At 39.9% G+C, this 144,179-nt stretch overlaps 1 protein-coding gene and 7 non-coding genes across 8 annotated transcripts; all 8 read right to left on the reverse strand.

Moving 5' to 3' along the window:
• Window positions 1-26,799: 26,799 nt before the first annotated feature.
• On the reverse strand, window positions 26,800-26,933 carry LOC122814682. The gene has a single exon (XR_006366881.1). It is a non-coding gene; the product is annotated as a small nucleolar RNA SNORA35 (small nucleolar RNA).
• A 1,502-nt stretch (window positions 26,934-28,435) lies between these two features.
• Window positions 28,436-28,567, reverse strand: LOC122814683. The gene has a single exon (XR_006366882.1). It is a non-coding gene; the product is annotated as a small nucleolar RNA SNORA35 (small nucleolar RNA).
• Window positions 28,568-28,977: 410 nt separating this feature from the next.
• RPS8 (ribosomal protein S8) lies at window positions 28,978-57,225 on the reverse strand. Its single transcript, XM_044085336.1, has 6 exons — window positions 57,161-57,225; window positions 55,153-55,259; window positions 54,756-54,855; window positions 50,282-50,457; window positions 32,670-32,799; window positions 28,978-29,126 (listed from the first exon to the last, which is right to left on the reverse strand). The coding sequence occupies exons 1-6, from the start codon at window positions 57,162-57,164 to the stop codon at window positions 29,017-29,019; spliced, it is 627 nt and encodes a 208-aa protein (XP_043941271.1). The 5' UTR covers window positions 57,165-57,225; the 3' UTR covers window positions 28,978-29,016.
• LOC122814672 lies at window positions 32,390-32,462 on the reverse strand. The gene has a single exon (XR_006366873.1). It is a non-coding gene; the product is annotated as a small nucleolar RNA SNORD38 (small nucleolar RNA).
• LOC122814671 lies at window positions 45,314-45,389 on the reverse strand. The gene has a single exon (XR_006366872.1). It is a non-coding gene; the product is annotated as a small nucleolar RNA SNORD38 (small nucleolar RNA).
• Window positions 49,066-49,138, reverse strand: LOC122814670. Its single transcript, XR_006366871.1, has one exon. It is a non-coding gene; the product is annotated as a small nucleolar RNA SNORD38 (small nucleolar RNA).
• On the reverse strand, window positions 54,931-55,034 carry LOC122814673. The gene has a single exon (XR_006366874.1). It is a non-coding gene; the product is annotated as a small nucleolar RNA SNORD46 (small nucleolar RNA).
• LOC122814669 lies at window positions 55,658-55,730 on the reverse strand. Its single transcript, XR_006366870.1, has one exon. It is a non-coding gene; the product is annotated as a small nucleolar RNA SNORD55/SNORD39 (small nucleolar RNA).
• Window positions 57,226-144,179: the final 86,954 nt, after the last annotated feature.

Consider the following 144,179-nt stretch of genomic DNA (forward strand, 5'->3'; position numbering starts at 1 on the left):
ACTGACATGGCAGGTATTGCGACATGTACGACAGGCATATCCAGAAACACTGTTAATCCAACATTACTCCACATGCAGTATAGCAGCACTTACAGTTCGTAGGCAGGTCAAGTAAATCCCCTTCTTGTTTCTTGCCCTCTTTCCACAGTGTAAGTTGTTAGAGGTAAACCCCTAACCCATCTAAAATGCTGTTTGCCAAATGACAGTTCTAGCTCCTGCTCACAGTGACAGACAAGGGCCAACATCACCAGGATGTTCTCAGGTAGTGGAGTGTGATTCCATGCAATTGGCTATGGGAAGGTTATCACACCTGTTCCACATGCAATTGGCTAGGGAAGGCCTGCAATACGTACAGAGGCCATCAGCTGATCATGAGCATCACGTTAAATGCACATGCTGCTGCCTGGCCTCCATATCTGCCAGAGAGGGTGTGGGGGAGGCACACAGAGGCAAAAACATGTCAGGGAGGGGTGGGAGGATAAAACCGACATGTTTGTGTCACACACCTACCAGCACAGGGTATCAAACACCCAACAGCTATGTAGTGCTATCACAGTTCGATGCTGTTATTGGATGCACCACATGGGTTATCTGGTGGGGAGCACTCAGAACATATAGCGACATCTGCTACAGGGATACGGTAGATATACAGTAGGTGACATACATGTGCCTGTCTGCATGAACAGGTGCCAGCGTCAGCACAGGGATGCACACACTTGGCAGGGCCAGGAGTGCAACCCGTCACTAGTGGGATTGCCACAACACATCAATGTACAGGAAACACATGCACCACATGGGTGATATGGAGGTCGTATGGGCAGCGAGTATGAGGGGGTGTCAGACATAAGGTGGCATACTCCACTGTGCCCTGGGGGGAGTAGTGCATGTGGATGTGGGCATACACAAACACACGGGGTCCAGTTCAGACATACATGGATGCATGCCTGCACAGGTGTGTATTGGCTAACAGTGCCAGCAGGCCTTACAAGGGTTGGCGATGGGTATACTTTGGCATCAGCCCACATGACAATGGTCTGCATTGTGGCACAGGCCTTTAGCTTCTGCATTTGCCCACACAGTTGGGTACTGTATCCGTCTTCCACACACCTGGGTGACCATTGTGTGTGGCCAATGCTGTGCATCACTTGCCATGTATGTGTTCCCTAGTCCCTGACTTGGATGGTGTCTAGGATGTGCACACATCCCACATGCATGTACAATGACATGTGGAACTGTACCTGGGGTGTCTGGCCCATACTGTGAACACAACTTATCAGATGTGCCAGTCTTGCCCACATGTGGCAGGGAGTGGTACTGTTCAGCAGATTCAGCCTGCACCCACATTGCTAGCATGCTAACAGCATTTCCTGATGTCAATGTCATCTGTCCATACATGCCAAGTTGGCAGACATGGTATGTCTGTTGTGAGTCACATGTGAAGGCACACTGGGGTTGCTAACTGATTGGTAGGCCTTGATGTCACATGTATGGGTATGGCTTTGCACCCCAGCCTCTCAGCCATTTACATCTGTTATTCCTGTATGGTTGACATTGTGATATATAGTAGAGCCACCATAAATGAAATTAGCAAGACCCCTCCACATTGCCCACAAGGTGTCACAGACTCACAACCACCTCTACACAGAACATGAGTTACACACACACACACACACACACACACACACACACACACACACACACACACACACACACACACACACACACCTGTCATGTCTGGAACTAGAACCCCTACTTAGCTGGTTTACTACACTACAGCACTATGCTGTTATATTATGCGCCACGGACGTTACTGATGTTCATCTTCCCCAAAGGTGTATTTCACAATTAATGACATCAGCAGGACCACCAACGTAGGGCATTTGTAATGTACTGCGAGTGAGTAACCTATAATGCATTGCTACAGACACTGAGACACACACATCACATCCGGAACTGGCATGGATGGAGATGGAACACTACCACCGTTCTAAATCACATTACAGCAGTACGCAGTTACAGAATGTGCTACAGCAATTTCTGGACTATCACTTTCCCAGAGGTGTACTTCTAGATGAGTGGCAACAACCTTGGCAAAGTAGTGTATTTGTATTGTATGGAGTGTGAGAAGACTAAAAAGCATTGCTCTCTACCCAGTCAGACACACACAGTTGCCAGGGCTGTGGCTCGAACACCTACCCAACTAGTTTATCACACTACAGCAGGACACGTCACGGTGATTACTGGGCTATCAATTTCCCAGAGGTGTATTTTTAGATGAGTGACATCAGTAGCCTTGGCAAAGTAGTGTATTTGTATTGTATGGAGTGTGAGTAGCCTAAAAAGCATTGCTCTCTACCCAGTCAGGCACACACAGACTCACACACAAACACACACAGTTGCCAGGGCTGGGTCTCAAACACCTAACTAGTTTATTACACTACAGCAGTACGCAGTTACAGGACGAGCCACGGTGATTATGGGGCTATCATGTTCTCAGAGGTATACTTCTAGGTGAGTGACGTCAGCAACCTCACCAAAGTTTAATAAATGTATTGCACAGAGAGTAGCCTAACAAGCATTTAACTCTACACAGTCACAGGCAGACAGGTGCACACACAATTGACAGGTCTAGTGTTAGTATTACTAACTACTCTTTCACTACAGCAGTACGCAGTTATGGGACGCACCATGCATTTTACTGAGCTATAGCTCTCCCAAAGGTGTAATTCACACTGGATGACCTCAGCAAGCTTGTCATACTACTGCTATGGGGAGGGCAGTGTGTGCATGGGCCATATCCCATTCATATAGGGGTTGACATGCCACATGCAGGCACACACGGGGTCATATGTCACAGGTACATGTATACAGCTACTAGATGGCTGCTTCCTTGTACAGTCTTGTTGCACAGCTGGCATGTACACTACATAGTCTGTCATGCTGACAGATACTGGTGGCTAGTATCTGCAGTGGGTTACATCCACACCTCATGTGTTGGGGGCCCCTAGGCTGTGTGCCAGTTGGGACAGGCCTGCATGGTTCCTTGTTACAGTCACCCTCTTCCACACATCTATGCCCGTGTGCCTGGGGCTTATTATAGTGTGTTGTCCTTACATATTTGTCTGCATTCCTATCCACTGTGTGTGCAAGGCAGGAGTGGTGCATACTGACGTGTTCACATTGGGAACTGCAACTTCCAGATATGTCTGGTCCACTGGTGTTTGCAGACATGGCCTTCATGTGTTTAAGTGTGTGAGCATGCCCAGTATGACTTCTCAGCATGTTGTTGACTGACATTGCCTTGCCCAGTATGGCCATCTGTGTTGCATGTGTGGACCTCATCTAGGTTGTTTGTACTGCGGTGCTGCCCTTTTGTTGTACACCAATGGGCAGCATGCTGTGTCTGCAGGGTATCCATCGGTTATTTGCCATTGACTGTTGCTACATTTCTGCATTGCGGGGGGACACACATGACTTTCTACTGTTCTACACAGGAGTGGGGGCCACATCAGACCATTACTCTATGTGTACATTGGATGGGAGGTGCACCAGACACTTGTACACATTTTCTAGGACTGTACTGGTAAGTCAGGTACTCCATTTCCATCTGTAGTCATACCTATCCTGCTGGCTTGGGCTTGCCAGTGTAGTACAGATCCTAGCTTTGTTTACCTACATATTAGTGTCTGACTTCCTAGCCTTCACAACTTACATCCGACTGCCTGGCCTTCTGCGGTCTGTGTAGGACTGTCGTAGGGGGTTAACCATATGGCACATTTGGAGGCCATAGTACAGCATTTGTTTGTGTTTGTCTTCATCTGTCCTGCTGGCTGAGACAGTTGCTGGGTATGTGTGGCTCTTATAGACACCCCCGTCACTCAGGCCATTTCCTGCAGTGGGTTGTGTCACCCTGTGTAGTACTGGCTACTATGGTGACTCCAGTATGTGTTACAGATCTCATGCTGTCACTATGGGTGTCTACTCTCTGCTGCCTTGACATCCAGCCACCCAATTCCCTTGCATGTTCACATCCATACCATAGCTACAGGTAAAAAACACATTCTACTCCGTTTAACAATTGGTAGGTTGATTGACTTACCTTGAGGGTGTGCCGGACTTGAGGATGGTGCTGGAGGACTGCCTATATCAGATGCACATAATAAAATCCCTATACATGGTTAGGCACAGGTAGTGCCATGTTTGGCATCCCTTTCACTGTGCGAGTCGGAGAGAGGTGTCATTCCCTGGGGCCCTACTGTGTCAGTGTATATGCTATGCATTGCCTCTTTGCCAAGGCCAGGGCATACTGAGCACACCCCCTTCTGCCTACTGGAGCAGGCTCAGATTGTTCCTCCTCTGAGTCACTCTGTACCTGTACAGGCCTTGGCATTGGTGGGAGGGTGTGTGACCCTGCCCCATGCTGTTCCTGCTGCAGCCGTTTCCACAAGATCATATTGTGTAGCATAGCACATACCATTACTACTTGGGTACATGTAAGCTGGTGAATACTGCAGGACTCCACCAGATGTATCCAGACACCAGAACCATGACCTGAGCATCCCAAACACACACTCTAGTATGTCTGGCCTGTGCATGTGCATCATTATTGCATTGTTGTTCAGGTGTGTGTGCATTTCTGATGAGTGTCATCAGCCACTGCTCCAGTGGGTACCCAGCATCCCCCACTAGGTGACAGTAGGCGATGTCCACATTAGTAAATCTGTGGTACAGCTGCATCACTTGCCATATGTGTGAATCATCATAGTTTCCAGATCAGCCAGCACACACATTCAGTATAATGCCCTGGGCATCACATGCAACCAAGCAGTTGATGGAGGGGATGCCCCTACAATTGATGTAGGCCCTACCCTGCTCACTGGGTGGTGCTTTGATGTGCACATGCATGCAGTATACAGCACCCACTACCCCAGGGTAGTTAGCTATTTGGTGAAAGATGCATATTGCAGGTCAACACCTGCCGTGTGTTGAGGAAATATACGTGCTCGCTGACATGGCATCCAGGAATTGGTGGAATACTCTGGATGCTGATGCCATGTTATCCCCAATTGTAGTTTGGGAGGTACCTGTGGCTAGTATACCAAGGCCTTCACATACCTCGGTATCCACTGGGATGGGTTCCCCTTGGTCAGGTGTGGCCTGCACAGCTCACCGATTTGCTGTAGAAGGTCTCTGTCCACCCTTTAGTGCTCCACTATCTCCAGCTCATGTAGCCCCTGGTAGGTTGCCCTGGGTCTGTACAGTCTTCTCTGCCTCCTCACTGTGGGTTGTTCGGCAGCACTGACATCCTCACCACACTCAGCCTCTTGCACATTTTGTTCTATGTTGCTTGCTGCAGCCCTTCTCATTTTGTAGGTTTAGTTTTAAAATTTCCCCACTTGTATACACCTGTGATGTAGAGTGTGGAAAAACCGGGGGGGGGGGGGGGATAGGTGTTTGCTTGGTTTATAGTGGTGTTCTGGGCTGGGTTGGGTTGGTCTGCTTCCTGAGTGATTAGCTGATTCGGATACATTTCACCTGGCAGCTCAACTAAGTCTCCTTGATTATCTTCCTACTGCTGTTTTCCCTTCCCACTGCCTGCCTGTTTAGGCCCATGTGCACACCTCACGGAGTGCTCAAATGTGCACGGAGCTGCTTTTTCCTGGTTTAACTTCCTTTTTCTTCCTGTACAACCCGGTGCACGGCCCACACACCCACTTACACTTTGTAGAGAGTGCTAGACAGATTTAGACACTCCCCTAGCTTAGCTGTGCTAGGCTAGGCGCAATCCCAAGCCACAGGTCTCCAATCCACTTACAATATGCCCGATATCTCCCCCCCATGATGTCACCTATATCCTAGTCTTGCACCCAACTATTTATACGCTTACACTCTTTGAGACGTGCCTCACACCCTGTGAAAATCTGGGATTCACTAACCCGTCCCTCATTTGCATAGGATTGCCTGCTAATGCATAGTTATATGTCCTACACTGAGCCTCCCGCCTTAGCAACCATTACGCACTGGCCAGGTTGTCTGACTGCCACTGACTTGCATGGCAGAATACTGATTTTTAGTTAGAATGCTTATTTTATTAATTCCCCTGAGCCGCTTGCACATCACTGCTCTATGCTTAACCAGGCGAGATTGGTGAAGATAAAATTAAATGTTTATTTTGTTTCTTTTACATTTTATAATGCCAATCACTTCTACTTTTTTTATTGGCATGCTCCCTCAATGATATGCAGCCTTTACTTGGAGCAGTCATAGCTCTGTTTTGTAGATTGCTGAACTGTACTCTAACAGAGTACATTTCTGCACACTGCACTAGTCCTGCACATACAGCTGCCAGCTTCCTGGATCACATATTACCCTCATTTGCATGGTCTTCACCTGCAAATGAGGGTAAGCTCAGTCCATGCAGGATTAGCCTAAGAGCTTACATGCACATCCCAGGAGCTCATTCCTGTACCACACATCAGCCATATTGCCAAAAATAGCTCTTATACTAATCTTGCACACTATAATGGGCTTAGTAAATCCAGGGGACTGTCTGGTCCCATTCATGCTGTTTTTGGCCTTGGACAGCACAGAGAAGACCTGCACTCTTGAGATAATAGGCTAGGGAATGGTGGCAGGTATATTTTGGGAAATGACTAGAGGCTACTGGGGGTGAAGTTTTCTTCAAATCTGTCAGCTAGCTGGTTGGCTATTACCTCCAGCTGAGTATGGGTGGTGCCATCCACAACCAGTTTAGCACAGAGCTGGTTATTCCCTTTTAGACTTCAGAAGTAAAGAATATTTTGTGATTATCCTTAGCTAGGGAAGCTATTTTCTGCTTTATAAGTAGCTTTGGAGGATTTGACAAGGTCTCTAATTTGTTTAAGCTAGAGTGAAATTTCTTCCTCTGCTGAGCCAATTCCCTCTTGTTCTTGGGCATTAGCTTCTTTCACTTCTTGTATAGCCTGTTTACAGTAGGGGTCCACCAGAGTGGCTTTTTTTTTTCCAGCAAGACATGGTTTTAATATGGTCAGCTACAGCCAATTCTATACAACTACTTAAATAGCTATATAGGGCATTGGTGTACACCTCTGCATAGGAGTCTATGCTATATGTGTGTGTCTGTGGAAGGGGGCTTTGAAACTTCTTATACCATCACTTAGTAGGAGGTAATTTGTCTTTGAAAAATTAAGCATTTCTCACCTTGATAGGGCATCTGGTCATATAATTACAAGACTGATTTATAGTCCAATCTTACCAGGAAGGATACCACATGGGGGGGGGGGGTTGAATGCTCTCCCATGTTAGTGAGTACTAAGTCCAGGACATTTAAGCCTCCTGTAGGTGTGCTGACTAGCTGTTCTAGAGCATGTGGTCATGTACTCCATTGCTGTTAGGATAATTAAAAATCAACCATGATTAAGCTGTTGGGCTGTGGCAAGTAACTTCATGTGTGCAGTATGCTCTGCCTGTTTCATAATGGGGGACCCATGGCTAGCTATGATATGGTGGGGGCTTTGCCTATAGTTAATTGAACATGGAGTAGCTCAGTCATACGGTTTGACCAGTCTCAAAGTATGCTCATCCTTAAAGAAGTTGGATACATCTCATTTGGTTCTTTCACACTCAGTTTGGGGCCTGAACATATGGAAGGCACTGTACCCCCCAGACAGCCAGGGTGCTTTCCTTATCTTTGAACTATGCCTATGTGACTGCAGAGACAGCATCTTCCAAAGTGAGGACTTCTGTTTCTCATTCAAACTCCAGAGAGCAGTACCTTAAATGTATCTGGAGAGGATTTTATGTTAGGAGGTTATTTGGGCACTGCCTAAAAAAGGCACAATAAGGGTGAGCTAATGTTTTTACCAGTATCCAAAAACCTAGAAGACACAGATACAAACTACCTCAGGCCACACTGCTTTACCAATCACCCATGTCCTCCCAGGCTGACAGACATTGAATCCCTTTGGAACAGCACCAGATGGTAAGCCAATTGTACTGTGGCATAATCCTTGGACAAGGTAGGATGCTGCTTAAGGCTAGATTTGTACCAGACTGTAACAGAGCTCAGTCAAATCTCTCCTTATATAGTCTAAGGTACATCAAGTCATTCACACCCCACATACATAGACAGTCATACCTGTACTTATGTTTCAGTGACTTGTCAGATCCTGGCAGCTAACAGTAATCGAGCCTGCTATGAGGAACATGTCTCTGTGATGTAGTGTTACACCTTATGGACTTATTTGAGACACTGGAGTATGTTATCGCATGCTGTGGATGTTTTTTGCATTGTTGTGTGCAAAAGTAGTTTCCATTTGGGCAGCCTACGACATTTAGGCAAGTTATTAGTATCTCCACATATGTGGGCTTATGGATTGTGCCCTTATTCAGTGTGCAAGCAGACAACCTGTTCAGCTTTTAGTGTGTCCTTGTGACAGTCTTGCCTCCAATTTCATAGTAAAACAACATTTATTTCAAGAGTAATTGGCCATCAATATACATGTGATAACTGCTCCTTGTCTTAGGATGCCCATGTCTTATCAAGCTAACCAGAGAGGTGATGGAGATTCTGCCCCTCCAATGCAGCAGGCTCTTACTGCATGCTTGATTAGGGAAGGGATCAGGGTAATTTGACAGGATCGTGCTTAGACTACAAGGACGACCTATACTTCATATAGGTAAGATTCATCAATAAGGAAAAACTGTTCAGGGAACCACCAAGTTACTCCTAGAGCAACAGGAAACCTTGCAAGGGTTCCACCAACAGCTCTTTAAGGCTTGCCTGCTCAGCTTTTGCATCTATACAGGGCACTGATACTTAAAGGAAAACTCTGGAACTTAAAAAAAACAGTTTCTCACACTATCTTTGTTTCCTGACCTAATTTTAAACACCTCAAAATCACTCTAAATGCTTTATTTGTAACTTTAGCCTGTTATCCACAACATGGCTACAAATGGGGCGTGATGTATTAATGTGATTATCATCCCTTTCTCTTTCCCATGATACTTCATATGGCTCATGGCAGAAATTCCCATGCCACTGATATATAACGGGATTGGGAGGAGAGTTATTTTCTTTACCTTCTGTAAAAGGAGTGTTCTTTTTGATCTCTAATCACCCTCATTTATGTTTGGCTCAGGCCATCTTTTACATTATACTTAGAAGTTATCCAGCTACAGCCAGAAAAGTAACTTAATTGCAGACCTTAGATGAGGGTTTTCTTTTGTAGTCTTAAGAAATTGCCTCAGCCAAGGTCTCTCACTGTAGTTGAAGCACTAGATCCACAGAAAGAGGAACCAGTCCGTAGGATGTTAGCAAAAATGACTTTTAATCACGTCCACATTTAAAACAATATCAAATCTTTTGTTAGCAAAAATTATTTTAAATCATGTCCACGATTAAAACAATATCAAATCAAGCACTTTCACTTGGCTCAATACCAAGAGCTTGGTATTGAGCCAAGCGAAAGTGCTTGATTTGATATTGTTTTAACCATGGACGTGATTAAAAGCCATTTTTGCTAACATCCTACAGACTGGTTCCTCTTTCTGTGGATCTACTGCTTCAAGTACTTTTGTTCCGATTTTGTTAGTTTCTCTCACTGTAGTGAGTTCTAACAGCTCTGTAGTAATGTGCAGACAGGTGACAACTACAAAAGAAAACACTGAACAAAGACTTGAACTTCAGTCTAGTGCCTTTCAACACAGCTCAGCATAATATTTTCTCTTGGTCCGGTAAACTTTTTGCTGCAGAATCTGAACAACTAATGACACAAGCCTGGCATCTCTGACTAGTCAAAAACAGAGGAACCAAGCAGTTACTTTCATGGACCTTTGGTCTGGAGGAGGCAATCCAGGCCATTGAGTCAAAAGGTTTGGATACTGATCAAACACCCAGGCTGGATTACACACACAAGCCACAGGAAATAAAGCAATGGTTGTCAGGGCCAGGAATGAACAAGGAATATCCCTCTGATCTTGCACAATCTTTCTGGACAAACTTGTTCATTAGAGGCAACAAGAAAATGCATAAAGGAGACCAAGTGGCAACTTGCAGATTACAGCAGCCCTCATCAGCTGCTCCTGTTTGGGAGGGGGGGGGGGATCAGGACAGAGTAACTACTGCAGGTAAAATGCAGAAAGGTTGCCCCCACAACTGAAAATTGTCACTGCTAAATTGAGCAACCACTCATGAGGGAATTAGGATGCCTCTGCTCAACTTTTTTGGCAACACTGTGGACAGTCCCAGGATATGCACTGCTACCCTAAATCACTTTAAATGCATCACCCACTGCCATCTTCTCATAGCTTTTTGACAAAGGTACAAGGAGTTACTTTTGGTTTGATGATGCACCAGACTACTGCCATACCTGGATGAATGGAAATCAGACCTCTGGAGAGGAAGGCCTGGAACACTGGGACTGTCTTCATCTCCAAGATATTTGCATAAAGATTTAGACATCTAAAGACCAGAAACTTGGACCATTGGCCCTTCCAACTGCATCCCCCTCCCCAAAGGGAGGTGTCAGTGGTTACAATAGGCTGTGGTTCATCCAGGCAAAATGTCAATTCTGCCATAACTAACTGAGACCATCAACCAAAGGATATTCTTGCATAACCAGGTAATTACACCTTGCTGCAAAAAGATGTAGGTGTTGCAATACCTAAGCAAGTCCACTGAAGTACTCCCACATGGAATCTGGCTAGTTGAACCAGCATCACTGTAGAGACCATAAGGCCTACCAATTGAAGAATTAGTTTTGGTGGGGATGACAGAAGTACTTGTGTAGCCAAAGGGAGAGCACTATGGCATTCACAAATTAGTGAAGATAGGCTCAGATAGCAGCCAATCAATTCTATTTGTTGCACTGGCACTAGGTGACTCCAGAATGTTTACAGCGATTCCCAACTTCTGTATTTTTATGAAGCAAGAGATCCAGATGATGGGATACCAGATTCCTGAAGGCAGCAGCAAGGAACCAATCAAGGTACAGGAAATCTTGGACCCCTAGCAGGCATAAGTGTGCCGCAACCACTGCCAATACTTTTGTCTCACCACAGCCTCCAAGCTGTTTACCAGGGTAGCATTCTGCATTGATAATGACTGGCTCCCAGCTGGAAACAAGCTCCTGGAATGCCCCTATCTTTACAGAGAAGTATGCATTCTGGAGAGCGATGGAGCACATCCAATCATCCTTCCTCAAAAGAGGCAATATGGGCTGTTAAGACCATACAGAACTTTGTCTAACAAATTAATTTAGAAAGCAGACTCAGAATGAGTTTGGTGTCCCGTCATTATAGGTACTAAAAGAACCTGGGAAAGATTCCAGACTAATTAGTTGTGAGGGACCAGCTGGATGACTTCTCTAGCAGCTTGGAAATTTGTTGCAGGTTCTCACCAAAAGGAATGTCAGATTTTTTTTTTGGGGGGGGGGGTTGGTGAAAGAAAAGGGGAATTCAACAGCCTCTGGGTATACATTCAAGCACCCAAGAATCTGATGTTATGCTTTAGCAGGGTAGTAGGTGCAGGGTAAGTGACCCCCAACTGCAGCCAGGCTTGAAGTGCACATACATCTCCTCAATCCATTTAATGCCCTACACTTCCTGATGAGAAACAGAAGTGTCTGACAATTTCTTCAGAGTAGGCATTATCACCATGGCATCTACTGCTGGAATACTGTTCTAATATATCATGTTTACAGGTGCTGTCAAGATTTTATCCTGCTTCACTGGTACCACCACATCACAGTTTTTCCTTGCCCAAGGCAGCACAAGATCATAAGGGGAGCAACACGTAGTACTACACAGGAAAAAGTTAAGCCTGAACCAAAGGCTCCCAGGAACAGTCATTTGGTGAAGGGTCCAATTCAGGGTTCACACCAAAGGTTACTTCCAAAGGGAACCCTCTCCCTTCATCCAAGTCCATGCCTTCAGTGAAAGATACTAGCAATTAATCTGTGTGCTTTCATTTGCACATTTCCAGTGAAATGTACTGGCAAATCAAACAGGTCAGATTGGGAGCTCACAAGCAGCCTCAGTTGCCTGTGGCACAGACTTGCCTCTGCTGGCTAGAACAAAGGAAGGCTGCAGAAGCCATAGGAGATTTGGGTGGGACCAAACTGAAATGTAACCCATATCTGGCCACAACCAACACTCTCTAAAAAGCCAAAGACACAATGGCCACAACCAACACTCTCTCAAAAGACAAAGACACAATCTGTACTGATGTGTCTCAACCCCAGAAGCTGATCTCTAATCATAGCTGTCAAGAGGCAGACAGTTTCAAGAACCTCACAGCAGACCCACACTTGAGCCCTAGCTACAGATACTTCAAGGAGACTTCCCCTAATCTAAATGTACTAGTGTCAAAGGACACAGACACTGTCAAAGCAGCTCTGACAAAAGCATACTACAACAAATTAGATCCAGGATAACTGGGTCCAAAGGACAGACCAATACTAGAGGAAGGGTTGTTGGACCAGTATTTAGCACATTGATAGAGAAGTTTCTTAGAACATGAATACATCTTTGTGTTCTCTGTGCTGTTCCCTCTCAATGTTTTGCTCAGTAAGGCTTCTGGATAACTAAGCAGAAGCCACCACCAAAGGTAGTCTCAAATATATTTTCTCTTGGAAAATGGGAGACTGCAGTCTCAGATTCACTGGTTCAAAGGAGAAGCTCAGACCCAAGAAACTGGCTGCTCAGATTTCAAGGGAGTTTTTGAATCCAGTGACCTTATGCTAGTGTCTTCAACTTTTTCTTTTCCACTTTTCTCCTCAATATACAAATTCATAGAAAAAACAGAAGACACTCATCTTTAGTGCAGAAGCCTTCTTTAGAAGTCCAATGTTTTATTCAACAAACAAGCATCAGATGTACAAAAGTGGTGTGAAGGATTCAGAGTTCTGGATCCAAACGCTTCAGGAATGGGACAGAAGTTGGATCAGAAAACCATGCTTTGAATCACATGAAAAAAGCCATTAGATCGAATTCAAGCTAGCAAAACAGAGACTGGACAGAGGATGAGAAAAGCAGCAGAGACTTGCTCACATATCCTAAAGAAGGTAGGTGGACATACATGAATGACAGCTGTAGGAATGATGGTGCATCACCCACAGGCTCACATTAAGTTTTGTGCCACTTGGTCAGCAAGATGCACTTCCCAAAGCAACTACACTGGAGCTTGCAAGTTACTGAAGTAGTGAGATCAGGACAACCCACAGATCTGCAAAACCAACACCCAACTCTTACCACCACCAGGGGAAAAGGTCACCTTCCCCAGTGGAAGAAAGGAATGTCAAGTGGGTACAGGAAAGGGAGCAACCGAGCTGATCCTAAAGACCAAAAGGGGGAATAAGAATGTGATTAATCAGTCCTCCCCAGCAAGTTCCTACTGTAAAGCTCCAATACTAGAAACCACCTTTCTTCAGAATGGAAGGAACAAAACCATGGCCTAAATAAGGGTGCGGTGGGCAGAAAAAAAGGCACCTATAATACAAATACATATAAAAGAAAATATGTTGATGGTACTACACCAGCCACTCCATCTAATTTCACAGTACTAGGAAGCAGAGTGACAGAGTAGCAAGCAGACACAGAAGGGAAAACATCCTTTTCCTGGGGAAAAGAAACTGGCACTTGGCATTAACTGCAAACAGCATCTCAATGAATCCACTTCCCCATTCGCAGAGGAGCCAGACCATTTCCTGTTACTGAAGGTCCACACACAACAAAGCATCATATACTTACCAAACCACGCACCACAAATCTATGGTAAAGAAAAACCTTTACCACTGCAAGGAGTGGTGTGGTGCTCTTGCTGTAATCACATTTCAGTGGTCAAGACAGAAGCACAGTACATTTCAACCATTTTCAGAAAGCAACACATGCCATCTAAACTACAATATTTGGGCTGCTGAGACTACACATTCCTTGCATACCCAGCTCATCACATAACTAGCAACACTGTATGATCACTGATGTTAAAAGGATGCTTGAGACTGCATTAAGTTGTACTCCACCCAAACTGGGAATACCAGAGCAGTCAACTATCTCAATCTGTGCCAGATTGCCTGCTGGAAGTCATTGCAACTTCCCATCTCACCCATACTTCAAATTTAGTTTGTGCAGTCCATCTAAATGGATGATTTTGCTTGCCAAGACACCACAGTTACCCATCAGGCAAAAAAACTTGCACTGGGTGCCAAACTTGAGTAGAGTATTTTTGTCACCGCATTTTAGTATTTCACATACTGATTCACTTTTAATCACTATCAACATAAGTACCAACGTTTGGCTCCAACGTGTAAAAATGAAAGCATGCAACTAAGGTGGGCAGAAGAGACTCTGCAGCTTTGGATGCTCCATCCACAGACTAGCCTTAGTCTACACAGTGCTGTTGCTTACACTGACATTTAACCATACTAAAAACAGGACTGTAAGCATTTAACATTACAATAAACCGTTCAGAAACTTCCAAGCTGGCTACATAATGCACAGCAGTCTAACTTCAGCTATCCCACCATGAAACACTGAGAAAAATTAGTGCAATCAGTTACGGACTACTGAACAGTGTGAGTCTCTGCTAGAAGAGGGGGTGGTGTTATTACTTCTTTGTTATCAGATATTTAATAGACTAAAGGGATTCCTCTGTACTTTAAGTGCTAGCCACAAAGTTTGAGAAATAATTTTATGCTCAACTTGAGAGACTAACATCTGCATTAGAAGCTGAAGTCAAGTAAAACTTGCAATAGTGTTTAGTCTTCTAAGTACAAACTTGGGAGTTTTAAAAGTACTGTATTTTCATTTTTTGTTTCCCAATTGTTTCATTGAAAAGTGTGCTGTCTCTGTGCAGTTAGTTCCCTGCCAACCCTCACTGTTCCTGTGTTGGTGGCTCTGGAACTGCCAACCCCTCCTGTAAGTCTGTATTACAAACACTCCTCATGGGTCCATCTCATTTGCTGACTTAAGTACAGTGAGATCATATTCGGAGTAATGTTCACTCTACTTAATACAGAGAGGAGGCCAACCCACTTAGGTTCTTCCTCTCTCTCCTTGCACAAGTGCACTTATTCATCTGCTTTTACTGAGCGTTTCCTCCTACTTTAATTTTGCTTTTCTTTAAAGTACTCAATTTTATTACTGCTTTGTAATAGCCTGATTAAATTTAACTGTTATTCTAAGTCTTTTGGTTTAAGCACTTGGGCGTCATACAGGCTGTCTTACATTAAGGTTTGTGGTCTGCACTGTTGTGGCAGGACAGGTAGCTTACATCCTTCTAAGCTGGGAATTGCTGATTGAAGGCTGAGTGTCTGCTATTGTAAAAGCGCATTAGTTCTGGTTTAAGCACTTGGGCTTCACGCCAGTTATTCTATATTAAGAGGGTTGTGGTCTGCACTCTTGTGGGAGAAGAGGCTGGATTCTGCCCTTCTAAGCTGGGAATTTCTGGTCATAGGCTTATCATGCCTGCTTATTTGAACTGTTTTCTGAAATTGGTGCAACTTGTTGCTGTAGCATAGGACAGATTCAGGCCTGCTGAATCCAGCTTTGTTTAACTTGAGCACTGATCTAGGCCATTTGTGTTGGAGAAGGTTCCCCTCACCCTAGTACAGGAGTGTGCAGTTAGAACTTGTCTGATTGAAGACTGCTGGAACAGGGCTCAGTTGGGTAACTGGTTTAAGTCCATTTTCTATTGTTTTACATATATATAAAAAAATTGCAATTCATCTGTATTTGTGTTTCTTCCTACTTTATTACTAGGGGCATTGACTACAACTCTGATCTGCAATATATAACAATACATATCCTTTGGGTTTTTTTTGAGTGTATCTGCTTTATTTTCTGAAAAAAAAATTTCTATATACATACACTTGTTTCCCACCTTTCTAAGGTAGTATAGTTCAGTGTTCAGGTTAGTGCTGAATTCAGGAGTGGGTTACAAATCTGTTTGCCCATACATTACGTGGATGGGAGGAAGTTTCTCTGTTCACCTGTGAGAGAGGGGAGCTTTGAGCAACCTATCTGTTCCTGGAGTAGTTTCAGCCCAGAAACTAAGTTTATTGGCCATTTTGGGCTAATTTCTCCTATTTCCCTGCTATAAATACCACACTTGCCCAGGTTTTGCACACTAGGTAGATAGGGTATATTCCCAGCTCCACAAAGTCTCCTTCAATTTTTCCCTTGGTACTAGACAAAACTTTCCACTCAAGCCATTCATTTCACAGCCGAGCACTGGCTCAAAACTTATAGCAAGCACTTATAAACCCTAGCACTAGACCCTCCTGTACTGAAGGACAAGGCTCTATTCCACCATACCAGCCATCCAGTAAAACTGTTCACTGTACCTATCCAGGCATGGCCAAAGGGCAGTTTCAGGTGTACTCTCCAGTCCAACTGGTGAAGCTGGGCATTTTGAGGCAATGTTACAACTGTCTCATGTACAGACAACCCCTATTATCCTACCACCAAACACTAATACATGCGAGAGATGCAATTATACAGCCAAACTGGAGGCTAAGCTCTCCCACCCAAAGACTAGATCAAGAGGAGAAAGGAAATACTTGCATCACACCACCAGTCTCCCACCGACCCATTAAACCAGCACCAACAAAACACACAAATACATGAAAACATAGTCCGAGGCTCTAAATAAAAATGCAAAACCAACAGAGCCCTCCAAAGCAAACATCCAAGCAACCTACACCTCCCAAACACACAAACCATGAAACACATACTTCACAAGACCGGTGTGAAACTCAATCACAGCCCATAAGGCAAAATAACATACCCAGTAATAGGCGACCATAGTCAGGCACACTGCCACCCCACACACTAGGCTGAATAAGGAGGTGGTTACTGTTAGTCTGTCAGGTGCCAGGATCCATAACAAGCACTCAAGTCATTCCAGAACAAGTACAAATATGACTCATCATTGTCCATGATGATGTGAATGACCTGAGCGTACCTCCCTGCACTACATGGAGACATGAAAGAGCCTCTCTGCCCACAGAGCCCAGGCCAGTATGACCTGGAGTAGCATCCTGCCTTCACCAAGAATGACACCACAGTATAAAGAAAAAATTCTCAAGTTCAACAATTAGCCAAGTTTCTGGTGTCATTCAAAGGGAATCCAGTCCACCTGGGATGACATGCAGGACAAGCCCTACTGCATCACTAGAGAGACAGCTTACACCTGTCATCCTTAGGCTTTCAAATACTGGTCAAGGCTTTTGTCACCCCCATAGTGCCTTTTTATGACAAACCCACCGCCATAAATAGCACAAGTAACAAAACTGAGGGTAATGCTACTCAATGGCAGAAGTCTAAACCTCAAAATGCACACACCTGAGGAACTCCTCCACATGGAGGAAATAGATGTATGTGCAGTAACAGAAACCTTGTTTAAGGCTCCAGAGAGCACCCCAGAACTACCAGGCTACAACTCATACCATACATTTCAGCCACAGAACCCAAACCGAAATACAAAAGGCAGGGGCGTATCCATATTCATCAGGGATACCCACACCTCAAGGATGGTGGCACAGCACGATGCTTCAGAGATCATCCACATGCAATTAACAATGGGCAAAACTGCAATTCAAGTTGTAGCTTGCTACAGATCACCCACTATGTCCCATGACCCCCATTCGCCATTTCTGGAAACAAAGGTCCTACTAAACACTCTAATAAATTGGGTGATTTCAATTACCCAAACATTAACTGGGAGAACTACTCAAGTACTGACTCCCTTGCCCAACATTTCCTACAATTTGTAAACTCAAATGCCCTGGTTCAACTGGTCAACACTCCCACCATAGGTGACATATTGGACCTGGTCATCACCAACATGGGGAACCAGAGGTCACCCCCACACTGGTTAGATCAGACCATAAACAAATAACTTTAAATATCCACATTCCACCCCCACCCCCAGACAAGGAAACAACCATGAAAAACTTTTCATAAGCAAACTTCACATTACTTAAGACCAAGGTGGGAAGTTTCAAAGCGCCCATGCTGAAGGATAACACGGTCCAAGCTGCAAAATCCTTTACTAATGGATTCTTCAGCCACCTACAAGAATGCATGGTGCGTGCCATCCCAAGCAAAACAGACTCACTCCAAGAAACAGAAACCAGTCTGGTGGACTCCTACCACAAACAAGCTATACAATAGGAGGAGGAAACTTGAACATCCAAGAAAGGAAGACATCCCTGATCAGTATCAGCAAGAAACTACAATCCCTCATAAAATCTTCCAAGTTTTGAAAGAAAAATTGCCAAGGACTCCAAAAGATGACCACAAGGCATTATTTAGCTAGGTCAAGAACCTAAGTGGCAATGCTCAGAGTTGATGCAGAATGGCACAAAAACACACTGAACCAACAGATATTGCCAACATCCTGCCAGACAGGTTCAGCACAAACTTCACCCCCTAAAGGGCCCATAACCATACCAGAAGAATGTAGAGCCCCTGAAATCAGAATCCGGTTAAAACAGCCCTCTCCAAAGCCAAAAACACAGCAATGGGACTGGGCGGTGTCCCAGGCTGCATCCTACACGAGCTCAAAGACTAACCGCTCACCTAGACACACTGTTCAAACTCAGCCTCTCCAGACTCCGTACCCACAGAGTGGCACACAGCAAACCGTTATTTCACTCCAGGAACTATCGCCCTATAAGCCCAACTAGCCTGGCCTGCAAGGCTAGAGCACATCACCATGGAACACATTAACAGAGACATTGGGAACCTCCAAACACTGGACCCTACCCAGTTCAGAAGGGAAGATCCTGCCTCCTAAACCTGGACGACTTCGAGACAGTTACCAAGACTATAGACAAGGGAAAGATGGTACACAATCTACTTAGACCTCACTAAGGCCTTCAACACCATCCCCATTCTGGTATCATAGACAAGCTCACCAGCCTAAACATAAACCTCTACGTCACAAGATGGGTTGCCAACAGGCTCCCGGACAGAACCCACATGGTGAGAGTTGCAGGAGCTAGGTCCGACTCTAAACTGGTTACAAGTGGCATTTCCCAGGGCTCAGTCCTAGGACCCCTCCTGTTCAGCATATACTTCTCAGAGGTACTGGCCAGCACAGGAGGACTACGGCTGACCAAGTGTGCAGACTACTACAAACAGGAGACTATAATAGACTCTCCAGCTGACAACAGACATCCTCCAAAAGGGGTCTCACCGAGATGGATACCTGGTGTCAAAATCATATACCTGGTGTCAAAATCATAGCAAAGTGCCAAAAAGTGCAGTCATCCCCTTTGGAAAAAACAAAGTACCCACAAACCACCACATAGGTAGCAGTCCCCTAAATACAGAAGGCATAAGGGATCTGGAGACCCACGTCGATAGTAATCTCACCCTTGATAATCACATTGCCAAAATTGTTTGAAAATCCTTCTACATGGCCCACCTAATCACAAATGGGTTTGCATCCAGATCAAGAGGTTATTGTGCCCTCTGATCATCACTCAGACCCAGCAGAGAGTACAATGCCCCATTCGGGATGTACCTTACAAGACACATGTAACAGCTGGAAAAGACCAGAGGTTCCTCACAAAGAGGATCACCAGCCTCAAACAGATGCCCTATGCAGCTCGACTGAAAAACTCCAGCTGTACTTGGTTGCATACCACCTACTCAAGGTGATCTCTGCCTGACATACAAGGCCATGTCCAACCCAGAATTGAGGGACATGCTCCATCTAAAGAAAACCTTATCCCCTCAAGCCACATGCTCTAGGGGCTCTAAACCTCACAATAAATAGGACATGTTGGAAGGACAGATTCCTGTCCCAGAGACTTCCCATGCTTTGGAATAAGATACCAATCTACATTAGGCAAAGCTCCTCGCCAACACTCTTCAAAAGAAACCTTGACAAGTGGATGGGAAACAAAGTTTACCCCAGGGATCAAGTGGCTCTGCTGGACAGAGGCACAGGGAACTAATCTAAGGAGGTGGCAAAAGCCAACACATTCTGGCTAGGCTTATAAACGCCTTCGGGCAGATAACCTAGTAGCTACCTATGAAATAAACCAGAAAAGGTGGACAAAACACCATGGGAAGAAATCTGCAGCTTTCAGCAAAAAATTAAAAGCTTCAGCTTTGATTTAACAGATGGAATCCAGTAATAGAGGAAAAACTAAATCAAATGGAGTCACATTTGATTAAAATAAATGAGAAACAGATTCAAATGAACAGCTGGAAAAATTAGAAGCTTTAACTAGCTTTTCAGAAAAGATAAAACTGCAAAAAATCACAGGCTGACCTGACAAAGAAAAAGCTGGACAAATGAGGTTTCTCAAGAACAGTTTAAAAGAATTTAGAAGAGAGAACATGGGGAGACAGATTTTCTGCTGTACCAGATAAGATGGAAGGGAACATTCTATTAATTTTCTACAAGCACAACTAAGCAATGAACTGGTATGCCAAAACAGATCTGTTAATTGAAAATGGACAGACTACATGACCCAAAACCTGGCCATGAGAAAGCAGCCAATACCTATATTGGTAAAGATGCAATCCTACCAGCAGAAAAGTTGATCCTGGCAAAAGGGCTAAACAAGACAGCACAATGTTTGTCAAGAAAAAAAATACAATGTATACCAGGCAAAAGAGAAGCAAATTTATCCCTGCAATTACAGGAGGTCAAGAGGCTGCTTTCAAAGTCCCATCCCGTCTCCCCCCACCCCCAGAGAATCACAGCAATTTGACACGGAAAAAGCTAGAGGAAAGGTTCTAATACAAATTTATAATTGGAGTACCTTGGACGTGGAATTGCGAGGAATATTCTGCCCTCACCACCAATCCAGAAATTGAGAGATGCAAGTTTCTGGGAGTGCACATCAAGGTAGTCTCATCTTGGGACACAAATGCCATAGACAAAGCACACCAGACACTGCACTTTTAAGGCTAAGAAGATAAACTCTTCCATCAACAGTTCACACTACCTTCTGCCAAGAGAAAGCACCCCAAACAACCCTGTAATATGGTATGGAAGCTGCTCTACCTCCAAGCACAAATCTCTCCAGAAAGTGGTGAAGACAGCAGAGAGGATCATTGAGACCACCTATCCATAACTTGTACCAATGCAGACACTGCAGCATGGCCAGAGGAATACGTTAAAGACTGTACTTACCCTGATTACACTGCTCCTGCACCTATCATCCAGAAAGAGCTTCCAGACCAGTGGGACTCAACAGTAAGACTAAGGAAAAACCCTGATAAATCTAGAAAAGGCCATTAGTGGTGTGGAACATTTTAAGACAGTTTTGAGTCTTTTCAAGATATAAAATTACTGAATATACAACTTGCAGCTATAGCCTTTAAGTTACGTATACACAAATTGGTTTAGTAATACTTCATCTTATGGCCCCATAAATATGGGTATTTAGGAGTACAGACTAAAAAGGCTTCTATTATAGCAACCAACAGTAGTGGTAAGATTAGGCAAGAGAAAATACAAAAATTTGAGAAACATGAAACACTTGTGGACAAGACACAGTAAAAATATTTAGTCCCTTTAGTCGTGTACACAGACATACTTAGCCTGAGATGTTTTGGACAAAACTAGATGAATTTATCCAGAGAGGAAAAAAGGGCATTAAGTGAGATACGTTGATCCTTCAAACAGAAGGAGGTGATTTAGACTAATCTGACTTGAAAGGATACTTCACAGCATGGGTTCCCAACCATTCTGGTTCAGGGACCACTGAACAGTTGACAAGGTTTAGGAGCCATATTACTATGTACAACATGCATCTGTTAACTCAAAACTGTATGATGTAGGGCATACCAAAGGGCCAGATAAGATGCTTCAGTGGGCTACTACTGTGGCCTAGGGCCACCTGCTGAACACCACTGCTTTAGAGCTACAGTTATGGCTCAGACAGAATTATAACCTGATTGTGTTCTAAGTGGAAAAGAATGAAAAAGCAAGGAGGAACTTCAAGATGGAGTGGGGTTTTGGATGCAGATCCTTAGAATAATCACACATATTCATAAAGCAGCACAACATACTCAGAATCAAATACACTATTGGAAAAAAATCTCCATTCTTATAAGTAGGGGTACAGAAAATAGGCAAGAGGGTGAAATTTATTGGAGAATAACGGCAAAGGAATCAAGACAATAGGAGCAAATAACTCAAAACAGGAAAGTAATAAAGTTGGACAAGATCAAGAAGCCACTTGGACTGCAGGCTAGAGACTGCCTTCTCTACAACTTCATCTCAGTGCAGGTACAAAAATGGACAAGGATTTTAAGTGAAAGGTCTGCTCTAAAGTTTTTAGCTGAATCTAGAACAGCTGTTTTAAATCAGGACATATAAAATAGTTCATGACAGCTAAAAAGAATCATATTGGCTGTGCACATGTGCCAACACCACATCTCATATAACCTAACATCAATCACAGCCATTCTCACTCCAACTGTACTACTCTGGTATCCTCCTTTCACATTCACTACCTCTCCCATCCTGTCCCACTTCCCTCCAATCTACTTTCTTCTCTTCCTAACCCTTATAGACCTACCACTGAACCAGGCAAGACATTCTAGTACTCACAGGCAAGACATTCTAGTACTCACAGCATACCTTAATATACCACCACTTGTATCTGCAACAATATCCACAGACTTTGCAGATTCCTGCAACAAGACTCTCATAGCCCATCACCCAGCTATTACACCTCCTAAACTTTGTTTAAGCACCTAGTCTCCGATTAATTCCTATAACCACTTTGCACCCACTGCATGAAGTGTCCTATATAAATTTTGCTAGCTGAAAACTCATGGAATGTTCTCATGTATATATTGCTTGTATAACATTTGATTTGAGAATGATTACTTTATACAATTGGTAAAAAAAAGTACCAAACTGCCAGTAATATGTAATAAAATGTCTAATGCAAATTCTGTATTTTGTGAAAGGTCTTTTATGTGGAGCTTTTCTCCCAGAGATTCCACTGAAAATCGGAGTTGCTGGACCACCCTAGTAAACAAATGCAAATAAAATAAATATTTAAGTAAGACTGGGGGAAAAAATGCAATTTACTAAAAAACAATGGGAAGACATACATACATCTCCCCAGGTCCAGAAGCTTTAGATCTTTGCTTGGAAGAGTTTGCATGGGTATTTTTTATGCCCCAGACTTCAAAGAATTTTTCCTCAAGTAGACAGTAAATGCTGAAGGTGTGATGACAGGAGTAAATGGGAACATATGCAATGAGCTGCCAGACTTTTAAAGATTCCCTACAAAGTACCTTCAGAAATATCAGGTTAGCAAACTGCTGTTAACAGCAGCTCATTTTGAGCTGGGATACAGGATATGAATTGCCCAGACATTGCAAGGCAATAAGTTTACTTCTGATTTCCATTTTCTATTATATATTTGTGTAGGAAAGTCTACAACTGTTATTTGAGGTACTGAAGAACTGACAGAGGGATCTTTAGAAAAGGGAAGGATCAAATTAAATAAAACTAAACAAAAATTGCAATGTTCAGCAGTGAGGCTTAAGGGAAGATGTTGGACCGATACCACAGAAAATGTGCGATTTACATTTAAAACAGTTAAATGTTTTTTCCCCCTTGTTAATACATTTGCCTCCCTGTTAATACATTTGCCTATGTCTCAACTAGCAAACTAAAGAGCAGCTTGGCAGAAATGGTGATCTAGTGACACTAGGTAGGTAAAAACTGCACAGGGTCTGCAGCTTAGAGGCAGACAGAAATGAATATGCTATACTTCATGAGCAACAGATGTTAAGACTTGAGATTTCAAAACACGATAAACTGTGGAACATGGAGTTAAAGGCATTAGCAGAAGTAAAGCTATAGTACTGGTATAGTAAATTCATGTTAGAGTGCTTATTTCCTAAGCACTTTTACAAACACAGAACACATGCAACAAATAGATGGAGTAAAATAAATTCAGGATATGCAAGACTAAACATGCAAATCCAGTATCAAAGCCATAGCTTAGCAAAGTGACAGGCATGCAGCTTTGATACCTTCCCATTAGGGTGGCATCATTACACCATCAGAAAGATCTGGTCAACGAAACAAGTGCAAACTACCCAAAGCATCAGGACAGTTAACTGAAATAGGAATAGTCTACAACTGCCCACAGAAAATCAGTGTATGCAAACTCCAGTTACAGCCAACATCTCAAGATAGAAAAAGCAATCAAAAATTCAGCTAAACTCTACTGGCGAGTTCTGTTCAGAACAAAATAGAAGCAACAAATGAATAAAGTTGCCAATACCTTGGGCAGCTGACTCAAACATATCAGCAAATTATTAAAAAAATGAAAACTAGCCTGTAACAATACTTAGAACAAAGAAAACTGAAGACATTCCAACACCAAATATCAGACTTCACAAAAAGCAAGCAGCAGCTAATCAGTCCAAACAATTCATCTCAAGGAACAGATAAATGCAGATGACAAAACCACAAAAGTTGCCCAAAGGCAGATATACCTCCCAACTTCAGGTGTGCACACAACGGGAGATGCAATATTTGCATCACTTTGCTGGCAGAAAGAAAGAATCAGAACAGCGATGTAGATTATGGCTAAAGTGTTACAGGATTTGTGATTTTTGTAACACTACTGTCATCTATATAGTAACTATCAGTTGCATGTTTTTAAAGCCTTTGAACAATGCTTTACTCATGTCACAAGCAGCATGCTGGATAAAGCAATCCAAGCAGAAACAAAAATACTACCTGCTTAGAACAAGTTATGAACACACATCACTACAATTAGCAAACACACACTAAACAGGTAAAGCTTAGGCAGAAAACCTACCACTTTGGACACATAAAACTTTGTACACACTGTTACAGCCACAAGGCAGATTGTACTGATGACCAGCACAGCAAGAAAGCATGGCAAACAGTTTCATTTTGAAGGAGGCATTCATGCATACCAAGGTTAAGAAGTCTGGTAATGGAATCATATGTTTACAAAAAAAGTGTGCAATAAAGCTGTACTTACCTCCAACTATAAAAATCAAACTTAGGAGTTAGACTACCAAACACAACATTTGCAAAGATCAGTGTGCACTTTACAGTTTTCATGTTTATTCTTTTGTGCATCTTTTCCAAACCTCAAAACATTTTTCATTTTTAAACATTAGCAGTGGTGGTGCTGCAGTAGCATTGTCGCCTCACAGTAAGACGCTGTCCGGTTAGATTCTCAGCTAGAGCATCTTCTGCGTGGAGACATGCATGAATGGGCGTACCTTCACTGAAGGTTGTGCGCCAGGCCTGGCAAGCCAGTACGTAAAAGTCAACTGCCAATTATTAGTGGACCGGAGTTCCACTGTGGACCCCTAACCGGGAAAAGCCGAAAGACACAAACAAGCTTTGCATGGTCTCAAGGTTCACACTCCCCTATTGGCAGTGATGCAGTTTCATTTCAGTTACATCAACAATGTGAAAGCTTCCCATAATTGACCCCCTTCCAATCTTTACTTTCTGCAGATCAGAGATCTGAGCACAAGACAGAATAGCCATAATCCTGCAGCTCCATCATGAAGTACAAAACTTCTGCATAGTCTGGTTCACGCTCCTCTGCTAGCAACCAAATCTGAATGCCCCAAATACTAGCCAACTCCAAGAGTTAATCTCTGAAGGCTTTACAAGACCTGGAAATTACATCCAGTGTGCAATGCTTCAAAGCATCCAGAATGGCCTCGAGCAGCTGCTGAAAACTACATTGGTTATGGTTTTAGTTTATTATGCTGCATACTTGCAATTTTCTTGGTTTCTCAAACTTACTATGCAAGTAATGCCAAACATGGTGCATGTTACTGTGTAAACATGCCCAGGGAAGTTCTCAGGCCTGATGCTGGACAGAGGGCCTCAAAAACCCTGTGATGAGCATTACTTAGAGTAACTGGTAGGAGTTTATTGCACTATGAATGGGCAGTCTGCAAAGCGTTTTTATTTACTACTATATTTATGATGTGAAGTAACGATTCCACCTAATGTTTTGACTTTGCTATAGTGCATGTAAATTATGTTTTAGGCAATACTTTTACATCCATGCTACAGGATTTTCTTTCAAAGAATGTCCAGATTTTTATATCTTTTTGGTCCATTACTCAATTTGTGGATTGCTGGCAAATCATTGGGGACTAAAATCACTTAGACACACAAGTTCTATTGTAACCCATTTAAGGGTTCTCCAGATTTCTAGAGCAGATTGAGTTGGCAATCACTCTTCCTCTTAAATGCCAAGCATACATACACAGGAGACACCTGTTTTATACTCGCTGAACAGCAATACTCAGCTAACATAAAATAGTACCAGTTTGCTTCCTTGCGGTCTGTAATATGCTGCTGTGAAGGAAGACTCCCACCCCATTGGGCATTACATGACCATCACCCTGCAGGTGAATGTTTTTTTTAACAAGGGTTTAAAAGTATAGTTTGCCCATTCTCTAAAGTCTGAAAGTGATCCGGTTATTACCAAACAGCCCTTTACCCCAAGTTTATTAGCTGCAAAGCAAACCTGCAAGCCTTTTAAAGGTTCTGCTTGTACTGGTTTATGCACATACAGCAGATTAAATTTGTTCAAACTCCTCAGGACGACAGGCAGCTTTAAGTGAGACTAGTCTCAATTACCACACAAGGAATGAATCAAGGATCAATACCACAGCATCTTAATAGGGAAATAAATTTGACTTGGTACAGCAGCACCAGAAACATTACAAAACCTAAACTCCTAAAATGCTTGCAGTTGGAAAGCCCCATCTAGGGATTAGCCAAGTATTTCATAATGTGCCCAACCTTCGAAAGGGCAGCAGCATGCATAACAGCAATACCCTTCTGCAAGCTGGGCATTTTAATATAGCACTGGAATGAGACTATAAAGCCAATGAGCAGGCCATAAAGTCACTTGACAGTGCAACCATTTTAATTTATGGGACCGGGGAGAAAATCCAACCATACTTCAATACACTTCAGGAAAAAAAAAACTTTATGCACACCATCAAAACCAAGTTTAAGCCTAGCCGTATCAGTCACTTCACAAAACAGCCAGCTGGTCAGAAAGAAAAAAAAAAAGGTGCGGGTCTTAAATAACTCCCGGTAGCAAGTCACAGTTTTGCTTTACAGATATACAACCCATAGAGCTGTCGCCTCACAGTAAGACTCTGTCCGGTTTGATTCTCAGCTAGAGCGTCTTCTGCGTGGAGACATGCATGAATGGGTGTACCTTCTCTGAAGGTTGTGCATCAGGGCTGGTAACTCTGCACGTAAAAAACTACCAATCATTAGTGGACCGGAGTTCTGCTGTGGCAACCCCTGGCCGGGAGAGGCCGAGAGACGCAACAACTACAGTATACCCAAGTTCAGCTAATACATTATAAGGAGCACTTATTGTGGAGATCACATCCATTCACTAAGGATGCAAACAGAGCAAGTATTAAAGACAGGAAATGCAATACTGCTCTCCTACTGAATAGCCACTACAAACTCAGTTTTAATTTTAACACTACAGGTTATTAATAGCCTCAATCTACTTACAGCAATACAATGTCCACCAGGATTCCTTGAACCTCTACATGAAAGCTAAGAATCCATCAAGCTGGCATTAAAGGATAACGCAGTAAACAGTGCACCACTGTCAAAGCACAATGCTGAACTGCCATAACACTCGACAAGTCAGAATGCAAGTAAGCGATTAAAATGTCACAAACTCAATATAAAATACCCAATATCAAATATCAAGAGGCACAACCACAGAAGTGCTGCAGTCAATGGCACCATACACCCATCACCCCACGCCTAACATTTGTTACACATTGAGGGTGCACTGCACATTTGTTTACTATGACCACACTGTATAATTTTGGTGGGTTAAGTAGTAGTCTTGTGATCCAGGTAATTACAAAAAAAACTTTAGTTACTGAAAGGCTAAAGGCAAGCAATGCATTCACCTCCCTATACAGTCAAGCTTTTCAAATTTCCATCAACTCAGTCAACTTGTACTTAAGCTTAAATTTACACAGTTCTGCTTTTTTCTAATTCAGACATGCAACTCCGACTAGAGAGTTTCAGCTTCAATATTACATGCCTGCTTAGAGAAGTACTACTAACCCAAATGCTTTCCATTAAAATTTTGGGCAACTGATATTTAGTTTAATCCCCAAGGAAAGGGGACACTAATGTAGAGGCAAAAACATTTGGATAACAGTAGAATCAATGTGCTTAAGATCCACAGCTGTTTCTCACCATGTACATCTTTTCTTAATGCAACTCATTTTCCAAGAAGGAATGAAGCTCTGGGAACTACATTTATTCCTCCAGAAAGGTCCACACAAAAGCAAACACCATACCTTTAAGCATAAGCACACCAGTGCCCACATTTTTTTTGTTTTCCTGTCAATGCACAATGCATTTAAAGAAAAATCATGTGCCCGACCTTCGAAAGGATAGAAACACACAAAAAATACCCTTCTGCAAGCTGGGCATTTCTATATAGCACTGGAAATCATACTCTTAAAGCCAACAATTAGGCCATAAAGTCACTCGGCAGTGCAAACATCTCACCCAATGAAAATTCACAAGTCCTACAAGCCAAATAAGACTAATTCAGTAAGAATTCACAAATGGCTCAACCTTTACTTTCTTTTAGTAATCATACTTTTAGTTGGGTGGGTGGCCGTTCGAAAGATATGCGTAAATGGGCATGCCTTTGTTGAAGGTTAGATGTCAAGCTGGCACCTTGGCATTCATGAAAATCTACTGCCAATCATTAACGGACTGGAGTTCCGCTGTGGCAACCCCTAACAGGGAAAAGCTGAAAGACAAACAACTTTTGCCTGCGACTTAAATACCAACAAAAAGCCAAATGCAGACTTCTACCTCCCTTAGTTCCAAATGTTTACCACTACAAAAACTGCCTAGCATTATTAATAAAATTGAAAGTTACTCAAGAAATGAATGCAACCTTTTTCTTTTCCAATTTTAATGAACAGTATTTTATACATTTATTTGCCTTTCTTTGCTTTGATTTTTCTTAGGTAAAATTCCAACTCCTTGCCTTCCAAGACATAGCCGTCTGCTCTGCCACACTGCCCAGGTCTTGAAGCTATGCAAGCTGCAAGATAACCAGAATATTAGATTAGTTGTGCAAATTAAACATGAGCCTGAACACACACAAAAATAAGTCAATACATTTCACTTCTAGGGGAAAGACTGCTGTTGCATACAACATGCAATATTTCGCTCCTCTACCATTCGTTTCACTTCAAAAATGTAAAAGCTGCCCCTGGTCTGCAAATGGGTAATAAAGCTTTACAGCAGTTCTGCTAGCTCAAGAGCCACCATATTTGTACCAGTAGCTGTACCACACAGTACAATGCAATAATTACCAATGAACTACAAACTACATTCTTTTCACACCACCCTTTAAGATTGTTTCTTTGCTGCAATTACATTTTATACCGCAATTACATTTTATACCGCAAGGTTCACACAAGTTCAAAGCAGATTTAACATACCTCACAGTATAAGAAATCACCTAGTCCCATGAAACTGAACATCTCATTTACTTTTCCTAGGCAGCTTTTATACTTTCTGGTTACAGAGAACTAGAAAAGCCAAAATTGAGGCGCAATACAATACCTTTTACTGCTCTGACTACATCTCTCACACCCCAGACAGGTTCCATTTTGCTTGCTAAACACAAACAGGATGCACATGTATACAGAACTCACTGCACAAAATAAATAAAATGTAAATACCGGAGGGGACACCTTGCTCAAGGGTATGTTCAGAAATTTAATTTCTGAACTGCTTAGAGAAAAATACAACTGATTTATCAAATTGGATATAGTTTACACAAACAGGGTAGTTTTTTCATTACATTTCTACAAGCAAAATGTAGGGAACAAAGATTTTCAACTCTTGAACTACAATGCAAAACTGACTAAACAGTGCAGCCATTGCCAACTTATACACTCCAAGGTTGCATAACGGTCAGCTTTAAAATAGCACTTACGGTTAGAAAGGAACTCAAACCACTCTCTGGTTGTAATGCCACAAGCAATTCATAAGACTGTGTAAACTGTCACAATGCAACAGTCATCCAATTTCATTTTAAATCAACTTTCTGGGGGGTGGGGGGACGACACCAGAAGTCATTTGATAAGGCTCTCTTCTAGCCTGCCAAATCAACCCCTTCCAGTATCAATGCACCACACAGGCATTAGCTTGGGTGCAAATTATTTTTTGTATTGGAAAAGGTGAAGGATAAGAGAGGTTGTCTTTGGGAAGAAACAATCGAATACAGAGAGCTCTGGTGGCAGATAACTTTGCAAGCCAACAGGTGGCCAGAGCTAAATTACTATTTCGGTAGCCCTTCTTCTCAAACCAAGAGCTGCTAAACAATAAAGCTCTTGAATATGAGTTTGCACACAGTCGTATTAGCCTTCGACTCTCATCCATATCTTTGGCTCTACTGGATTTTTAAAGAAATAATGATTTTTCATGAATGCAAGGTATTTATTTATATATGTATTTATTATACTTTTTTTTAATTTTGAAAGTTCACCACGGCCTTGGGTGCTCTTTATATTCATTATACATGGTGTATTTTTTTTTTAAATTTCAGTAGTTCCAATGAATTAACAGGTCTAACATTTATGGGAAGATTTTGCAGTTCTAGTATATTTCTCATACATTACGGACATTGTTTTTGATTACTTTTACCTTGATTTTAATGTCTTTTTTAAAATCAGCTTTAACTGATATGTCTTGATTGTGTTTTGATTGGACCAACTGATTGTTAACCCTTTAAATGCTTGTAGTAGTCAACCAGCCCACATCCGATGAAGTTTTAAAACAAAAACGTACTGTCTCTATGGAGTGTTTATGTGCTGTAGTGTCATACTGTGGAGAGAACATATTTATTAAATATCTGAAGCAACAGCTGTCCTTGCACTTTGTGGACCCTCCGAGGTCTTTACTTTTTATTTGGTTTTCAGTGCTTTACAGACCTTTGGCTTATTTGTGGTGAATCAGAAAATGCCTTAGACAGACATGTGGGTGAATACCCAAACCATTCATTTGGTTTTCGAGCAATAGACAGCATTACAGAAGATGAGAGGGGTGGACCAATAGCCTTACTCTTGGAAAGGCTAGAACGGTCCTGGTAACTTCGAACACGTGCCTGTAACGCACCTGGCCTAAATGAAATTTACTCAATAGCTTGAAAGGCATTTCAATTTCAATAAACAATTCATTCAAGAGGTTTAAAACCTAAAGATTTTTTTAGGGGGTACATAGAAAGTTTTTTTAGAATTCCTTCAAGTAAATAGCCTTAATAGTTCTGGAAGAGGTGATTTATATACTAATGTACCGATTTACTTATGCATTAATGTAGGTTTTAATTAATTAATAGATTTAGTAGAAGTGAAATACTTCAGATATGCATTTAACTATGTATATTTCAATATTAGTATTTAATATAAAATAAGTATTTTATTTAATATAAATTCATAACATCTGATTTTAAACAAATTCATAAAATTGATTTAAACCATCACCGTGTGATGTAGGTACGGTGATTCCACTGAAAGCGTTCGTGCATTTTCAATGTAATTCACACAGAACACTTCTTAGTAATTTTATTTACTGAAATGCAAGTAACAGAAACACCCAAGTTAATTGATGCATCTATCAATAAAGCAGCATAGTAAATTTGTATAATTATGGGAGGTTGGGAGTGGAATAGGTTTTATACCTTAGTGTGATGCAACATTATGTGGTCTGAAGAGGTCTCACTACAAACGAGACGAAAAGCGCTGAACGGAAGTTTTTATTTTACAATAGTGGAATATTTTGTTTACCTTCAGATTATTTCCGGACTGTGCCTGGTTTGTGTAGGGGCTCTCTGTTTTGGAGATTTGCACGTATTTGTTGCCGTTTTTCTGATGCCTTCAGACAAGAGCCAAGATGCTTCAAGATTTTCTTCATTAAATTCACAAAACAGATATGCAACCATAAAAACCAGACTGATGCTTCACTGACAAGAACATGCTGACCTGTTGCACTTATTTGGCGTAAGGTACCTGTAGCCAAACAGTGATGCACTTCAGAAATACTAAAGCTTATAGGGAGTCCTAAAGCTGGCACTCTGTTGAACATAAGTGTGCAAGCGTGTGTCTGTGTGGTGGGAGTGGGGGCAGTATTTAGTAGTTTACCATTTTAGCACTCATTTACAACCCCACCCTTTACTGATATTACTTTTCACAGTTTAGGTTTTTGCTCTATGTAATATGAATAGAGATCAAAACCCACACGTAAACTTCAGCTATTTAATTTGGTCAGCATGGCATTGTGCTCCAAAAAGCACTCTGGTCTTCTTCAGATTATATTAAGTGTCTTCTCTCAACTTCAGTAGCAGAACTGGACAAAAATAATCATCATAAGAAGACTGTAAATTTCAAAACAGGCTTAAAGCAAAAGGAAAAAAAAAAAGCAAAGGGCATGGCACATGCTGAAACTCCCCATATATCAAGTCTACAGTACCAATAAATACGAAGCACCTACCAGATTACCAACACCAGTCCGTTGCCAACTGCACTATTATAGTACATACACTTGCTGAAACTTGCAATCATAAGTAACTGCTACATACCAAGTAATTTGCCTTGCTGAAACTGCTCTTCAAGTAAAGGACTGATCTTGGCATTTTTTTTCCTCTCCTCATACTTTTTCTGTATTTTCTTAGATCTCTTTTTGTTCAAGACTTCTTCTTCGTCTGGGGTCTAAAAGAAAAAAAGTGTCACATCAGGTTCCTAATCAATAAGATAATGTACTTCAAAACGAGATCACATCATGCAGCCAATACCAAAAGTGCAAACTACTATGACCATCTCAGTTACAAATGCAACCACATCAGGCTTCCCATTAAGTAGACTGCTTCCCACTATGCTCAACCTGACATCAGATAGAGATAAGAACGCATTTGAAGCCCAAATGCTTATATATGGGTCTACTTTCCTTGTTTGGTCGAAAACACATTTGGTCAAAGCTGACTTCATTAAGCACACTTGACAAAAAACTTATTTTGTCGAAAGTTGTATACGGCTTTTTTCCCACTGTAGTGCAATCCTGGAGTTAAGAATATAAAGTAAGGGGGGGGGGGGCAGAGGCCCCCCCACCTATTCTAAATCTATTAAACCATACACATATATATTGACAAGTGCAATGAACTCTTTCTAGGAGAGTATAAACTCAAAACTATCACACACACGAAACGTGTGTGGTAGGGAGGGCTGCACACACTTTTTCGATCAGGCACGAGAGGAAGATCGCTGCACGCAGTTCAACCACTGGCAGTTCTGGGTGGTGCAGCCCGCAAGGTCTGGGCAAAAGGTAGGTGCTGCTGGGGCATATTCACATGATCAGTGAGCTTTCAAATGGGGAAGCTCACGTACAACTTCTGAAGACTTCCAGCATTAGCAACCTTCAGAAGCAGCCAAATGGACATAACAGCTCCTGGGGGCAGAGAGGAAATCCCCAAAATCTGTCCAGATGACAGCCCTTTCAATCATGGGCCCTCAACAAGTGGTTCTTCACACACACACACACACACACACACACACACAGCTCAACTATTCCCAACTCTGCAGAACCACCCACCTTTATTACAACACTTTTTCTGAAAACTAAAAAAAATTAGTCTATTATTCAGAAAATATGCAAAACCCGGTCAAAAAATGTAAGGATGTTTCTCCACCCACTTGACATAGTCTCCCATACTTAAGTAAAGCAAGTGTTCTATTTTTCCTTCCCTTTTCTCAGTTTCTTGCTATTTTGCAATTTCTGATCTTTTAAAAAGGAATGCATTTAAAAGTAAATACTACTTCTTTCGGGGCTTTTCCCCGGTTAGGGGTTGCCACAGTGGATCACCTGTCCGCTCATGATTGGCAGTGGACTTTTTACTGTGTCAAGTTGCTTAGCCTGGCATCCAACCTTCCACGGAAGGTACACACTCACAGCTAGGGCCAATTTAGGAGTATCCAATCCATCTACAGCATGTCTTTGGGATGTGGGAGGAAACCAGAGCACCCGGAGGAAACCCACGTGACCACAGGACATGCAGACTCCACACAGAAGGAACCCCAGCAGAGGATCGAACCGGAGAACCTCTTGCTGTGAGGCAGCAACGCTAACCGCTGCACCACTGCAGCCGCCCTAAAAGTACACACACTACTGAAGCAGAGTAATTTGTGGCCAAAGAAGAGGGACTTCAGTGATTTCAGCCACTAGTTTAATTGATTTTAAACTGTACTGCAGTTTAGTTGATTTTAAACTGTACTGCACCATTTGCTTAACGTTATACTAATATAAAAATTTGAAACGTTTGTCCAAGAACAGTAGTGGAAAACAGGGTGAGCACTGAAGGATCAGAGGGACTGTACTATTGATCTAAAAAGGGTTTGCACTGCAGGCAGAACTATAATTAGAAGTTGTGTACTTACCATAACTTGCCATCAGTGTTGTCCATTTTCATTCTTCCTCGCAAATGGGCAGCCACATACAAGACTTCAGATCCAACTGTCGAGCTCCTCCCTCTAACCATAACGCTGTACTCTATCCCAAAAGTTAGTTAAACCCCGAAGGATCACAGGTTCATAGGTGTGTGCTAGGCTAACGGCCCTGGAGCCTATGTAAGCCTAGCTAGGTTTCATTGGATACTCCGAGCACGGCTTCTAGGAGTTGAATTAGTTGCCTGATCCGATTTAGTAGATGGCAATCGAAAAATGCCAATAGGATTCAAACCTTTTGGATCCGATTGCGGCCTAAGGGGTTTCAGTTCTAAGGTGGTCGGATCCGAAATTTTTCTAATCTTTTCCAGTGGCTCCAAAAAGTCCTTGGGGACTTCTGAGGAGAACTTGGTCATTCACGGAAGCCTGCTCGAGTGTTTTAGAGGGGGTTTAAACCTCAGAAGCCGGTAGCAACTCAAATCAGCTTATTGCACCTGCCCGACAAATGGCCTGGGATTAACAGTGGCACAAATGGGACAAGAGAAGTCAAGATGGTCTAGTCCTAGGCAATACAAGCACTTCCTTGTTGGCATCCAAGTATAGATCTTATGCAGACGACTTTTAAAGCCAGTAGGTTTCTTGGACACGGCCAGTGAGAAACTGCGTAAACTATAATTCACACTAAACAAAGGATTAATTTCCTTATGTCACACACAAAAACGTTAAAGGAATACTAGTTACATGTTAGTAAACACCTAAAAAAGGAAAGGAAAAATATGGTACCAATACTAGTCAAACTGGATCCAAAGTATTGTGTATGCAGCAGAGTCAGATCACAAGATTGGATCTGAACACATTTGCGAGGAAGAATGAAGAGACATTAGATTGCAAGCTTAACAAAATGACCGATTCATAACAGTGAAGTACTGGGCTGTCAGCAACTGGCATAAACTAAAGCAAATCATAATCCTCTTTCCTCCCAGTTATTAAACTACAATGTTTACAGTACTGCAAGACATTTCCTTTCCCAGCAAGTTAATGAGGCAGCAGGATGCACGACAGTCCTATTCACAATGGACAGGTGGGAACCCTTTGTACAGCAGTATATACTAGTCACAGAACCACATGAATTAATTCAAGACAGGTTTTGGTTGGGACAGCAAAGTAGCTCACTACACTCTTGCATAAAATTATACCCTTGTGGTTCTGACAATTCACTATTCCATTTTCAATATAAAATATTTGTAAAACATGTACTGCCACTACTAATCAGTGCCACATTGCAATCACAGGGTTATAGTTTTTTGCCTGCTCATATTTGCACTAACAGTTCCAAAACCATTACACAAAAAGCATAAAACTATTTTAAAGCTTTCACAACCGCAAAAAGTAATTAATTTTTGACCTTGTCTTGTGCAGGTAGAGATATTGCTCAATCATTTTTGTATCATAAAATTCATGCTTCTAAATCTCCACACTCTGCTAAGCCATAGCATTTACAGTGTTTTCTGTGTTGTTCTGCTGTTTCCTGAAAAAAAAAAAAAAAAAAACACCTCTTTTCCCGCCTTTGCTGAAATAGACTAGTTCAGATTTCAGGTTTTGCTGAATTCCGGACTGTGGTATAGTTTCCTGTGTTGCCCATATCCTTACTGGGATAGGAGGAAGCTTCTCTGTTCACCAGTGAGAGTGGGGAGCTTTGAGCAGCCTGTCCCTGGAGGAGTGGTCTCAGCCTTGAAACTAGTAGCTTATTGGCAGTTTTGAGTCAATTCCTATCTCTTTCAGTTTCCCTGCTTTAAAACCTGCATTTGCGCGGTTTCGCACATAACACCACTTAAACGGGTTTTTAACTAATCCCGGCTCCACAAAGTCTGCTCTTCACTTTTTCCCTTAGAACTGTTCTAAATCTCAAAGTAAGCACTCTACTTTCATTATAAAGCCCTGCAGTTGCTTGTATAAGTCATCTTATAAGTAAGAACTAATAAACTAAAGAACTACACCCTCTTGTACTCCCTTTAAGTACTTGGCTCCCTATTGGTCCTTTTTGATCAGTCAAAAACTAGTTCCTTATACTATTCTGGCATGTCGAAAAGTCAGTTTCGGGTTTACTCTCCATTCCAGCTGGTGAATCTGGGAATCTTGAGGCAATGTTACAACTGCCTTATGTACAAAGACAAACCTCTCCTCCTCCCAACAAGCTCAAATATATATGTGAGAGATGCAACTATATAGCCAAAAGGCTGAGCTCTCAACCCAGTACTGGCACAGTCAGAGTGTGGTAACCACACACCACAAATCCAGTCTCACATAGACCTATCGCAACAGCAAACCAAACACAAAAAACACTCAGAGGCTCTAAATAAAGACCTGCCCAAGCAGCAGAGACCTCCAAAGCAGACATCCAAGCAACAACCTCACAACAATACCCACGTATCACATAGTTCACAAAGTCAGTGTGCCACACAATCACAGCCCTTAAGGCTAAACAACACACCTCACACACTTGTAATAGGCGACTATTGTCAGACACACTGATGCCCCACTCATCAGGCTGAACAAGAAGGTCACGGTAAGCTGCCTGTCTGGTGCCAGGATTCGCCACAGCACAAGCACTCAGGTCACTCCAAAAGTACAAACATGATTCCGTCATTGTCCATGCTGGTGTGAATGACCAGAGATGTACCTCCCTGGACTAATGGAGACAGAGGAGCTCTCCGATAATGTAGCCCAGGCCGGTATGACCCTGACCTTGAGTAGCATCTTACCCTCACCAAGAATGATGCCACAGTATAAAGACAAAATGATCAATTTTAACAATTGGCTAAAGTATTGGTGTCATTCAAAGGGGATCCGCTGTCTTGTCAGCCTGGGAGGACATGCTTGACAAGCCACACTCACTAGGGATGGCTTGCACCTGTCACCCCTGGGCTTTCAAATATTGGCTAAGGCTCTTGCCACCCCCATAGTGCCTTTTTAGGCAAGGCTCAAAGACAAACCCACCTCCATAGACAACACAAGGAAAAAGAAACTAAGGGTAATGCTGCTAAACGCCAAAAGTCTAAACCTCAAGATGCACGCACTAGAGGCTCTCCTCAGTATGGAGAATATCGATATCTGTGCAGTAACACCTTGTTCAAGGCTCCCGAGAGCACCCCAGCACTACCAGGTTAAACCTCATACCATGCTTTTCGGCCACAAAACTTGGACCGAACCACAAAAAGAGGGCGAGTACCCATATTCAAAGATACCCACACCTCCAGGTTAGTGGCACTGCACGAAGCATCGGAGACCACCCATGTGCAACTAACAAATAGTGGGCAAAACTGCCTTTCAGTCTGTAGCCTGCTACAGACCACCCTCCCAAACTCAGGAACCCCACTCAGCTTTCCTGAGAACACTGGAGAATATGAAGGTCTCTCCAAACATCATACTGGGTGACTTCAACTACCCAAACAGACTGGGAGCACTACTCAAGCCACAACACCCTCACCCAACGGTTCCTAGAATTTATAAACTCAAATGCTATGGAACAACTAGTCACCACTCCCACAAGAGGGGAAAACATATTGGACCCGATTATTACCAACATGGGGACTATGTTCCATACCAGAGGTATACCCCTCATCGGTAAGATCTGACCATAAATTAATCTCACTGGACATCCATATCCCATCCCCAACCCCTGCCAAGGAAACCACGATGAAGAACTTCTCAAAAGCAAATTTCACACTTCTCAAAACCGAGGTGGAATCCTTCAAAGCCCCCGGGCCAGTGGAAAATATGGCCCAAACCGCAGAATCCTTTACAAACGCATTCTATGGACACCTACAGGAATGCATGGCTCGTGCTATCCCAAATAGAACCAAGACTCACTCATCCAAAGGCAGACCACCTGTCTGGTGGACCCCAGCCATAAATAAGCTATACAACAGAAGGAGGAAGCTACATGATAGAGCAAAATCCCAAAGGGAAGGCATCTCTGATCAGTACTAGCAAGAAACTACGATCCCTCATAAAATCATCTAAGGCCAGCTTCGAAAGAAAAATTGCACAAGATGCTAAAGATAATCACAAGGCTTTTAGTTATGTCAGGAACCTGGGTGGCAACTCCCAGATATGCTCAGAGTTGGTGCAAAATGACGTATAAATACATTGAACCCACAGACATTGCCAACACCCTGGCAGACAGGTTCAGTGCAAACTCCCCCCCCCCCCAAAAGAGCAAATGTCTATCCCAACAGAGTGCAGCCTCCTGGACATCACAGATGCACAGGTGAGAGCTGCCCTCTCCAAAGCAAAAAACACAGCATCAATGGGACCGGACAGTGTCCCGGGCTGCATCTTACATGAGCTCCAAGAACTGAACCCTCACAAAGTCACTGTTCAATCTTAGCCTTACTACAGGATATTTACCCAAGGAATGGTGTACAGCAACAGTGGTCCCACTCCACAAATGTGGTGCCACAACGGACCCCATAAACTATCGCCCTATAAGCCTGACTAGCCTGGTCTGCAAAGCTACGGAGCGTATCATCATGGAACTCAGACATTGGGAACCTCCAAACACTGGATCCTACCCAATTTGGCTTTAAGGGCAGATCTTGCTCTTGAACCTGGTCGACTTCTTTGAAACTGTCACCAAGGCCATAGATGAAGGGAAGGTAGTCCACACAGCTTACCTGGACCTCGCAAACGCCTTAGACAATACCCCACTCGGGCATCATAAAAAAACTCATCAGCTTAAATATCAACCCCCATGTCAAAAGATGGGTTGCAAACTGTCAAGGATAGAACCCACATGGTCAGAATTGCAGGTGCCATGTCAGACTAATTGCAGGTGCCATGTCAGACTCTCAACCAGTTACAAGTGGCATCCCACAAGGCTCAGTCCTGGGACCACTTGTTCGGTATATATTTCTCTGACATACAGGCCAACACGGGAGGACTATGGCTGACCAAGTTCGCAGATGATTGCAAACTGGGTGCCATAATAGACTCGCCGACTGACAAGCATCCTCCAAATGGGTCTCAGAGACTGATAACTGGTGCCAGAGCCATGGCCTAAAGCTAAACGCCAAAAAGTGCATAGTCAGCCCCTTTGGGAAAAACAAAGTGCCCACAAATTACCACATAGGTGGCAATCCATTAAGTACAGTAGTAATTAGGGATTTGGGGACCCAAGTAGATAGCAATCTCTCCTTTGACAATCACGTTGTCAAAGTGGTTAGAAAGACCTTCTATATAGCCCACCTTATCACGAAAGGGTTTGCATCTAGATCGAGAGGTCAGTGCCCCTCTACTCATCAGGCCCAAAATTGAATACAATGCCCCATTTGGGATGTACCTTACCAGACACCTGCAGCAACTGGAAAGACCCCAAAAGTACCTCACCAAGAGGATCTAGGGACTCAAACAGATGCCCTACGCAGTTAGGCTGAAGAAACTCCAGCTCTACTCAGTGGCGATCTGTGCCCGATGTATAAAGCCACATCCAAACCAGAATTAATGGACATGCTCCACCTCAGGAAATCCAAATCCCGTAGAGCTACACACTCCAGGGACTTAAACCTCAGCACAGAAATAGGACATGCTGGAGGGACAGATTTATATCCCAGAGGCTCCCCTCACTCTGGAACAAAATCCCAATCCAGGTTAGGCAGAGCCCCTCAATGACCCTCTTCAAAAAAGAGATCTTGACGAGTGGATGGGAGATCGTAGGTTTACCCCTGGGATCTCTTCTGTGACCCACTATACAGAGGCACACTCAACTAATCTAAAAGGGTGGCGAAAGCCAAACACACTGGCTAGGCTTATAAATGCCCTAGGGCAGATAGCCTAGTATCAACCTATGAGCCTATGAAAGCTCTCATGAAAAAGATGCTGAACGCTTGCCAAGACATTGCAAGTTACTTCGAACAAAGTTAGTACTTACTGCAAGTTATAAAATCAAGTTTAAGACCTAGAACCTAAAGAATACACTATGCTAAAGAGTTTGCCATTTACACTTTAACCCCTGTGGTTCCAGAAATGAGCATTTCTTTGAATGTTAGTGTCTCCTATCAAATAGGACAGGCTCCACCCACTGGAAATTACTATGCAAAGCCACACCCACCAGAAATTACAGTGCAAAGCTCCTGATCTCCAATTGAGAGAACGAGTGAAGCAGATCAGTAAACCTCTGATGCCATCAGAGCCCACCTATTAACAGATTGGCTAAATGGGGATCATTGGAGGTTAGACCAATGACCTTGGGCCCTTTCAAGCCTAGCTTGACTAAGCAGATATTCTTGCCTACACTGTTGGAAACTCCTGGTGTTCTAGCTGGTGTGATTCTCAATCTGGAAATATCGCTGACAGATTTATATTTCTTGGCATTCAGAGTTCTGCATCGACTTAATTTTGCCTGACTGAATTTTCATCTGTCCTGAAACTGTTTTCCCCCCTACATCTCACCCTATTTATAGAGTTATAGTTGGTGGCTTTGCAGTAGCACGCCCCTATTGCAAATTTGATCTGGGACACCCCTCCCAGTCTGATATTCACTCTACTTGAGAGAACACCTGAGAAGGCCAATCCACTTAGGTTCTTAACCTCTGCTCCTACTTCCTCTCTCCTTGCACTTTACAAAATGTGCACTTTATTTTGCTTTTGACTCCTAAAAGTGCTCAACTGTATTTATTCTGCTGCATTTATTACTGCTTGGTAGTAGCCTGATTAATTGTAACGGTTATCGTAAGCCTTTTGGTTTAAGCACTTGGGCTTCAGACCAGTTTTACATTAAGGTTTGTTGTCTTGTGGGAGGATAGGTTAGATTCTGCCCTTCCGAGCTGGAAATTTCTGGTTAAAGGATTGTACCTGCTTATTTGAACAGTTTCTTTCTGAAATTGGTGTGCCTTGTTTGCTGAAGCATAGACTAGATTGAGGCATGCTGATTCTAGCTTTGTTTGTATAACTGAGCAGTAATCCAGGCCATCTCTTTTTGGAGACTGTTCCCCCTGCACCCTTGTGGCAGGAGTGTGCAGTTAGAACTTGTCTGATCAAAGACTGCTGGAACGAGGCTCAATTTTTAGCTTTTTATTGGCTAAACTGGTTTAAGTTTGCTCATTTGCTAAAGTTATATCAAAAAATACTTTATGCATCGCTCCTTAGTTATTTCTGGCACCATAAAGTCAGCTCTTTAAATTTTCCCTTAGAACTAGCCAGTTTAGTTTTAGCACTCAAATTTTTTTGAGCTCAGCACTTGTTCAGAACTCTTAAGCACTAAAGCTACAAAATTACTACAGCACTCAACTTTCCTCACTTGTCTAGAGGAAAACAGTTTTTAAACACTTAATAAGCACATATCTAGGGTCAGCTCCTTGTATTTTCTCCCATCTGAAGAATCTGGGTATATTGGGGCAATTTGGCAATTGCCTCATGTACACAGACAACCCTCTCCTACCAAATAAGCACAAATATGACTGTCACTGTCCACATTGGTGTGAATGACCCGAAATTTACCTACCTGGACTACATGGAGACATGAAGACCTCTCCGATCTTGTAGCCCAGGCAGGTATGACCCCAGCCCCAAGTAGCATCCTGCCATCACCCAGAATACCACCACAGTGGGATGACATCGACAGACCACGATACTTTGCAAGAGATGGCCTGCACCCGTCGCTAGTGGGATTCCGGTTACTGGCCAAGGCTCTTGCGACCCCTATACTGCCTTTTTTTAGGCAAGGTTCAAATGACAGATTCACCACCGTAACAAGCAAGCAAAATCTGAGGGTAATGCTACTCAATGCTAGAAGTCTAACCCTCAAAATGCACTCACTCGAGGCACTCCTTAAAATGGAGAACAGACATCTGTGCAGGGACAGAAACCTGGTTTAAGGCTCCAGAGAGCACCCCTGCATTACCAGGCTACAATTCATACCACACCTTATCGGCCACCTAACCTGGACCAAAACACTAAAAGGTGGAGGAGTTTCCATATTCATTAAGGATATCCACCAGGTTAGTTGCTCAGCATAATGCAGAGATTATCCAAGTGCAACGAACTCTGGCCAAGGCCGGAATCCAAACTGTACAAACATTAGGCTGCAACCTAATAATGGGCAATTTCAACTACCCCACCATTAACTGGGAAAGCTACTCACATACCAATGCCTTGGATCAACTTATCCACACCCCCACCAAGGGCAGCAATATCCTAGACCTGGTCATTACCAACATGGGCAACTGATGGGCCACACCAGAGGTCAATTCCTCGTTGGTCAGATCCGACCACAAGCTAATTAGCCTAGATATCTACATCCTGCCCCCACCCCATTAGGGAGACCACCGTAAAAAAAATTCTCCAAAGCCAAATTCACGCTCAAGACAGAAGTGGTAAACTTCACGACACCTATGCAGATTGAGAGGTACGACTGCAGAGTCTTACACAAATGTACTTTATAAGCATTTATACGAGTGCGTGGAGCATGCTATCCCTAACAGAACCAAGATGCTATCCTCCATAAAAAAGGAAGTCAGTCTGGCGGTCCCCTGCCATAAACAAAAACTCCACAACAGAAAACTGTTGCAGAGTAAAATCCCATGACTGGAAGAACTCCCTAGTCAGCCTCAGTAAGAAGCTGAGAACCCTCATAAAATCCTCCAAAGCTAGCTATGAAAACAAATTGCCACCGATTCTAAAGACCGCCACAAAGCATTCTATAGCTATGCCAAGAATCTCAATGGCAACACTTGGGTTCAGTGCTAACTTTACCCCCCCTCCCCCTACCCCCTAAAGGGCCCATCTCTATACCAGAATGCAAAGTTCCTGTAAACATAGCTGCACAGGTAAAAAACACTCCAAAGCCAATAACAGCATCCATGGGACCAGACACCCCAGGCTGCTTTCTACATGAACAGGCACCACACCTCAACACCATGTTCATAGCCTCACCTCAGGCTTTGTGCCCACTAAATAGTGCACAGCAATAGTTATCCCACTCTACAGAGGGGAGTCACCACAGACCCCCAGGAACCACCCCATTAGCCTAACGAGCCTGGTCTGCCAGGCCATGGAATGCATCATCATGGAACTTATAAACCAAGACATTGGTAATCCCCAAACTCTGGACCCCACCCAGTTTGGGTTTGTAAAAGGCAGATCACGTCTCCCTAAACCTGACTTTTTTGAAGCAGTCAAAGCCGTAGACTAGGGTAAGGTGGTTCACACAGCCTATCTAGATCTCACCAAGGCTTTAGACACCATCCCCCACTCTGGAATTATAAACTCACTAAACTAGGTACAAATCCCAGTCACAAGATGGGTTGCCAACTGGCTCACTGACAGAACCCACACTGTGAATGTAGCAGACTCCAAATCTGACTTCAGACCAGTGACAAGTGGAGTACCACAGGGTTCAATCCTGGGTCCTCGCCTGGTATCTACTTTTCTGAAGTACAGGCTAACAGAAGGTCATTGGCTAATGAAGTTCGAAGATGACTGCAAACAAGGAGCCATTATTGAAACTCCTAATGATGTGGACACCCTACAAAAGGGCCTTACTAAGACAAGATTCCTGGTGTCAAAGCCATGGCCTCTAGCTCAATGCCAAAAAGCACATCATCCCCTATCGTAAAATGTCTGTACCCATGAATTACTACACAGGTGGTAGTCTACTCAACACCGAAAGTGTGATGAGACCTTGGGACACAGGTGGACAGTAGTCTCTTCTTTGATGATCACATCGCCCCATCCTCGTGGCACACCCCAGCACAAAAGTTTCTCATCCAGAAACAAAAAGGGTCATTACTCCCCTCTACTCTTCACTCATTAGACCCATTAGAGCACAATGCCCCTTTTGGTATGTACCTCACAAGACATCTACAACAACTGGAAAGGCTGCAGAAGTACCACAGAGAGAGGACTACCAGCCTCAAACAGATGCCCTACGCAGACCATCTCAAAAAACTCAGGCTTTACTCAGGCACATCGCCTACTTGGAGGCGATCTCTGCCTAACATACAAAGCTGAGTCTAACCCAGAGCTGTTGTACATGTTCCACTTAAAGAAATCCCAATCTCTCCAAGCTACAAGCTCTAGGGACCTAAACCTTGTCACCGCAATAAAACAGAACATGCCGGAGGAACAGATTCCTGTCCCAGAGACTTCCCATACTCTGGGACATCCAAACTACCTATCTACATCAAACAAAGCTTAGCGCTCAAGAAAAATCTTTTATGATTGGACGGGAAATAGGAAATTCATGCCGGGATCACGGCTCTGCTAGACAGGGGCACAGGAAAATAATTTTCTTGGGTGGCGAAAGCCAGGGTACCTTTTTGGTTAGGCTTCTATAGACCCTAGGGCCGAAAGCCTAGTGCCTACCTATGACAAAATTTGCACAAGCTCATTTATCAAATACACTCAGAAAAGACTTCAGAAACTATGAAGTTAAAGATTTCCCCTTCTCCAAACGTTTATGCAGAGTGCAACACTGAAGAATAGACTGGCAAATATGCGCACATGACAGTGGACTTCCAAAATTAGACATTTTTCAAAAACACCATTGCGCATGCCAGACCAGTGCAGCTTGCATGAAAGACTGTAAAAGCAGTGTCCAAAGGGGGGGGGGTTAAATGGTGGTACAGTAGGCTTGCTTCCCTCAAGTGTTTGTTTTGCGTAGCAGTCTGTCTGGCTTGCAGAGCAGTCTACGGAATTTAAGTGTGCTCTGACTATAGCAACATTTTTCATACACAGGTACTACAAATTGTCTGAAGTAAAGTTTGGTTACTTTTGTAGTCTCTATAATGGTCTTCCTCAGATTTAAAAAAAAATCTCATCTCTACAACTTCAGTAGCAGAACTGGACAATGTTATCATCACTGGAAGACGCCTGTGCTGCAACTGAGACTTCAAAACTTAAAATACAAAAACACTTCAAACAATACACGCCACTCTCCCAAGGTGCAAATAGGAGAGAACAGCCTGCTGTACAATCAAATTTGTCAAATGTTAAAATACTGAGTGGATAGCAAGTTTGACTCGGTACTACAAATGTTTCAGCATTGCGATACTGGGGTTACAAATGGGTTAGGTTTAGATTAAGGGCTACATGTGTGCTCGTGCATTTCCTTTAGTCTTGTTCAATGGCACTGTGAGGTAGAGTGGACCTTTACACCCAAAACACCAGGGTACCAACAAGGTTATGGTCAACATCTACCCTACGACCCCAACCCCAAGTTTTTTTTTTAAACCAAAAAACTGGCATCGATTAACAAGCCTTTTCCAATACACTTGTCTGTATACATATGTGCACATACCTACGAAAGGTTAACTATATGAATCCATAAATTAACTGAAGAAACTAAAGAAACTCCAACAAAAAAACACTTGAAGTAAATTGAATCCACCAAGAAGAATCACACAGGCGAAAATAAAACAAACACCTTTACTGCACAACGATTTAGTGCTTTCATCCACTGGAATGTGGACTTCAGAATACACGTTGTGTTTAATCATTTAAATACCCTTCATTTTGGCGCCAAAAAACACTTAATGCCATCATTTAAAGTAAACCTACCCATATTTCATGTAAACTATAATAAAATAAAAAACAATCTAAATTAGGCCCCGACTATACAAATCAAAATGTACATGCGTCAACAATAATGTACTACTAAATGTCCTAGTCAACAATAATGTACTACTAAATGCCCTAACCAAATACTAAGACATACAATAGAAAATCCATATTCATACAAGTCTGTCATAATATATGTTCTTTAGAGCAAACACTACAAAAACCAACATAAAAACCTGTAGGATAGGTTTAATGGAGATGTGGTAGTTTAGACCAGGTAAGTTAGAGGCATCAGTTAATTGCCACTTGACCTCCCTAAGTCCCACTATTGCCTTGAAATTACCCTCTCGGGGGGCCTAGCCTAACTTGTTCTAATATAGCAAATTTGAAAAAATGGCTATCCCCACAACATGTCTATATAGGGCACAGTTGCTGTCCTTCCTTATGTTATATAAATGGTCAAGATTCTTTTAAGAGACCTTTCAGTTTTCCCTATATAGTAACTGGGACATACCATGCACTTTGCAATGTACATTACAAACGTAGAATTAGTTCCCTTGCCTAAATGTGATTTTAGTTCTATTCATGCTCTTTAAAGTAACACCTACTTCTAAGATAGCATGACATTGTCTACAATTACCACATCTCCTACTATGTTTAGTCAGTTCACAAGCTCACCTACTGATATTACCCTGCTCCAAATTTCTCTTATTACAGCCCATTTTGTAGACAAATGAAGGTGTTTCACCTATTTTCCCAATTTCATTATCTGCCACAAGACTGTTCCAATTAACGGTTAAAAATCTGCTTTTCTTGATTCACATAGGGGGTATATTCCAGTATACACGCTCTCTGATATCAGCATCGTTACAAACTACAGATGTAGCTTTAAATTGGTGGGTATTTTTTACCGCATTCATTCATGACGTACTTCTTTACATTACCCAACATATACCTCAGATATCCCCTTTCTCTAAATAGGAAACGTATTAGACTTCATCTACCATGTCTAAATAAAAGGATGTCATTCAGACTGCCCTTATACACTGTCCTTTAAAGATGTTTCTCATTAGTTTTCTTGGATGGTAAGACAGCCGTTGGAAAATATGTTCTTCCGGTGTATACAGAATTTGAATCCATTAGATTCACGTGATATAAATGTATCCAAGTAAGCTATACCCCCTGTGTTGCATGGGTAAGTAAATTTTAAATAGGTACTAGTACCATTTAAGTACTCCATAAACTGGTTTATACGTTCCCAAGAGACATCATATAGGATAAAAACATAATCCAAAAATCTGGAATAATGTTAAATGTACTTACAATATTCACTTTTGAAGATGTGCATTTTCCCAACCCAGTATGACCAGGTTGGCAAACATGGGGGCACAAGCAGTCCCCATAGCTACCCCCCAGGTCTTCTGGAAATATTCACCCTCAAAGTAAATATAATTGTGAACAAGTACCATTGACATACATTCCAAAATAAGGTTGAAATGATCCCATTCTAAGTTGGTGTATTGTCTTATACTGATACAGAATCCTTATACTGATACAGAATCCTTCTAACCCTTGTTGTTTGGGTATACATGAGAATAGGCCAACGACGTCGATGGCAATATAAATCAATCCCTTTTTCAAAAGGTTGGGGGATAAACTACCGACAAATTCCCAAGAGTCTGATCATAGGAGGTATTTTTTCATAGACATGTTTTAACCATTTGCCTATGGCTACACCTATAGGAAGTAGCAGAATGGCTGCCAGAAACTATAAGACGAAAGGGCGTTGGTTATACTTTTACGAGTCCTGGGTATTCCTACTATAGTTGCTAGTATTAGATGCTCATCCTTTAATTACAAAAATGTCAATGGTAATTTGATTATCCAATAAAAATCTCTCTAAATACACAATTCGCTTGTAAGCTATATGTATTTCGTTAATAGAAACAGTTTCATAATTACCAGACATCTGAAGTATCTCATACATTTTACAATAGCATATTCCAATGCATCGTAGAGAACCACCCCCCCAACCTTTATCAGGTTTCATTAACTCTGATGTTATGGCCATCCTTAAGCTCTTTTAGTTCTTCACCTAACTTACTCAATTTTGTGTCCGATGTTGTTCTGTAGTCTTATTTCCTTAGTAACCATTTTCTCACACACTGCAACACTAGGATGTTTAGGTGGAACACACACTAAGCATTTTAGTAACAGTAGTAGAGTTTTGTCCTGAAACATAATGGCTAAATTAATTTCTCTTAAGAATGGATCTCAGTTAAGCACTTAACCAAGTTCTGGGTATGTATTTCATACCTCTAGACAACAATTTTGAAGTGTTAGATTCCTAAAACTAAGTTAGTGTAGTTGTAGATTTTGAAATTTAAACTATTAACTACACATCCAGTAATTATTTCAGACTGAATCTCTCACACGTTCATAATCTACCTTTATATCATTCTCTCCCCCATGCTTGATCTACACAGTACCCATGTGTTCCGTACTGTTACTTCCAATCTTTTCTCCACTTCGGGTGTTGCACAAGCTCATTTACCAAATACACTCAGAGACTTCAGAAACTAGTTACAAAGATTTCCCCTTCTCCAAACGTTTATTTAGAGTGCAACACTAAAGAATACACTGGCAAATATGCGCACACATGACAGTGGCCTTCCAAAATGATTGTTCTTTCATAAATAACACTGCACATACCAAACCAGTGTAGCTTGCATGAAAGACTGTAAAAGCAGCGTCCAAAGGGGGGGGGGTGGCTGTGACTAGATCAGAGGGGGCCAGTACAAGTCAAATTAATATGGAAGTTAAGTGGGTGGTACAGTAGGTTTGCTTCCCTCGAGTGTTTGGTTTGCACAGCTGTCTATTGAATTTTCAAATAAGTGTGCTCCGACGATAGCAACATTTTTCATACACAGGTACCACAAATTGGCTGAATTAAACACGTTTGCTTACTTTTGTCTCTACAATGGTCTTCCTCAGATTTAAAAAATCTCATCTCTACAACTTCAGTAGCAGAACTGGACAATGTTATCATCACTGGAAGACGTATGTGCTGCAATTGAGACTTGAAAACTTAAATACAAAAACACTTCAAACAATACACGCCACTCTCCCAAGGTGCAACTAGGAGAGAACAGCCTGTCAAATGTTAAAATACTGAGTAGATAGCAAGTCCGACTGGGTACTACAAATGTTTCAGCATTGCGATATTGGGGTCACAAGTGGGTTTAGAGTAAGGGCTACACGTGTACTTACGCATTTCCTTTTGTCTTGTTCAATGGCACTGTGAGGTAGAGTGGACCCTTCCCCAAAACACCAGGGTACCAACAAGATTATGGTCACCATCTACCCCATGACCCCAACCCAAGTTTTTTTTTTTTTTAAAACCAAAAAATTGACCTTGATTAATTACAAGCCTTTTCCAATACACTTGCCTACGTATACACATGCACACACCTACGAACGGATACATAACTATATGAATCCATAAGTTAAAATTCACGTGGTCAAAAAACTTACCTTACCACAGAGCTAATGATCTTCTCCAGTACATTTTGCCAGATACAGCTGTAAAGGAGAGCTTTTTTTTAATCAGTTGGATTAGTTTCAAATTTACAAGTAATATTGCAATTTGCCTCATCACACTGTTGCATTATATTATAAATCGACAATTCTATACCTACATACGAGTAGGTGTACATATGAGATAGAGTTAAAAATCATTCCAGCTTCGACATTATGCTTTCAAAATCAAGACAGAACAATTCACTTGGCCCACTTGTCTGAAGTGAACCGTGCACTGCCTTTACCAAATATTTGTTTTGCCAAACATTCACACCGATGAACCCATGTTTTACCAAAGGAGGCAACCTGGTAGCAGTAGCCATAGTGTATGGATCAGAGTTAGAGTGAACAGCCAGGCAAGACTCTGCTTTTTTGGGGGGAATTAATGTGCCTACCTTCTATGTTGATACTGCAGTTCTCTCGAAGGCAAGGTCCAGGAATTTGGTTTAGCACATGTCAGCAAGGAGGAGGAGAAGCCAACCTTCAGCCGTCCTTACCTGTGTGCACCCTATATCACAGCTGCCCATCACCCTGAGGAAAGATCACTTTGTAGGTTTGATAATTATTTTTCATCAAAAACTTAAATACATGCTAGAGAGACAAGACACTCAAATGCACATACCAGTTTGGCTCCTTTCTTACGCCCAAGAGGCAAAGCGTAGTGGGCCTCATACCACTGCCTGAAGGGAGTGCTGTCAACCAAAATAATGCAGTTTTTCACCAAAGTTTTGGTTCGAACAAGCTCATTATTTGAGGCATTGTAAACCACATCAATGATTCTGGTTTTTCGAGTACAACCTAAAGAAGATGGGATGGTAAAAAGAAAAATCAGTTCAGTTCTATGTAACTAGCAAAAAAGCATTTTCCTTCAATATATTAAACTGCCTTATAGAACCCCAACAGATAAACCCACTAGACAAACCCTTCGGGGTCCGTCAGGGGTAAGAGCAACTCCCAAAAACAGAGAAATCCTGTCTAATTTCATTCCTTAACAGTAACATCTGCAGCCCTGACTTGACAGCCAAGCTCCTAAATCCATTTAAGTGCAAAGCACCACATGAAACTTAGAAATCCTTGTGCATACAAGATTTTTTTTTTTTTAGTGCGGGGTATGTACACACTGAACTGTTTCCCAGACCACATGGTTACAACGCCATTAACATTCTGAAGCATAGCTCCCAATAAAACAGAAGCCTAGACTTCTGTATACTGTCTTACACTGCCCTGCAAATGTCCTACCCCTCATGTACTCCAGCAGCTGACACCATGAAACATGCAACTTCTGCATTACTCAGTTCTTTCAGTCAAAAAAAAAAAACCCACACACAAAGGGGATTTGCTACCTCCTTCCCCATGATGGTAATGGGTTACATTCTCTGTCCCAACTACATGTGCTTAATCACCCCCCCTACAATTCATTCCAGCATTCCTCACTTACTACATGCTGACCTCAATTACACAGCAACATCTGTGCCAATATCAGTCTGGCTATTCAAATCCTGTGGGTGCAGAAGGGCAGAAAAATGTTGGCATAATGGTTAAGGTCTTTAGCTTACTGATACAAGGTACAGGGCACAAGTCTAACCTCTGGATATTAACTAGGTCTGCAGACTGAACCTAGTGTTTACCTATGCACCACTCCATTGCACAGGGGGATGAATTCCCAACCACAGCCCAGATAACCCGGGTTAGACCAATGGCTTAGCCGCCAGAAGGAAGGCCCACAGAGAAGCATCAGAGGGAGTTCACCAGTGCTCCATGGAGGGGAATAGGCTCTGTGGGGGGTGTGGGGTAAAGAGGTAGGTCAGAAATGGGTAAAATTTCCCTGGTGGAAGCAGTCAAAAGCATCCCTGATGCCCCTTTGGTAGTGTGCCAGCCACAATCTCAGAATAGAGGTTGGTCAACCTGATGGACGAGGGCACTGGGGTAATCTGGAAAGAAATAAATACCACTTCCAAATAAAATCAAACCACAAATCAACATACAAAATGCTATAAAGAAAAGCCACATAGCTAGAATGATTCCCAAGGAGAGAATGTTCAGAAATATTGCTGGGAAAAAACACTGCAGCCAGTTTAGCTAAAATTTGTCCTTAAGGGATGGGATGACAAATTCATAGGTTTGTACTAGGCTAATGGCCCTGGAGCCTTTACAAGCCTAGCCCACAGGATTACCCTGACATTGTGCCACCTGACCTTAGTTCCTAGCACCTCTGTCTAATAGAGCCACTGGAGTGATCCCCAGGGTGAATTATTTCCCACACACTCAAGATTTCTCTTGAAGAGGGCCAGTGAGGTGCTCTGTTTAGACATGTATGGGAAGTCTATTCCACAGTATGGGCAGTGTCTGGGTTATGAACCTGTCCCTCCAGCTTGTTCTGCTGATTGTGGTAATGAGGCTGAGGTCTCTGGAGCAGAGGGAATGGGATTTCGTTAGATGCATCATTTGTAATAGAGCTGGTTCAGACATAGCTTTGCAAGTCAAGCAGATTGGGGAGACAAAAAAAAAAAAAAAACACACACATCCATGATCTCTCTGCATAACAGTATCATTCTGCCACTTAACTGGAAAACTTGTTTCAGCTGTTCCTTTTAGGGGTAGCCAAAGCACATCTGTTTCTATTTCTTCCCGTCCTCTGCATCTTGGCTCTGCCACACCAACCACCTGCACGTCCTCTCACCACATCCATAAACCTTATCTTAAGCCGTTCTCTTTTCCTGTTCCTGCTCCATCCTTAGCATCCGTTTCCCAATATACCCAGCAACCCTCCTCAGCACATGTCCAAACTAATGCAATCTCACCTCTCTGGCTTTGTCTCCAAACCATCCAACTTGAGCTGACCCTCTAATATACAGATTCCCAATACTGTCCATCCTAGTCACACCCAATGCAAACATCTTTAACTTTAGCCACCACCAGCTTCAACTCCTGCTGTTTTGTCAATGCCACTATCCTCAACCCATACAACATAGCTGGTCTCACTACCCTCTTGTAGGTCTTCCTTTTCACTCGTACCAGTCTGGTCACAAATCACTCCTGACACTTCTCCACCCTGCCTGAACTCTCTCCACCTCTTAATCCACACGCACCATTACTCTGAACTGTTGAGCCAAGTATTTAAATTCATCTACCTTAACCAACTCTACTCCCTGTATCCTCACCACTCCCTATATACTCCCTCAGTCACACACACATTCTTAGTCCTGCTGACCTTCATGCCTCTCCTTTCTAAAGCATCTCTCCACCTATTCAAAGTCTCCTCAACCTGTTCCCTACTCTCATTACAGATCACATCATAGGCATAGTCTACGGGGACTCCTGTCTGATCTAATCTGTCAACCTGTCCCATCACCATTGTAAACAAGAGTGAGCTCAGAGCTGATCCTTGACGTAATCCCACCACCTTAAATGCATCCATCACTCCTACTGCAAACCTCACCACTGCCACCACCCTCAAACATACCTCTCTTACATACTTGCAGGCCACTCCAGACTTCCTCAAACAATACCACAGCTCCTCTCTCTGCACCCTGTCATATGCTTTCTCCAAGGCCACAAAGACACAATGCAACTCCTGACCTTCTCTATATTCCTCTGTTGTGCTCTAAAAACCTCTGAAACAGTCCAAATGGACAATATCGGTCACACACAGCTAAGAAACACCATATTACAAACTATTTTAACAGCTATTGAGAACCCTGACATTTTTAAAGCCTCAGGGGGGAGGAAGAGAACAGCACCATTAACTACATCTTTCCTAGCAACAACATGGGGGGGACCTACAAACAGACATGTTACCTGCAAATAACTTTCCAATCTTGCAAGCTAGTTCAACTGTGTACACAGCTATGCACACTTCCCAATTCCATACTAACTGAAATGTAAATGTCTAAAGGAAGAGAGGACAGGGCAACCTGTACAAGTACCAACTACACACATTTTTACATACACATCCAGAAAGTCATCTCTACTTCCGCATCAGACACAAGGCTGCAGAACATCAAAATTAAGTTGTAGCACTCCAATATTAGTTTTGTTTGCAGCCCTACAAAGGCAAGCACTGTAAAGACAAAAAAAACAATACTTGTGTATTATCGCAACCACTTTAGAAAACAACCCGCAATTAACAGGTCGCTAAGCTGCCTGGCTGAAATCGCTGAAGAGTGCTCCACATTTTGGCCATTGTGTTCTTTCTACATTTTGGAGATGGACTTTATATACTTTGGAAAACTAATGGAATAACAGATTTTCGTATTAGCGTGCATTTTTGGGAGTATACAAAGTCCAACTCAAATGTGCGTCATTACTGAAGGACTCAAATCCTCAGCGATTTGCCAGAAAAGACACAAATTTTACAAAGAGCAGACCAAAATATGAAGTGAAAAACTGGACAGTTGACAGGTACACAACATGCGACAGCAATTATACCAGTTGAGCAGCATTTACCTCGTTGTAAAAAAGAGTGATCCTTATTCTGAGACTCAGTATAGTCCGTTCCTCCTGAAAGGGTTTATGCACAGTCCTTTAGAATTTTGTTATTGAATACCTATAATTAATTTGACCCAGTATTTACTTATCAAAACTGCTTGCTTAAAATATGAATAAACTGTTACCAACTCGCTAAGCGTCCGGGCTGAAGCCACTGGTGAGTGCTCCACATTTTGCCCATTTGTTCCAAACACACAGTAGTAATGCTCTACATTTTGGAGACAGAAGACAGAACGTAGTGATCCTGACATTCATTGTACTTAATAAAAATAAATATGTACATCAATGTCACTAGATCTGCTCACAGTTTGAGACTGGTACTTGTGGGGGGGGGGGGGGCTCATGCCTCAACTATCCAGATGTTTGCAGAATGTTCAGATTTTTGCCTCATGTTTTTAGTCTGAGCTTTAGATTTATACACCCAATTTCTTAAAAATTCTCTCTAACTAGCAGTTTAGCACAGGCAAAAGTTTAAGTTCCGTTTCACTGCACTTATGACTACAAAATGTCGGTATTTACGTTTTCTGTGACCTGTTAATTGCATTTTGTACAAGAGTGACTTGTTTGTAATGTGGTTGCGATAATACGCAAGTACCCAAAAAACTTACCCTCTGAGCTCCATGCGTAGTTTCCAACATCTAACCTTAATGCACGGTACTTCTTATTACCACCACGGACTCGCACAGTATGGATACGGCGAGGTCCAATCTAAAAGAGATTGTAGACTTTACTCGCTCAAACACACACTACAACAGTATTAACATAATTAAAACAGAGACAATGCACAGGTCAGAGTAACTATGACAAACCTAGCATCGGAAGGGTCACATATAGACCAAAATGGCCTATAGAACCCCCCCTAAGGATAAACTTTCATCATTCCCATTGTCTCACAATGACAAACACCATCAGAACTCCAAAGTTACCAACGAGATGAATGCATATGGCATGTTTAGACAATTCAGAATCACAACTCTAAAGTAATCTTTTCCTCAAAGTTCTCACCTTGGTATTGGCTGGAGGACGACCCAATTCATACTTCCTCTTTTTGTGGTAGGGCTTTCGTTTGCCACCAGTTTTGCGGCGTTTGTGCCAGTTATCCCTGGAAATACCTGAGTAAAGACATATGAATTTATACACTTATTCACATTTTTGTACCAGTGTATGTATATACATACTTGCAAATTCTTTCTTCCATACCACTGTACGCACTACTTTTTTAGACACATACGGTCACCATAGAAAAAAATAAGGTTTGATTTTTGAACAGTCACTACACCACAATTACTTGGTTATAAGTAGACATCTTAAGAACTGTATAAAAGTTAACATAGCAAAACAAATGTTCTTCAAAGACAAACAATCTGGTGGACTTCTCCAGACTTCCAAGTGTTTTGCCCACTTCCAATGAAAAGTGTTTTGCCCAGTCAATACTTAAACACATGCACAGTACAGACCACGCATAGTAAATTGCACGGACGAAAATTGTGCAGCGCCACTTTTTTTTGTCTGAGTGCTCAGTTCTCCAAGGTATTATCAACACTGCATTCAGATTTTGCAGCTCAGAGTTATCATCATACGCACTCGACACATTTTGTAGAAACTAACCAGTTTCACTATAAACCTTTGAGCATTTTGTTTTACCTCAAGGGAACAGCATCAAAGTTCTGAATGGATTAACAAACTGGACACTACACTCACAGCCAGTACAGATAACCTATAAGCTTTAAAAGAAAGCAACAGTAATACCATTAAACAGCTGCATCATGCATTATAAATAGACATCTAGAAGAGGGCTTCCTCATCCCCAACCACACAAAACTACTGTCAAAGGGGAATGCTACTTCTGCTAAACTAGTATCTATATACACTCACTAAATTAGAATTACATAGCTCTTCAGTCAGACCACTATACATGTACACTTCATTGAAGTTTATAGTTCTTCAAAGTAAACCTGAACAGAAACATTTAACATTAGTTACTCACTACACCAGATCACCTAACCCAGTTTACCTACATCTGCCATTAAAAAATAAATAAAAATACGCTTTTCGCTTATATTAAAAGCAACGGGGGTCACCCCAATCATCTCAACAATATCGCAGTTCTGCACACCAAATCAACTTTTAACGATCGAAAAATCAGCTTCCAAACAGAAAACGCAAACTCCCAAAGAAAACCAGCAACCATAAAAATACACAAGTGTCAGTTAAGAACACGCACGACAGGCAAATACACTACCACTACCAGATACATCCGCAAAACGTGTGTACTAACACTACATACTAGTAGTACTGGTGTTTGGAACACAATACTTACGCCACTTAATATGTATTAATACATAACACTCCAAAAGTTAGCGCTGCTAGTAAGACTACTTAAACAACGCTTAGTAATGAGCACGTGATTAGTGGATTCTCAGTTCCAGCAAGACTCATCCGTTTAACTCTATTCGGATCTAACTGCAACACTTTTCAAAAAAAAAATGCAATTTCGTAGGCGAATCAGGGAATCCTTACTGCACTTTCAGGTTTATAAAGTCTCTCTTCAAGTTAACTGCAACATTTCTGTAGAAAGTAAGGCTTCCCATAGAACCCTTACTGCATTTTGAGATGGTACTATTTTCACGTATACAATGAAACTACCGGACATTCCCCAAGTACTACTCTCAACCCCGTGGTTGGCAAAATACTAAATAACTCTACTTTAGTAAAACGCATTTTAATTCCCAAACTTCTAAATTAATCTTACACCACCAATCAATTACTGCATCGTCCTGCAGGCCGCCATATTAAAGTCTCCACTGTTCTCACTGATGATTCAGGATCCACTCTCCAAAACAGTCATAAAAGTTGTTTCCTTGATTCTATAAGCCAAATGCATCTATAAAACTAAAATGAATGGATCAGATATATTTCTATAAAAGACTGGTAGTTGAGATCCTTCAATAAAAGACAGATTACACTCGATTAATACCACTACATAAAAAGACAAACGAAATCCTTACTATACCCATTCTCAGCGTATGGCAGGAAAAAAGAAAGTGCAGACGCTGACAGACGCGTTAGATGCTTAGTAAATCGCGCGAGAAGTCGCAGAAATAATTGCGTCAGTAATAATATATGTGTTAGTTATGAAAGAAGGAAGTGAAATGTTTTCTGTGTTAAGTTAGAGCATATTAGTTATCGTTGGCTGATCATAGCTCTCGATTAGACTATAGAAAATAAATTAGGGACAGATATATAAATAATTGAGGATACTTTTAAAACAATAGTACTATAAACTTGAGTCAGTGATGTAATATAAAGATGTGAATTAATATACAATTTCTTTTTTTTTCAAATATATACAATTTCTGAAGTAACAAAAGTCTATAAAGCTTATCCATCCACAACCCTCTTTTTCCTATTTTTGCACATGGGGTCGGGGTGTCACTTCAACAGTGACAATCATCTAGAGTCAACGCTGGCTGGCTACCTGCGGCAGATCTTCCTCACAGCAGATTTACACCAATTAGAGTGTCTAATCCACAAATTGCATGCCTTTGGAACATGGGAGGAAACCGAAGCATCTAATCGCTAAGTGTAATTCATAACATTTTCTCCCAAAGTCTGCAATTTGGGGAATGATTAAGAAGATAAGAGCTAAAATTTGAGTCAAAGTCACGGACCTCCATGAAAATCAAGGACAGTTGAGAGCATACTTGTCAAGCTCTTAGGGCGGAAAAGTATGGACAAAGCCAAAACTAACGAGGACTAATGCCCAAAATGTGGACAGATTTTAAATATTGCTCTTATAAACTTCAAAAGTTGCTAGAATAACAGTTTTAGCAAGCATTTTTCTGAAGGTTAAGAAGTCTGAAACTCGAAGGGCTGCTATTATTTAGTGACTTAAGTAGTTGGTGATTTGCCAGAAAACCACAAATTTTACGAGAAGCGGAACAAAAATATACGACAAAAATGGGGTTGTGCGAAAATCTGGACAGTTTGAAATGTATTGTTGACAGATATGAGCCTGCACTGCATAAGGCAATCTCAACTCTTACTGCAGTAACGGGATACATTTTAAGTAAGATTAGTTTTAAAATTACGTTGGGAAATTTGCTGGCTGCCCGTATTTACATAAACAAAAACTGTTCGTCTACAAGATTTGCTCAACATCATACATCCTAAACTCTAGCTTTTAAGTACTGTGGTTTGATATTTATGTAAACACACCCAACAGTTTCAGTCATGCGCAGTACAAAGCTGCAATAACGTTTTAAAACGCCATATTATATATTACAGTTACTTGATTTCAGTTATTTACTAGATGTTCTTCGTCTACCATTGCTGCAGTCCTGACATATGGGTATTCCGCTGTCCACCATCGGCCCGAATACCAAAGGGCTAGAATCTGGCGTCGGTCATGGCGCTCGAGGCTGACATCAGTATGTGCCAGTATAAATGCGCATGACCGACGCCATACCCTCAGTCTTTCTTGCTGCGTGGTCCTAAGCAGAAGCAGCGTTTGCAAGTGCCGTTCGGCTTTCTGGAATTGTCGGTTTTCGAGTTGCAGACCGGAGACCAAGCTGGGCTGAGTACCCCGTTGGGGACACTTTTGTCTTTTTCTTGCCTCAGTATTACCGGATGTCAGAAAAAGTTATTACCTGTATTTCTTGGGGGAAACAGATTCCTCATAGGGATTGCCATTTACTCTGTATTCCTTGTTTGGGCCTGGGTACGGCGTTGTTGGGTGTCGCTTTTGTGCTGCCTTTGATAAGCGCACTATTAAGCGTCGCTTGGACTGTGCTAGGCCAGTGTTTGGTAAACGGTGCAATTATAGCATGCCGTCGGATTCTCCGCCTAGTTCGGCTGAAAAACGCATAGAGTAATCCTTTGCGGTCCAAACAAGATGAGTCCATTGCGGACGCCGGTTCGGTAGGGCCACCGACTACTTCAACGGCTCCTTCTGACAGTTTAGCGGAGTCTCAAGGGGAGCCTTTGCTACTTCAGGGAGTGGCTTCTCCTGTTATAGGCCAGGCTGAAGGGGCTTCTCATATGTCGGTGGTTCCCTCCCCTCACAGAGTTTCTAGGCCTCCCCCTTCTCATAGTAAAGGCCTTTCTAAATCTAAATCTGCCCCTGCTGGTGTCTGTCCACAGGGTCCAGCTCCTAGAAAGCACATGTTAAAGGTGGCGGAGAATTTGATTACTTTAATTGGGGGTTCTATGCCTCCCCCTGAGAAAAGGCCCAGGGTAGAGCCAGGGATAGAGGGTCTGGATCAGTCTTCCAATGACTCTGATTCTTCTGTAGTAGAGCTCCAGGATTTCCCTCCCTACTCTTATTCAGAGGCTGAGGATTCTACTCCCTCTCGTCCCCTCCTGCAGATTTTTCTTTTCTGAAACCTGGCATTCCATGAGGGAGCATTTTAAATGGGAAGGCCAGGATTATTCTGATTCTCGTAAAAGCTTAGAGGATTCTTGTTTTGCCTCAGCATAGGCCTTTGGCTATTCCCCCTGTATTGGATGTTGTTCAGGATGTATTTTCTGAGGCTTCTCTTAACCCTGACTCTTTGCCTCCTGCCCCTGCTAAACCAGATAGATACTACAGGGTACCGGAAGCTCACTAGTATTTCTACTAGAGTCCTAGGGCTGACCCAGACACCATTACTCAAGGCCCCAAGGGTGTCAGGGCTGCTGTGGTTAGGATTCCAGTTCCTTTGGACAAGGATGCTAGAGCTCTGGATAGGTGGGGTAGGAAGTTGTATACCTCTTCCACTTTAGCTATGGAAGCTTTAAATTGTCAGTTTCATATGCTCCGGTATCAGCATTATTTGCTGGGCCAATTGAAATGTAACGTTGATGCTTTATCTGAAGGTATTGAATGTAAAGAGCTTCAGGATTTAGTGCATGTTTCAGACCGAGTTGGTAAGCATTCTTTGCAATGTGGTTTTGATGCTTTGCAGGCTTCTTCCAGGGTGGCTGCTACTAGTTCAGTTCTTCGCAGGCATGCCTGGTTAAGAGATCAGACTTTGTCAGAGCATGTTAAGGCTCGAATTATGGATGCTCCTTTGCAGTCTGATGTTCTTTTGGCCCTCCGGTTGAATCAGTTTTGAAAAAATGGAGGAAAAAGCTAAGTCTATGCAGACAGTTAAGGATTGTTTACAGGTTCAGCCCCCTAAGTTCAGTAGGAATTGGCCTACTAAAGGGTGGTCTTTTCCCTCTTCAGATTATCAGTCTAGGGGCAGGTCTGGGCGAGGTTGGGGTAGAGCTTCCTCTCAGGGCCCTGCTACTCCTAGGACTTTGGGTTCTTTTACCCCTTCTGCTGGGGAGGGCAGGGGTCAGTCCTTTGAAACAAACTCAATGACCTGCGTCTTCAGCTGCCGGACTCTGCCATGCTGGCAGCTCCTCTAGGAGGAAAACTGGGACTTTTCGCAAAGACTTGGCATTTGGTTACCCAGGACAAATGGGTGTTGGACATTGTAAATCGAGGCTACGAATTTTATTTCCACACTTTCCCTCCTTTCTAAGGTATGCCAGATGTGCCTCATCAGCAAAGACTGGAAGCACAGGCAAAAATTTCTTCTCTGCTTCAGTTGAGGGCAATACAGGAAGTACCTTCTGCTGAAAGAGGCACAGGGTTTTATTCCCGTCTTTTCTTAGTGCCACAGGAAGTAAATACTTGGAGACCAATTCTGGATTTGTCCATTCTAAACTCCTTTTTGGAAATTCCAAAGTTCAAGATGTTAACATTGCAGCAGTTGCTGCCTATGCTGGGCAAGGATCATTGGATGGTAACTCTGGGTCTCACGGAGGCCTGTTTTCACATTCCTATCAGGCCCAGTTCCAGGTAGTTCCTGAGATTTCGGAATGGGAATTTGCATTATCAGTTCTCTGCATTGCCTTTTGGCTTGTCTACTGCGCCCAGGGTATTCACAAAAGTCCTGGCTCCAGTAATTGCTTTTTTCAGACTGCAAGGAATTCAAATTTATCCTTCTCTGGACGACTGTTTGATTCTGGCTCATGGCAAGCAAAAACTTCTTCAACATCTTCACTATGTAATGACAGTTTTAAGATGCCTAGGGTATTCTGTGAACGAAATAAAGTCCAGTCTAGTACCCTCACAAGAGATGTGTTTTCTGGGTGTGTGACTACAGCAATCCAGATGGCATTTCTTACCCTGGACAAACAAAGACATCTTCATCAATACTTCCAACAGCTTTCAGTAATGTCCAGGCTGACTGCATGGACAGTCCTTCAAGCCTTAGGGTTCATGGCATCTTGTATTCTAGTACTTCCCATTGCCAAACTGCATATGAGGGAGTTACAATGGTATCTCAAAAGCGTGTGGACTCAACACAGCCACGATTTGGACACTGTCATTCGGATTCTCCCTTGCATACTAACGTATTTCTGTGGAGGGCTCAGGAATGTCACCTAAACAAGGGACTCTCTGTGACCCAGCCAGAGGCATGTCAGATATTAACGACAGACGCCTCGAGTCAGCCTGGGGAGCTCATCTCGAAGGGAAATGGATTCAAGACCTTTGGCCCCCAGAGCTACTTCATTTACATATCAACATGAAAGAGATGCTGGCAGTTCAATTTGCTTTGGAAGCATTCAAGAGCCTACTTCAATCAGGACTGGTGTTGATTCGAACAGACAACATAACAGTCATATGGTACATCAACAAGCAAGGGGGAACCCATTCTTATCCATTGTGCAGACAAGCAATGCTAGTATGGGAAACTGCTTTAAAACTGCACGTCACTCTTCGGGCACAGTTTCTGCCAGGAGCACAAAATTCTTTAGCAGATGTTCTGAGCAGACAGATTGTGGATCCTCGCGAATGGAAGTTGGATCATCAGGTGTTTCTGCAGTTGACCATGGCTTGGGGAACTCCAGACATAGATCTGTTCGCTTCTCCTCTGAATTATCAACTGCCAAAGTTTTGCACAAGGCTATTTCATCACAAAACCTGTAAAATAGTTACACTATCATTCAGCTGGAGAAACCTGCGTGTATGCCTTTCCTCCTTTGCCTCTTCTTCCAAAGGTATTGTTGAAAGTCAGGAGGGAAATGCCTCGCATGATTCTGATAGCACCAGATTGGCCTCGACAACATTGGTACCCTCTCTTAAGGAGTTTAATTCTTGGGACGCCTTGGCCATTACCACAGATTCCTCACTTATTGACTCAGGAGGACAATCATTTTCTCAATATCAGTGTGCAATCTCTTTCCCTGACAGCCTGGAGAATTCAGTTTTGGGGAAGGAAGGCCTGCAGCTTCCACAACAAGTTTTGGATGTTCTTTTGGAAGCCAGGCGTCCTACTACTCGGAAAGTTTATGCTGATAAATGGGAGAGATTTTTTCTTTGGTGTGCAGCTCACGGCTTTGATGTTAAATTGCCTAACTTGAGTTGTATTTTGCAATGTTTGACTGTTTTGTTAGACAAGGGATTGTCTTTCTCTTCTGTTAAAGTGCATGCTGCAGCTATTTCTGCTCACTATGAATGTGACCCTCCTTTGTTTTCTCATCCATTGGTTAAACAGTTTCTTGGAGGGCAAAGAATATAAGACCCCTGAAAAGAGCTCCCACTCCAGCCTGGGATCTTACTTTTGTTTTGGAGAAGCTGACTCTGCCTCCATTTGCACCTGCAGCTACAGCTGAGTTGAAGTTGTTGTCTTGGAAGACTGCTTTTTTGTTGGCTGTTACTTCTACTCGAAGGGTCTCTGAATTACAGGCCCTCATGGCAGTAGAACCATTTCTGATTTTCACAAGGACAGAGTTTCCTTACGTACTAATCCTACTTTTATGCCTAAAGTAGTTTCAAATGTGGCACTGAACCAATCTATACATTTGCCTACTTTTTATGCTGACCCCCGAAATAAAAGGGGTGAAAGTTTTGCATTCTTTGGATGTGCATATGCATTTTAGATATTATTTGAGCAGAACCAAAGAGTTCAGAAGATCTCAACAGTTGTTTGTTTCTTTTGCTTTGACTTCACAAGGGAAAGCTGTTTCAAAACACACTATCTCCAAGTGGTTGGCCATTGTATTGCTTTTTGTTATTCTCATCATGGGAAAGATGTTCCTGCCGGGATCAGGCCTCACTCTACTAGGGCTACGGCCACCTCTACTGTTTTTTTTTTGAGAGGGGTAGCTGCTAAGGACATTTTGGAGGCAGCTACTTGGAGTTCTGTACATACATTTACTAAGCATTATCATTTACCGCTTTATTCTAGGTCTAGGGCTGGGTTTGCCACTGCTGTTCTACAGGGCATGTTAGCAGCTCCTAATTCTATTTAGTTGGCCATCCTCCCTGTTTTCCGTTGCTCTGGGATTCTACCCATATGTCAGGACTGCAGCAATGGTAGACGAAGAACATAGTACAGTTTTGTACCTACCATAAATGTAGATGTTCGAGGATATCCATTGCTGCAGTCCAAATTTCCCTCCTACCCCCTTATTTAGGTTTGGGTTTTGGGTGGTATTTTTTGCATTCTGACGTCTGAGGCAAGAAAGACTGAGGGTATGGCGTCGGTCATGCGCATTTATACTGGCACATACTGATGTCAGCCTCGAGCGCCATGACCGACGCCAGATTCTAGCCCTTTGGTATTCGGGCCGATGGTGGACAGCGGAATACCCATATGTCAGGACTGCAGCAATGGATATCCTCGAACATCTACATTTATGGTAGGTACAAAACTGTACTTTTATTTTTAGTGCCTCATGTGTAAGTTTGTGGGTTATCTAACAGTGTAGTACCTCGCGGGCGGTACTGCGCAGATTAGGGCGTGTCCATATTGATTGGCAGGTCAGCGCACATTTGAGTGACACTGAGTGTTCCCGTTATGCCTGAATAAGTAACCTGCCAAATTTTACTCTCTGTGAATAACAATAACCGCTAATCATATGTAGAGTTGCCACCTTTTCAAATGCCCAAAGTGGGACATTTTTGGTACAAACGTCAGATTTTGCAGGGTGAAATATACCCAAGGCTTATTCTGTTTCTTATAACATTAGGTGTTTCGGATACAGAATAACTGTTTTATGCAACTATTACATAAAATATTTGAAATAATTTTGCCCTAAAATCTCTGGACATTTGCCATTTATACAATTTTTTTGCAGGACAGAACTGCCCAAAGAGGTACTGTCCCTCGCAAAGTGGGACAGGTGGTAACCCTATTAATGGTCTGTTTCTCGTATATTTTGTGATTCCTGGTAAAGCACTGAAGGTTAACATCATTAAATAATGACATACATTTGAGTTTCCTTCAGAAAAGGCATGTTAACACAAATCCTGTTATTCTAGCAACTTTCTAAATTTTTAGGAGTAAGATTTTGTCGCCATTATTTTACGTTTTGTCCAGACTCCAGATTTTTTGTACTAAGAGCTCCAGAGGTATGCTTTGCATCCTTCATCGCAGTGACAAACAAGAGAGAAAGCCACACACACCATATTGCACTTTATTACCTTGAAATACACAAGTTACTACACGGTATCTCTTCTGATTCCACTTACAGATAAAACTTCACTTTTTTATGCCAACACAAATATTTTTTCAAGTTTTTTTAAACATCTGCATTAATCAATATGTTTTCTTTATTGTGCCGTAAAACTATATTCATTCTAGCTATGCGATCACCCAGGACAGGCTAAGATTTACTTATTTATTTGCTACTCTTATAGTACATTCCTTATATGGACGTCTGCAGTCCGAGAAAATATTTAAAAGTGCAAATACTCTACATTTACAGAAGTAATGCTTTTCGGTCTTCCCAACGTTAAAGTAACTTACTGTGGCATTACTGTAGCACATTCCACATTACAAACAATTTAAATTTTTGCAAAAGGCATGAGAATGCTTTTTATTGGCATTGGAATGTATAAAACACAAAAAGAAAGTAGTTCATAGGTTCATACTAGGCTATCTGCCCTAGGGCATTTATAAGCCTAGCCAGAGTGTGTGTGGCTTTCACCACCCCTTAGGATGAGAATACTATACCCATTAGTTTGCTGTGCCTCTGTCCAGCAGTGATACAGAGATGATTCCCGGGGTAAACCTACGATCTCCCATCCACTCGTCAAGATTTCTCTTGAACAGAGTCAGTGAGGGGCTCTGCCTCACATGGACTGGGATTCTGTTCTATAGTGTAGGGAGTCTCTGAGTAAAAACCCTTTGATTGCGATCGGTTAAATAACCATGTAAAACCTGAATAACCGATAAAAAACGATCGCAATCAAAGGGTTTTATACGTTCCGATGCCAATAAAATGCTTTTCACTGCTTTATTTTATTAATACGGTGTAAACTACATGACAGCTAATTACTATTAACATAGCTTGGTAAGTTGTGGGCGTTTAGGGGCAGGGTTTGCTACTGCGCATCCTGCGAGGTACTACACTGTTAGATAACAGTGTAGTACCTCATGGGCGGTACTGCGCAGGTTGGGGCGTGTCCATATTGATTGGCAGGTCAGCGCACATTTGAGTGACACTGAGTGTTCCCGTTATGCCTGAATAAGTAACCTGCCAAATGTTATACTCTGTGAATAACAATAACCGCTAATCATATGTAGAGTTGCCACCTTTTCAAATGCCCAAAGTGGGACATTTTTGGTACAAACGTCAGATTTTGCAGGGTGAAATATACCCATGGCTTATTCTGTTTCTTATAACATTAGGTGTTTCGGATACAGAATAACTGTTTTATGCAACAATTACATAAAATATTTGAAATAATTTTGCCCTAAAATCTCAGGACATTTGTCATTTATACAATTTTTTTGCAGGACAGAACTGCCCAAAGAGGTACTGTCCCTCGCAAAGTGGGACAGGTGGTAACCCTATTAATGGTCTGTTTCTCGTATATTTTGTGATTCCTGGTAAAGCACTGAAGGTTAACGTCATTAAATAATGACATACATTTGAGTTTCCTTCAGAAAAGGCATGTTAACACAAATCCTGTTATTCTAGCAACTTTCTAAATTTTTACGAGTAAGATTTTGTCGCCATTATTTTACGTTTTGTCCAGACTCCAGATTTTTTGTACTAAGAGCTCCAGAGGTATGCTTTGCATCCTTCATCGCAGTGACAAACAAGAGAGAAAGCCACACACACCATATTGCACTTTATTACCTTGAAATACACGAGTTACTACACGGTATCTCTTCTGATTCCACTTACAGATAAAACTTCACTTTTTTATGCCAACACAAATATTTTTTCAAGTTTTTTTAAACATCTGCATTAATCAATATGTTTTCTTTATTGTGCCGTAAAACTATATTCATTCTAGCTATGCGATCACCCAGGACAGGCTAAGATTTACTTATTTATTTGCTACTCTTATAGTACAGTCCTTATATGGACGTCTGCAGTCCGAGAAAATATTTAAAAGTGCAAATACTCTACATTTACAGAAGTAATGCTTTTCGGTCTTCCCAATGTTAAAGTAACTTACTGTGGCATTACTGTAGCACATTCCACATTACAAACAATTAAAATTTTTGCAAAAGGCATGAGAATGCTTTTTATTGGCATCGGAATGTATAAAACACAAAAAGAAAGTAGTAAAAACCCTTTGATTGCGATCGGTTAAATAACCATGTAAAACCTGAATAACCGATAATAACTGATCGCAATCAAAGGGTTTTATACGTTCCGATGCCAATAAAATGCTTTTCACTGCTTTATTTTATTAATCCGGTGTAAGCTACATGACAGCTAATTACTATTAACGTAGCTTGGTAAGTTGTGGGCGTTTAGGGGCAGGGTTTGCTACTGCGCATCCTGCGAGGTACTACACTGTTAGATAACCAGTTTGTGCGGGTCTGGACGTGAGTAGAATAACAGTGACATTTGGTTATATTATAGTTAAGAAATCAACCCAGCGGTTCGCACAGGAGTGGGTGTGGTCTCGGTGATGGACAGGCACCGGCCGAACTTTCCATATGCAAATATGCCACGATTGGCACGCAATGCTGAATTGCATATGACAGCTTGGACACATTGTTTCCAGAGCAGCTTACATTGTGCTGTAGTTTGTTTGTGCTGTACTATTCAGAGGAAGGCCCCACAAGAAGGTCAGATTTGTGGTATTGCTGTTAGCCCCAATAAGGTCAGATGTTAAATATTGCTCTTAGCAACGTAGAAAGTTGCTAAATCCCATGTTTTGTTAAAGCTGAAGATTATGAAATCATATAATCAAATAGTCTGTCATTGTTTACTGACTTCAACCTGTATAGATTTGCCTGAACACCAGCAATCATAAGATGAGCCCACCGAAAATATGAGGCAAAAATATGGACATTTGAGCGGTATGTCCTCAATAAATTATACAAAGCCGGTATGCAGTGCTGGAGATACTGTATTATTGGGCAGTCTTTTCCGGTGATTTTTCACAGTTATTGCTTAGTCACACTCACAGTCACAACTGATATGTCAGAATCAACAGACTTAGATAACTCATTTGGGCTGCAAACTATTGAATACTTGCTGGCAGCATTGGGACATGCCCTCATTTTAGGAGCAGAGGTCTAATGCCTATTTCTGAAGCTCCTCTGAGGCTAAAACCAATCCAGCGAAGCTAGAGTCAGCGAAATGTTGGAAGTGTGAACAGTAAACTTCTCCTGTATGAGAAATGGAGAGAAATTAAATGTAATATGCTATAAATTACCCTTATTCCATACTGTAATGTCATCCTGATTGTGTGTGTTGCTTTGAGAGTAGAGGAAATGCAATTTTCTATAAACTCATGTATCTAACTAACCCTCAATGCCATCTCATATAGGGACATATTTCTAAAGGTAGTTTTCTTTGAAGAGTGCCACTTAGTTTTGTAATGCGCCTGACAGCATGTAACACTATCCTACAACTGTATTCAGAAGCACATATTGTTCAACGTCCAGATAAAGTACAAAATTAGAAATGTTACAATGAACACACATGGACATTGTAAAATATACTTTTGCTAGATGACACAAAACACATTTTAAGCAACTGGTGGTTAAATACTGCTTTTGAAAATGATTTCAAGTAACTGCTTACTTGCAGATATAAACCAATAGTTGTTACTCGCAGTTAAGAAAATACAATGATATGTTAGGGTTAGCTGTTAAAGCTGATGCCTCCTGGCTATGTTGGGATTTTGATAGCATGCATGCAGGACTTCCAAGTAAATAATCATCTGGTATGTTTAAAATAAGCCTCTTCTATTTTGTGTATATTTCATTTAGAAGTATGGATAGTTCACAACTGTGATTCTCAATTTTCCGGTTCATAGGTAGGTACTAGGTTGATCCGCGGTGGTGGTGCTGCGGTAGCATTGTCGCCTCACAGTAAGATGCTGTCCAGTTCGATTCACAGCTAGTGCGTCTTCTGCGTGGAGACATGCGTGAATGGGCGTACCTTCATTGAAGGTTGTGCGTCAGGACTGGTAACTCGGCAAGTAAAAATTAACTACCAGTCATTAGCGGACCGGAGTTCTGCTGTGGCAACCCCTAACCGGGAAAAGCCAAAAGACACAAACAGGTAGGTACTAGGCTATTGGCCCTAGGGCTTATGTAAGCCTAGCCAAAAAGGTACCCTGGCTTTCGCCACCCAAGAAAATTATTTTCCTGTGCCCCTGTCGAGCAGAGCCACAGAGGTGATCCCCAGGGTGAATTTCCTATTTCCCATTCAATCATCAAGATTTTTCTTGAAGAGTGCTAATGAGGAGCTGTGTTTGATATAGATAGGTAGTTTGTTCCAGATTATGGGAAGTCTCTGGGACAGGAATCTATCCCTCCAGCATGTCCTGTTTATTGTGGTGACAAGGTTTAGGTCCCTAGAGTGTGTAGCCCGGATGGATTGGGATTTCTTTAAGTGGAGTATGTCCAACAGCTCTGGATTTGACATAGCCTTGTATGTTAGGCAGAGATCACCTCTGAGTAAGTAATATGTGACGGAGTAAAGCTGGAGCTTTTTTAGATGGTTTGCGTAGGGCATCTGTTTGAGGCCGGTAATCCTCTTTGTGAGGTATTTCTGTGGCCTTTCCAGTTGTTGTAGATGTCTTGTGAGGTACATACCAAAAGGGGAGGGCGTTGTACTCTATAATGGGTCTAATGAGTGACGAGTAGAGCAGAACAATGACCTCTTTTTTTCTGGATGAGAAACCTTTTGTGATGAGGTATGCCACGTAGAAGGATTTCCTGACTACTGTGGCGATGTGAGTATCAAAGGAACGACTACTGTCCACCTGTGTCCCAAGGTCTCTTATCACACTTTCGGTGTTAAGTAGACTACCACCTATGTGGTAGCTCACAGGTACAGAGTTTTTACCAAAGGGGGTGACAATGCACTTTTTGGCATTGAGCTTGAGGCTATGATTTTGACACCAGGCATCTGTCTCAGTGAGGCCCTTTTGTAGGATGTCCACATCATTAGGAGTTTCGATTATGGCTCCTAGTTTGCAGTCATCTGCAAACTTCATTAGCCAAAGACCTTCTGTGTTAGCCTGTACTTCAGAAAAGTAGATACCAAACAGGAGAGGACACTGGACTGAACCCTGTGGTACTCCACTTGACACTGGTCTGAAGTCGGATTTGGAGTCTGCTACTTTCACAGTGTGGGTTCTGTCAGTGAGACAGTTGGCAACCCATCTTGTGACATTGGAATTATAGATAAACTCACTAAACTAGGTATAAATTCCTGAGTGGGAGATGGTGTCAAAAGCCTTGGCGAGATCTAGATAGGCTGTGTGGACCACCTTACCCTCATGTACTGCTTTGGTGACTGCTTCAAAGAAGTCTATCAGGTTTAGGAGACATGATCTGCCTTTTACAAACCCGGACTGGGTGGGGTCCAGAATTTGGAGATTACCAATGTCTTTGTTTGTAAGTTCCATGATGATACTTTCCATGGCCTTGCAGACCAGGCTCGTTAGGGTAATGGGGTGGTGGCTCCCTCTTTGTGGAGTGGGATAACCATCGCTGTGCACCATTCAGTGGGAACAAAGCCTGTGGTGAGGCTATGATTGAACATGGTTAACATAGGTTTCGGCACACTATGACTATTCATGCAGCCAAGCAACCAGAATCAGTAATTAGGTGGGAGGTTAAGTGACGTAGCTATGATGTTATGTGTCAGGCGGGGCTTGCTGCCACACATCTGGTGGGTTTGCGAAAGTAAATATAACCTGACATTTTACCAAGTACTAACATATGATATGATACAATGTTATGTTACGTTCAAATGCATTCAACAAAGGATAGGAAATGGAATGCAAAAAAAGAGGTTACGTCTTACCATAATGTTCAAACTATGTTGTCCATTTTCAGTAATCCTTGTCAGTGGGCTCGGTTCCAAGCCTTGGAACCAACTTGGCTGTTAATTTCAGCTTATGCCTTCCAAACTCTCAAGCCAGGCACTATCCATAGCACTCCTCTTGAAAATTACCTCAGATCAAGTTTGCCCAACATAGAAGACAGGCAGAATTTATAGTTAAATAATAGCTATAATAGTCAGAGACCAGATATGTGTCCTTTATATGAAGCTAGCTATGGAAAATCCATTCTACTAAGAGTCTTAGGCTGGGGGAAGGAGGGTGGGGATGTCAAGGATTAGTGAAGATCGACAAAACAGATGGAATGTTATGGTAAGACATAACTTCTTTATCTGATGTTGTCAAACTTCACTGAATCCTTGCTGAATCCTTTACAGTGGTACGGAGTCCCCAGCTACTTTAGTCTTGGGCGGTCTCATGGAAGAATATTTCTAAGCACCATCGAGCTGAATGATGCCCATCCCCTCTAGACCTGATCCAATTTGTAATGAGTAATAAAAGTATGAGGAGAAGACCAAGTGGCTGCTGCACAGATATCGTCCAAAGATATTCTGGCATGAAAAACTGCGGAAGTTGCCATTGGTCTCGTTGAATGGGCTTTAACTGGATGTGAAAGTAGAAGACCTCTAGAATGCGAGATGAAAGTTATGCAATCTCTAAGCTATTTGGCCAATGTAACCTTTGAAACAGTATTACCTAATGAAAGAGAGGAGAATGCCACAGATAATTGGTCTGATTTTCTAAAATCTTTTGTTCTGTGATGATAGATACGTAACTGTCTGTGGATGTCTAATGAGTGAAGGGCATTCTCAGTTTGGTTTATGTTAGATTCCAAAACAACCTTTGGTAAAAATGTTGGATTTGTTCTAAGGGCAACCCTGTCATTGTGAAATAGGGAGGTTTGCAGGATAAGGCCTGCAGCTCAGATACTCTTCTGGCAGATGTAATAGCCACCAAAGATAACGTTTTCCAAGACAAATATCTTAAGTCATAAGTAGCTGATGGTTTGAAAGGCTTCATAGTAAAGCCCTGAAGAACTAAAGTTATATTCCAAGCAGGAATGGGTTCCTTAACTGGAGGTCCTAACATTAGGAGACCCTTTAAAAATGCTTTACAAGGTTTGTGATATGCACCATTAAAACCCATATGAAAGTATGAAATTGCAACTGGGTGAGCTTTAATTGTTGAAACAGGGAACCAGATTGGTAAAGGGTAGCCAGGAAATCTAACACCTTAAGAATAGGACTGGTATAAGGGTGTAGTCCACTTTGAAGGGTCCAGTTAGCAAATTTTTCCCATTTACATTGATACAACTTCCTAGTAGAAGGTTTGTGATGAGCGACAATAATTTGCCAGACAAGAAAAGAAAGGGAAGGATGCCTGGCAATCATGGAAATTGGAAAAGCCTCAAAATGAGCTTGAGATGCTGGAGATTCGGATGAACCATGCCCTCTGGATGGGACAGCAGATCTGGAGCTGGGTCTAGAATCCATGGTTTCCAAAGAAGATGAGGCCAAAGGAAGGGAAACCAAACTTGTCGAGGCCAGAAGGGGGCAATGAGGATTACTGAGTTCTCCAGCCTTTTGACTTTCCTTAGAAACTGGGATATCAAGAGAGTCTGGGGAAAGGCATAGAGGAGACCGAGGGCCAATTGTGTAGAATAGCGTCTCTGGGTGACTGCCCGGGTGGGGGAATTATGGCAAAGTAATTGCTGCACTTGTTTGTTAGGGGGGAAGCAAAAAGGTCGCAACAAGGTTGGCCCCAGTGCCAAAAAATCTCATTTGCCACCACAGGATTTAGAGACCACTTGTAAGGCATGAGAATGATTCTGCTCAGTTTGTCTGCTATAACATTGGAGCTACCTGGAATGTGAGTTGCTGTGAGAAAGCTGTTGGAAGAAATCGCCCATTGCTAAACTCTGAGGGCTTCTTGACACAATGGGTAAGATTTGGTTTCCCCTTGATTGTTGATATACCAGACTACCGGAATGTTGTCCATCTGAATAGCTATTGTCCCTAGAGGAAGGATGTCTTGGAATGCTTGCAACTCTAACAGCACTTCCCTCTTCTCTAGAACATTGATGTGCAAGTTGGTCTCTAATTGGGATCAAGTGCCTTGGACTATTTTTCCCAGATAATCCCCCCCACCCATCTGGGAAGCATCCGAGGTAACTATGGCTTGGGGCTGGGGAAGAATGAATAGCCAACCCAAGAGAATCTGATCAGAGTGGAGCCAGCACATGAGATCCTGTTTGCAGTGATCGGTAATTAAAATTAGGTGAGACACTGGTAGGTGCATCAGACACCACTGGGAAACAAGTAGCCATTGCAAAATCCACATGTGATACCTTGCTAGGGGAACAAGAATGACTGATGCTGCCATGCAGCCCAATGTTTGTAGGACTAGTCTTGCTGGAATCCTTTTGTTCCATAAAATTCGCTTGACTTGTGATCTGATTCATTGAAGTATTTCTGGAGGGAGTGAGGCAATTCCTGAAACAGTGTTTAAATGGGCTTCAATAAACTCTAATTGCTGAGTGGGTTGCAAGCTTGATTTCTTGAAATGTATACTTATACCTAGAGACAATCAGAGGTGTAGAGTGTAGTCTCTTGTCCATTCTAACTGACACCTGGTGGTAGCAGTAAGGAGCCAGTCATCAAGGTAAGTAAATACTCGAAATCCTAGCAGCCTGAGATGAGCTACCACAACTGCCATGCATTTGGTGAACACCCTGGGGGCTGTGGTGAGACTAAAGGGCAGTGCTCTGAATTGGAAATGACTGGCTCCCAGCTGGAAGCACAAATACCTCCTGGAGCTTTTGTCCATTTGTATATGATAATAAGCATCCTGAAGGTCTACAGAGCACATCCAATCACCTTTTTCCAAGAATGGAAGCATTGACTGTACTGTGACCATCCGGAATTTGGTTTGCTGAACTGCTTTGTTGAATTGGCTGAGATCCAAGATGGGTCTCCAGTCCCCTGCTTTTTTGGGGGTACTAAAAAGAACCATAAGTAAAAACCAGATCCTGTTTGGTCTGGTGGAACTTTTTGGATGACTCTTTTGTCTAGCAGTCTTTGAATTTCTAAAGCTGCTGCTTCCCTGTGACTGGGTGATACATCCGGGAGTTTCTTTTGGGATGATGGTAGAACTGATAGTGGTATTTTGTAACCTCTGGATATTATTCCCTGCATCCATTTGGCCGTAGATAATATTTGCCAGGCAGACTGATGCAGAGAGAGTCATCCCCTGACTGACTCCAGAGGAGGGTAATGAGACACTCATTCAGGGGTGCTGGTAGAAAGTGCCAGAGAAATAATCTCTGGACCCCTGGTTTTGTGGTCCATTTCTGCCTCTGGGGTGGCATCTTCCATTACTTCCCTCTCTGCCCCAGGGAAAGTCATTGCCGCATGAATCTTGGAAAGGCCCTTTGGATTTTTTAAACCATAGTTTCCCACTTCTTTGGTTCCTGGAGTAGGGCCTCTGAGGAGTGGAGAAATGTCTGCCTACTGCAGAAAGGGTCTTACCATCCTTTTCACATCTGGCTAAAGTCGTTAACCTTGGGACCAAAAAGGATGGATCAGTCAAACTTGAGCATTGATGAATGATGCTTTGAATGGCTTCACAAAGTTGCACAACTGCATCCAGGAATGCCTTCTAATGGTAAACCTGAACCTACTGCTCTGGAAGTCCCTTCAGCTGCATGAGCAATCAGCCTCATGGACAAGTTAGAAATTGCATCAAGGGTTACTAGCTGAAAGGTAACTTTATCCCATACCCCTTCAGCCACTGCTCCTTCGAGGGTATCCAAGTGCTCCTTGATCAGATCCCTCTGTAGTCTAGTGAAGTGTGCCTTATAATTAAAGGACCTGAGAGCGAAGATCGTTGAAGCATAATCATGCTTCACAAATCTATCCAAAGTCCTGGACTCCTTGTTAGGAGGATGGATAGTCAGACATTCCTCAGCAAATTCCCTTTTTTTGGCCCTCGCTATCACCATGGTGTCAATGGGTATTCCTTTGGACCAGTGAGGCTCATCCCTTGGGGCTGATAAGATATGATCAGGTTTTCTGGGGATTGACTGAATGGTGTTGGGCATCTTCCACACCCACTGAAGAATCAATTTAATGAGATCGTCAGCAGGTGGAGAGATCCAAGAAGTAGAGGGCTGGGTACAAAAAGCCTCCAGGTATACTGACTCCTCCAGGGAAGGTTGGATGAAGGACCAGCCGCCCGTCTGTTTCAGGATTTCTAGGATGTCCCCATAGGAAACATCATCAGGGGGTGACCTAAGGGAGCCTTCCCCTTCATCAAAATCGGTATCTTCGGTGAAAGACTTTTCCAGGGAGTCTAAGTGCTTTCTCTTGCACTTCCTCTTTGCAGGAACATTCTCAGGAGGATGACCCGGAGAAGTGTCCAAAGAGAAAACCACCAAAGTGGGTGCAACCTGGGACTTTTGTGCCCTCTGTCCCGGGGATAAGTCAGATGGCAACTCAGGTCAAGGGGATGTAGACAGTTATCCTGACAAGGATGGCAAGGACTGTGAGTCCTTAATGGACAAGGCCTTCTCCATGAGTCAGAAGGCCAAACCCCCCCCATAGAGGGATGGGAGCCCGAAAATGAAATAGACTCTTTTGGAACTGGGGTCACACCTCGCACCGAGGAGGCGGCCTCTGAAGCAGAAGCCTGGGTCAATGCTACAAGGGCCGAAGCACCAAGGGACATGGACAGCTCTGAAACTAAGGAAACTGATCCACACACCATGAACCCAACCAGAGAGACTCGATCCCGTGAGCCCTCCAGTGCTGAAAACTTGGAGGAGTTCAAGGCAGCTCTCAGAACCAGAAAAGAGGATGCTACTGGAACTGAGACAGTCAGTGCCAGGAGTGTCAGAACTGGGGGCTGCAAAGACTCAACAGGAGTTGGAGGAGGAGGAGGAATTGAAGGTATTATAGACTGGCTGGTTCTGATGCCAGTGTGACTAGGAACAGAAGATAATCCCCTCACTGTCAGTAGCTGATTCACCACTCTCAAAATGCTGGCTTCTGAGAGACTCTTAGTAGATCAGATAGAGGCAGTCGAAGGAGACTTAGGAGGGACTTGGTGGCCTGTCTTTAAAAGGATCAAAGGTTGGTGAGTATCTTGTCCTAGGGAGGAAAGGCAGCTGAGACTGTTTCAACACCGAGAGTACTGAGGGTACCGAAGAAGTCACTGTTGGCTCCGATAAAGTTTTAGGTGTGGAGCCAGACAGACCTTCCGGTGCTGAAGAGCTCTTCGGTACCAAGGTCAGCTTAGAGACCTTCTTGGACAGTTCCGATGAACTAGGAAGCAAAGAAGGTCTTTTCTTGGTAGAGGAAGAAAAGGATGAAGATGTGCTTGCTTCAGTCCTATACCCAGAAATGGCCTCTTTGAAATCAGATTTGAGGAGTCCCTTCAAGATAAGTTTATTCTTCCTCTCAGTAAAGATACAGGTAGAGAACATGTGACAAATTAAACAATCTTCCTGAAGATGAAGTTTCCCCAGGCAGTATACACATAAAGTATGTCCATCAGAGTTGGGCATCTTACCCTGGCACTTCTGGCATCTTTTGAAACCAGTGGTGCCTTTTGAAATTTTAACAGGGGAGAGTTGTTTTTCAGCTATAACAAAAGAAAAAGGGCTGGCTGAAATACAGTCACACAGACAAGGAAGAGATATAGAGACAAATAAAGATTTTTTTTAACAACTAAAAAGGGATAAGAGTATCTAAAGAGGTAATAAAGGGTATAAATGTACCAACAATGGTACTAAAAAAGACCACCACAGGTAGAAAGATGAAGAGAAAAGAAACAGAGTCAAACTAAGCTATGAGAGGAGCTGGTAGACAGACAAAAAGTTTAAGAAGAAAATTAAGAGTAATAAAATAAATAAACTTTACTCAAAATTGGCCTAGGCTCGAGAGAAGGACAAACACATCTCACCTACGAAGCTGCAAATGAGATCTGAGGTAATTTTCAAGAGGAGCACTATGGGTAGTGCCTGGCTCAAGAGTTTGGAAGGCACAAGCTGAAATTAAAGGCCTAGTCAGTTCTAAGGCTCAGAACCGAGCCCACTGTCAAGGATTCAGTGAAGATTGACAACATCAGATCTGATGACACGTGCGCTAAAACCGAGTGCAGGTACGACAATTGTAATAGCAGCAAATAGTGGATGTGGTGAGAACTGAGATAAAAGGGAACACAATGGAACAGGTTAGTATCACCAAGTATCTTGGAGGTGTGGTTGAAAAGAAGGGAAGTCTGAATGAGGAGGTCAGAAGCCAAAGTAGCTCCAATTGCAGAAAAGGTCAAAGAGAACAAATTATTGTGGTTTGGGTATATGTGCAGAAAAGTCAAAGACAATCTGATGAAGAAGATTTGGGATAGACAGGAAGAAAACAAGAGGAAATGAGAGCATCCAGCAAAGAGGCTGTATTGTGTGAGAAAAGACCTGGGACAGTCAGGCATGACTATTGAAGAAGGCAGAAGACTGGCTTTGAATTGAGAGAGATAGCACAGCACCCCTACCTCATATAGAAAATGGTCAAATGGGGGGTGATCCCCATATGCAGATGATGTATTACTCATAAATACCACAAATAACTTACTAACAGCAAGTCATGCTCAGGATTGCAGTCCGTGACACCAAAATCTTTCTCCAGTCTTTGCCTATGGAGTAATACTGATAAGCTGCTTACCCCCCCCCAAAAAAAATGTTATTTGCCTCTTCTGCAAAAGAAACAGCTCCTACCAATGACTAACATCAATGGCCTATAGTGTCTTAGAATACAAATGCATTGAGCTTGTATGTTGTATATTTACAACTCACATTAATAACATTACAAAGTACTCTCTCAACTCAAATTATGTTATAATCATTCTCACATACTGTCCCTAACCTCAAGGACAGCAATTGCCAAAAATATGCTTTTCCCTAAGCTGGAATACTGCCTCCTTCTTCTAGCCCTTCACTTATCACACAATGCTCACAAATTACAAGTTGCAGATAGGGGGGTCCTAAATGAAAGACCAGCACTGGTAGAATTTTTAATAGAACAGAAGCTGCCATTAAAAAAGGAATAATTAGTAAAGCATATAAAATATTGCATGACAATTATAAGAATCAATCAGAAGAGCTTAAAAAGGATTGGGAAGATGGATTGAATAAGCAATTCACAGAGACAATGGGGGAATATATGTATATCTCCCAAATATGCAACAAAGTCTAGAAGATTTAGGATCTTTGCCTGGAAGTGTATACATAGATATTTTTATATCCCAAGTAGACTCCAAAGAATTTTTCCTTAGGTGGATAGCAAATGTTGGAGATGTGACAAGTAAGAAAGAGGTGGCTGAGAATACATTTTTTGGGAGTGTAATGAGCTGGCAAGACTTTAGGGATTGCCTGCAGACCATTTTGACAACATCAGATCTGATGACACGATGCTGGGTGAGTGAATTGAATTGACTGGGCAGATGATTTTCTTCAGCTATGATAGAGAATCGGAATTGCCTAGACATAGTAAATCCTTGCTGAGTCTAATTATAGTGGCTGTCAAAAAACAATTACTAGAAAATGGAAATCAAAATCTAGACCAACTTTACTAGAAGTAGTGAATATAGTAACAGAAATAAAACAACTAGAATTGGGATCTTTAGAAACAGGAAGGAGCAAAGTTGATAGAAAAAATGGGAATTGTGGGAAAAATATATGCAGAGAAGGAATGAGGTTTAAGAGGCAGGATTTGAATGAGCCATATAATGCTTAACTGACAATGACTGGACAGATTATAAGTGATGTATAATGTTTGCAACTACAGTTGTTTCAATGGTGTCTGTGATGTATAATGTTTGCAACTAGAGTGGTGTCATTTTGTTTGTTTTTCATTTATATAAATGTAAGATTGCCTATGTCATATGTGATAATTTAATAAAGATGTTTATAAAAAAATACAGGTTGCAGAAAAAAAATCAGATTTGCTTACCATGCTGATTCATACACACCACTGTGACCTGATTCATAAGATCAAATGGCTCTCAGTAACAGATAAGGTCTCAGTTATTTTTAGCTGTATGTTTACAATTATACGCTTAGGGTATTGGAATATTGTCCACCTCAGAGAACAAAACTGCTTATAAAAGAAGCATCATAGTCTTTGAGAGGTAGTCAAGAAAACAATGTAATATTTATCCAGCCATTTGTAAAACAGCAATTGGTGAAAAATCATTCTCACATTCAGAACCAGTCATGTAGAACTACTTACCAGATAAAATCACGTTCCTCACATCATGGCTGGAGTTTAAGAAAACTTTAAGTAATCATCTCATCAAAGGAGCCATGTGCAAATTCCTTAGAAATTATGGCTAATAGTTTCAAGATGTTACACTCAGTAACACAGTTATCTGTTTTTGTGAAAATAAGAGGGGAACTAACAACTGTCATTTAATAATTCTTGTACATGGTGTATATTTCTTTCTTTATTTGCTTTTGTTGACCAGGAAAGTCAGACTGGGCTGAGCCCATTTTCAACATAAGCCTGGAGAGAAAAGCTCCAGCAAAATTACAATTTTTATTTTTTACACTTTGTGATGTAATACACAAAACAACAGATTAACATACAGTATGTACAATTTAAGGTTACATGCATGTGGTATAGAGTATATCAGTATACATACAAAGGAATTAAAACACACTGTTTGGGACATACATTTATTTACAAAGGTTTAATATAGTATCACACAGACATCAGAAAGTACGTTTCAAATAGTTTTTACATTATAAAACTGGATTTCAAGATGGCTGACTTAAATGTTTAGAGTAATGTTAAACAAGCATGGCAGACAACATGATTTCAACAAATCGGTAGGACAGCATAGAAACAGTGCACAGTGAAACATGTTTGACATGATGTAACGATTTATAGAGAAAGAGAAACTAAGACGTTTAAAGAGTTTTAAATATATGTCATTTGCAAAGTGATTATTTTCAAGTTGGCCCAATAAGAGTTGGGAGACTAAGAGATATTGTTAAAGCAGGGTGAGTTTTGATATACAGAGGTATAATTTCTTTTGCAGCTTGTGTTCCTGTGTAGATGTGGGCTTAATTAACTAACCTAGTTAAGAGCATGGGCATAGCCAGGTTTTATGTAAGTATTATTTAAGAAGGATTTTGAAATTGATGAGTTTTATTGTCTGTTTTAAGTAGCCAGAAATGAAATTCCAGAGTTTTGAGGTATAGTGGGTGTAGAGTGAGTCCCCAGCATTATTGTTTGATTTGCTAGTGGTTAGAAAGGATTTGTTGCTAGTATGTAGGTCCCTAACTGGAGAGAAGTATTACACAGTATTTTGTAATGCAGGACATTTATCAGGTGTAAGAATGAGTTTGTGGACAGTGATTAATTGTATGTAGGTTAGGCATTTGGGAAGCTCGAGCCAATTTAGATCCTTTAGTGGCAAATAATACTGTGTTTTGTATGGGATACAGATGAGACATTTATATAGTTTGTTGTAACATACATCCAGTTTTATTTCAAGGGTAGCATTCAGGTTTGTTAGAATTGAAGATGAATAAAAGAAAGAAAGTAGTAGGTAAGTCAATGCAGTACTTATTCTAGCAGTAGCTGTAAGATACTTTTTTTGGGGTTTGAATGGCTTATATAATGTGGTGGTCAAACTTGAGGTTATCATCAATTATAACTCCTAGGAGATTTGTGTGAGCTTCTGTTTCTTTTTTTGTGTTGCTTGATGAGGTTATGTGAAATGTCTTTTTAAGGGATGAAGAACATTATTATTTTTTTTAGAGGGGGATGTTTGACAAAAGAAGGCATTGCCAGCACAGCTAACTGGAATTTTGCACACAATGATATGTCATTTGTGAATGTCAAACTAACTTATACAAGATGCTTGCATTTGAAATGTATTAGAACTGTATGTCATGTGTATATCAAACTGCATTCTACAGATGTTTGTGTTGAAAAGGTATTTGTAAAGTGCTTCTGCTTAAACTGTATCCACAGTGTGCCCTACTGAAAGACAACAGAAATGTACTTGCACTATTGTAACTGTTTAAATGTATATGTTAACAGAGGCAACTGGAGGGTTAACCTCAATCCAGCAAACGTCAGAAAAATATTTGAAATTAAATCACTTTATAGGCTAGGCTATAAAAGATGGTATATTTCAGTTCTCAACGCAGCAAGAGACACAATGTGTGTACTAGGTAGCTTTCTGTATTGTCTTTAGGGTAAACTAATTACTAGTCTTGAAATGTGGAGGAATGCAATTGTTATATGACTTCCAGCATCTGCTAAAGATCTGAGCAAAAGCACTTGTATGAGAATTTTTACAGGTAGATGCTAAGTACTGCCAGCTTCAGCAATGGGAGTTTCACCTGGGAACTAGAAGTCAGATGACAAGAAGTGATGTAATTCTGCAAGCTGTCCAACAGTAATATTTTAGATATTATTTTGAGAAGTCTCTTGGTAAGACAGAGCATTCTGTATTCTGTCTTGGACCTGACAAGAACCAGTCACCACAATATCTGCCTTGTTCTATTAGTAAGTTCTTAGGTTATAGTAATTCTCTTAGATACAGTCATGAGTATAGTGAAGTTTAGTTTAGATATTTGTCTTTATTTGTGTGAGCCTGTACTGCAATGTTATTTTAAATATTTCCTGTGGTTTTGAACTCTGATGTTACTGTAAATATATATTTAGTATTGTCTTGTTCTTTTATTATTTATTATTAAATATATTTAAAACTTTCATTGTGGCTGATGTGTGTAGAGGTATTTATGTTTTGAGAGTATGTGCATATTTATTTGGTGACACTGTGTGGGCCATTCCTAACAGCCTTGCTCTTGGTCAGACTACCATTGGTATTAATATTAATACAGTAAAATTGGTCACCCTTGTTAAGGTCCTTAAAGTAGCTGTTGAGGAGTGGCTGGTGGCAGTGGAAACTACCTTATTGTCTGGGCAGAAGGGGGCATAACTAGTAAATCTGTGCCACCCTTTCCAAGGTGTGTGTGTGTGTGTGTGTGTGTGTGTGTGTGTGTGTGTGTGTGTGTGTGTGTGTGTGTGTGTGTAAATCAAACCTCAGAGAGTGTGTGTGTGTGTCAGCTATTTGGGCAAGGACACAAAGCAGTGGCTGGACAGAGAGGGTTGTGGAGGTCTTGGCTTGGTAATGTTAGACAAGCATGACAGACAACATGATTTCAGCAAATACGTAGGACAGCATAGGAACACAGTGGACAGTGAAGCATGTTTGACATGATATAAAGATTTATAGAGAAAGAGAAACTAAGGTGTTTAAAGAGTTTTAGTTACAAATTGTAAATATGTGCCATTTGCAGTGTGGTTATTTTAGAGATGGCCCAATAAGAGTTAGGAGGCTAAGAGATATTGCTAAAGCAGGGTGAGTTTCGATATACAATGGTATAATTTCATTTGTAGCTTGTGTTCCTGTGTGGATGTGGGCTTAGTTAACTAACCTGGTTAAAAGCATGAGCATAACCAGGTTTTCTGTAAGTGTTGTTTAAGAATGGTTTTAAAATTGATGAGTTTTATTGTCTGCTTTAGGTGGCCAGGAATGAAATTCCAGAGTTATGAGGTATAGTGTGGGTAGAGTGAGTCCCAAGCATTATTGTTTGATTTTCTAGTGGTTAGATAGGACTTGTTGCTAGTATGTAGGTCCCTAACTGGAGGGACAGTATTTTCTAATGTAGGACCTTTATCAGGTATATGAATGAGTTTGTGAACAGTGATTAACTGCATGTAGGTTAGGCATTTGGGAACCTCAAGCCAATTTAGCTCCTTTAGCGGGAAATAATGCTGTGTTTTGTACAGGATAGTGATGAGAAATTTATCTAGTTTGTTGTAACATACATCCAGTTTTATTTCAAGGGTAGCATTCAGGTTTGTTAGTATCAAGGATGAATAAAAGAAAGAATGTAGCACGTAAGGCAATGCAGTTGTCCTAGCGGTAGCTATAAGAAACTTTTTTAATTCTACAGAATGAGCCAAGTTTCTGTGTATTGTGTGTGTGTGTGTGTGTGTGTGTGTGTGTGTGTGTGTGTGTGTGTGTGTGTGTGTGTGTGTGTGTGTGTGTGTGTGTGTGTGTGTGTGTGTTTCTAATGGATTATAGGATGTGATGGTCAAATTTGAGGTTGCCATCAATTATAACCCCTAGGAGATTTGGGTGAGCTACTCTTTCATTTTTGTGTTGTTTAATGAGGTTATGCGAAATGTCTTTTTTAAGGAATGAAGAACATTATTTTTTAGGGGGGATTCTAACTAAGTGAACATTTTACAAGACAGTTTTTAATAAATGTGAAACTGGCTTGACTAATTTGCCAGAGTTTTTGTAAGTTAGGATCTGAACAGCTAAGAGTTGAATTATCAGTATTGTACTGTGGTGACAGTAGCAGAATGAAGTTTGTTTATGAAGATGTTAAAATAAGATAGGGACTAATATTGATTCCTGTGGGATACTGCATTTTCTATATATTCCGCTGGTAAACTGTTAGCAGCCAGAATTGCTGATTTTAGGTTGAGTAGATATTTCTTAATGGTGGAGTTTGGGACGGGCTGAAAGTTTAATGAGGAAGATTGGTTTTCTTGTGCTGTGAGTATATGGAGAGAGTAGGAGGGGGTTGTCTTTGATTAGGAAACAGAACTGCCCATATAAAATGGAAGCCAAATTGAGAATCAACAGAATATCTGTTATTACTAGCAGAGGGGTGGGTCCAGGTTATAGTAGCTTCTTTAGTAATGACCAGAATAGTTTAGGAATTTTTTCATGTTTGTGTTGGAGCTTGGTATAGAAGGATTGTAGATCTAGTCTAATGTGGTATTTGGTGAGGCTTCTAAGTTGCCTGAAGTTTTGCAAGTTGTTCTGTGTTTTTTGTCTGTGTCATTCTTTCAAAATGTTATCAGTAAGGTTTATCATATAGCATGAGGTGTTTGGTTTATTTTGTCAACATGGTGCTGAGTTTAATTTGACTCTTTTAGTTCCTACAGCTGCCTGCTCATTTAGTATCTCTGGGAAGATTTTGTTGAAATTAGATATAATATCATCTAGACGCATTTTAATGTATTCCAATTATAGTGTGTCAGAGTGGAGGTTTCCCTATTAAATTTGAAAGTATTGTGTACTTGGTTATAAAGTACTTATTCAAGTGGATAGTGTTGCTGCCTTATTGCATATGTTGGAAGGTGATCACTAATACCATCAGGTATTGATCCATAGACAGTTAACTTGTTTATTCTGTTTGTAAAAATCCAATCTAGTGCAGACTGCCTGTTGCTATTTGTACTGAGTTTAGTAGTGGTATTGATTATCTGGATGAAGCTATCTAATCCTATTACATCCATGACACTAACAGTATTGGTAAGGTTCCACTCTATCTTGAGGTCACCTTGTTTGAGGTTTTCCTTGAGCATATTATGAGATATTCAGTGGAGGATGTTATTACTGTATTAATGTTATTTCCTGGTGAAATATATGATACTGGAATACAGATGGTCTTTCTGTTGTTCATTTTTAGCTGGAATAGTAGTAGTTCAGCATTGCTTAATTTGTGTATATAGTGGATGGTAAGGGACTACTTCATGAGTGTTTTTATATATGGTGGCAGGACTGCCTCCATTTTTATTTTCCCTGTCTTTGTCATTCCTGACTATGCTATAGTCAGATGATATGATTTCATTATCACTCATTTCCTGTTTTAACCAAGTTTCTGTGACAAGTATATCCGAGGAGTAAAAAGCTAGGGATGCATACATGTATTGTGTCTTATATTAAGAAAGAGTAAGTTAGGCACTTTATTTGATAGGGGCAGTAGGATGGAATCATCTACATTTGCTGGGTATGTGTCATGTTGTGTAAAGTGACACCAAATTTGGGATGGATGTCCCGAGTACATTTCAGGGTAGATAGGGTGTGATATGATTTTTGCCATATCTATATGTATACAGTTCCGAGAAAAAAAGTTTTGTATAGACCAGGAAAGATGTTAGTAAAACTTGATAAAGTGTTATATTGCAGTAGTTGTGGGTTAGGAGGGGAAACAGGTTTGGGTGAGAGACTAGTACTATAACTAACATGTATACTAGTAGAATAAGAAGTAGAAATGTAAGTGTGCGGATTATGAATATCATACATTTAGATAAGAATTATAAATAATTTTTGGTTAGATATCAAGTATAATATTAGATAATATACTAAACAGTAGTTACAAATAGTAGTGGAAAGACATACATGATATGTTTATAGAAACTGCAGATAGTAGTACAGAGACAATGTTTATGCTGGAGTGTGTTGATTTAACCTTAGTTGATGAGGATAACTGCACAACTGTGATTCAGTGATGATGAAATGCAAGAGAGTTGATACAGTGGCATGATTAAAGTTAAAGGTTATTGCTGTTAACAGGAAGATTGAGGTTAAAGTAGGACAGGATTGTACAAAGTGGAATTTGTGATTAAAGGTGGAGTGTGTAGTTAATGGAAGAGGTTGTGATTGGATATGGTGGTTTAATGAGTCTAGGTATGTGATTGGTTCTTGTGTTGATGTGGGTGGATCTTGCCTCCTTTAAATCTAGTGTAAGTATGGATGTGTGGCAAATGAGGGTAAGGTTGGGGAGAAAAGTGAGCCTGAGCATTATGAGAGTGAATGGAACAGGGCCTACCCACCAAGGCAGTGTAGTTGAAGTTGTAAAAAAGCAATCACTGAATCATAGCTGAATGGAACGTGTAGGGATTTTTTGATAACCTATGGAGTAAAAACAGGCACTGTTGACAAAAGAAAAACACTATGCTGGAGATGGTATTGGGAGGTAGCCTATACTAGGGCTGTGTTTCCTGCTTAGTCTTAGTGTTGGATTAAACCAAGTATACAGTACAGAAAGAAAGAAATTAAAAGAAAATAGAAAGTTTGGGTAATGAATATCAGGAGGCACTTTACTGTGAAAAATTAAGAAAGGAAAATATCTAGATGTGTGATCTGTAGAGCAAGGAAGGTATGTGAAAGGTTATGGCAAACCCAGCTGAAGGGTGCACCATGGAAAAATGTGATGCCTGGTGAGATATGTTAAACAGGAAAGGTTGTACAGCAGGCTGCTGTATATATTGCATTTAGATGAAGGCTATTGCATGGATTTTTCTGAGGTTGACTAAAGTAGGAAAATGTCTTTTATGCTTTGGGAAAACCCTTAGGCTACTTTCCCTAGTAGTGGGTATGCCATGAATGCACTAAATTAAAACTGTGTGTGTATACTGCAATTTTTCTTTTTGAAAATTATTTGTTTACACAAGTCTATTTGGTATGCGAAGACTGAACTATACAGTTTTATTCTGCCTTCTTTTTGTTTCTAGTATACTATGTCAACCAGCAGCAGATATTCCACAACTCTTACATATTGTATGTAGTTGTTACTAGAAGTGTTTAATGTTGTTGAGGAATACGATACTATAACCATACCTTACTTACTATATCAGATTGAAAACTTGTTTAGGCTTTGCAGATCAGCATTTATTATATTGCATATATGGAATAGCAAAATAATGCAGTATACATTTATATTTTATAATTCACAAGTAACCAATCAAAAGTCGACAACCTCATTTTCTTCATGTGAAAGTCTCATGAAATTGAATTTATCACCTTTAACACATACTCAGTACTTTGTATAATTTAGATTTGTTCAGATTTGTAAATAATTCCAGATCTTCCCGTACCAGTTTGTTAGGCATCACTTCACTCTACCTTTAAACATTTCTGTGTAAACTGCAGAGTGTATTACATCAGTAAAGCTGTGTCAGTGGAAAAGTAATGGAAAACATTTAAATGCATACAGTATATATGCGTTAAAACCCACTTCTCGTTCATTTTTAAACAAAGACATTACTTGATAGAAATACTCCCAGTCTTTATGTATTAAGCAGTTTAAAGGAGTTATACCAATAAGAGAAAATCTATACATTAGTTAATTTACCACTATATTGTTTTCTTATACAAAACTATGCTGTTTGTTACATTAACTTCTGTTTCTCACTGCTCTATGTAATTAATTGTCCAGATACTTTTTTCTATTAACACTTTTTGTGAATGGGTCATGGCTGAAAAGGGTCAGTAGATCAGTTTACCTACATGGTTATAAATACAAAATATAATAAAATATAAAAAAATAAATGACTGATATATGCTAATGTGACTATTAAGGTGCCTGTGATCTAAAAACACCCAAAAACTTATTAGGAATTTTGTGAAGTGTTTTTTTCCCAAGTAAAACAAATATCACAGATGGTAAACTTTAGGAGGAATCTGTCTCCCAAAGGCACATTTATTGGTGAAATTTCCAGGGGAAAAATAAAAAAATATATAATTTGATAGGTAGGAATCAATCCAAATACAAAACAATGGACCAAGCAAAATCCAAAATGATAATTATCATGTTCTTGGAATGAGTTTGAGCCTGCCTGATCAGCAGATGCTGGGCAGTTAGCCTTACTTTTAAAGCCTCCAATTGTATGGCTGATAATGTTAGACTTGTCAAATTGAAGGAATTTAATAGATGTGTTATCAATAATATTTTGCAAATATGCATCAACAATATGTTTGACAATCTTTCTCTTGTGATTTACTCTCTGAAATAACATCCATTTACCAATTTTCAACATTTTAGTATTATATTTTCACATATTCAAGTGTTTTATCCACTGTCACACACCATATCTGATTTCACCTCACTGATGATGCTTTTTAAAGTAAAGTTATAATCTTCAGTATTCTGTGTTTTCATTTTGGTCCTTCCCTATATGAAAAATATTTGCAACATGGAGGCTCACTGGCTATTGCAAAATATCTTATAGTCTGTAACATTATGGGCCAGTCTATCACACACAACTTGTATACTTAATTTCATCTCTCTGGAAATGGTAACATTATATATTTGCAATGATATTATAGGCTTTTATGAACACACTGGAATTCTCAATAGTAATGGACTAGCATATAATATATTATTGCTATATTTATTTGTGAAGGTAAAAAAAAACAGTACAATTTCTTGTGGAGAGAATGTACGTTGTTCTAGTCTGTACATAGTAGACTGTTGTGTCTCAGTAATACCTAAGCATGATTTATTGTTTTCCATTTTTAAAATTTTCTTCTAAATGTCTAGGTAGTCTGGAAGTTGGCACAGGGAGTCGAGGCTGTGAGCTGTTGTTAACATGGTACAGGGGTTGATTCCCTCAGCCATCACTTGCCTAGTGTGTGAACTTGAGCAAGTCACTTAACCGGACAGTACCTGGGGACAACTGAGAATTTGGACTAGGCCCCTCAGTAGTATCATGGACTGCAAACTTAGTAACTACCTAAGAACATCTGAAGCCAACTATGAATGCATCAATTTTGAGGTTTTTGCAATGGCTCACTCAAGTAATATAATTTTTAAATTTGCAGTTGTATGCAGTTTCTTTAAAATATATCCAATCGATACCTTCATTAGTAGCCCACAATTACATTTTCTATGAAAATATTCATTGTTTAATAAATTCTAATGCTTTTTCTTTAATATGACTTCTTAGATCTAGGCTTCTGCACCATTAACAACACCAAACCAAGGTACCAAGTATCCCTGCCCCCCCCCTCCATTATGTACTTATTTCAAAGTCAGACTGATTAAATATCTGATGACAGATGCTCAAGTCATCAAAGAGCATCTTCCATGAATTTATACGTATTACATTTCAGCTCAAGTCATCAAAGAACATCTTCCATGAATTTATACGTATTACATTTCAGCTCAAGTCATCAAAGAACATCTTCCATGAATTTATACATATTACATTTCAGCTGAAATCATCAAATAACATCTTCCGTGAATTTATATGTATTACATTTCATACCTGGGTTAAAATCTCATACTTCTATCCCATATTAAACAGAAACAATTTGCTTGTACTATAAGCTCACTACTAGCTGGTATGAATTCCCCCATTCAAAATTAAATATTCTTCCATGGCTTGACACACTTCTGAAAAATGTACTGTTATATGATTTTTTACAAGAAATGTTTACTTTTCTAACAGACTGGAACAATGAAAATGATGTGCCCTTCCCATGCTAAAGGGACAGTTAATTCTGTAAGCATCTGAGCACCAAATAGTATTGCTGCACTGACTTGGTTGTATTTCTAGTAGCAAGCTTCTTTCCAAAACATACTCCTAGGTACTGAATGTTATCACTAAAATATCATCCCAGAGTAAGCTAAACAGAGGAAAATGTATATAATGTCCTTTGAACTGAACCGATTGCTTTCCCAATGTCTGATATGTATCCAATAAACCACATATCACGAATCAGGTCTGAATCTGTCTTGTAGGAGCTGCAGACTTTGTAATAAACATAATAGCTTAGTACATATGTGTGTTTGTGTGTGTGTGAGTGTGTGTGTGTGTGTGTGTGTGTGTGTGTGTGTGTGTGTGTGTGTGTGTGTGTGTGTATGTGTATCTCTCTCTCTTATATATATATATATATATATATATATATATATATATATATATATATCTCCTTTAGAAACCCAAAATCCCACCTACCTGAAACCCAAAAGACCGAGATGAAAAACTCAAAATCCCAGAAGACCTACCAGAACACCGACAAATCACTAACGGTAAGTAACCAGTTGGCTGGCATGCTGACCTTTGCCCCTTACCTCTGTAGTAGTCTGATCTCAGAGTTGACATATTTATTTGGGGGGTGTAGGGCGCAGATCCCCACATAGGGGGGTGTGGGGGCAAAGCCCCCTACATGGGTTTTTTTTGGAGACAGTAGGGTGGTTTTCACTGAGGCCATATACAGACCCAGAACCACAGAATATTGAGAGTAATCTTGCAGAACAACTGCATTTTCATAGTTATTGATGTTTTCTGTGTGATCTCTCTCTAGTCCCATCATTAAATTTCTTTCTTAAAATTCTCAACAAATAAATGTATTACCTTTTCTTTTCAAAAGTGTACAAGGACTGGTCTAGCTGGCATCCCAAGCACCATATTGTATAAAGTTAACCGTTATCTCATACTTCTCATCCGGAATGTTCTTATTTAATTAATACATTACATGAATTCATATCAGCAAATCTAAAATATTTAACAAACCAAAAGTGTATTTCATGGAATAAAGGTTGGTGTGGGAAATACAACTAATAACCAAATGAAAATTAACCACTAACCACTGCTGGGACCAAGTACTTTATTGAAAATAAACAGACACTGTTATGGGCTTTTATCTTATTTAAACAGACATCATCAGAACTAATGTTAGATCCCTTCCACCCAGTTTATATACATAAAACCACATCATATGATAAAACTTAATAAAACAGAATAAAATGAATGAATATGAGTTAGTATACATAACGTTATAAAAAAACAGGAGATTCTTCATATAAATACTTTTCATATGAAAAACTATTTAAAATCTACTTCTGAATTATAATTTAGCAGTCTTTAACTGTAAGACAGCACCAATCTTTTTTTTTTTACTGGATAAAGTCCCCGCACCAATGCAGTATGGGAATAGACATGACTGCCAGTATTCCAGTAAACTATATGAAAAATAAGTCAAATGTGCTCAGAGCTGATTAAAATAAACAAAACACTGAAGGATTATATCAGCTCAAACAACACTTAACATTTAAGGATCAAATTTAAGAAAAAAATATCACAAAGCTTTTTGACAAATCTTATTTAATGCAACACACAGAATAAGACTGAATAACATATTGTCACTTAGTAGTGTATTACAATTAAGGGCTGATGAAGTCTGTTTAAATAAAACAAAATCAGTTAACTTTGTTTGTTGATTTTAATAAAAGTTTTAGTAGCCAATGATGGTTGATTGTTGGGTTTATTTGGGATATTAATTAAATTTAAAGTACTTACCAGATTGTTCTGCATATCATTGAAACTTTGTCCAGGTGGACTCCAGCGTCACCTCTAGATATTAATATAGATTCTGGATATATAACAGGCACTACCCTAACTGTCTTGAGCTCAAATGACCTCATACTTATCACCCTTGATGAGGTAGGTGTTACTGCTAACTGCCAAGAAGTCTGCAGGAAAAATGAATGAACTAGTTCTTACTTAATAGGTTTCTTTTGTGAATCTTTTAATGTCAGATTAATTTATTCTTCCATACCTGATGTGTGTTGATAGTATAACATACATCTCTCCAACGAATGAACTTGTAAAATATATGCCTGTATCATTATGGATTATCCCTGGGAAACCCCATTCGAGAAAATTTGAGTTTACAAGAGTTTGTGTATGTTTCTAGAGTAATCCTTATTTTCCTCGACTCACTTGATGAACACATGTGCCCTAACTAGAATACATCTAACCTTTATTTTGCTTCTGGTAAGAGTCCAACAAAGTCTAACTCCTTCCCATGGACCTTCAATTGGCTAGGAATGTCTAACATGAGAATTTTGCTCATAGCATTACATTACAAAGACTATACATTGTTTATAGTATTTTTCAATAACTTTGTTTAATTCTGGCCTCCAGTATTTTCTGGCTATTAAGTGTGCAGCCCTCAGTATGCCCCCATGACCATCCATCTAGTGATTATGTCTTATTTCCTGTCAAATTTGCTGGGTGAATCTATATCTTTCCTTTCTGACAGAAAAATAACTACTTCTTCTACTTTCGGCTTTTCCTGGTTAGGGGTCACCACAGTGGATCACCTGTCCGCTCATGATTGGCTGTGGAGTTTTACTGTGTCGAGTTGCCAGCCCGGCACCCGGCCTTCCACAGAAGGCATACACACACTCACACCTAGGGCCAATTTAGAGTGTCCAATCCACCTACAACATTTCTTTGGGATGTAGGAGGAAACCAGAGCACCCAGAGGAAACCCACGCGACCACAAGGAGGACATGCAGACTCCGCACAGAAGGCACCCCAGCCGAGGATTGAACCGGAGAACCTCTTGCTGTGAGGCGGCAACGCTAACCATTGCACCACCATGGCCACCCTTCTGACAGAAAAATAACGTATTGTGTAAAACAATCTTATCATATTTTAAAGCTGTTTGATTAATGGCACAATTCCTAATTCCAAACTCTGATGTCCCTCCAAAGTTCGACCTTCTGCATTCATTTTAGAAAAGTACCTTATGGGATGAAGTTTCAGTTTCTCTTCACTATAATAATACTGAGTAAAAACATTCCCTGCAGTTATTTGTAAACTAAGATCATTTTCATTTTGAGTCTGTACTTAATGCTTGTTTTAAAATCAACTAATTAAAACTCTTAATATATTCATTACCCATTTGTACCCATTTCTTTACTGATATCTCTTTTCTTCACCCATAAAAAGGTTTAGCTATTTAGCTAACATTCTCAACAAAGCTCTTAAAATAGTTTACCATAACTAAGAACTGCCTCAAAATAGTTAAGTTATGCAAGTATTATAAGGCACAAAACCATTTATGACTTCTGCATTCCATCACTGTATCAATGACTGTACCAATACCAGCTCCATAAATTTTAATTTTGTTTGGGTTGAGTATTTTTATGAAATTACATTAAGCTATAACTGCGGTGGTGGTGCTGTGGTAGCGTTGTCGCCTTATAGCAAGACGTTGTCCCATTCGATTCTCAGCTCGAGCGTCTTCTGTGTGGAGGCATACGTGAATGAGGCGTTCCTTCATTGAAGGTTGTGCATCAAGGCTGGTAACCCGGTACGCAAAAATCCACTACCAATCATTAGCGGACCAGAGTTCCGCTGTGGCGACCCCTAACCAGGAAAAGCCGAAAGACACAAACAAACATTAAGCTACTGGTTTCAATGATTTAAGTACATTTTCTAAAACCAGTCTTTCTCCATCTCTTTAATCTTTACTAAGACATAATCTGTATATTGAACTACACCATCTGGATAGTGTGTATCCTCCAATAACTGATGACAAAAGGATAGTGAGGAATGAAAACCATGAAATAACACCATTCATATATACTACTTTCTTTCAAATGTAAAGGCATATTTATAATCTGAATTACTTTAAATAAGAATTGAAAAGAAACTACTAGAAATATCTAATATGGAAAGCACATCAGTTCCCATTAGTAATAAGGACATATATTTAACAGTAGTGTTATAGAGGAAATAGGTTAATTAAGAACTTGATCATTCATATTTAATTTCAACTTTGAAGATCGCTGCACACTGAGTAACAGTTTAATTCAGCTCTCCCAGTGTGAAAACAGAAACAGTGAATTTGTCTTTTAGGGTAAATTTCAGCTACCGGCTATTAAGTTCACTGCCTGGATACCACCAAAGAAAAACATTTAAAGATATAATAACAACACCATAAAAGACTAATAAGCATAAAAAACAAACATAATGAAGCAAATAGAACCGACAGCAAAGATATTTATTCTCCTGGTACCTTGGCCTTTCGCCTTTAAGGGATCCCTTGAAGGCAAAAGGCCGAGCTACCAGGAGAATAAATATCTTTGTTATCAGTTCTATTGGCTTCATTAGTGTTTGTGTTTTAAGAAATTTAAAGAACCTGAAAGAAAATAAATCCCAAAAGGTGAGGAGAAAACATTGTCTGGGAAGAATCCTGCAGCTGTTCAGCGGAAAGCAGTTCAAGCTCCATCTTTGGTGCAAGACATGACTTCCAGTAATCTAGAGAAAAAACAAGTCAAATCTGCTCAGAACTGATTAAAATTAAAAAAAGAAAAAACACACACTAAAGAATTATATAGACTCAAAAAAAGCTGGAAAAATGGAAGAAGCTTTAAACAGATATTCAGATGAGCTGGTAAAACTGCAAAAAATCAGAGGTCAAAGTGAAAAAAAGGCTAGTCCTAATATGAGATTGCTCAAGAACAGATATTTTAAAAATGGTAAAATTAGAGGACAGAGCATATAGGGAAAAACTGAGATTTTCTGCTGTACCAGAGAAACTGGAAAGAACTGACTGTATTAGTTTTATGAAAGCACAAATAAACAACTAGACTGGTATTCCACCACAGGAGGTGTTAATTGAAAGATCACATCTGTGTATGCCCCAAACCTGGCCATGAGAAAACAGCCAAGACCTCTAATAGTAAAGATGAAATCCTACCAGTAGAAAGCGCTGATTCTGACAAAACCATGATGGAAGGACAATGTACTAAAAGTTGGACACTAGAGTGTTTGTGGACAATGATTACTCACTTACACCAGGCAGAAGAGGAATACATTTATTCCAGCAGTCAGGGAATGTCAAGAAGCAGGTGTGGGATTCAAGCTGCTGTATCCAGATTTCTTTAGAATATTTTTTTCTAGAGGGTCAAAGTCCTTTTTTGATGCAGAACATGCTAAGGAGGAAATACAAAAGTTTGTCCAACAAAAAGTGAGCTAACAACAGAAGGGGATTCTGCTTCTTATTCTTTTGATAATAAAGCTCATAGAGAGACTATGCCAATGAACCCTTTTCCAATGTTCCAAAGGAAAATGCTTAAGAAACAGAAAAGAAAGCACAGGAGTTGACTAGAAGAACTGGGGGTAGATTGGAAATAAACCAGAGACTGACATTGGAAGATGGAGATCAACAAGAAGAAAACCAGCAACTTGGACATTAATAAACATGAGATTATAAACACCATTTACATTTGTGAAATATGGCAGAACAATAAAACCTGGAAATACTGGACTTTTTTAACTTTGTTAAACTTGTAGAGGACTCCAAAGCATATGCCCTACTTCACATCATTAATATTTAGAAGAATATTAAGGAGAGGGGAAGAGGAAGGAAAGAGGTAATTGTAAGTAAAACACATTTTTTTCTTAATAATATTTTTATAAAACATGACATATACTGCATGTTGTATAGTAAAGTTCTTTTCAGTTATTTTTGTGTGTAATAGGGATACCAAAGTAAACAGCTAACTTTTTCCTTCTTTCTTTCTTCTTGTTCACTTTTAAGAAACATAGGCACTGCAATGTAAAAAAGAGAAGAAAGCCTGGACAAAAGAGCATGATATAAGTAAAACTGATATGCTTTTTCTTACTTTTGCATAGAGGAATGACTGGATTAAGGCATTTGCCTTGATCCAACAATATATTTTAAGTGGAAGCAAGTGAATAAAAGCACACTGAATGTAATGAAAGGTTTTCTTTAGCAAATAAATGTTCACAGTTCATCATGAGACTCGTGTAGCTGAAGATAACTGTGTATCTGGTTCTCATTTTCTAAGGAGACAAGCTGATAAGGGCAATAAAAAGAATACTTCTTCTTTCAATGGCTAAAAGATAATGCTTTCTGAAAGCATTCAAGTTGTTTAGTACATCTGAGAGAAGAATAAAGATAAGATACAAACAGACAGCACTTAGTGTAATTAGAAGCACAGGCTGTGTCTTGCATCTTAGCATGGTTAACCTTAATCATAGGTCAATTAAAGCCTCTAAGTATAGCTGTCAATCTGGGACAATTGCTCCTATTAGGAGAGTTAAACTTTATTATTTGGAGCTGTACATGGTTTTGTACATTTGTATTAAGTTAATTGGTTGTAGGGGTGTTCTGGGGTGTGTTTTATGAGGGTTTTCATTAAAATAAAAATTCTTGTAAGATATGACATATGTGTAAATGGATATGACAAGAAACAACTGTATAAAAGATCAACCTTCCAACCTTTAGTGTCTGCATGTAACTCAAAAGCTGAAATTAGACATTTAAAAAAAACTGTTTTACATAACAGGTGAGAATAATAACTTCTTATCATAATGGCATTGCTTCCCATATTATCTATGAATGCGAATGGTATAACAGATATATACAAAAAAGAAAAAGTAGATAACTATTATTAAGAAATGCAAAGTGCAAATAGATATGTTACCAAGAGACACACATCTGGAAAGAACTGAGCATGAGAATTTGAGAAAAAAAAGTATTTCATGATGGTTACTCAACAGAATATCTGGGACAAAGGAAAAGAGGAGTACTTATCTTTTTTTTCTCTTCGATCATTATTGGAGCTCCTCTAGCAATTAATATAACAGTAGATTTGTATTAGTAAGGGGCTACTGGCAAGGGAGGGAAGAGGATTACAATTGTTTGGATTTATATTTCACCTAAAATTGCTACAAAGGCACTTAAGAAAATTCTGAAAGAAATAGTCAGCTTTCATCAGGAAACATTACTTATAGGTGGGGACTAGAATTTAATTTGCAATAGTGAGAATGTATCTGGGAGGCCTAGTAGGGAAAGTATAACAAAAGCGGGTAGATTTTTGAAAAGAATTATGAAAATACTTGGTATGGCAGATATGAATTTAGTAGCTGGAGCTTGGAGAAAATTTACATATTATTCCAGAAAGTATAAAAACTGGGCTAGGCTAGGCAGAAATTATATTTCACAACAACATGTGCATTTAATTGAAAGTTTTGATATGCATCAAATAACTATTCCAGATCACACGCCAATAATAACTAAAATAAAAATGCAGGGCAATGCAATAAAAATGAGACACTGGAGCTTCACCACCTGTCTGTTAAACAGAGATGACTTTAGGGAATGGGTAGTGGAAATTGTTAGGGAGTTATTAGGGAATACAGATTTTTTTTTCAGAAAATATATCTGGGGAGTGGGATAAAATGAAAGTTAAGTTTAAAATAGGGTAGAAATGAGATATAGTTAATAAGCAACAGAATTATTTAGAGGGACTGACAAAGGTTAAAGTATTGCAGAATAAGGGGAATCTGACAGAACAAGAAGAGGCACAACAGCAGAGTGCTAAAGAGAAAATAAGTGACTACCTCAATAATATACATAACTTTAGAAATACTGCTGTTAAGCAACTATTTTTGATAACTCCAGAGCACAAAAGCTTTTAACACAATGGCTCAGACAACAGAAATGAGAAAGGGTTGTTGCCAAGCTTAGGGATTCTATAATGAGAAAATAACCAGAGATCCCATAGAGGTATTAAAAATATTTTGTAAATTTTATGAAAATCTGTGTAAAGCAGAGAAATATATAAATTAAAAAATGCAGAAATAGAAATGTTCATTAAAGAATTAAATATACCAAGGTTAGAACGAAAAGCCACCAGCCAGATGAATAAATCCAATTTAATAACGAAATAAACTTATACAGCCACAAAACGAACTTAGAAAATGCCAAGAACAAACCACAAATATACGTAAGCGCTTTCGTTTAAAAGGTTTTAAACTTCATCAGACAATAACCTCCATTACATCACTTCCTTTTATAGCCTCCACCAAATTCAAAAAATTGCGCCAAATTTTAAAATCAAATTGGAGCATGCTCAGTTGTAAAAAAGTGAAAGATAGAATTTTTAAGTACCAAAGATCAAGGAATGCATAAATACAATGAATATGGGACTAAATAAATATAATTGATTATATTAAATACTAGCTTCATGTTAAAATTATTTATAAATAAATAAATAAATACATATTATACATTAAATGTATATTAAACATTAATAGAAACACAAACTTATATAATCTCTTAAAAAATTATATTATAATAAAATTATAATATTTTTATATATTTTTTTAAAACTAATTATATTACATTACATTAACTTATTACTCCATACCCTCCTTCATAATCATTATAAAATTCCTAGAACAAATTTTATATTAATCTTTAATTTTATTCCTAGTGTATGCTTTTAATTTTAAAATTGGCCCTATAGTACTTCTTTCATTTAAACCTGGCCAGGAATCTGCTTGTAACTTTATTTGTCAGATAAGTTCTCTTTCTTCCAAAATTAAATTCCAAAGAATCTTATCTTTTATTTCCACTTGATCTATTACCATATAATAAAATTTATACATTCGTTTACATGTTTTACTAACGCATTATTCATTTTCTTATTCTTTATTGCGTATTCATGCTCATAAATTCTCTGTGTGAACATTCTTTCTGTTTTACCTATGTAAAACGAAGTACAGGAATTACACCTCGCTAAGTAAACAACTGCTTTAGATTTACAATTAAATTTCTTTTTCATATAATATTTATTATCCCGTATACTAAAACTGTTTCCTTCTTGAATTTTATAGCACCATTTACATGCTCCACATTTATAATTCCCAGTCTTCATCTTCACCTTTTTATTATTATTAGTAAATTTCAATAAATCTTTAAAACATTTCCCTTTTCTATAAACTATTTTGGGAAATTTATTTATATGTTTTTTACACTGAGAATCTTCAATTAAAATTTTCCAATTATTATTAAATACATCCTTCAAAATTTGATAATCTTGTGTAAAAGTAACTACTAAAACCTTTGAAAATTCTTCGTGTTTATTATTCATATGTTTACCAAAAATCTCTAAGCAACCATTGGTGCTTCTACTATCTAACTTAAGTGTACTTACATTAATATCATTCTCATGAACTAATCCACTTTTAAGTTTCAAGATTGGCTTAAAATAGCCAGTTATTCTTTTTTGATTAACTTCCAAAATTAGTTTATCTATTAGCCATATCGGGTATTCCTTATTAATAAACATACTTCTTAAATGTTCACATTCTTTCGTAAAATCTGAAAATTTGGTAATAATCCGAGCGGCCCTAAATAACTGGCCTTTAATTACAGATTTTTTCTGATGTTCAGGATGTGCACTAGTATAATAAAGGAAGCCACTGGAGTAAGTTTTTTTCCTATAAATTAAAGAAATATAAGCTTTAGCTTCATAATCTTTAACCAAATTAATATCCAAATAATTGATTTCATCTAAATTAATATTCCATTTAAAAAAAGTTTGTGGTTCCATTAATATAATTTAAAAATTCATTTAAAATATTCATTTAAAATATCACTGTTTTCCTTCCAAATTAGGCAAATATCATCTTGAAACCGGTCAAAACTACCAACATGAACATTTAATCAAAAAGCAAATTAAAGGTCTTGCTGTTAAATGCTATGAGTCTAAACATGAAACTGCACATATTGCAAGTATTCTTAACCCTGGAAAATGCTGACATTTGTGCAGTCACAGAAACCTGGTTCAAAGCTGCGGGGAGCACCCCAGCCATACTAGGTTATTCATCCTATCATACATTCAAACCCCAAACCATGAGCACCAAAGCAAAAGGAGGTGGAGCTGCAATATATATAAAAGACATACACACCTCCATGCTGGTCAAGCAGGAGCTACAGGCCCCCAACTCTGACTCAAGATGCCCACTCCACCTATCTGGACCTCTTCAAATCTATCAAGATTCAACCCATTTACAATGAGGTCTGCACACAATTGTGTACTGCCTTTGATATTGCAGACATAGCTAAAGAATGCGTTGTGGTTGTCCTTGGCCTGGGAGGCCAAACTTAACTCAAATTTGGCTTTGGGAGACTTTATTTGTCCTCCGAGTTGTTTGTTTAGTTTGATGAGAGTGCTTTTATCCTGCTGGGTGCTGCACCTCCTAATTTTTATAGGTTCATAGGTTCATAGGTAGGTACTAGGCTATCAGCCCTAGGGCCCATACAAGCCTAGCCAAAAAATGTACCCTGGCTTTCGCCACCCAAGAAAATTTTTTCCTGTGCCCCTGTCGAGCAGAGCCACAGAAGTGATCCCCGGGGTGAATTTCCCATTTCCCATCCAATCATCAAGATTTTTCTTGAAGGGTGCTAATGAGGAGCTCTGTTTGACATAGATAGGTAGTCTGTTCCAGAGTATGGGAAGTATCTGGGACAGGAATCTATCCCTCCAGCATGTTCTGTTTATTGTGGTGACAAGGTTTAGGTCCCTAGAGCGTGTAGCTCGGAGGGATTGGGATTTCTTTAAGTGGAGCATGTCCAACAGCTCTGGGCTTGACATAGCTTTGTATGTTAGGCAGAGATCGCCCCTGAGTAGGCGATATGCGATGGAGTAAAGCTGTAGTTTTTTGAGATGGTCTGCATAGGGCATCTGTTTGAGGCCAGTAATCCTCTTTGTGAGGTATTTCTGTGGTCTTTCCAGTTGTTGTAGATGTCTTGTGAGGTACATACCAAAAGGGGCATTGTACTCTATAATGGGTCTAATGACTGATGAGTAGAGGGGAACAATTACCTCTTTTTTTCTGGATGAGTATCCTTTTGTGATGAGATGAGCCATGTAAAAGGATTTCCTGACCACTGTGGTGATGTGATTATCAAAGGTGAGACTACTGTCAACTTGTGTCCCAAGGTCTCTTATCACATTTTCAGCATTAAGTAGACTACCAGCTATGTAGCAGTTCATGGGTACAGAGTTTTTACCAAAGGGGATGATAATACACTTTTTGGCATTGAGCTTCAGGCCATGGCTTTGACTCCAGGTATCTGTCTCAGTGAGGCCCTTTTGTAGTTTGTCCACATCATTAGGAGTTTTGATTATGGCTCCCAGTTTGCAATCATCTGCAAACTTTGTTAGCCAAAGACCTTCTGTGTTGGCCTGCACTTCAGAGAAGTAGATACTAAACAGGAGAGGAACCAGGACTGAACCCTGTGGTACTCCACTTGTCACTGGTCTGATGTCGGATTTGGAATCTGCTACTTTCACAATGTGGGTTCTGTCCATGAGCCAGTTGGCAACCCATCTTGTGACATAGGGATTTATACCTAGTTTAGTGAGCTTATCTATAATTCCAGAGTGGGGGATGGTGTCGAAAGCCTTGGCGAGACCTAGATAAGCTGTGTGAACCATTTTACCCTCTTCTATGGCTTTGGTGACTGCTTCAAAGAAGTCAATCAGGTTTAGGAGACATGATCTGCCTTTTACAAATCCAAACTGGGTAGCGTCCATAGTTTGGAGATTACCAATGTCTTTGTTTATGCGTTCCACTATGATACGTTCCATGGCCTATTTTTGCCATGATTTTCTTCCTCCTGTTATACATCTGATTGATTTTGTGATTCCACTAGGCTGGCTTGTTTTTTGAGTTAGTTCTGTGCTTCTTCCTAGTAGGTACAGCTGCCACTATGCAGCTATGAACATGCTTGTACAGGGTTTCTGTGAACAGTTCTGCATAGGCAGAAGTGTTCTCAGGGTTTATAGGGGCTTGACATTTTGCCAGGTTCTCATTTAATAGCAGGAGGTTAGCTTTAGAATACTTCTTGAATATTCCTAGTTTAGCTGGGGGTCCAGATTTTATTTTTACTTCAAAGGAGATCATTTTGTGGTCTGACCTTAACAGGTGGTGTGCAGCACTCTGCCATATTAGAGAGGACCAGATCCAGTATGGTTGCACCTCTGGTTGGTGTTTGACTATCTGGTCCAGGAAGTTTGTTTTTACAAAATCCACTTTTCCATTTTGCACTTAAATAATCCAGAAAAGGACATTTCAGTATTGCAGAATATTTGAGACTGTTTCAAGTCTTTTCTGGATACAAAACCAGTGAAGATAAAACAAAGACTATAACAGTAAACTCTGTGTCCATACATTAATTGGTTCAGCAATACCCATATTTATGAGGACATGATAAGATGAACTATTTAGACATATGGATTAAAAATGATTCTGTAATGACAGCTAAGGATATGTGGGAAGAGACTAAAAAAAGAAAATACAAACATTGAGAAACTGGAAGCTTTTTGTTTTTAGTCCCTTAGGTTTTACATACAGGTCAGGCATATTTAACAACCAGAGGAGAAGTTGAGAACAATAATTAACAAAGAGCTGAAGGAATCTTTCAGGGAGGGAAAGAGGGCAATAGTTAAGTGGAATAAGTTGATCCTCTCTATAGAGCAAGATGTTTTAGGACCACCTGATTTGAATGGATACTTTAGGGCTACATATTTAAGGCTGATATACATAACACAAGTATATTTTAAATCAAAGTGAAAAAGGAAGATTATGATGAAACAGGTGAGAAGTTCAAGAAATAAGGAGAGAGTAGAATTTTGGATGCAGATCCTTGAAGAGACTAACAACCATTATGCAGACTATATTTTCATAAAGTTGGAGAAAGTATTCTAAGAATCAAGGCAACATGGGAAAGGATATTTTGCCAACAGGAATGACTGCAAGTAAGGATATAGAAAATAGGCTGGAGAGATGGAATTTACTGGAGAAAACTGGGAAAGGAACTAAGGTATTAGGAGAAAATAACTAAAGATGGAAATGTAACAGAGTCAGATGAGGTGAAGTAGAAGTTTGGATTGCAGGCTAGAGACCACTTTACCTACTAGGGATTGATATATCATAGGCAAAAAGAAGGAGATAGGGGAGTGGTGAGTGAAAGAGTTTTTAAATGAGTCTAGAATAAAAGCTGCTGTTAAAAAAGGAATAATTAGTAGGGCATACAAAATATTGAATAAAAGCTATAAGATTAAATTACAGGAGGTTAGAAAAGATTGGGAAGAGAGACTGGAAAGACAGCTTAGAAAGCAACAATGGGAGGACATCTGTTTGGCTCCCAAGCATGTGACAAAGTCCAAACAGTTAAGGATTTTTGCTTGGGAGTGGTTGCATAGGTATTTTATGCCCCCATCAGTCATCACACAATTTTTCCTCAGGTAGATAGCAAATACTGGAGGTGTGATGGAAAAGAGAGAGGTAACTGGGAACATATTATTTTGGGAATGTAATGAATTGGCAGATTGTAACATTTCCCTTTGGTGTACTCTGTCAGAAATGGTAGGGGAGAAATGGCTGCAATTGATTTATTTTGTGCCGAGACAGTGTCTGAATTACTTATACTTAGTAAATCCTCATTATGCTTAATGTTATTGGCAGCCCAAAAACCTAGCACTTGAAAATGGAACTAGAGTTGGGATTTTCAGAAAAAGGATGGAGCAAATTAAGTAGAAATAAATGGAATATGTGGGAACAAGTACATACAAAATAATATTCTAGAGGAGGGGTGAGGTTTAAGGGAAAGCAGTAGTTGAGTAATTTATGTAATGTTGGAGTGAATCATTGTTATAAAGAAAATGTATGTAATGTATAATGCATCAATAAGAATATGTTAATATGGTTCATTTTCTTTTCTATTAATAGATGTATGAGTGCCTATGTCTAAGTAATAATTAATAAAAGTGTTTAAAAATCTAAACATAAAAATGTACTAGGAGAAGAGGGAAGATAAGGATCCCATCAACTGACCTAGAAAAATCCTCTCTCATTCTGTCTCACAAGATAGTGTTTCTAGGTTGTCTCCTACTAGATACATCCATTATGATGTCTGTTCTTCCTCAGAACAAAGTGGACTTCTACAAGGAACTGTTTCTGAATTTTCCAGCTAAACTCTTGTAACAGCCAGGGACTATCTCTGAATTTTAGAATTCATGACCTCTGGAAGTTTCATGATTTAGACCGGTTGGCATAATGATTAAGTCTTTGTCACCCATGCAAAAAGTGCAAGGTTTGATCCTAAACTCTGGCCAATGCCTGTTTGTAGTTTGAATGTTCTTCTTGTGTTTCTGTGGGATTTCTCCCACCTCTGAAAAACATGCTGAGTGTTTCCATTTCAAACTCACCAAAGAATGGAGCTGTGGAGAACAAACTGGCTCCACACCTGTGTGCCCTGTTCAATCACAGCCTTACCTCAGGCTTTGTCCATAATGAATGGCTCACTGCTACAGTCATCCCTTTCCATAAAGAGGGAGTGACTGCAGACCCTGGGAACTATCGCCCCATTAGCATGACAAGTCTGACATGCAAAGCTATGGAGCACATCATCGCGGACCAGCTCAACAAAGATATAGGCAATCTCCAAACTCTTATCCCCACATGGTTTGGCTTCATCAAGGGGAGATCCTGGCTGCTGAACCTGGTCAACTTCTTTGAGGCAGTCACCAAGGCTGTGGATGAGGGTAAGGCATGCATAGAGCCTACCTCGACCTGACCAAGGCCTTTGATACTATTCCCCACTCGGGTATCATTGATAAACTCACCAAACTAGGCATCAATCCTTATATCACTAGATGGATTGCAAATTGGCTCACAGACATGACCCACAGGGTGAAAGTTGCGGATTCCAAGTCAGACTGTTGACCAGTCATGAGTGGAGTCCCACAGGGCTCTGTCCTGCGGCCCGCTCCTGTTTGGCATCTACTTCTCAGATGTCCAGGCCATCACAGAGGGACTCTGGCTGACCAAGTTTGCTAATGACTGCATTAGCTAGCTAGGCGAAGTCCGAGTGGCCAAACAAATACAACCATGGGTAAATCCAGCATTACCCACACCCAGAAGGGGGTTATTGCTATTATACAATGACATTATTTAAGAAAAAAAAGAATTACTTTTATTAAATAATGGCATTGGTAAATATGCACAAGCTAGGAGTCATTATCAACTCCCCAAGTGATGCAGACATCCAACAGAAGGGCCTCTCTGAAACCAGTGAACTATGGCCTTAAGCTTAATGCCAAAAAATGTGTTATCATTCCCTTTGGAAAAAACTCATCTCCCATGAATTACCACATTGATAGGAGCCCACTAAACACTGAAGATAAGAGATCTGGGCACCCAGGTCGACAGTCACCTCACCTTCGAGCACCATGTTGCCACTGTGGTCAGAAAGTCCTTCTATGTGGCACATCTTATAACCAAAAGGTTCACATCCAGAAAGCAAGAGGTCATCATCCCTCTCTACTCATCCCTCCATAGATCAATCATCGAATATAACGTCCTGTTTGACATGTACCTGACCAGACACCTACAACAGCTAGAGAGGCCACAAAAGTATCTCACAAAAAGGATCCTAGGCCTTAAACACATGTCTAACATGGACAGACTCAAGAAACTTCAGCTGTTCTCAGTCTCTTATCATCTACTCAGAGGTGATCTCTGCTTGACTTACAAAGCCATGTCTGACCCAGCTCTACTTGAAATGCTGCACCTAAAGAAATCCCAATCCCCCCATGCCACACACTCCAGAGATTACAACCTCACTACCACAATCAACAGAACATGCTGGAGGGACAGGTTTATCTCCCAAAGACTGCCCATACTCTGGAATAAGCTTCCCATTCATGTCAAGCAGAGCACCTTGCTGGCCCTCTTCAAGAGAAATCTCGATGAGTGGATGAGTAACAGAAAGTTCACCCCAGGGAGCACTCCTATTGCCCTACTGGATAGAGGCACTGTGAGCTAACATCGACTGGCACAGTGCCAGGGAGATTTTTTTGGGCTAGGCTTGTAAGGGGTCCAGGGCCATTATCCTAGTACACACCTATGAACCTAAGAACCTATGACAAGCATCTTTTATGTCTAACGTTAAAAGGAAACTGGAAGGAGGAAATGTGGTAGACTGCAGAGATCAATCTGAATTTTTGAATTTCAATGTGATGGTTTAGAAATGAAAGATCCAGGACAGGTGAAGACCTTTCTTATTTTGGTACCAGAAAATTCCTTGAGTAAAACCCTTTCCCTTCTTGAACTGGAGGGATAGGCTGTATTACTCCCAGAGACAACATTTGATCCAGGAAAGGAGGAAACAGGGAGGTTTGTTGAAATAATGGAGGAGAATCCCTTCAAATGGGGGAAGGGAGTCTCACTGCCAGCTGTAGCCTTTTTAAATGATTCTCAGGACCTAAGTGTCTGAAGTAATCTGGTCCCAAACAAGAAAGTAAAGGCCTAGATTTTGGGAAAGCTTTACTAGGTTGCCAGAGTGGGGGGGGGGGATTGATGGGGTGGTATAGTCAGTCTGCTTTTCTAGATTGTCCTTGGGTTTAGGAAGGCTCTCCTTTCTTTTCTGATCCTCCCTTCCCCTGCTTCTTGAAGGTTTGCTTTTGTCTTTTGCTCAGATTGCTCGTATTATTTCCTGTAAAAGGGGCCTGGGCTACAAGACAAGTTTCCATTATATTTGGGTTTAGGGGACTGAAATATCAGAGAAACCCCCTTTCTCCTTTCATCAAACATTTTGAGGATCTCAGCAGAATAAAGCCCAAATAACATCTATTTATCCTCAGGTGCATTCACAAGTTCAACTTTCACATCCTCTGGTAAATTCTGAGTATGCAGACAATCAAATCTCCTCATAACAGATCCAGTGACAGCCACTCTGGACACAGCATCAGCAGTATTTTATGAACATTGAAGAGTGTTTAGTAACCTGAGATACACATATGAAAGTAAGGAATTTAAAGGTGCCTCAGTGTCAGAGGAAGGAATATCAGCAATTATTGTTTTCATATTATCAGAGAAGCCAGAAGAAACTTAGTCATGTGAGCTTGTCAATTTACTGTTTTGAAGGCTAAGGTGGAAGTAGTACACTCCTTTTCCCAAATCTGGAAAAGTTCTCCCATCTTTGTCTGATGAAATAAAGTGAGCTGCCATAAAGTGCTTGTAAGAAGTTGATTTTGAAGGAGAAACAACTACAAGATCTGCCCAATAGTTTTGAAAGAGAAGTTTATGGAACTGTGGAACTTTATAGCAATAACCCACATCTGGGTATGGGTAATGCTGGATTTACCCACGGTTGGTGTGGTCCGGTCACGAGGGCGAAGTCCGAGTGGCCAAACAAATACAACCATGGGTAAATCCAGCATTACCCACACCCAGAAGGGGGTTATTGCTATTATACAATGACATTATTTAAGAAAAAAAAGAATTACTTTTATTAAATAATGGCATTGTATAATGCCTCCTTGCTGCCCTTTCTCAGCTGTCTGGTATTCTGCGGCAGTTCTGATGTACTGCGCATGCGTATGCTTATGCAGTACATCAGAGCTGTGGGTGGAAGCAACGGAGAAAGCAAGATCTCAGTTGCTTTTTAAAAACTGTCTCGCTATGTTAAAGGAATTTAACATAGCGAGACAGCTTTAAAAAAAGCAACAGAGAATCTCCGTTGCTGTTTTTAAAGCTGTGTCGCTATATTAAACCCATTTAACATAGTGAGACAGCTTTAAAAACAGCAACGGAGAAAGCAAGATCTGTAGTGGATACCAAAGAGCCTGCATGTCTACATGTTTCTTCTTACGGACCAGATGGGAAACATTTGAGAAGCCAGAATGATGATCCATTACTCTATAGGTAATAGCCTGTAATTCTAAATATAATAAGAGGGTACTACGCCTTCTTCTAAAAATATTAGGAGTAAAAGATCTACAAATCAAACAAGACTGAATGCCTTCTTCCCCTGAACAAAAATGACAAGATATATACTGATCTTGGTAAGGACTCTGGTGACCACACAAATACTTCCTTTTTCTCTTAGATATAAATTTATGGGAAAAAAAACACACTTTTCTATAAAAAATGGAATTCAGTCCCCAGTGAGGTACTTACCTGACCACTTGATGAGAAGCTAGTAGATCACTAAACCTACGAAGATGCAGCAGAAAGTGAGACTTGCTGGTTGCTTCAAAGGCAAGAAAGCACTATTTTTGTTGTATGTACATCTGCTTTTACATAGGCTCACCCAGGTATATGGATGGCACCCTAAACACACGTGTGTGTGTGTGTGTGTGTGTGTGTGTGTGTGTGTGTGTGTGTGTGTGTGTGTGTGTGTGTGTGTGTGTGTGTGTGTGTGCATGCATGAGAGAATTATGGGTGCATATCATAAGAATTACAAGGCAAATTACAAGTAGAGACCATGTGTGCCCTGTCGATAACTACCCTCATTATATTTCTCCTCATTCCACAACGGCAAAACAGGAGAACAGGCTAGGAATGAATTTGTGGTTGACAATCCAATCTTGAAGGTTCATATTGAAAGATATTATTTATTTATTCATCCTTAGTTGACCAGGTTAGTCTGACTAGATTAGTTGCCTTTTTTCAGGTGAGACCTGAGGTGGTACTTATACTACTACTGGAAATTTGCCCAGGACATTGGGTAACTTCCCCTACTCATCATTGTTGTGAGTGGGGCCTATTTTGCTGGAGCACTTTCTGTTTCCATTCCAGACAGACCAAAGAAACAGGGAAATAGATGGAGTAAGGAGGAGATAATGGAATGGTGAGAGAAATGGAGGAGAAAACAAATATCAAGACCAGAGAATGTGTGCAGGAATCTGTGGAGATGTTTCAAAGAAATCTGATGGTGATGAGTCAGTAAATGATGGATGTATAATTACAACCCTCCAGTTGAGAGGGTTGCAGGATGATTTACTTAAAGAAATGGTGAGAGTGAACCAGAAAATGAAGTTAAGAGGCAATCCTGAAGAACAGTGGTGAGATGGAAAAGAAAACATATGCAGAAAAAGTAAAAGAGGGTAAAAGGGGAGTAGCAGAAAAGAAGGCAGAAGAAAATGAAAACTGTAAGGATTCAAAGTAAAGAAGACAAAGAAATGGACAGAACAATTTAATAGCTCCTTTGGGTATAAAAGCACATGAGGTAAGATAATTTATTTTTATTAACAAAGAGACATTTTGTGACATTATGTTTGAGATGTTTTTTTTTTTTCAATGGGCATTTTTCTTGGAGAATATGAAAAAAGAAAAACTGTAGCCCATGGAATGTTTATGTAATAAAAGCATTTAACAGGGAAATTAAGGCAATTCATGTACAATTTCAAATAGAGGAGGAAAGAGAGACTTTAAAAGGACGGTTGAAAACTTTATGTAGATAAGAACTGAACACTGCAAAAGTTTATGGCAAAAAGCGTTTATGGACTAGTGGATGCGATTGTAACATTGTGTTAAAAATATACATGTAACCTGTATGATAAATGTGGAGGAGAACAGGGGTGTTGTAAAATACTGGAGCAACACAAAATGTTTTTTGTTTTTGTTTTTTGTGGAAAAGAATGACATAAATGTAACAAAACTGGACTTTTTTGGATGGATTGCAAAAATGAAAATAACATTAAGGAAAATGAAAAGGAAAGATAAGAAAATGAACAAAGAGAAGACATTTTAGATGTAGTAGAAGTAGAAGAAAAAGTTAGATGAGAAAAAATGAAAGAGAACATAGTAGAAGGTTCTGAAATAAGTGATGAAAAAGACATAACTTGGAAGGTGGTAAAAGGGTAAAAACAGAAAGAGAAAATGTAAAGGGATAAGTACAAAAGATAAAAGAATGGAGATGGATGAAAAATAATATATACAGTTAATTATTGGCGGTTGGTATAATGGCTAAGGTGTTTGACTCACAAACACAAGGCACAGTGTTTGATTCTCACCTTTGGGAGGGAAATAGACTAGGCTTGGAATGGCTGATTAAGAAATCTTGCATACTAATTAGCTATCAATTTATGAAATCATGAATCTAAGGAAAAAGGAAAATGAAAATTTTAGAGTGCTTTCTGTAAATATGAATAGTATTAGGAATATAGTAAGAAAAATAGACATTTTGGAGTGGTGTAATACATGTAATATAGATGTAGTTATATTAGAAGACACAAGATTTTTAACAAATGAAGAAAAATTACAAACAGAGAAACTATGGGGGGGGGGGGTTTGGAAAATGAGAGATGTGCTGAAATAGCTTATTATGTAGAAATACAGTAAAAATATTAGATGTAACTTTAGCAAAAATGAGAAGATTAACCATTGTAGATTTAAAGTAAAAAGAACAAATATATAGAATTATGACATATAAAAGGTTACTAGACTATTGGTCCTAGGGCATTTATAAGCCTAGCCATGTTATACCCTTGTTCCTTATTAACCAAGTTGTATGGTTTATATTTGCAGTGCGAGTCCATGATCAGCACCAACTGCCGTTATCCAAGAGGGACATAGGTGACACCCTCCAGGGTAAATTTATGGTCGCCCATCCAGTTGTCTAAGTTATGCTTAAATAGGGTCATTGAGGTGCTCTGTTTTATGTGAACTGAGAGTTTGTTCCAGAGGAGTGGCAATCTCTAAGAGACACATCTGTCTTTCCAGCATGTCCTGTTAATGTCAGGCTAGATTAAGATCCCTGTAGTGAGTGAATCTTGTCCCATTTGACTTGCAGATGTGCAGCATTTCCATTAGGGCAGGGTCAAAGAGTGCATTGTAGGCCATGCACAAGTCACCTCTCAGCAGCCTATAAGATACAAAGTACAGTGACAGAGCCTTCAGTCTGTCCTCATAGATCATGTGTTGAAGGCCCTCAGTTTTCTTGGTGAGAAACCCCTGAGGTCTCTCCAGCTGCTGCAGGTGTCTAGTGAGGTATATACAGAAGAGCACATTGTACTCTATTGGTGATCTGATGAGGGATGAGTACAGAGGACTTATAACATCCTTAGTTCTGGATGCAATGCCCTTACTTATGAGATGTGCAGCAGAGAAGGCCTTCCTTACCACTGTGGACACATGGTGATCAAAGTTAAGGTTGCTGTCAACTTGTGTTTCCAAATCTTTCACCACAGGGTTTGAGCTAAGGGGGATACTGTTAATATTGTAATTTCAGGGATCTCCCCTTTGCCAGAAGGGATGATTATACTAATTATATAGAAAGCGAAAGCTTATTTCATCAGAGTTTAGACTATTTAGTAGTGATAAATATGAGTATTATAATGACAGGAAACTTTACTTGTGATTTAAGAGGCAAGCGTAAAAAAGAAGAGAAATGATATAAGATAAATGTTAGAAGTTATAAGATGTGGTAAGTTAAAACTTTGGGACAAAAATTCATGGACTTACAAAAGGGGTATGTATAGAACTGAACAGATTTTATAGTATCAGATGGTTTAGTTATAGGAAAAGAGGTAGTTGAAACGGGATTTTCTGATCACCTTATAATATGGCTAGAGATGAAGTAAAAAAGGAATATATAAAAATAGGCAAAAGACTGAAAAGGATAAATGAGGAAAGCATGGAATGAAGAAGGAGAGAGATTAATAATACAGTTATAGAAAGATCATATTACTATGAGAACATTTTATAAAAATTGGTGTGAATAGTGGATATTTAAAGAAAAACATAAAAATTTTTTTTTTTCCAGTGGCAATATGATGTGAGAAAAGTAGAGAAAGAAAAATATAATAGAACATATAACAATGCATTGGAAGATTTAGAACATAAATGATAGAAAGTACTTTGACAAAGAAAGAATTGTATGAAAGAAATCAAGAAAAGATAGAAGAGTTGTTATATATGCAAAGATATTTTATAAGGAAAAAGAGAAGTAATATTGAGTTACTTAAGCAGATTAGTCAAGGAAGATGGTAGTGTAATGAAAGTAATAAAAAATGCAAAAGGAGAAGTAGAAAGAATGCAGGAAAAGATTATGAATAGTATAGCACAATATGTACAATAAATGTTTAAAGTAAAAAAGAAGGTAATGAAAAAAAACATGGAAAGTAAAAATGTTAACAAAGAGAATAAAGAGTTGGAGAAGGAGATTTCTTTAAATGAGCTAGATAAAGTATTAGGACAAGTAAATATAGGTTTGGCTGCAGGAGCAGATGTAATAGGGTCTGAAATGTAAAAAATTTAAGTAATTGGCAAAAAATATTTTTAAAGATTTTGATGAATAGTTAAATTAATGTTTTATGTATAAAGAATCATGTACTGGAATATTTAAATACATATTGAAGAAAAAAGCAAGAAAACAATTAAAAAACTGGAGATTGATAGTATTGGATAATAATGATTATAAGATCTTTATGAAAGTAATACAAAAGAGATTTGAAACAAAAATGGAAAATATTCTGGAAGTGTGTGTGTGTGTGTGTGTGTGTGTGTGTGTGTGTGTGTGTGTGTGTGTGTGTGTGTGTGTGTGTGTGTGTATATATATATATATATATATATATATATATATATATGGATTCACTAGACAATCTCGACGTACTGAAATGTCGAATTTCAGTACGTCGAAACTGAATAGTGGAAAGTGCAGTTACGTGAAACTACACTATGTTGAATGTGGAAATGTCGAATCTGCTATCATGGTTTCGCGTTCGTAACATGTGGTGCAGTTTGTGGATTTATCTGGGGTTTCAGGTAAGTGGTGTTTGTGTAAGGGTATTGGGTAGGAATTTTAGTGTGTGTGTAGTGGTGTTTTTTGTGTGTTTAGTGTGACCTCGGAGTTAGAATATATAAGTAGGGGGTGGGGGGTGCAGCCCCCCACATGGGAGTGCAGGGAGGCTTGCCCCACCTACTTATAGGTAGGGCAGGTGTGTTTGTGTGTTATGTTGTGTTTGTGTGTGTTGTTATGTTTGTTTTAGTGTAGTTAGGTAGGTGTATGTGTGTGTGCTTATGTGCTGGTTTGTGTGTGTGTGTGAATGGTCGCAATTGTGCTATTCGTGGTTTTGGGTTTTCGGGTGTGTTGTTTTTTCACTATTCAGTCTCGAAATACTGAAATTCGACATTTCAGTATTTCAAGATTGTCTAGTGAATCCATATACATACATATATATATATATATATATATATATATATATATATATATATATACACACACACACACACACACATATATATATATATATATATATATATATATATATATATGATAGTATATTTATTTATTTATATGGGCCTACCTCAAATTGTCGACGTGCCAGATAATCGAATCACATTTCATCGACACCACTTTATGGAATCTTCACTTCTTCAAACACCCAGAACAATGGCAATTCACCCAGGGTAAACAACCACTCAGCCACCATGGTAAACCTTGCCCTTTTCACACTGTAGTGCAATCTCGGAGTTGGTATATTTAGTTATGGGGGTGTGGGGGGGGAGACCCCACTTGGAGGGAAACTTGTTTTGGTGTTGGTTATTTTGTCCTGGTGGTTGAGTGGTTGTTTACCCGTGGTGAATTGCCACTGTGAAGATCCGATAAAGTAGTGTCGATGAAATGGGATTTGATTATCTGGCACATCGACAATTTGAGGTAGACCCATATATATATATATATATATATATATATATATATATATATATAATAAAAGAGAAGGGCTGACAAGAATTATTAATAATAGAGAAATTGTGGATGATGTTATGAATAGAAAAGTAGAAGCAAAAATCATGACAGGAGAACTTATAAGGCATTTGATACAATTGGACATGAAATATTATGGGTAATAATGAAAGAATATAATACAAGTGAGAAAGTTAAGAAAATATGTATGTCAGCATATAGTAATAATAAAGTAAAAATACTTGTAAATGGCTGTTAAGCCAAGAGATACATATGAAGAGTGGTGTAATACAGAGATGTTCAAGAAATTGTATTTGTATTAGTTATGAATGTGATAGCTTGTGAAATAAATTAAAAATGAAGGAGGCAGGGTATATAACACCTGAAGGGTTAATAACTCTGGTTCTGTTAACATATGCAGAGGATGCTATAATAATTATGAAAAACAAAATTTGGATAAAAGAAGTAATAATTTGCACAAATGAGTATCTAAATAAAGAAAATAAAAATGTTGTGATGTAGTAAAGACAGGGAATATATATTTTATAATGAATGAAATTTCTGTGTTAGGTATACAATTCAGAAATATAGATGCAAGTAGAGTTCAATGGAAAAAACAATAGAAGAAATAAAACAAACAATTCAAAAAAGGCTTATTTAATAAAAATTGGAAAATAGCATACTTAGCAAGTCTATTTATGTTTCTGACAGTATTTGAAAAGGAATTATTGCAGATAATGTTTCATTTTTATGGGGTTCTACATTAAGCCTGGTAAAAAGTTGAGTTTTTTTATGTAAATAAATTGAAAGAAGGTTTACAGTTAATTAACCCAGTGGTATAAACTGTTTCATTAAATTTGTACAAAGTGTTAACGTGGATAAATGAAAAAAAAAAATAGAGATTAGTAGTAAAATTGTATAAAGTGTGATACATTTTGGGGTATGGTAAAAAAAGTAAAAGAGAAAAAAAGTGTATTAATGAAGAAATAAAATATTACCAAGAAAAAATATTTTGTGGAAAATAAAAATTGATAATATAGAAAAAGATAAAAAGTATGGAATAATAATGCAATGATAAAACATTACTGTGTAAAACCATGGGAAACTCTAACAGATGAAATTAAAGCTATAAAAATAAGAAGTGAATGGTGCAATCAGAAAATAGACTGTCAAGATATATATATATATTTTTTTTTTTTTTTTTTTTTTGTGGAGACTGGTAATAGATAAATTGTCAGTACAAGGAAATATGTCATTTAAAAAGTGAGAATATGTTTACATTGTCAAGAAGAAGAAGAAACTGTGGAACATGTGTTTTTAAAATGTAAAAGAGTAAAAAGGTTATGGGGAAACTACGTAAAGAAGTGGATAAAATAAACATGGGTATGATTAAATACAGATATAAGAAAAGAAGTAAAGAATACTTTAAAAGAATAGATGCTATTTTATGTCATATGAGTTATATGGAATGAATGAATAAATTAAATTATGTTTAATGGTAAATGGATTTTAGCAACAATATTAAGCAAAATCAGATGGTGGTTATGGAAAAAATGAATGAGGGTCTAATTGGGATGAAAATTTTGTATGATTGTAAAAGAAACTATGAATAAGTGTAAACAGATTTATATACCTATATATTTATACATTTGTAAATATTTATAAATATGTTGTAAATAGAGTTATTTTTGAATATAAATAAAGGACCCTTACTCTTTTCAACATTGTGTCAGGCTGTAGGGTAGCCACAAAGATTAGTGAGGGAGGATAAAGACAGAGGAGAAGTTTGACAGATGGATATCAGAAAGTGGAAATGATGCGAAGAGTGTAAGGAAGGAAGGAGGAGTTATGGAGATGAAAAATGTTTGTGGTGTCAGCATTTTAAATTTAAGCAATGCGAATTGTACAAATACTGTGGCAGAGGAGGTACCACATTTTAAAGTTGTAGAATTTAATGAATAAGGTCTGGAAAAGCAAACTTAAGTTAGAATGATAAATGAGGAGGAGCCTGATGAAGAAAATGATGCTTTGTGGGCTGATATTATTCAAAGATTTTTTGCTGATACAGTGGATAATAGTAAAAAGTGAGGAAAGGCTATAGAGGGAAAAAAAAGGACAGCTGAATGAACAAAGCATATTCTACAATGGTGTTGGTATAGTGAGCAATAGGAAATATTAATAAAGGTACGACTTTACATAATAAACATTTGATAGTTCACACTGAAGGTAAACAAGGCATTAACACATATTATGTTTGGGGCAATATTGTTTTACCATTAGGGATGAAGCCCGAGGACATGAGGGCTTTTATACATGTAGGGTAAAATACATGTTGTGAGATTACTTTTGAAGACTATGAAAAAGTTGAAATGTTTGCTCTTGCCTTTAATGGGGTTAGGGGGCAACCACAAACATCTTGTTAAGGCATATAGTGAGAATTCAGTTTAGAACATCTGATGCGACTGATGATGAACTGAAGTTTTTTTTCAAGGACAAATGACAAGGAAATAATTGAGGTGAAAAAAAACTTTTGATGAAAGCAAGCTCTGGAATGGATATGGGAATTATTGGTTTATAAATACAAAAATGGTTTAATTGTGCATTTGTCATGTGTTATTAATGTAAATGGAAAAAAGGGAATGGTAAAATATTGGGGATAGCTGAAGTTGTGTTTTCTCTGTGGTGCAGGGGATCCTTAATAGGAAAATGCAGTCAAAGAAAATGTCATCAATGTGCAGAAGTGGGCCATATTGCTAATAATTGTAAGAAGCATGTAAAAATGTGGAAGTAATGAGCATGTTGTGTTTGTCAGCAAATACTTGAGGAAAAGTAGATATAATAGATGAAGAGGTACACAATGATAAAGATATCGGTGAAACAAATTTGTGACAGGGAAAGTTATGTGCAAAATCAGTTTGAATTTTTAAGTCAAGAAGATGAATAGGTGGAAGAAATAGAAAAAGAGGAAATCAAGAGTTCAATAGAAAATAGAGTCAAAAAGAAATTACTAGCTAAACTGGAAAAATGACAAGGCTAATATAAAGATTATGTTTGAATTTAAAATTCTGATAAATGAAAAACTAAGACTATTCATTTTGGATTGGTGTCAAAAACAAACGTGATGTTGTTTGATTGCAGGATGTTAGATTTTTGGTTGAAAATAAGCAAACAGGCTGAAGTTGTACGGCAGGGGGTAAAATAAGATGGAGTTTTGGTAAATATGTTTCTTCTACAGTTGCTATGTTATTTAAAAAGAGAGCTATTAAAATATTAGATGTTATAATAGTGTACCCAGGAAGGGTGATTATATTTGATATTAAGGATGGGGACAATTTACAGAGATGAATTTGTATACATGCTTATTGGGACCACAGTTAAATCCTGTCAAAAGTATTGTATCCTGTATTGTAGAGAAGAGAGAGGAATTATATTAAAGAATCCTATAGCATATTTAGCTTCTTTAATATGTTTTGGATTTTGGACAAATGTCAAAATAAAATAGATTGCACTGGTAAGATGTGGGAATATATGGAAATATTTTTAAGAGAGATAAGAGGTTTTGATGAAGTGGAACACAGATATTTTGATTTGATTAAAAGATGGGATGTGAAATGGAATATAACTGAAAATAATAGTATGAAAAAGTAATGGAAAAAATGTCAAAATATGGACAGAGGAGTAGGGAAAAGTGATATTAAAGAGAAAACAAAGATTTAAAGTTGTTTTAGAGATTCAGAATTTTTCATGGAGACTTGTGATTAAAAACTTACCTTTTAAAGCAAATATGAAGTATAAGCAATGAGCTGATAGACTGTGTTCCAGTTGTAAGATGGAAGAAACTATGGAATGTTTCTTTTTAGAATGTAAAAAAAGTTAATGATGTTAAAATGATATGTTATGATAAATTCCATATTAGTTTTTTTATGGAATACATGGAAAATGAGTTGTCAAGAACGTCTGTATAATACAATTTGGTACAAGACTATTAGCTGAAAATATTAAATATGCTTACAGTTGAAAGGGTAGAGAATGAATGGATAGAATATTTGTATGATATTGTGAAAAAATGCTGAATATGTATTTATGATGACTGAGTCATAGATACCGGGTGTGTAAACTGTGCTTTTAATAACACCCCCCTACTCTTTTTGATAGGTGCATTGGGATATTATACATCCACATGAGCTACCACCAACTCAGGCAGATTGGGCCTCGGTTTAATGTCTAATCATCACAGATTCCCTATTTTTTTCAATAGGTAACACGAGATCTTTCACATCCACATGTGCTACCACCAACCCAGGCAGATGGGCCTCAGTTTAACATCTCATCCAAAGATGTAAGGTAGTCACTCTGTTTTACATGCAAGTGTAATTCATTTCAGAGATGGAGCAAACAGTGCATGATATAAATAAAACAAACCTGAGGAACAGATGTAAGTGGATGGAAATTTAAATCCTGAGTTTAGGTGTTGTTGAAGATATTTGCCTTGCTGAGCTGAGAAAAACCAAGGAAGGTTGGTTCATTTATGTGAACATGGCAAAGATCACTGCACAGGCTGTTTAAGAGAGAGTACAGAGAAAAGCCATCAAGCTTCTCTTGTTAACAAAGGGTCTTTAGATCAGTATTTTTTTTTTTTTTTTGGCTAAGAACCTTTAGGGTCTTTTTCACTGTGTGATGAGGCAGTGCATGCATATGCTAAAGAGTTTATTGTACTCAATGATTGGGCTAAGTAGAGATAAGTACAAGAAAAACGTCTCTAAACCTAGGTGTGATGCCCTGAGATATCCTTTGAGCCAAATATAATTTTCTGACTACTGATGCTACATCATAGTTGAAGGAAAGAGAGTTAAGCAATGTGCCAGGATCTCTAATGTATGACCTTTTGGCTATAGTGCAGTTTTTAGATGAGGGTGTTTACCAAATGTGACAATACTGCACTGTTTGAATTTACTTTTAGTCAGTTTTCTGTGCATCGCTGTCTGCAAGTGCTTGCTGTAGTGATTCCATTTCATTGGGTGATTGAACACCACCCCTCAGGTTACAGGCATTGATAAATTTAGTTAGCTAAAGATTTGGGCTTATAGTCTGGAGGTTGGAAAAGTATATGTCAAAAACAATGCGTTTCAGCACAGAGGTATGAGGCACAGCACTAGTTACCTTCTTAGTACCTGACATAGTACCACCCACCTTAACTATGTGGTTTCTGGCTTTCAATCCATTTACTATCCATCTTTCCATGTAAGGGTATTCATTTAAGTTGTTTAGTTTATTTACAATACCAGCATGGGAAATGGTATCAAATACATTGATTAGATCCAAATACACAGTATGGACTGATCACTATCTGACATATCTAAGTCTCTTTCAAAGTCATTCATTAAATTAACGAACAATAATTGCCTTTTGCAAAACCAAGTTGTTTTGGGTATAGTCGTATGACACTCTTAAAATCATAGTTTATGAAGTCAAACACTAAGCTTTGTTGATTAGGCCAGTTATACTTTCCTGAGAGAGTGGTAGCCCCCCCCCCCTTTGTGAAAGGACATTACAATTGCTACTCTCCCCACCTCAGGGGCCTAACCTGTGGCTAAGCATAATTATACAAATTCAGGAGAGGTTCCACAAGGGCATGGTTGACATTATTTTGCACACAGGACAACTGTCAGAGCTCACTGGAGTGGTACTTTTAGCATTTGAGTTAGAAGTAAGGGACTTGCAGATTTGCGAACACTGTCTTTGAGGTAAAGTTAACATTAAATTTATCTGTAAATATACTGACTTTGTCTTTATTTATTTATTGTCATTTGTTAACTGGGTTAGTCCAACTGAGCCAGGGGCCCATTTTCAGTGGAGACCCAAGGGGAAAGGCTCCAGATACAAGTAACAATATCACAAAAAGAGATATATTTACAATGGTATAGGATCACATAATTATACAATGAAAATAAGAACCACTATTTTATACAGTTGTGTTCAAGTTGGAGAATGCTAGAACAGAACAGCAGTATATTCTATATGCAAAAATATATACAGATAACAGCAATAAACTCCATGTGCATCAGTATTTACAAGAACAAGGTGTAGGTATACAGTAATAGATATATTAGAGAGACAAACAGAAAATAAGATATATTGTTAGAATAAGGAAGTAGAATTAAGAAGAGAGCAGTAAGATGTCAGGTAGGAGTTTGACAAGGACAGGACCAGGTCTTTAGTAGGTATTTTTTAAGCTCGAGTTTGAATTGGGCTTTATGGGGAATACTTTTTATATTAAGGGGAGGGCATTCCAGGTATGAGTGACAGAGAATTTATAGAGGGACTTTCCTATATTTTTAGTAACTTTGTAGATGTCTAGAGGATTTTTGTCAGATCTGCGAAGCTGACGTCAGGGGTTATAGAGTGATACAATGTTCAAGATGGAGGGACAGGAAGTGGAGTTATAGAGTATAGTGTGTGTAATATGTAGTTGTGGAAGAAGTTGTTTTTGGAATTCAGTGCCATAGTAAAGACTAAAGAGCGAGGCAGTGGTGGGATTTATATAGTAGATTGGAGGCGAATCTAGCTATTTTGTGGTAAGTTTGTTCTAATTTGTAGAGGAGAGATGACTGAACATTAGTAAGGACTGGAGCTGCATACAGAAGACAGGGTAAAAGGAGAGACATAGCAAGGGAGGGTTTGGTGGAGGGTGAGAGTAGCTTATGATTATGGTACAGAAGTCCAAATTTTTTTTTATATACACTGATTGATATGCATGTCAAATTTTAATTAATCATCGAAAGTTACACCAAGTAATTTAGTATAGGGTTCAGGTGTGATGATAGTATTATTAAGTGAGGTAATAGAGAAGGAGGGTTTAAGATGTACCATTGTTTTAGAAAGGAAAAGTAGAAACTTTATTTTTTTCAGATTTAATGTTAGTTGATTATCAGTGAGCCAGGTTTCAATGGAGGTGAAGGTGCCTTGGGTACGAGCAAGGAGTTCTGAGGTGCTGTGGGTGGTTGTGATAAGGGGTGAATCATCGGCATATTGTAAGAGTGTAGAGAGATTAATAGTGGAGTGTAGTCTGTTAGTGAAGATATTGAACAAGAAGGGTTCCAAGATGGAGCCTTGAGGAATGCCGGTGTTGACGGGTAGAAATGGGGAGGTGACAGATTGCCAGTGTATAGATTGTTGTCTGTTAGATAAGTAACTAGAGAACCAATTTATAGAGTGGGTAGAGAGGTGCAGAACAGAAAGTTTGGATATCATTTTGGGGTGAGAGACTGTATTGAATGCCTTGGAAAGATCAAGCAAGAGACAGGAAACTAAGTAGTTATTATCACGGGCTTCTGCTACAGGCTGGGTGAATGAGAATAGTGCAGTAGATGTGCTGTGGTGGGGTCTAAATCCATGCTGGATGGGAGTTAGAAGATTGTTGTCCAGCAAGTGTTTAAGTAGTTGGGTGTGGACAAATTTTTCAAGAATTTTGGAACGTGGGGAGAGTATTGCAATGGGACGATAGTTGGATGGGCAATTGGAGTTACCTCCTTTGTGGAGAGGGATTGTAAAAAAGGATTTCCAAATGTCAGGGACAAGGGCTTTGGTAATAGAGTGATTTACAATGATAGAGACAGAGTAAGCAATACATTTGGCAGTGATTTTAAGGAAGTGGGGAGGTAATTTATCAACTAAGGGAGAACAAGGTTTGAGTTTATTCAGTTGTGTTTTGATGAATACAGTGGGAACAGGTTGAAAGGAGAAAGTAATGGGGAAAGAGGGACTGAGAGGTAAGGGTAGAGAACAGGCAGTAGGACTTTGTTCTGTTAGTTTTTGAATTGTTTCTATGAAATGTTTGTTTAAAGGTACAGCAGTCTCTGTGGCTGTATTGAGAGGGAAGGGGTTGGGGTTGGAGGTTTGCTGGGAAGGAGGATTTTATTAGCTGCAGACTGAAATTTTTTGGGGTTATTGTGTGGGGTATCTTGGTTGGAGTTAAAGAATTTTTTTGTCTTTAATGGCTAGTTTTTTACACAAGTTTCTAAGTTCCTTGTAATGTTGGAGTAGGGGAGTTCTATTTTTGATCCAAGTTTTCCAGGCAGTGTCCCTCTGATGCATAATAGAATGTGTTTGCTTAGAGAGCCAGGGGGCACAGTTTGATTTTACCCTAATTATTCAGGTTGGAGCCATAGAGCTCAGAGCATCAAGGAATAGCTTGTTGAAAGTAGTTACTGCATCATTAAGGGGTAGTTTATGAAGGAAGGTCCAGCTGATGTTGGATAGTATAGAGTTGAACTTACCTGGGTCAAATTGAGTTAGATTGTGACAATTTCTGTAATGGTGTTCTTTGGGAGAATGTTTGGAATTTCTGTAAAATAGGTAAGGGAATGGTCACTAAGTGAGTTAGGAAGAATGCCAGGGCTATGTTAGAGACTGGGGTTGGAAGTAAGGATCCAATCTGTTATAGAACCAGTTGTAGGTTTTTTGTTGGTCCTGGTAGGGGAGGATATAAGTTGGTAAAAACCAAACAGATTGAGGCTATGAGTTGGAGATGAGAAGGAGAGTGAAGCCCAATCAATGTTGATGTCACCATGTATAATAGTTTCATAGGGAACATATTGAGTGAGCCAGGAGAGAAGGTTTTCTAGAATAGGGATATCACCTGGGGGATATAAATGGACACAATGGCAAATATGTTGTGAGGGTAGAGATGACGGTTTACAATTAGGATTTCAGCAGGAGCAAAGTTGGGAGTGGAGAGAGAATACGGTAGTCAGAGTAGAGGATGGCTATACCTCCACCTCTCATGTTTGCTCTATCAGCACAAATAGATGTTATAACCTGGGGGTAAGATTTCAAAGTTGGAGATGTGGGGTTTTAACCAGGTTTCTGACAGGGTAAGGATGTGAGAAGAGTTAAGGCAGATCCAAGCGTGCAATACTGGGATTTTGTTCACAATACTTTAGATATTTACTGAAAAAATAGTTAGAGATTTAGATGGAGGAGAATAAGATTTGGGTAGTTTGGGAGGGGGGGTGATTGCTTGAGAGAGGTAGAGGATGTAGGTCCTGGGTTGGGGTGGATGTCCCCATCCAGGAGTAGTGAATCAAGGAAACTAAGCAGTGAGGAGAGTAGGTTAAGAGTATAGGGAGTTCTATGTGTTATAAAAGTGGAAAGAGATAGATTAGGGTAAGTTTTTATTGTGAAGAAGTTGGAGGGAGAGATTGAGAATAGGTATGGGGGGATGAGAAATGCAGTGATGTTAGTGAGTGGTAGCTGTGAGAATACAGAGAGGTATGATAAGATGTTGACAGTGATAGAAGGAGGAGGGGGTAGTAAGGTAAAGGGGTGACATATTGAGGACATTATAAAGTGACTGTTAAAGTGTTGCAGTGAATATGTTATATTTGATAAGAGAATAGGAGAAGTAGAGAAGATGTTTTAAAAGAGGAGAAGTAGGTGATACGCAGAGAAGGGCTAAGACAGAGTGGTAAGGGGGATAGTACAATAAGTAAGTAGTTTAAGAGAAGGAGAAGGTAGAATATGAGGGGAAAAAGTTGGTGGGGGGTAGGTTGGAGGGGAGGGACTAATTGGTGGGGTATGAGAGATTGGCTAATTGGAAGAGGGGGAAGAGTGTAGAGAGTATAAATCTAATGAAAGTGGGGTATGTGGGAATGGGGGTAGGATAGGGGAGCAGAGTGAGTCTGAGCACAGCGAGGGTGAATGGAGCGGGTTGACCCGGCTGGGAGAAGCACAAAGAAAAACAATCAATCAATAAAGTATGTCAGTGAGCAGGTATGTTGGGGAGACAGAATGCAGGATGAAAAGGGAAAATGTTAAGGAGGTTAGGGCTGGAGAAAGTAGGTAGAAGGTGCTGTGTTCCTGTAAAAAGAATGGCCCTAGTTAAAGGTAGTCACTGCCTTAACATGGAGGGGAGTGCAGCAAGTACACTATTTGGCTATGTTGGATGTGCTAAAATACTTCTAAAAACAGCGGAATACAATGTGCGTTTAACAGAGCATGCACCAGCAGGGAAAAAAATGGCTGCAGGTGTTTCAACAGTAGAACTAGGTTTTCGCAGTCAACACTTCCATCTAGTGGCAAACTAGAACTTTTGAAATAAGTGTAGAGCAGCAGTTCTGAAACTTTGCAAGCTGGAGGACCCCTTTTGATAAAGGAAATATTTTTGCAGACCTCTATATTTTGGATTATGTTAATATTAATAAATAATTAATATTAAAGCAATATATGAATTGCAGAAATTAATTTTATTTGTACAGGATTACAATTTAAACAGAATTCACCTTCTAAAACTGTCTGATGAGCTAAACATGCACTCAAGTTAATTCTAGAATGAGTAGTACTTCCAAATATTATTTAATTTCATTATTTCTGTGTTGATAGAAAAACAAGTTTTGCATTACTATGAATTTTCTGAAGGATATGAACACTAAAACTGAAATATCTGCCATTATTTTCTGACATCAGTGCTCAATGACTTGCCAGGTATTTGCCAAAAAAGCACAATTTTATGAGAAACAGACACAAAACTTATGAGGCAAAAATCTGGACATTCTGCGAAAACCTGTACAGTTGAGGGCTACATTAATGACCTCTTAATTTACACATACACTTCTCTCCTTCTTACACACACATCTCTCTCCTTCTTACACACACATCTGTCTCCTTCTTACACATGCATCTCTATCCCTCTTACTTACACATACGCACAGACAGACACACAAGACCCTGTCATTATTTTCTGACATCAGTGCTCAAGACTTGCCAGGGATTTATCAGAAAAAGCACAATTTTCTGAGAAACAAACAAATTATGAGGCAAAAATCTGGACATTCTGCAAAAACCTGTATAGTTGAGAGCTATACTACTGACCTCTCAAACACACACACATACACTTCTTACACACACACGCACGCACCTCTCTCCCTCTTACACACACACACACACACACACACACACACACACACACACACACACACACACACACACACACACACGACCATGTGCTCTGGACAAAGCCACAAATAATGGGAGAACATAGTCCCAAAACTAAGATCACGTGTTAAATATTGCTCTTACAAACTTACAAAGTTTTTAGAAAAACAAGTTTTGCATTAGTACTAATTGTCTGAACAATAACTATAAAACTGAAATGTCTGCCATTATTTTCTTACTTCAGTGCTGAATGACTTGCCAGAGGTTTGCCAGAAAAAGCACAATTTTATGAGAAACAAACACACACACACAGGGCCATGTGGAGAACATAGTACCAAAAATAAGAACACCTTTTAAATATTGCTCTTACAGACTTACAAAGTTTGCATTGCTGTGAATTTTCTGAAGGATACAAACTCCATTACACTATATTTTCTGACTTCAGTGCTCAATAACTTGTCATGGATTTGCCAGAAAAAATCAGTTTTATGAGAGGTACACCAAAACTATAAGGCAAATATGTATACAGCTGAGAAATATGAAGCAGCCTGACAGAAAAAAAAGAAGAAAATACCTTATAAAGTCTTATATCGATCAGGTCTGCAGAAAGAATCCAACCAGTATCGCACAGCTACTATAACTGTCTGACTCTGGAGGGAAAGTAACAGTTTGTTGAATTTTCCCACCAAGTTCCATGTGCCATACAGAAAACATCTGTGCTGTATAGGGAAAGTAATCACTCATTCCGTGTCAGCTGGTTAGCCGCGAATGCGGGAAGTGTGTTTGTGTTTTTATTTTTTATTTTTCAACACAGTGACTGCAGAATAGTAAAGTGGAACTCAGTGGACCACTAGAATTCATCATATGGGGCCCTAGGGGTCCATGGACCACAGTTTCGGAATCGCTGGTGTAGAGCAATAAAAAAAATTAATGTAAAAAATAAGCGGGGAAGGGAAAGCAGAAAAAAGAAGCAGGCTGGGGGGCTTGGCATGTGTGCAGACCTTACTAATACAAGCACTTTAAACTAAAAAGTAATTAGCAGTACAGTAGGCAAAAACATCTACGTTATTTAAATGAAGCTAGTGTACACTTCCAAGTTTCGCACTTTCCAAGGGGCCATGTTCCGCAGAGGGTGGTGTGGAGAACAGTGTAAGATAAGCAGATTAACTATTCAGGCAGAATATAAGGCTGAAGAAACTAAAAAAAAGAAACAAAACAAGGTCTTTAGGGTCAGAGTGGGTGGTGCCATTTTGAATGAATTCAGGGCACTGCTTGGTGTGATTTCTTAATTTTTTATGTAATTAAGGATTTATAATTCTCATATGCATATCCCTGTATATCAATAAAATACCATATCAGTAGACTCCACATATACCATAAAAACAAAGTGAACACTTAAGAAACACAGGGAATCCGGATATCTGATGAAGCCCTGACTGTTATGGAGGACAAAAGTGCTAATCTAGTTTTATAATGAGCTTTTGAGTACTGGATCCTTGTGTTGCATCTCACAGCAAGAGGTTCTCCTGTTCAATTTTCGGCTGGGGTGCCTTTTGTGGGGTGGGGAGTCTTCATGTCCTCGCTGCATTTGTGTGCGGAAACAACGAGTGCTGAAGGGCGCTCGTTGCCTGATGTGCTGAATACATGAGACTGAATCCAGGATATATATATATATATATATATATATTTGTGTGTGTGTGTGTGTGTCTGCGTACGTACACACAAGTTGGTTAGAGTTTATTAATTGAAAAAGCGGTTGCCAGCATTCTGCTTGTACTCATGTTAGACATTCAGAAAGTGATCAGCATTGATCTGCAAAGAAAGTGGCCTGTAAAATATACATGTATATACTACAATAAATATTACACAAAACACAATTAAATAAAACGGAGTTGTCTCAAGCTGGATTTATTACAGACCTCTGTTTTATAGATTTGCAATTGAGATTTCTGTATTCCCCACAGTATGTATTTTTATTTTTTGCTCCTTATCAGTATTTATGTGCACTCTTCTTTATATAGCCAGCTTTATGTATAACAGCAATTTTTTATAATATTTTCTCTCTCACAGACAGCATATTGTCAATCTCATTGCAGACAGAGTTAGAATTTATAGCAAGTCTCCCACTTTGTCAATCACTTTTGTACACCAACTTTCAGCTGAGTCCATGTGGAAATTGGTACTGGTAAATTAACTGCTGTAATGATGTTATTTTGCAGTCCCCTCCCACAAAGTTAATGGGTGGAATTTATCGACAACTTGCATAGTCATAGTCATGTAAGTGGCTTTGCCTAGTAAGGAGTTTGTGATTTATAGACACCTCACTATTCACTAGTGCAGCTCTTTATTTTGGAGCAAAGTGAAAAATGCAGTAGTCGCCAGACATAACCTATGCTAAGCAGGCCCTTAGACATCCAACAGAGCTGCTTTGCAAGAAGTCTTACATAATATGACAGTTCATAGATATCCACATTGTGTAAGATCATACAGAGCAGCACACAAAAAGTGTACATTGCAATTAGCTGAGTTGCAGCTATAACTTCCAATCAGGAAATCTGAGCAGGACAAAGTGAAGTAGCTTCACCCTGCTCAGACTAACATTCCAGGTAAGTAGTGCAGTATAGCATGTTTGACCATCTGTTTGTTGGTGTGTGTGTGTGTGTGTGTGTGTGTGTGTGTGTGTGTGTGTGTGTGTGTGTGTGTGTGTGTGTGTGTGTGTGTATATATATATATATACTGGGGTAGTGTGCTTACATGTGTTTAAGAGCTTAAGATGACAGTATGTATGTATGTGTCTGATGCCTGATGTCACCTGTGACTGGTCTGGATGCCACACATTAGCACCTGGGTGTATTTTTTGCATGCATATGTATGTTACCTGCCTTGTCCTCTGATGTGCAGTGCAACATGTTTCAGCCCCTCTCTGAGAAGTTCAGTATAGATATGTACTATGTTCCTGTCCCAATTAATGCAATGTACAACAGACTGTCATAGCTTAAGTCAACTGCTAAACTGTCATATACCACTACTAAGTAGATCTTTTGACAGCTGTCAGACTGTGGCATGACATCTACTCTGACACCAGTCAAACCATGACTAGATTCAGATCAACTGACAGATTTTGTGTTGCCTTGCAATGCATACACAGCCTCCATTTGTGTTTGTGTATATGCGTTTATTACACATTTATCAGTCATTCACCTGAGTAGTGTGAGCAATTCTTAGATATATAAATTAAAACTTAATGGAGTTCAGGGTGGCCGTGGTGGTGCAGAGGTTAGTGTTGCTGCCTCACAGCAAGAGGATCTCTGATTTGATCCTCGGCTGGGGTGCCTTTTGTGCGGAGTCTGCATGATCTCCCTGTGGTTGCGTGATTTCCTCCCACATCCCAAAGTCATGCTGTCTGTGGATTAGACATTCTAAATTGGCCCTAGGCATGAGTGCGTGCCTTCTGTGGAAGGTTGGGCGCCGGGCTGGCGACTCAACACCATAAAACGTCATTGCCAGTCATGAATGGACAAAGTGATCCTCTGTAGCAACCCCGAACCGGGAAAAGCCGAAAGAAGTAGTGACATACAAGGTAATGTTGTGTCTTTCGTCTTTTCCCGGTTAGGGGTCGCCACAGCGGAATTCCGATCCACTAATGATTGGCAGTAGATTTTTACGTGCCGAGTTGCCAACCCTGATGCACAACCTTCAACGAAGGTATGCCCATTCATGCATGTCTCCACACAGAAGACACTTTAGCTGAGAATCGAACAGGACAACGTCTTACTGTGAGGCGACAATGCTACCGCAGCACCAGTGACATACAAGGTAATCATGTTTCTAATTCACATTAATTTTGAGCAGCATAACTCACTACACCTGAGCAGAATGAGTTGCATTGAGCATCTATAAATTCAACTTAGAGTGGTTGTACATCCTTTATGCCATAGGCCTCAGGTAGCTATAAAGTATGTATGTCATTTATTAGAATTATTTTTCCTCTTAGTTAGAATAATATTCCACTGTTAATGCTATATATCATATATACCCAGTGTAAAAATAAAATGTTGATGTAATTTGTTGAATTTAACTATATTTTTGTCTGTTCCCATTTAATTTCAACTCATTCTTAATGTATGTGACCACAGACAAATAATATGGAATACTTAGCTCTGTGGTGCTGCGGTAGCGTTGTCGCCTCACAGTTAGACATTGCACATTTGATTCTCAGGTCGAGCGTCTTCTGTGTGTCGACATGCGTGAATGGGTGTTCCTTTGCTGAAGGTTGTGCGTTAGGCCCGGCAAGCCAGCACGTAAAACTCTACTGCCAATCATTAGCAGACCGGATTTCCACTGTGGCGACCCCTAACCGGGAAAAGCCGAAAGACTTAGCTCTGCAATTTCTGCTGTCTTTATTTCCAGTAGTTTCCGTTCTCTACATATGGTTTGGTTGTAAAATACAAAAAAACATACATTTAACATACTGTTTTACTATCATGCTGTCAGTAAGGGCTGGTTGCTGCAAAAGATTTAGGTTAACATTGTTAACTGGGCCAAAATTGGAGCATCAAATAGCACACTCCAGTATTGAAGGTACAAGTCTGAGGCACGTTGTGCTGAGAGGTACTTTACTCTGGTGGTTTGGGGCCTGACGAGAGTTGGTGCACTATGTTGATGGCACTAATTACAGTCTAGTCTGGTATCAAACCATTGGGTTTGAATGGGTGAACTAGCAAGGGGCTGTCAGCTGGGAATGATTTAACAATGTTAAGCAACCCAAAACCAGAGCACTAAACAGCACATCTTACTGATCAAAGTGTGCAGGAGAGTTGTGCTGTCTTTTAGTTTTGGTCTGAGCTGGCCTCTGTGGGACTGGCTACACTGATGGGCTTGTTGCAGTGTAACATTGCTACTAGCTACCCTTTACATTTGTGTGTAGACATCTTTGAAACTGTCTTTTTGTTTGCAGTTGGGTTTGTTGCAGTGCAACACTAGCACAGTTACAAAATCCCACAATCACAAAGCTACATGACAAGTGGGTTGTGGGCAAGTTTACCAGCAGAGATCAACTTCTTCCCTATTGAGTGAGCATGCAGTAGCTTGGACAGGGGCTTTCATTTGGTACGTGGGACTGCAGGGTATAGACAGTAGGCATGGGGGAGCAACAATGTGGGACCTGACAGCATGGACTGAAAAAGAAATGGCTATATTCCCTGAATGGAGATTTTACTGTTTCACAAGGGGATTCTTACTTGAAACAACTGTGAATGATTTTTAGTAAAATAAAGATGTGAGTCACTGTAAAAATAAGCCTATTCCATCTGGAGTTATAGAAGATATTGATTCATGCTGTGTATTCTGGAATACATTACCATGATGTTTATATGTTTTTTATTCTTGTTATTCTGTCATGAAATACTGCCTTGAAATTCAAGATAAAAAAAAACACTAAGACCAAACATATTACGTTATGGTATAAGCATGCAGTTAAAACAGAAAATGTCAAAAATATGTCCTTAAAGACTATTTTGACTGTGTATCACAAGACTATCATACCAGCTGTCTAAGAGACAGAACTATTTACATTTCAATACAGATATCGTTAAGTAGTACCAAAGGGGGATTGCATTTTCAGTGCGAACACGGCAGTGTGTTGCTGGTGTATAATACAGAACATCAGTGCAAACACGGCATTGTTGCTGGTGTATGCTAGAGAACATCAGTGCAAACACAGCATTGTGTTGCTGGTGTATACTACAGAACATCAGTGCAAACACAGAATTGTGTTGCTGGTGTATACTACAGAACATCAGTGCAAACACAGAATTGTGTTGCTGGTGTATACTACAGAACATCAGTGCAAACACAGAATTGTGTTGCTGGTGTATACTACAGAACATCAGTGCAAACACAGAATTGTGTTGCTGGTGTATACTACAGAACATCAGTGCAAACACAGCATTGTGTTGCTGGTGTATACTACAGAACATCAGTGCAAACACAGCATTGTGTTGCTGGTGTATACTACAGAACATCAGTGCAAACACAGAATTGTGTTGCTGGTGTATACTACAGAACATCAGTGCAAACACAGAATTGTGTTGCTGGTGTATACTACAGAACATCAGTGCAAACACAGAATTGTGTTGCTGGTGTATACTACAGAACATCAGTGCAAACACAGAATTGTGTTGCTGGTGTATACTACAGAACATCAGTGCAAACACGGCATTGTTGCTGGTGTATACTACAGAACATCAGTGCAAACAGAATTGTGTTGCTGGTGTATACTACAGAACATCAGTGCAAACACAGAATTGTGTTGCTGGTGTATACTACAGAACATCAGTGCAAACACGGCATTGTTGCTGGTGTATGCTAGAGAACATCAGTGCAAACACAGCATTGTGTTGCTGGTGTATACTACAGAACATCAGTGCAAACACAGAATTGTGTTGCTGGTGTATACTACAGAACATCAGTGCAAACACAGAATTGTGTTGCTGGTGTATACTACAGAACATCAGTGCAAACACGGCATTGTTGCTGGTGTATACTACAGAACATCAGTGCAAACAGAATTGTGTTGCTGGTGTATACTACAGAACATCAGTGCAAACACAGAATTGTGTTGCTGGTGTATACTACAGAACATCAGTGCAAACACGGCATTGTTGCTGGTGTATACTACAGAACATCAGTGCAAACACAGAATTGTGTTGCTGGTGTATACTACAGAACATCAGTGCAAACATGGCATTGTGTTGCTGGTGTATGCTAGAGAAAGTACAGTTATGTACACTTACTATAAATGTAGATATTTGAGTGTATTCACTGTTGCAGTCATTACATTTGGGTAATCTGCTGGCAGGTTGCCCTCAGTCGGCCTGATTAGCAAAGTCTTGGGTCCTGCATCGGTTGCTATCCCTTTTTCCATGATGTCAGGTCGTCAGGGGTACAAAACATGTAGCCGACGCCATTACATCAGTTTTTCTTGCCCCAGATGTCAGGCGCCCCCCAAATGGGGAGCAAAATATATATATATATATATGTATATATATATATATATATATATATATATATATATATATATATATATATATATATATAATTTAAAACACAAAAAATATACCTCCAAACAAAAGCAAATACACCAAAAAGGCTTTTAAGCATAGTAAAAGAAAGGAGAGGTATAGTAAGAGAAAAACAGGGGGCTGGAGGGTGGGTAACCAGGACTGCAACAGTGAATACACTCGAACATCTACATTTATGGTAAATGTACACAACTGTACTATGTTCTTCATGTTTCACTGTTGCAGTCATTACATTTGGATAGAATCCCAAAGTTATGGTTGGGAGGATGGATTTATACAACATTAGGAGCAGCTATAAGGCCCTGCAGGACAGCAGTGGCAAAGCCAGCTCTGGATTTAGAGAAGAGAGGTAAATGTTTGGTGAACGTATGAACTGAGCTCCAGGTAGCAGCTTCTAGAATGTCTCTGGTAGGAACCCCTCTGAGAAAGGCTGCAGAAGTAGATGCAGCCTTGGTGGAATGAGATCTGATCCCCTTGGGGATAGGTTTACCATGGTGCATATAGCAGAAATGAATTCAATGGCTTATCCATTTGGAAATGGTCTGCTTTGAAATAGCCTTTCCCTCTGCCCCTGCAGCAAATGCCACCAATAGTTGTTCAGATTTTCTTAGAGATTTTGTCCTGTTTAAGTAGAATCTAAGTTGTCTGTGTACATCCAATGAATGCAGAATCCACTCACCCTTGTTCTGTGGATTGAGAAAGAAAGTCGGCAGATGAATGGTCTGATTAAGAGCCACACTGGATACCACCTTAGGCATCAAGGATGGATTGGTCCTGAGGGCCACCCTGTCCGGATGAAAAATAATGAAAGGCTCCTCTGCCATAAGAGCCTGTAATTCTGAAATCCTTCTAGCTGAAGTGATTGCTAAAAGGAAAGCTGTTTTCCAGGAGAGAAATTTTAGGTCCGCAGTAGCAGCTGACTCAAAAGGAGAGAGAGTGAGTTTTTCCAAAACAAAATTGAGGTCCCATGCAGGAGTTGGTGCTCTCCTGGGAGGTCTTAAATTTATGGCCCCTCTTAATGAGCCGAAACGGCTGAGGCATGGATTTTTATGGAAGAGAAAGATAGGCCCTTGTGAAGCATCTCAGTTAAATATTACAGAATCTGAGGAATATTGGGCATTGCTGTGCTTATTCCTTGTGATTGGTTCCAGGCACAGAATCTTTTCCATTTGTCAGCATAAGATTTTCTAGTACTAGGCCTTCTAGCCTCCAAAATGACATCCATCACAGGTTTGGTGAGGGATGGCAAGGGTGAAATTAGTTGATTAGCCACTCTGCAAGATTCAAAGTTTGGAGCTGAGTGTGCAGAATTTGGTAGTTCTGCTGAGACAGTAGGTAAGGTGTCTGAGGCAGGTGCCACGGAGGAAGGTGTGACACATTGCGCAGGAGTGGGTACCAGTGTTGGCGAGGCCAGTCTGGGGCAATCAGAATAATTTTTGGTTTGTCCTGTCTAACTTTTAGTAGAACTTAGGAGAACAGAGGCAGAGGGGGAAAAGCATAGACTGATAGGTTTTTCCAGCTGAATGATAGGGCATCGACTTTCCAAGATTTTTTGTGATGAATTCTTGTGCAGAATTTATCCAACTGATAGTTCTGGGGTGAGGCAAAAAAGATCTATGTCTGGACTCCCCCATTTGTGTGTCAACATGCTGAAAACTTGTGGTTCCAGTTACCATTTGTGTGGGTCCATAAGATTTCTGCTTAGTTCGTCTGCCAGAGTATTTAGCTTTCCTGGCAGGAATTGAGCTTGTAGTTGTATTTGGTAGGTCAAGACCATGTTCCACAATACCATGGATAGTCTGCAAAAGGGGTAGGAATGTGTACCCCCCTGCTTATTTATGTACCACATAACTGTGGTGTTGTCTGTCTTTATCATTAGTTGTCCTGGATGAAGGTAGTCCTTGAAGGCTGTCAGTGCATTCTGTACAGCTAGCATCTCTTTCTGATTGATATGTAGGTGCATTTGATTTGGGCTCCATTTGCCCTGAATGCACTTTCCTGCCAGATGAGCCCCCAAGCATAGTCTGATGCATCTGTAGTTAGGGTTTGGGTGGCAGGGGGTGGAGTGAATGGCAGTCCCCTGTTTTGGTGGCAGGCCTCTGCCCACCATAGGAACTCTAGTTGCAGGCAAGGTATGATAGGAATAATTGTTTCCAGGCTGTGACAGTGTTGACTCCATAAACTTTTTAAGTACCACTGAAGTTCCCTCATATGCAGCCTTGCATATGGAACTAGAAGAATGCAGGAGGCCATGAATCCCAAGGCTTGCAGAATTTGTCTTGCAGATAGCAGGGTTTTTGTGGCCACCTGTTTGAAGTAAGTCACCAATTGAATTTGCTTTCTTGGCATAAGGTAAGTCATCTGGGCAGTTATATTCAAGCTTGCACCCAGGAATGTAATTTTTTGAGAGGGTACCAGTTGTGATTTCTTTTTGTTTATGGTGTACCCTAGACAAGTTAGAACCCTTTTTACAAACGCCAGATGCTTTAGAAGAATGCCCTTGTTTTCTGCCTGAATTAGACAATCATCCAGGTATGGATATATTTGAATATTTCTTTGCCTGCAAAATGCAATTACTGGAGCCAGGCACTTTGTGAAGACCCTGGGCGCAGTAGATAAGCCAAAGGGCAGTGCAGAGAACTGGTAATGCAAGTAGCCTGCTTTGAAGCAGAGGTATCTTCTGCAAGATTCCCTGATTGGGATATGCAGGTAAGCCTCTTTTAAGTCTAGAGTTACCAGCCAGGCATCTTTGCCTAGCATAGGTAGTAACTGTTGAAGAGTCAGCATCTTGAATTTTGGAATGTCCAGAAATGTGTTTAGAGTGGATAAGTCCAGAATTGGACGCCATGATTTGTCTTTTCTGGGTACCAGGAAAAGTCTTGAATAGAAACCTTGTCCCTTTTCCTCTTCTGGTACTGGTTGAATAGCCCCCATGTTCACGAGGGGGAGAACTTGTTTCTGGGCCTCTGCCCACTGATTTGGGGGCAGATCTGACCATTCGTTTGGGATTGGCAACGTGTGGAAATGAAATCTGTATCCCTGGGATACTATTTTTAGAACTCATTTGTCCTGGAGAATAAGTTGCCAGTTTCAGGCATGAAGTGCCAGTTTTCCCCCCAAAGGGGCGGCTAAAAGGTAAGTGCTTGGTGATTGTAGAGGGAAGTCATTGAGACTGTTTACCATAGGGAGGTGCCTTGTTGTTTCCAGATTTGGAGGTGGAGGCACCCCATTGTTTTGTTCTAAAAGTCCCTTGCAACTGAAACCTGGAGCCTTTGGCATGTCTGGATTTGACTTGAGTGGGTCTCAAAGGGACTGGAAAGGACCATTTCTTAGTAGGCCAGTGCCTACTAAATCTTGGAGGTTGCACTTGTAAGAAATATTTCACAGTTTGCATAGATTTAGCTTTATCTTCCATCTTTTTTAACACTTCTTCAGCCTTATTACCAAAGAGACAGTCCTGTTGTAAAGGAGCATCCAACAATTTTGCTTTAACATGGTCAGGCAGAGTTTGCTCTTTGAGCCAAGCATGCCTTCTTAGCACAGATCCAGTTACAGCAGCCCTGCAAGAGGCCTCCAAGGAATTAAAACCACATTGCAAAGTATGTTTTCCAACTTGTTCAGCTGAATGCAATAAATCCTGCAAATCTTTATTTTTCACACAGTCAGAGATTAACATAATTTTCTGTTTAAGTAGTCCCATGATATGCTGTTGATATTTAAGCATATGAAGTTGACAGTTTAAAACCCTGATTGCCAAGGTTGCAGACGTGTAAACCTTCTTACTCCATCTATCCAGCGCCCTGGAATCTCTATCAGAAGGGGTAGGATTTTTAGCAGTAGAGGTCTTAATGCCCTTGGGACCCTGGGAAATGGTTTCAGGATCAGCAGTAGGATTTTTGAAAAGAAATTTGTGGGGGTCAGGAACCCTGTAGCATCTGTCTGGCTTACTAGGAGCCGGAGGCAGAGAATCAGGAGTCATACTAGATTCTGAAAAAACATCATCAACAATGTCTAGAACAGGAGGTATATCCAAAGGCCTATGCTGAGGAAGAAGAAGAAAATCCCTAAGTCTCTTTTTAGATTCAGAGAAATCCTGACTTTCCCAGTGGAAATGTTCCCTTAAGGTATGTAAAGTTTCTCCAAAAGAGAAATCCTCAGGGGGAGAAGCAGAAGGAATGGAATCTTCTGTGTCAGAGTCCTCATAAGTAGATATAGATAAATTCTGTTTAGTAGAAGAAGCAGAAGAAATAGAATCCTGATCAGAAGATTCATAATCAATGTCTTACCTAGGCCTCTTAGCAGGAGGGGGTTGGCTACCCCCTGATCAAGGTAATTAAATCTTCAGTCATTTTGATAATTTGCTTTTTAGGCATAGGGGCCTGCACACGTGGCCCAAGCGTCATTTTTCTAGACATAGAAGTAGATTTTGGCCTTAGTTTTGAAGATGGCATCGGTTTAATATACAAATCTTTAGGCCTGAAAGCACCCTCAGAAGCCGGTGCCTGCACAGCGGCTCCGGACCCATCTAAGGTAGAGACATCAGCAGGTTCAATACTTAAAGCATCTCGCGGCATACCGGACTCCGAATGGGTCTCAGTAGAGGCCTGTGAATCAAAAGTAGCGGGCATCAGGGGCCGCAAAAGCGCCTCACCGAGTACCGGTGAACTAGTGACTGGCTTAGGAGAAGCGTCATCATCAGTTTTGGACCTCGACGGCCTGTCTCTGTCTTTTTCTTTGCATTTTTTAGGTATTCCGGTAGTCAGATTGCTAACTGACATTATTTCTGGATAGTTAAATTGTGAGCCAAAATATTTAGAAGCAAAAATGTACTGACGTTTAATAGTGCGTTGAATAAATCTAGCACAAAACTGACAACAAAGTACGTTATGATCAGGGCCTAGGCAAGGAATACAGTACAAATGAAAATCCTTATGAGGTATTTGCTTCCCACAAGAAATGCAATTATTAACTTTTACTGACATCGGTAAGGAGCAAGAAAAAGTTCCCCAATGGGGCACTTAGCTTTTAGTTGAAGACTTTGGTTCTGAAACTCGAAAACGAAAATTTCAGGTGTCGGCCGACCGGCACTTGCAAACTGCTTCTGCTTCGGGCACCGCACAGCAAGAAAGACTGATGTAATGGTGTCGGCTGCATATTTTATACTCCTGATGACCTGACATCATGGAAGAAGGGACAGCAACCAATGCAGGACCCAAGACTTTGTTAATCAGGCTGACTGAGGGCAACCTGCCAGCAGATAACCCAAATGTAATGACTGCAACAGTGTACACGAAGAACATCATCAGTGCAAACATGGCATTGTCTTGCTGGTGTATGCTAGAGAATATCAGTGCAAACACAGCATTATGTTGTTGGTGTATGCTAGAAAACATCAGTGCAAACATGGCATTGTGTTGCTGATGTATACTAGAGAACATCAGTGCAAATGCGGCATTGTGTTGTTGGTGTATACTAGACAACATCAGTGCAAACACGGCATTGTGTTGCTGGTGTATACCAGAGAACATAATGAAACAGTTGCCTGATAACAATTCTTTTGGGGGGAAAAACTTGGTTTGGTGAATCTTAAATCACTGATTGCAGTGTAATTTTTTAAACAGTGTCCAAGACAGTAAAGTTAGCTTTTACAATACAACAGATAATCAGTGACCGATAAGATGAATGTCTATTTAACAGATACCCTAAACAATAACATGACTACAAAACTTCACAAATTTGGCAATTTCTATTTTAGGCATATGTATTGTGTGCTATGCTGTCATGAATAAAAAAAAAAATTGTTCAGCTTTTACAAGTAAAAATCTTGATAAATGCATTGACCGACTTTAGTTTAATGTAGATCTGACACAGCATCTGATATACATGTACAAGCTAATGCGACTGTTTTAGCTCTACTAAATTGACTCCATCTCATAGGATTTAATGGATTTTGAAAATAGGTAAGTTGGGTTTAGCTTTATTGTAAAATGTGTTTCCCTGGTTTACAGACAGAGGCAATATTAAGTGTCAAGAAAAGCCTAGGCCTGTTAATGACAGTGCACATATAATATTTTAATTTTTAAACACCTTTACTGAATTATCACTTCTGACATAGATACATTTACATTTATATAAAAGCAATCAAACTGTATTAACTACTTCATGTTTACAAACATTATACTTCACATATATTGTTATATATCATATAACCTAAGCAACATTACCTAAATTATTCAATTCCTGCCCTTTTTTAAAGTAGAAACATCTTTTTTAAACCATCACTTACAACATAGGAAATCATACATGCATACAAATGAAAACAAACCACACCGACACAATCCTAGCTGCAAGTATTTTACAACACAAACCATACTGACACACTCCCAGTTGCAAACATTATACTTGTCTTATAATCTACCCAATCATTTTCAGTCAAACATTACACAGCTCATTTAAGTCTTGCCTTCTTTTAAACCTCATTCCTCCCCTGTATGTACTGTTCCCACAAATCCCATTTTTCCTATGTAGTTTGCTCCTGCCCTTTGCTAAACATCTCAATTCCAGTTGTTTTATCTCTGTTACTATATTCATTACGTGTAGTATAGATGGTTTAGATTTTGATTTCCATTTTATAGTAACTGCTTTTGTGGCAGCCACCATAATTAGACATAGCAAGGCCTTACCATGTCTAGGCAATTACGATTCTGTATCATAGCTCAGATCAATCATCTCCCAACCCAACATCTGTGACAGTGCATCCCACAGGGAATCTTTAAAGTTCTTCAGCTCACTGCACTCCCAGAAAATATGTTCCCAATTACCTCTTTCTTCCCCATCACCCTTCCAACATTTGCTGTATACCTCAGGAAAACTTCTCTGAAGTCTACTTGGGGTATAAAGATATCTATGTAAACTCACAAAATTCTTCACTTCAAATTTTAAAACAAAAAGCACACACTGGAGCCAGAATAAGTTGAGCGCTTTCATCCCGTTTATTACAGAACTATTTCAGAACAATAAAATAAATTATATACATCATTTACTTTTATAAGATTATTCTCCTGATGTCATTTCCTACATTACTGATCCTTAAAAGGACATACACATTTAACATATAATTATCCAAAACATCACTTTCTGTCACATTTTTCAATAATAATAAGATATAAAACAATCTCTAAAACTTATACAGGAATCTTCTGTTATGTAACCATGCATATATTATAAAAAAAACTTGAACAGTACTAGCCAATATTGTTTCTTAGTCAAAAGTTAACATAGTTTAAATAACTTTTGACAGAAATCTTTTCATTAATACCCGGTGCTATATCAGCTCTTAAAAAAATTTGCCATTTAAGTTCTATTTTTTCTAAAAAAATTATTAAAGGATCCCACAAATTTATCTGTATTCACTTTTTCAACTACAAAAAAGGTAAACTTTCTGAAATTTTCACAGTTTACAGAATGTTTGGCTAAAGCGTCACTCATATCCTTTTCTTTATAACCAAAATGTGCTCTCTAATCCTGTATTTTAACTTTCTAATGGTCTTACCTATATAGACATTTTCACAATTTGAACACACTGCAAAGTATACCAATCCTTCACTTTGACAGTCATACCTATCTTTAGCTATTAAAGTATACTTCAGATGTTTAAAATTATATCTATGTAAACATTTCCAAGCAAAAATCCTAAATCCTCTAGATTTTATTGCATATTCTGGAGACATACATATGTCCTCCCATTGTTTATTTGTGAATTGCTTATCTAATCTCTGTTCCCAATCTTTTCTAGCCTCCTCTGATCAATTCTTATAGTTATCATACGATATTTTATACAATCTAATAATTATTCCTTTTTAATGGCAGCTTCTGTTCTACATTCTATTAAAAACTCTACCAGTGTTGGTCTTTCATTTAGGACCCCCCCCCCATTTCTTTCACTTTGCCTATACTCTGATATCAATCGTTGATAGGGAAAGCAATCTCTAACCTGCAGTCCAAATACTTGGTGCCTTCCCATTCTATCATTTTTCCTTCTCTAGTTATTTGCTCCCAATACCTTGCTTCCTTTGCCAGCTTTCTCCAATAAATTCCAGCCCCCTCCTGCCTATCATCTATATCCCTAATTGCAGTCCTCCCTATCAGCAGAATCTCCTTTCACCATTTCCATGTTGGCTTAGTTCTTAGGATACTTTCTGCTACTTTATGGGTATAATATTCTGTATTATTATTGTTATTCTCCTTAAAGGCCTGCATCCAAAATCCCAGTCTCTCCTTGTTTCTTGAGCTGCCCCCCTGTTTTATCATCATCCCCTTCCACTTTGAATTATAGTTTTCTGCTTGTGCTATGTATGCTAGCCTTAAATGTATAGCTATGAAATACTCCTTACACCTTCAAATCGGGCAGTCCCAATCCATCCTGTTCGACTGGAAGAATTCACTTATTCCACTTGACTCTTGCTGTTTTCCCCTTCCAGATAAAATCCTTCGGCTCTTTATTTATTGCTATCCATAACTTTTCCTCTGGTTGATAAAAATATGCCTGTCCTGTGTATAAGATTAATGGGACTAAAAACATTTTAACTGTGTGTCTCTTACTATCCATATCCATATAACAAACCTTCCATTTTCTCAGTTTTTGTATTATCTTTTTAGTCTCTTCCCACATATCCTTAGCTGCCACATCAGAATCATTTTAATCCATACGCCTAAATACTTTATTTTATCATGTCCCCATAAATATGGATATTGCCGAACAAATTCATAAGTGGGTACATACTTTAGAGCTATTGCCTTTGTTTCAGCTGCATTCATTTTGTATCCTGGAAAGATCTGAAACTATCTCAAAATGTTCCACAACACAGTAATGTCTCTTTCTGGTTTTGTTAGGTATAAAATAATGTCATCTGTAGATATACCCAGCTTTTCTTGGCTACCATACCAATTATATCCTTGAATTTCTGAGTCCTATATTTTATTTGCCAAAGGTTCTAAATATAATGCAAATAAAGGGAAAGAGGGCACCCCTGCCTGGTTCCTCTGCTCAAGTAGAAATTATCAGAGATGACCTCACCCACTTTAATGTTACCTCCGATCCCTCATATATCTTCCTAATCAACCTTAATTTTTTCAGGAAATGCAAATCCTTCCATTGCCCTGTTCATAAAGTCCCAGCTTACTCTGTCAAATGCTTTCTGTGCACCAAGACCCACCAACAACAATGGTATTTTCTTACATTCTGCTTCCCTCTGGATCATCAGTGTTCTGTTAATGTTGGCAAATGTTTGCTTCCCCTCCACAAAACTACCTTGATCCATATCTATCAATTTTGCCATCACTTTTGCCATTCCTTTAGCCATTATAGACATAAACACTTTATATTCATGGTGTAGCTTTGAAATGGGCCTGTATGAAGCTGGATCTGATGGATCTTTACCTTCTTTAGGTATTACAGCTACCACTGCTTTCTTCCAGGATGTTGGTACTTCTCCTCCTCTTAAAATACTGTTAAACAAAACCTTCCTGATCTTTATCAGTTTTTTTCCCTCCTAGCTTCCAAACTTCCACAGGAATACCATTTATTCCTGGGGACATTCCTGTGTATTGTTATACATCACCAGTTTTATCTCATCTCCTCCTATCCTGTTAGTAATTGAGCCTCATCTACCTCTAACCTTGGCATATTTAATTCTTCCATAAACGTTTACTTTTATACATTTTCTTAGTCTCCATATTCCTCTGCTTTATACAGACTTTCATAAAATTCCTGAAATATTTCTAGTACCTCTACAGGATCTTCTTATCTTCCTTGTTATAGGCTCCCTAAGCTTGGCGACAACCCTTTCCACTTTCTGCTGAGTTATGCTAAAATTTTTTGTACACTGGAATTATTATTAAAAAAAACAATTGCTTGACAGCAATCTTTCTAAACTCATGCATATTATCCAGGTAATCACTTACTTTCTGTTTAGCATTCTGCATTAGCTCATCTTGTTCTGCGAGATTCCCCCTGTTCTAAAATACTTTAACATTTGTCAGTCCATCTAAATAATTATTGTTACTTCTACTACCCATTTCTTAAATCCCTCTCTTTTCAACAGATAGGCAAGAAAAGTGCCAGTGTCTCATGTTGATTTCATTACCCTGCATTTTTATTTTAGTTGTTATTGGATGCATATCAAAACTTTCAATTAAATGCTCACTCCTGTGAAGTGTTAGTTCTGTCTATCCTAGCCCAGCTTTTGTATCTTGGGGAATAATATGAAAATTCACTCTGAACTTAAACTACTAATCTCTCCTGTAGCAGTTATTTGCACTCTACATTTTTAATATAGCTCACTACTCTTTCTTTTATTATATTAAAAAACTATTCCCACCTTTTGTGTGTAACACCTTTTTTAAGTATCTAGTTCAATCTTTTGTGTTACATGCATACACTACTGTTTGGCAGGTTGAACTTTTATATACTTGTTTCTTGTCATATCCATTTGAGCCTATGTCACAGCTTACAAAATGTTTTGTTTTATTGAAAGCCTTTGAACAAAAAAAAAAACAAATACACCCCAATAGGATCACAGGAGGTTTACTAGGCTATCAACCCGGAGGCCATTTCAAGCCTAGTCATTTCATCTCAATGTAATACCATAGATACACTAGTCAATGCCCAGGATTGGATTTATTAATGACTGCCCATATCCAGGAGGGTTGTGGGCACTTTTCTCAGTAAGAAGTCATGGTGCCCCCCCCCCCATCCACTTGTCCAGGTTCCTTTTGAACAGTGTCATAGAGGTGCTCTGCTTCACACGAATTGGCAGCCTATTCCAAAGATGCAGCAGTCACTGGGAGACAAATCTGTCCATCCAGCATGTCCTATTCAGGTTGCAGGCCATATTTAGGTCCCTGGAATGGGTAGGTCTAGTCCTGTTCGATTTATGAATATGCAGCAAATCCATTAGGTTTCGGTCAGAGATTGATCTGTAAGCCAGGCATAAGTCTCCTCTAAGAAGTCTATACGATAATGAGTATAGTGACAGGGGACTTTTGTCAGTCTGTATAAGGCATGTGCTGGAGTCCCTTGATATTCTTAGTTAGAAATGTCTGAGTTCTCTCCAATTGCTGCAGGTGCTTTGTATGATACATGCTAAAAGGGGCATTATACTCAATTATGGGACTGATTAGTGATGAGTATAGGGGGATTATTACCTCCTTTGCTCTAGAGGTGATGCCTTTGCTAATCAAGTGTGCTGTGTAGAAAGCCTTCCTTACTACAGTAGACACTTGGTGGTCAAAGCTAAGGTCGCAGTCTACTTGTGATCCCAGAACTCTTACCACTTTGTAGGTACATAGGGCATTGTTGTTAATTTGATAGTGTGAAGGGACATTGTTTTTACTGAAGGGAATTATGATGCATTTCTTTGCATTCAATTTGTGACCATGACCATGATTAAGACCCTCCCGAAGTATACTGACATAATTTGGGGATTCAGTAATTGCACCCATTTTGTAGTCATCCGCAAACTTGGTCAGCCACAGCCCCTTAGTTTTGGCCTGAACTTCTGAGAAGTATATACCAAATAGTAGGGGCCCAGCACTGACCCTTGTGCCATCCCCACTGGTAACAGGTCTGCTGGTTGATGTGGAGTCACCCATTTTGATAGTGTGTGACCAGTTTGTGAGCCAGTTGACAAACCATCTTACAACAAAAGGGTTTACATTCAGTTTGCTAAGAGTTTATCGGTAATGCCTGAGTGTGGGATTGTGTCAAAGACCTTTGCCAAGTCGAGGTATTCTGTGTGCACAGATTTGCCCTCATCAATGGCTCTGGTCACATTTTCTAAGAAATCCACCAGGTTTAACAGGCAGGATCTGCCCTTGATGAAGCTGAATTGGTTTGGATTCAGAGTTTGGAGGTCACCTATCTCTTTATATATGAGATCTATGATGATATGTTTCATGGCTTTACAGATGAGGCTGGTCGAACAAAAATTCCCTGGGTCTGTTGCTACACCATCTTTGTGGAAGGGAATAACTGTTGCTGTTATCCATTCTGCAGGAACAAAGCCAGTGGTTAGGCTGTGATTGAATACGGTAGTTAATGGTGATGCTAGTTCATGTCTTAGTTTGTATAGAAGACAGCCTGGGATGACGTCTTGTCCCATAGAGGCTGTGTTTTTTGCCTTAGACAAGGCTTTAATGACCTCTTCAAATATGTAGGGTGGGGGTGAAACTGAGGGCAAGGTTTGTGATAAGTTTGGAGGGAATAAGGGAGTGAAATTTTCACCATATCTGTCTACTAGCAGTTTTTCCATCTCTGCAGGATCAGTGTGTGTGATACAGTTAGTCGCTAGTTCGGTACATGCTTGGGCCCTACCTGTTAAGCTACTTATGTAGCTATATGATTATCCTTGGCTGCGATTGCTAAGTTTTTCTCAAAGTTACCCTTACAGAATTTGACATGTTGTCTTATTTGTCTATTGAGGCTGAGGAGGGTGCTTTTCCATTAATGGGGCTTCACCTTAGTTTTCTTAGACAGCAACTTTTTGCATTTGTTGTAAAGTTTGTTGATGCTAGATGTCCACCAGGGCAGCTTTTTTTTTTTACTTGGTGCTCTGGCTTTAATTCTGTATGGAACAGCCAAGTATATACACTTATACAAGTGATTGTACAGGGCTTTGGTGTAGTTATCACTTCCAGCTGAGGGTGGGGCTTGGAATGCATTTATACCTTCCCCTAAGAGGGTATACTTTGCTTTGGTGAAGTTTTTAGTGAGACTTTACCCTTTGTGAGTTCTGGTGTTAGTGCCCTTTCAAAGGTGAGTGATTTGTGGTCAGATTTAACTAATGAGGGTCCAACAGTTGCGACAGTCATCTGCTTGTCATGTTAGTGTGGACCAGATCTAGTATATTTGTTCCTCTTGTTTAGGTCTGAACAATTTGTTTCAGGGCCTTTGAGTTAACAAAGTCAAGGAACTTTTGCACTAGTGAGTTAGGGCTAGAGTAGGTTTCCCAGTGGATGGTGGGATAATTGAAATCCCCCATAACCAGAGTGTTTGGCAATATTTGGAATGATTCCAGTTTGTTCAAGTAGGCCTTGTACACATCATAATCCATGGAGGAAGATCTACAGCTAGCTATGACTTGAATGGGGATCTTACCCACAGTAATCTGAACTTGGAGTAACTTCATGGAGTTGTTCATTCCAACTAGTCTGGAGGTGAATTTATCTTTAATATAGATAGAAACACCACCTCCTTTGGTTCTCACGTCTTCCTTTTGCAGTCTGAAAGTGTGGAAGGCATTGTAGCCTTGCAAGGCCAGGGTACTTTCTGAGGCCTTGAACCAGGTTTCTGTGATTGCTCAGACATCTACTTCCTCCAGTGATAGAAGTGCTTCCAGGGTGTGCAGTTTTTGGTTTAAGCTCTTAGCATTTAGCAGCATAATCCTTATTTTGTTATAGTTGGCAATTTTCACATCTGCAATTTTGTTTTTGAGACCTTGCCTAAAAAGGCACTATGGTGAGGCAAGAGTCATTGACAGCAGCTAAAAGCCTAGTGGTGCCAGGTGCAAACTGTCTCTGGAAAAGCAGCGAGGTTTGTTGACCATGTCATCCCAGGCTGACAGAAACTGGACCCCCTTTGAATGACACCAAAAACTAAGCCAATTATTGAAATTGATAATTTCTTGTTTATACTTTGGCATCATTCTAGGTGAGGGAAATATGCTGCACAAGGCTAGGGACATACATGCCTGGGACACATACTCAGAGATCTCAATCATGTCTCTCTTTATATAGTCCAGTGAGGTACATCTCAGGTTGTTCACTCCAACATGAGCCTTTAGAGAGTTATAATGGTATTTGTTGCCGAGAGACCTGAGTGCATGCGTGATCTGATGAATCCTGGTTCTGGACAGGCAGTTGACCGTGACTTTCTTCTTATCTAATGTGTG

The sequence above is a fragment of the Protopterus annectens genome, chromosome 10.part0 (genome assembly GCF_019279795.1).
Source record: "Protopterus annectens isolate FY-2018-M chromosome 10.part0, PAN1.0, whole genome shotgun sequence".
Taxonomy (NCBI): domain Eukaryota; kingdom Metazoa; phylum Chordata; order Ceratodontiformes; family Protopteridae; genus Protopterus; species Protopterus annectens.

What these genes read in the sequence shown, in the direction of transcription:
- RPS8 (XM_044085336.1), bottom strand. An exon ending in GTCCTCCAGCCAATACCAAG is followed by an intron (nt 54,856 to 55,152) that starts GTGAGAACTTTG and finishes AATCTCTTTTAG; the next exon opens with ATTGGACCTCGCCGTATCCA. An exon ending in TCAGCAAGGCAAATTACTTG is followed by an intron (nt 29,127 to 32,669) that starts GTATGTAGCAGT and finishes GTTATCTTGCAG; the next exon opens with CTTGCATAGCTTCAAGACCT.